Source organism: Triticum aestivum, chromosome 5B (assembly GCF_018294505.1).
Source record: "Triticum aestivum cultivar Chinese Spring chromosome 5B, IWGSC CS RefSeq v2.1, whole genome shotgun sequence".
In the NCBI taxonomy this organism is placed as follows: Eukaryota; Viridiplantae; Streptophyta; class Magnoliopsida; order Poales; family Poaceae; genus Triticum; species Triticum aestivum.
In genome coordinates, this window is record NC_057807.1 from 257041587 (window position 1) to 257185765 (window position 144179).

Here is a 144179-nt window from a genome sequence, read left to right on the forward strand (position 1 = left end):
GGACGGACGTGGCGTGTTTGGATGGTGGGCCTGGTGGATCTGGTCCACCTCCAGATCCAGATCGGTGGCGGCGGCCGGCAACGACGGCGACGTCGCCGGAGATGGCGGGGGCGGCGGGTCCGACCGGAGGCGGCGACTGGCGCGGCGGCGGAGGGCGGAGGTCGGGGCGGCGCGGTGCTGTGGACTGGTGGCAGCGCACGCCGGCGACGAGCGAGGCGGGCTCGGGCGACGAGGGCGCCGAGCGCTCGGGCACGGGGCCGGAGGGCGCGACGGGAGGAGCTCTGGCGGCGGATGACGCGGGCGGCGCGGGGCGGCGAGCTCCCGGCTGCGGGGCGGCGGCGGCGGCCGGGAGGCAAGGCCCGAGGCGGCGGGGCGGGCGCCGGCCGGCGGGCGCGGGACGGCTCCGGGCGCGCGACGACGGCGGCGGCCCGGTCGGGCCCCGGGGCGGGCCGCGGGTGGCCCGAGCGGGCCCAGCGGCGGGGTCTGGCGCGGGAGGCGACGTGGCGAGCACGGGTTGGCTGCGGGCGGCAGTGGCGGACATGTCCGGTGGGGCGCGGACATGTCCGGCGGCTGGAGGAGGAAGAAGCTAGGGTTTCGGGCGATCTGATCCGCGAATTTCGGGGGGAGGGACTAATATATAGGTAGAGGGAGCTAGGAGAGTCCAAATGGAGCACAGTTTTCGGCCACATGATCATGATCGAACGACCGAGAGCATGGAGGGGAGTTAGATGGGTTTTGGGCCACTTTGGAAGGGGTGTTGGGCTGCAAAGGGAGAGGGGCTTTACGGTTACCCGGTTAACCGTTGGAGTACCAAACGACCTCCAAATGGCACGAAACTTGACAGGCGGTCTAATGGTGCTATACCGAGGCCACTTGGCAAGGCTCGGTCCATTCCGAGAAAGTTTAATACCCGCACACGAAAAGAGAGAAGAGGGGGACGCCGGAGGGCATAGGAGCGCCGGATTGCAAAACGGACAACGGGGAAATTTCTCGGATGCATGAGACGAACACGTATGCAATGCACTGCACATGATGACATGATAAAATGCAACACGCAAGCAAATGACATGACAACAACGACGAATAACTGGCAGACACCTGGTGCATCGGCCCCGGGGCGTTACAACACTCCACCACTACGAGAGGATCTCGTCCCGAGATCTAGGATGGCACCGGAGGGAAAAGGAAGAGGAAGAGAAGAGGTAAAACTAAGTTGCTTCTTTGACGAATGAGTGAAACCACGAACCTTGAGAGGTTGAGAAATATAAAAGAAAGAAAACAACGAAGATGAACAAGATTGCAAACAATCTGTTAGAAAAGAGGAACAAGGAACATTACGAGAACTTGAAGGTTGCAAAGACATGAATGACGAGCACAAAGGAGAAGAAGGAATTGAAACCACTCTGGTTGAAACGAGATAAATAAGGAACAAGGAATATCAAATTCGGACAACACTCCGGTTGAACATGGAAGGAATAGAACATGAACTTCACAAGAAGGGATGATACTTGATGAAGACATGACACAAAACCTCCGGAAAGAATTGAAAGAGTATTCAATGAAAAGAATTTAGAAGGATTGAATGGAGTTTTTGAGAAAATCAACAACGAAAGAATAAGCTTTATGTGGACTTATGGATAAACATCTCAAAATTATGAGGTGATCACCGACCACAAACGGAAAAGATTAAATAGCTAAGAAGAACGAAGGAATGCAAAACTCCACTTCAAGGAACACGGAGAATTATATGCGCTTCGAGAAGCGAGAAGAAAAGATACTTGAACTCCACCGACAAGAATCTTGATGAACTCTTGAAAAATGAATTAAATCATGAAGAACCACCATCAAGAACTCCGGTAACAAAAGGATGACGAGATAAAATGAAGGATGAAAGAATAAGATTAAAGCTTGTGATGATTTAGATGGAGGTTCCGACAAAATAGACGAGGAAATTAGAACTCCGGAAAAGAAAAGATGAAAACACTTGGAACTAGAATTTATTCATCAAGAACAAACTCCGAAGAAAAGGATTAATCACCTCGAGGAAATAAGAATAAGATTTATTGTATGCTTATCCTTCATCAAATTGAATTGATGACAATCAACAGATTTGGCATACCACTTATTCTTCTTGAAAAGGAATAAGGGGAAATAAGGCGCAAAACTTGAGAAAGTCTTCATGAACCACCGGTAGGATTTGGAAACAACGAATATTTGATATGATAACAAAGGAGGAATCTTTAATGAACCGCCGTAAGAATTCAAAAATGAACGAAGTAAAGGGGTGAATCACCGGCAAGAATTAGAGAACGAATGAAGATACTTGAGGGAATTTAGATACATGAGAACGAAGAGGCCATGAACTGACTAGAGGTTATTTGAATGATGCACCGGAAGAATTCGAGGACGAGAGTTGAAAGCTGGAAATGAATAATTCTGAGATGATGGGCTATGGAGAATCAATCTGAAAAGACTCTTGAATTGCTCCGGATGGGTGAAAAGAATTCTCACAATCGAAAATAGTTATGAGAGGATGGCATCAAGCTTGAACTACGCATCTTTGGAAGAACGGGTAAGGATTTAAGAGGAACTCTTCTTCGGTCTTCAAAGCTGAGAAAGACGACGAGAAACACCACCGAAATTATTGAGATACTCCGGTAGAATGGAAAGCGAAGGGGTTGAGCCAACAATGAGAAGAATTTGAAAGCGATCTTGGAGAAGGCATGTGACTGATGATAATTCATTCTTATGCCAAACTTCGAAAGACTTTGGGAATGGCTCCAGGAAAATTAGAAGAGTCAGGTAAGATCCTGGGAGATGACCTGTGGGTTAGGGCCCACTAAAAGAAAACACCGTTGAACGAGATTGAAAGGGGGGGGGGATTGCACCGGTTGAATTAAATGGCTTGAATGAGATAACAACCTCAAAATATCTTGAACGGATTAAGAATGGAAACACAAGTCTTCTGAGATATCTTGAGCACTCCGGATAAGAATAGAGAGAGGTGAACAATTAAGAGGTGCACCGACATGGAAAAACATTTGACACGAGAAAAGGAATATGATGAATATCGAAAACTTGAATTGGATCCACCGGAGTAGAAACAACGATGAAGAATGATGAACTTGAAGCTCGTGAGCATCTTCACGAGGGATCACCGGATCAAAAAATTGATTGAAAAGATTGAAGAGACTTACATATATGAGTCCTTGAAGAAAAGAAAGGGTGGGAGGGCGGGAAAACAAAGACAACTTGGGATGGATGAAACAACCACCGTTTAGAAAATTAATCTTGCAAATATTGAAATGATTGGATCCACTTGGAGAGAAGCACGCCGGTTGGAAAAGAATTAACATGACAACCTCAATGAACAAGAAGGATTAGCACTCTCATAGAAATATGAGAACACCACCTGAAAGGTATGGAATCAACACTAGACATTGAAGCAACTCGTATAGCACAATTAAAACAAAACAAAGGATTGGCTTGCAGGATAAGCCGGAAACAAACATATGATAGATCCCATATCTTATCATGTGTCTGTTGGACAGATAAAACTAGAGCTACTTGAATTCCCACCTATAAAACTCCCGAAACTTTCTGGTTATGCAATCTGGTGTTTGGGATACAGGGGAAGCAAAATATCTCACCCAAACTAACAATACCTACATCCAAGCTGTATCCATCCGTCAACACATAACCAAGAAACCTTCGGAAATCGTGTACCTCAACCTTCGAAAAGCATCCGTTATACGAGTTATGGCAATACTCCCGAGCTCGCCCCAGTACTGGGTTATTGGGGTTATCTTACCAACAACTGCATAAAAGAGATTTTTGATGTCGGCAAAACTCAGGTATTCCAGAACTGCAACGATAAAATTGTGACGACAACACCTCGAAGCTCAACTCCCCGGGTCAAAGCCACATAAATAGACAGGAGGCACCAAGTACAATGTTCTCGCCACAAAACCACCGGAACGACTCCAAGATACCCACGTGATTCTAAAAAAAATTTAGTGAAAATTTGAGGAGAGGATAGACAAAACATCTACGTGAGGAGACCTCACCAGAGCGACAAAGGGGGCTGAGGAGTTAAAAGAATCCTACTCCCAGATATATATAATCCTAAGACTCAAAATAGTTTTCTTCTAGACTCAACAACGACCAACAAACAAGGGGGCTCCTAGGGTCGGTCGAGGCTCTGATACCAACTTATCACGCCCAATATGCGACCCTATCCAAGAGGAACTCGAAGGTCCCACCAAGGATAGACCCGCATATCGAAACGCTTTTGCAAGGTGGATATGATTACATCAACATTAGATAATAGATGGGGATACATACATAAGGCATACAATGCCACACGAATACAACAATACATCACAATACATAAGATCATCATCCGACTACGGATGAAACACAAACAGAAACTCAAACGACATCCACCCTGCTAGCCCAGGCTGCCGCCCTGGAACCTATCCCCTGATCGAAGAAGCAGAAGAAGAACTCAACGCAATCAAGCATCGCTCTCACGTCATGACCATCGCATAAACCTGTACCTGCAACTGTTGTTGTAGTAATCTGTGAGCCACGAGGACTCAGCAATCCCCTTACCATGGGTATCAAGACTAGCAAAGCTTAAAGGAAAGGAAGAGGTAAAGTGGTGAGCCTGCAGCAGCGACTAAGCATATATGGTGGCTAACATACGGAAATAAGAGTGAGAAGAGAGCAAGCAGAATGGTCGTCAACTAGTAATGATCAAGAAGTGATCCTGAACTCCTACTTACGTCAAACATAACCCAGAAACCGTGTTCACTTCCCGGACTCCGCCGAGAAGAGACCATCACAGCTACACACACGGTTGATGCGTTTTAATTCGGATCTGGTGTCAAGTTGTCTACAACCAGACATTAACAAATTCCCATCTGCCTATAACCGCAGGCACAGCTTTCGAAAGATTATACCCTGCAGGGGTGTCCCAACTTAGCCCATGACAAGCTCTCGTGATCAACGAAGGAATAGACCTTCTCCCAGGAAGACCCGATCAGACTCGGAATCCCAGTTTACAAGACTTTTCGACAATGGTAAAACAAGACCAGCAAGACCGCCCGATGCGCCGACATCCTGATAGGAGCTGCACATATCTCGTTTTCAGGGCAACACCGGATGAGCAGTCCGTACAACTAAAACCAGACCTCAAGTTTCCTTGAGGGGGCGCTGCAAAGGGCTCTAGTTCGGACCAACACTTAGACAAGCACTGGCCCGGGGGGGGGGGGGCTAAACTAAAGATGACCCTCGGGTTGGCCGACCCAAGGGAAAGGATAGGTGGTGGTGAGGCAAATGGTAAAAGAAAGGTTGGGTCTTGCTGGAGGAGTTTTATTCAAAGCGAACTGTCAAGGGGGTCCCATAAATCACCCGACCACGTAAGGAACGCAAAATCCGCGAACATAACACCGATATGACGGAAACTAGGGCGGCAAGAGTGGAACAAAACACTAGGCAAAAGGCCGAGTCTTCCACCCTTTACCAAGTATATAGATGCATTAATAATATAAGAGATATTGTGATATCCCAACCAAAATCCTGTCCACCATGGAGCAATCTTCAACTTCACCTGCAACTAGCAACGCTATAAGAGGGGCTGAACAAAAGCGGTAACATGGCCAAACAGTGGTTTTCATAGGGAAGGTATTAAAGGTTAGAGGTTCATGGCAATATGGGATGGCTCGATAAACAGGTGATAGGTAGCGCAGCAAAGCGATAGAACAGAGCAACTAGCATAGCAATGATAGCAGTGAGATCTAGGGTAGCGGTCATCTTGCCTAAAATCCCGCAAGGAAGAAGAACGAGTCCATGAAGAAGACGAACGGATGAAGCCGAACCAAGCGTAGACGAACGAGTCCTCACGATCGCAACGAAACAGGAACTAACAAGAAGGAGCACACAACATAGGTAAACACCCCACACATGAACAAGACATGATGCACCACAAGCATGATGCATGACAATTCTAGATGATGCTACTCATGGCAAGAGATGATGCAAACAAGAATAACACTTCAAGGCAAGTTTAAATGAGGCCGGGAACAACATATAATAATTCCGGTAAGTCCTCATATGCATATTTCGAAATTGGTCCAGATCTGAATAAACCTTATGTTCAAGTTGTTAAACATCAAGTTAAGCTGCACAAAGATGATCTACATGAGATTCTAGTCAAGTTACATATGAAGTTCATTTAGTTCGGAGCTACGGCCTAGAAGATATGAGCAAAACAAGTTAAACATGGCATTGATGCGAAATGCACCCAAACATCAAGCAAACACCTCAAAACAAGGATGCAACATGATAATATGAAACTACATGCAAAATCAAGCAAGTTTCATATAGAGCACACTCAAAACGGAGCAACGGTTCAACACACACACATGAAACAAGTTTAAAGGACAAGCTGTCCAAAACAGCGACTAGGCATATTGCAAGCATCAAAACAATATGCTACAGCACCCCAACATAATAACAAATGGCATGGACATGATGTACATGTAAAGCATTACAAAACATGAACATTGAGCTATCTCCAGAAATCAATAGAACATGCTCAAACACAGATGGTAAGATTGCAAGTTATTACAATTTCAGACTTTGCAGAAAATAACAGCACGATGCAATGTTTAGAGCTATCAAACAGCATGTTACAGGAACTTATCATGGCAAACAAAGGCATGGCATGAATCTACTAATTGCATAGAAAAAGAGTCCCTTACTGACCATAAGCCAAAAAGGATCAGAAAATATAATGGCACCCACGTGAACATAGCAAGTTTTTATACATATTCAAACATGGCAGGAACTTAATTATGAAGGCATGTAGATGAGCTTGTGCAACTCACTACAGAGCAATACATGGCATGGCAAGGCACCCAACAGTAAGAAGGCATGTTTGTGAAGCTAAGAATGGCAAGAGCAAGGTCATAGGGTGCATGGATCACTAGGAAAACACATGGAAACAACTGAACTTAATGTAAACAGGCTGACAGCAACATTTTCAAGCAACTTTAAAGCAAGATATGAACAAGCTACAGTAACCTATAATTGCAACCAGGGGCATGGATGGATAGAGGATGACATGTAGTTCAAAACATATTTATAGAACATCTCCAGATTATGCATAAAATGATAAGTAGCAACATGTTTACATGGCATCAAAATTACAGCAGATCAGGAACTAAAATCAGCAACAGCACGATACCTAGTTTGCATGCTTGTGCTAGTCACCACATTGATCACAAAAATACATGGCAAGCACCCCTGTAAAGATGGCATGGCATAGTTCAAAACACATGTAGACATCAACCTCATAGGGTGCACACATCAATCATGGCAAAAATAACAAAAGAGCTCGTTCTGTTAACAGACAGCAGAAAACATTATGAAGCACTCTTACAACAATCATTCAAGCATCTAGATGACCTCAAATGAAAATGATGCAATGGAATGAAATGATGTACTCGTCGAGGCGAACGATTTGAGATATTATACGCATAAAACGGAGCTACAGATGCAGAGCTACGGCTTGATGAACAGGGCATAAAAATTACACAGAATCTGGGGACTTAGACAAATTTTCACCTCGCGGGATCGGGACGGAGAGATCCCGGGACGGACGTGGGCGTGTTTGGATGGTGGGCCTGGTGGATCTGGTCCACCTCCAGATCCAGATCGGTGGTGGCGGCCAGCAACGACGGCGACGTCGCCGGAGATGGCGGGGGCAGCGGGTCCGGCCGGAGGCGGCGACTGGCGTGGCGGCGGAGGGCGGAGGTCGGGGCGGCGCGGCGCTGCGGACCAGCGACGGCGCACGCCGACGACGAGCGAGGCGGGCCGGAGGGCGCGACGGGAGGAGCTCCGGCGGCGGATGACGCGGGCGGCGCGGGGCGGCAAGCTCCCGGCGGCGGGGCGACGGCGGCGGCCGGTAGGCAAGGCCCGAGGCGGCGGGGCGGGCGCCAGCCTGCGGGCGCGGGGCGAGGCGCGGGACGGCTGCGGGCGCACGACGGCGGCGGCGGCCCGGTCGGGCCCCGGGGCGGGCCGCGAGTGGGCCGAGCGGGCCCGGTGGCGGGGTCTGGCGCGGGAGGCGACGTGGCGAGCACGGGTTGGCTGCGGGCGGCGGTGGCGGACATGTCCGGTGGGGCGCGGACATGTCCGGCGGCTGGAGGAGGAAGAAGCTAGGGTTTCGGGCGATCTGATCCGCGACTTTCGGGGGGAGGGACTAATATATAGGTAGAGGGAGCTAGGAGAGTCCAAATGGAGCACGGTTTTCGCCCACACGATCATGATCGAACAACCGAGAGCATGGAGGGGAGTTAGATGGGTTTTGGGCCACTTTGGAAGGGGTGTTGGGCTGCAAAGGGAGAGGGGCTTTACGGTTACCCGGTTAACCGTTGGAGTACCAAACGACCTCCAAATGGCACGAAACTTGACAGGCGGTCTACTGGTGCTATACCGAGGCCACTTGGCAAGGCTCGGTCCATTCCGAGAAAGTTTAATACCCGCACACGAAAAGAGAGAAGAGGGGGACGCCGGAGGGCATAGGAGCGCCGGATTGCAAAACAGACAACGGGGAAATTGCTCGGATGCATGAGACGAACACGTATGCAATGCAATGCACATGATGACATGATAAAATGCAACACACAAGCAAGTGACATGACAACAACGACGAATAACTGGCAGACACCTGGCGCATCGGGCCCGGGGCATTACAACACTCCACCACTACGAGAGGATCTCGTCCCGAGATCTAGGATGGCACCGGAGGGAAAAGGAAGAGGAAGAGAAGAGGTAAAACTAAGTTGCTTCTTTGACGAATGAGTGAAACCACGAACCTTGAGAGGTTGAGAAATATAAAAGAAAGAAAACAACGAAGATGAACAAGATTGCAAACAATCTGTTAGAAAAGAGGAACAAGGAACATTACGAGAACTTGAAGGTTGCAAAGACATGAATGACGAGCACAAAGGAGAAGAAGGAATTGAAACCACTCTAGTTGAAACGAGATAAATAAGGAACAAGGAATATCAAATTCGGACAACACTCCGGTTGAACATGGAAGGAATAGAACATGAACTTCACAAGAAGGGATGATACTTGATGAAGACATGACACAAAACCTCCGGAAAGAATTGAAAGAGTATTCAATGAAAAGAATTTAGAAGGATTGAATGGAGTTGTTGAGAAAATCAACAACGAAAGAATAAGCTTTATGTGGACTTATGGATAAACATCTCAAAATTATGAGGTGATCACCGACCACAAACGGAAAAGATTAAATAGCTAAGAAGAACGAAGGAATGCAAAACTCCACTTCAAGGAACACGGAGAATTATATGCGCTTCGAGAAGCGAGAAGAAAAGATACTTGAACTCCACCGACAAGAATCTTGATGAACTCTTGAAAAATGAATTAAATCATGAAGAACCACCATGACGAACTCCGGTAACAAAAGGATGACGAGATAAAATGAAGGATGAAAGAATAAGATTAAAGCTTGCGATGATTTAGATGGAGGTTCCGACAAAATAGACGAGGAAATTAGAACTCCGGAAAAGAAAAGATGAAAACACTTGGAACTAGAATTTATTCATCAAGAACAAACTCCGAAGAAAAGGATTAATCACCTCGAGGAAACAAGAATAAGATTTATTGTATGCTTATCCTTCATCAAATTGAATTGATGACAAGCAACGGATTTGGCATACCACTTATTCTTCTTGAAAAGGAATAAGGGGAAATAAGGCGCAAAACTTGAGAAAGTCTTCATGAACCACCGGTAGGATTTGGAAACAATGAATATTTGATATGATAACAAAGGAGGAATCTTTAATGAACCACCGTAAGAATTTGAAAACGAACGAAGTAAAGGGGTGAATCACCGGCAAGAATTAGAGAACGAATATCACCGCGTTACACCGGGGCGTTACACCGGGAACCCGGGATGTAGCAGGCTAGGCAGGACTCCGGATGTCACCGCGTGACATTTCCCCGAAGGGACAGACATAGGAACGAAGTGAAACACATGCCGGCCAGTCTAAGTGTTCCGGAGCAGTAGTGCTGGGCTAGCAGGACTCCGGTAAACCCAGCTGTAGCGGACTACCAAGGCTCAGTGGAAGCACCAGACTACATTTCCCCATAAGAGAGACTACCAAGGATAAACAACTAGGTTCTCGGATCCCACACATACCAAGCATTCCAATCATACACACAATATGCTCAATATGTGTAAATACAACATGGCATCACAGCGAAACTCTACGACTCAAAGTATTTATTCGTTAGGCTCTGAGGAGCCAAGTATTACAAACATGGGTCTCATGACCCCAACATACAAAGCATACAATCAACAAGCACGTGCGGAAGCTTAACTTGTATGAGTACAGACAACTACAAATGGAGAAGGCTGAGAAGCCTGATTATCTACAAGACCCTGCCGAGGGCACAAGCTCGTAGCTGAGGTAACAAGCTAAACATCGAAGTCCACGTGGAACTACTAGCGAGACTGACGTCTCTCTGCAAAAACATAAAATAGGCAAACGTGAGTACAAATGTACCCAGCAAGACTTACACATCAGAACTATCTACATATGCATCGGTATCAACAAAGGGGGTGGTTAAGTTTGACTGCAGCAAGCCAGCTTTGACTCGGTGGCTATCCTAAACTACGACTGCATGTAACTCTTTTGAGGTGGCGCACACAAGTCCACATAATCACCATATCAATACACCACTATGGATCCGCTCCCGTCTACCTACGAGATCGCCATCCATAGCACTCACGCTTATCTTGCGAGTTTTAGAGTATCCACTTTCACTTGTCTATGAACTGCACAGGCAACCTAGAAGTCCTTTACTGCGGACACGGCTATTCGAATAGATGATGTTAACCCTGCAGGGGTGTAATTCTTCACACACGCTCTCGCCACTTACCACCATGTACACGTCGTGTATCTCAGCTACCTTCAAGCGGAAGCCTAGCGAGGGAGTCGGCCACGACCTGACTAACCACACAAGTCTCTAGTCCAGGTTTATCGCCTATTCGGGTTCCATCCGCAAGGAGATCCGGTCGGGGTGTCGCCCATGGCCCCAAACGACGTGTACAGGGTTCCAAGCCCACCAAACGGGCGGCGCTTGGCATACCCGGCCATGGTGCCTAGTCTGACCCAAGCCCACCTGTACCGGGTGCCACTTGGTGGACTACTAACACTACCTACAAACACTAGAAACTAGTTGCAACTCCTGGACAGAGATCATGTTGATTAATAAGTCGAGAGGGGTCGAGTTACCGGAACCCAATGTGTGGTAGTAAATGTTCATGGGTCACAAACACAGAACTCAGTTCCTGAGGACGGCTTCAATGACACAACTCGCCATGTACTCCTACATGGCCTCTCACCGATACCTTTACCAAATCGTGTTCACACACTTAGCTCTCAACAGTAGGACATGTTCACACACCTCGAATTCATCCCCGACGAATCAGTCCTGACTCAACTCTAAGCAATAACAGACATGACAAACAAGCATGAATGAGTAGGCCCATCAGGGCTCAAAACAACTCCTACTCATGCTAGTGGGTTTCATCTATTTACTGTGGCAATGATAGGTCATGCAGAGGAAAGGGGTTCAGCTACCGCAACATGTAACAGTTGGAACGGTGTTGTCCTAATGCAGTAAAAGAGAGCAGGAGCAAGAGAGTGGGACTGTATCTGAATGAACAAGGGAGTTTTGCTTTCCTGGCACTCCTGAAGATAATATAGTTCTTCATCAGTGTCACCGAACTCATCTTCGAAGCATACGTCTACCGAGCGGGGGGCGGGGGGGGAGTGGGGGGGGGACATCCACCGGAAAACACAAAGAGGAACAACATTCACTGCAATGCACAACCAAATGCATGATATGGCATATTAAGGTACTGAATTGACCTAATGCAATGATAAACCAAGTTAATTGAAGTGGAATTTAAACAAAGTTAAACTCCAACTCCAAATGCTAATTCATAATTTTCCCTAATCATGATTTAACCTATCCAGTCAGTTTAGCTTGCTCAAACATGCATGAAAGTGCCATAAACAGATTCTTCATATTTTTATGATCATTTTTCATATATAATTTATTTGATTTCGAGCTACGGTTGATTTTCTATGAATTTTTGAAGTTTTAACTATTTTCTGAAATAAATAAACCATTACTAATTTATTTAAAATCCAGAAATAGATTACTGCATCAGCATGACAGTAGCATGACATCAGCAAGTCAACACAGGTTGAACAGGGTCAAACCTGACCAGTGGGGCCCACTGGTCAGTGACATAGTGTTGGCTTGTGTCTCTGGCGTGTGGGGCCGGTCAAGGGCCATGTCAGCATGGTCAACGCTGACGTGTGGGGCCACGGTGATTAGTTAACAATAAATAGGAATTAAACAATGGTTAACTATGGGTGTGGGGCCCATATGTAAGTGGGACAGGGGGTTAATTAGTCGGTGATTAGCCCTAACTAAGTGGCCACGTCGGCGGCTAACCGCCGGTGGCACACCGAAGCGGCGGCGTCGCTCATACCTGCGATTCTGGCGATGAGAGGAGGTGGGGTTGATCTCGTTGGAACGACCGCGAGGCGGCGCGTCCAACGACGATGGTGGCAGGTGGTGGGGCGGTCGGAGACGACGACGGTGAGCAGCGCGGCGGCGGCCGAAGCTCGGACGTCGATGAAAACGACGACACAGCGTGCGGGGAGAACAACAGTTAGCACCTACAGGTTCTACACGTGCTCACGAGGCCAACGGCATATGCACGGGGCCAGTTGGTCACTGAAACCTAGTCGGCGACGAGCTCGGGCGGTGGCGCATTCGGGCGCAGGCGACGCGGTGGCTACAACATGCAAACAAGGCAAAGGAGTGGGGTGTTTGGAACAGGGGCTAACGGCGGTTCGAATGAGCAGGATGGCGAGGTCGGGAAAGCACGGACCTCGGCGAATCGATGACGGTGGTGGTCGGAGCCCGAGGTGGAAGACGACAGTGATGGCGACGTTCCAGGGCCTTCGGCGAAGCGTGGCTCTATGGAGAGGCGTAGAGGAGTGTGGCGGAGCTCGTGTTCATGTCAGAGGGGCGAGGGGGTGGCTCTGGGCGTGGTGGCGTTCGACGGCGGTGATGGGCGCGTTCGGGTATGCATGAGAGAGCGAGACAGAGGGGAGGAAGGGGCACGGGGAGAGTGAGAGGGAGTCGGGGAGGTGTCCTGGCGCGCGGGGAGGCGTCCAGGGCGGCGAGGGGGCAGCTAGGCAGGGAGGAGGTGGCCGGCGCGTGCGCGCGCGCGGCGACCAGACGCCCTCCTGCCCACTTGCAGGAGGTTGGGGACGGCTGGCACCTGGGCCGGGTGGCTGGGCTGGCCAGCAGCAGGCCAACAGCGCCAGGTAAGTGGCTGGGCTTCTCTCTCTCTTTCTTATTTTTGTTTTTGTTTTTCTATTTTATTTCCTTTTTCTGATTTAGTTTAGCCACTAAATCATTTTAATAAATTCTGTAGGTTATTATATGGCTTGCTAAAATATATACAAAGCCACTCACAAACTTCCATAATTATTGGAGTTATATTTAATATATATTAAATATAAATCCAAAGCAAATAATTACTGGATTAATTCAAATGGCCAAAATAAATGTTTCTAAGCTCCTAAAAATATTGGTTTGAATTTTACCTCTTGCCAATATTTTTATCAAATAATAGGAACATTTTCTTGGACTCATTTGAGAAGATTTTAAAGTTGGTTATTTTTGAACTGGTTTCTGAGGGTTTCAACAAACCTCAATTCAACTTTCAGAAATTACACATGATGCATGAATGCAGATGCAACTATTTCACTCAGGTATTCTAGGGCTTGACATGTTGGCCCAACAGGGTCTTCGTTCTTGTCGTCGGCATTATCCGGAGTAATATTATCTCCTGTGCCGGTATTGCTGCTTTTGCCACGGTGTGATTTAGAGCGGCGTCGCTTTCGTCGGCATTTTTGTTCCGTTTCAGGGGGTATATCCTTAATGGGATCCTTCTCCTTGTCCCCTTTATCCTCTTTGGGTGTATCCACCATGTATACATCATACGAGGAGGTGGGTGTCCAGCGCCCTGTAAGCGGTGGCTGTTCTGCCTGCTCCTCTCCGTCATCGTCGTCCATACCGTCGATGTCTTCGGAGCCATAATCCAACATGTCGGTTAAGTCCTCAACAGTGGCAATGAAGTGGGTGGTGGGTGGGGAGCGAAATCTCCCATCGTCAGCTTCCAGTTCGAACCGGATATAGTTCGGCTCTTTAATGAGTTTTGCACATCGCCCAAGGGCGAGTGTTGGAAGATGTCCGCGGTGCTAAACTCGAAGATCATTAACCGGTCGAGTTCGGTATCCGCACTCTCGCACGGTTCGGAACTTATCGCCGGAGACGAGTCCGGAGTTCCAGTGATGCAGATATCACATGGAGCTGAATCCATGTGCGGCTCCAACGCCGCGGAATCAGCGGCCACCGTAGCGGGGTTTAGCTTCCCATCCTTGGGTGACGCGATTTTCTCCGGATCTAAGGCCAGAGTAGTCATAGGAGCTATCTCCTGGATGGGTTCCGATGACGGGTTTAAGCCATGTTCATCAGAGTAAGGGGAGCGGTTTCCGCGGTCTCAAATCCATCGAAGATCAAGTCTCCACGGATGTCTGCGACGTAGTTCAAGCATCCGAATCTGACCCGACGGCCAGGGGCATAGCTATCAATCTGCTCCAGATGGCCAAGTGAGTTGGCCCGCAGTACGAAGCTGCCGAACACGAGAATTTGTCTGGGGAGGAAGGTTTTCCCTTGGACAATGTCACTATTGACAATTGAAGGAGCCATTAACCTCTTGAGGACATCACAGTGGAACTCTTAATGAAAGCACCAATGTCGGTGTCAAAACGGCGGATCTCGGGTAGCGGGTCCCGAACTGTGCGTCTATGGTCGATGGTAACAGGAGACGGGGGACACGATGTTTACCCAGGTTCGGGGCCTCTCTATGGAGGTAATACCCTACTTTCTGCTTGATTGATCTTGATGAATATGAGTATTACAAGAGTTGATCTACCACGAGATCGTAATGGCTAGACCCTAGAAGTCTAGCCTGTATGACTATGATAATATGTATCCGCCTATCCGGACTATGCTCTCCGATTTATATAGACACCGGAGAGATCTAGGGTTACATGGAGTTAGATACATAAAAGGGAATCTACACAATTGATCGCCAAGCTTGCCTTCCACGCCAAGGAGAGTCCTGTCTGGACACAGGTGCAGTCTTCGGTGTTCGTATCTTAACGGCCCATCAGTCCGTCCCATGGCTAACAGGCCAGACGCCCGAGGACCCCTTAGTACAGGACTCCCTCGGTGCCATCATACTCGTAGTGGATGGCGAGGGCCCCCCCCCCCACAGTGCAGACGTGGGCGACCTCGCCCCATCCACGGGTCATGAGGATCTTGCCCGGGGGGACGACCTCGACCTCCGCTCCCGTTTCCAGGGCGTCGCACTCGGCGTGCTGTAGCCACAGCTCGAGTGGCCCCCTCGGCAGCATCTCTTTGGCGAAGAACTGCCGGAACCGGATCCATGTGCGCGGCGGCATCACCGCCCAAATCACGAGCTTGCGCGAGGAGCCCCCGGTGTGAGTTCGCAGAGCGGTGGCGCATGTCGGTGTCAAAACTGGCGGATCTCGGGTAGGGGGTCCCTAACTGTGCGTCAGAGGTCGATGGTAACAGGAGAAGGGGGACACGATGGTTACCCAGGTTCGGGCCCTCTCTATGGAGGTAATACCCTACTCCTGCTTGATTGATCTTGATGAATATGAATGTTACAAGAGTTGATCTACCACGAGATCATAATGGCTAAAACCCTAAGAGTTTAGCCTATGTGATTATGATTGTCCCTATGGGCTAAGCCCTCCGATTTATATAGACACCGGAGGGGACTAGAGTTGGTACAAAGTCGGTTACACTAGAAGGAATCTTCGTATCTTGGACACCAAGCTTGCCTTCCATGCCGGAGAGAGTCCCACCCGGACGTGGGATAAGTTTTTGGTCTTGTATCTTCAAAGTTCAACTGTCTGGCTCATGTATATAGTCCAGACATCCGAGGACCCCCTAATGTAGGACTCCCTCAGTAGCCCCTGAACCAGGCTTCAATAACGAGAAGTCCAACGCGCAGATAGTTCGGCTTTGCAAGGTGGGTTCCGTTCCGAATAATCTTTTGAATACGACGAATGTGTCCGTCTCTGCAAAACAAATACCACATACCACCATAGAGAATATAATATTCCACAAGTCTAATCCGCTGAAAACCTTTTCGTGGCATGACATTACGTCACTACCCGGCTATTATTTTGAACCGTTCATTATCCTGTCCTCCCACGTTTCGAGACGCGGTTTTATTGGCACGTCTTGTTGAAGCAGAGATCGTGTCCCCTTATTACGGGATTCTCATCAATACGGGCATGGGTAACCCAACTGTGCCGTTCTGTGCGGCCCTTGGGAATAGGCGAGTTTTGAGGCAAGTGGGGAGGCGTTTGATATTCGCTGCCTTTATAAAGAGATAAGGATTTCACCCACACGTTCTTTCTTTCTGCCTCTCCATTCTCTAGCTCCAGCGACCATGGCTAGATCCGGAGCTCAGGGCAAATTGATGGCCTCCTCCTTTAAGGAGAAGGACATTGTCAAGCTTCGGGAGGCTGGGTATTTTGCCAAGGAGATCGCCCACCGTCTCCCAAACAAGGGGCAAATCATCCCCACCCCGAAGCCAAACGAGAGGGTGGTGTTTGTACCCCACTTCGTTCGCGGGTTAGGATTTCCACTCCATCCTTTCGTCCGTGGACTGATGTTTTACTACAAGGTAGATTTTCATGATCTAGCCCCGAACTCTATCCTGAACATCTCGACATTTATTGTAGTGTGTGAGGCCTTCCTCCGCACCCCCCCCACTTCGGGTTGTGGCTGAAGACCTTTAACGTGAATCCCAAGGTGGTGAGCGGTGAGCACACGGAATTCGGAGGGGCCATGGTGAGCAAGTTGTCCAATGTCACCTGGACCACCGGAACCTTCGTAGAGACCGTCAAGGGATGGCAGGAACATTGGTTCTACGTCACTGAGCCCTGCGATCCCACTTGGGTCGCGGCTCCCAAATTCAGACCCAGACCCCCGATGCGACTTACCTCCTGGCTAGAGAAGAGCCTGAACTGGTCTGCATTGGATGAACAGACAGCGCTCCATACGCGCGTCAAGAGCATGGTTCACAAGCAAGTCAAGCTAGTCGATGTGATCCAAATGATGCTGGGCCGCAGAATCCTTCCCTGCCAGAGGCGAGCCTACCATTTATGGGAATTCGATCCGGGCAAGTACCGAACACTGTGAGGGTTCTTGGGAACCACACACGAAGATATCTGGACGGTGCTGTTCAAGGCCAACCAGACATGGCCGAAAGCAACCGACGACTGCGGGCATGCTCTAGACCACCCCGCTAGTTCGGTAAGTCTTTCTTATTCCAAGGTTCTCCCTTTATTTTCTTACTCAAGAAAAAACGCCTGAGCCTCCTTACTTATATCTTCAGGGGTGGACGAAGATGGCGAAGCGGATCAAATGTCCGGCTCCGCTGCCCGAGAACCCAACCATACCTCTGCTAACGAGGATGCTGGTTCCGGCGCCCTACAAGGCGCCGGAGAATAGGGCCAAGAAGGACATGGGGACCCGAAGCGGACCCCGCCACAAGGGAACTTCGGACATGACGTCCGAAGACACCGAGGCCCTCTCCTCCGCCCATGAGGACGATGTGGAGGAAGAGGCGAGTGATTCTCCCTCTAAGGGGGGAGGAAGGAAAAGGGCGGCCTCCATGGATCTGGAGGCAGAGGTGTCCAAGAAGGGAAATACCTCCCTCGCGGACAACTCCGGGTGGGATATTTATAGCAGTCCGAAGCGATGCCCTTGGAAGAAGCCCCAGGCAGGATCATGAGTATCCGAAGATCTCAACACATATACCCTGCCTTTTTTCCTTTATAGATTTAACCAATCGGCTCATATATCTGTAGTCCGGCCTTCGAGGGGTCCGTGTCTTCTAGGGACTCGCTAGACTCGAAGGCATTAGAAAGCAAGTCCCCCCGGCGGCCTCCTCTCCCAAGGCCCAGGATGACACCGAGGTGTTGTCCCGAAGGGCTCTAGGCTAGGGAGAAACACGGGAGGCTTCCAGCGCTGCACCGGAGGGTGAAACCCGGTTGTCGAACACATAGCGGAGCAAGTTCTCCTGGGGACTTTGTATCGGGGGGCTACCCCAGTTCGGCCCCCAGCCGAACACGGTTCTGGAGACCGGTGGGCGGCCGCCTTTGAAAGAAGGGGGCATGCCCATTCTGCCGGTGACCTCTGTCCAATCAGAGGCATCAGACACTCTACAGGAAGCGGTGTGAAACGCTTCCATCATGGAGGAACATCGCACCCTTATAGGTGTGGTGGTTGAGAGGGTTCAGTTCGTTAAGAACGGGCTGACCGATGCCTGCGCCAGCCTTCTAACAGGCTTCGAAGTGAGTATTTTTGTAATTATGTCGAAAAAAGAATGTACAGTATAGACAATAGCCCCTGGGACTCTGTCCGGTGTTTGAAAAGAAAAGCCGGACAGAGGATCAAATCTCTTTTAACAGGAATCTAACCGCATTTGTCTATGTGAATCACATGCGTCATTGCTAGCTGCGACCTCTCATGCTGCTGAAGTCTCTGGACTGAAGCAGAGTCTGGAGCGGGCCGAGGAAGAACTCGGCCGTGTGAAGAAGGATCTAGAGGGCAAGCAAGGTATGGCCGGATTCTTTGTATATCCGGGGTGCTATGAATATGTATTTGACCATGGTTCCATCGTATTTGTAGGGGCAACGACTAAGTTCGAGGCCCTGGAGAAGGAGCTGGCTGAAGCCCATGGAAAAGTGGCCAAGGATCAAGCTGCCCGGAAGAAGCACGAGGCCCGGGTTTTGGAGGTCCAACAGGAGCTCCAAGACGCCGCTAAAAAGTATGCTGCCTTGGAACGCAAGAATGCGGACCAAGAGGCCGAGCTTGACAAGGTGCGTCAAAGCGCATAGGATGCTCGGCTCGAAGCCCAGGGGACCCTCCAAGAGATTCAGGAGGCCAAGAAGATTGCGACAGGTAAGGCTTTCAATATGCAAAGCAAGCATGTGAAGAAAAAGTACTTTTTACTGACCCGAATTTGGAGTTCTCCAGGAGCATTTGCGGATCTGCCGTGCAGCATTTCTGATGCTGGGGAGTTCTTCCGAGCCAAAGTGGGGGCATCAACGGAGAAGGTGTTCTGGTCGCAGTATCTTGCACCAGAGCATCCGGTGCCCCTGACCGATCAGCTGAAGCAGCTGGTCGAACTGCATGGGCCGGCAGAACTAGCCATGAAGGATTTGATAATCCGGCTGTGGCCTGCCGAAGCCATCCCCAGCAGTTACTTCGGGCTCGTGAACCGGCTGGTCAGTGCCTGTCCTCGGCTTGACGCCATCAAGTGGTCGGCCTGCATCAAAGGAGCGTGGATGGCCTTCGCCCGTGTTAAGGTACACTGGGCGAAGATGAATGCCATCAAGCTAGCAACCGAGGGGCCGCCTGCAGGCAAGGAGCACCGCACACTGGAGGGATACTTTGCCGATGTTCTGGAGGGGTCCCGCATTGTAGCGGACCAATGTGCCAAAGACACTGTCCTAGAATGAGTGCATTCATGTTGTACTGTCCTGTATAAAACAAGGTTGTTTAAGTAATATAATGCTTGCCGCTTTTATGTTAATATTTTACCTCCTGCGTGGCCGTTTTATCAAATCTGAACGTTGGCCACTCGTCGGCTTCAGCCCCCATTTAAGAACTACCGGGGTGTTCGGTTGGCGCCAAAACACGCTTGTCCCAAAAGATGTTTGGTCCGCTAAGGAGGTGTTAGCGCTGCGAACCAGGCAATAGGACTATACGGCTTTATAACACTCACTTAGCCATAGGAGTTTGACAATAAAAAGTTTAGGGGCATCCCCTAGTATTTGGAAATCCGAACTTAGGGTGCTATAAAACACCTAATCGGGAAAAAACCGACCCATCGCGTAATGCGGTAAAAATCTCCAACGATTTGCAACCTCTCGAACAGCTGACCGGCTCGCGCCGCATCATGACAGTCAATTTTCGGCATTCTCTACTGAGGTGCTCGTCCGGACAAACCAGGGCACAATCACAGTAGTTCTCCCTTTACTACCTTAGCCGATAAAACAGAACGTAAGGTAGCAAGCACAGGAGCCGGGCAACCCAACTATTGACCAAAGACATGATTCGGAGCCGATGCATATAATGCTAAAGATCGGGGTGCCGAACTACTGTAAAAAGGTGCTCGGACTTTGTTCCATATTGTGGGGCGTAACGAAGCCCATGGCGAATGCAGGCGTACCAGAGTGTACGGATGTAAGTGATAAAAATATCAAAACAAATTAAAAAGAAAAAGGGAATATGTAATAAGCTAATGCCACAGAAATCGGGCCGCAAACCATTTTTCCTTATAGTATAATGGATACGTCCAAGCGTATTTGTAGAAGTAGTGCAATAAGCAACCGGGCTATTTGACAAGCCACGGCCAAGGGGGAGCCGCATAGAGGTACTAAAAACAGGCATAACGATTGTGTAAAGAGACCACCTGGAGATTCCCTTGTACGTCAATGCTCCTATCCATCTTGGTGTATTCGTTCCTTGATAGGTCCGGCAGTCAAGCTGCTAAGAAAGGCCTGGGAAAAGGAAACCTGAAAAGCATGAAGGAAAAAGTGAAAATATATGGGTTCAGAGGAGGTTTAAGCCATATTATGGACCACAATCCAGCTGCGCCTCCATCCGTGCCCATGGTATTTTGAGTGTGTAGTTATGTATGCGCGGTACAATCGTCGTTCTTTGATCGGGACTGGGACGGAGGCCGAATTGCTAGGCGAGCTCGTGATGAGCCAGACTGTCCTGCTGCAGTGTAGTTTGGACTCGTTTGATGGTGTCCGAGAGCTTGGCCGCCGAATTGAAGTTCGTCTTGACAAGGCCGCTTTGTGCTTCTGCTGCGAGGGCAGCGGTGTGCTCCTTTGTGTGGAGGGAGCGCTCCATGTTTCCATTAACTGTTATGACAGCACGTGGACCGGGCATCTTGAGCTTGAGGTAGGCGTAGTGAGGCACCGCATTGAATCGAGCGAGTGAGGTTCGTCCTAGCAGGGCGTGATAGCCACTGCGGAAGGGGAGGATATCGAAGATTAGCTCTTCATTTCGGAAATTATCCGGTGTTCCAAAGACCACCTCGAGTGTAATTGAGCCTGTACAGCGGGCCTCCACACCTGGTATGACTCCCTTGAAGGTGGTTTTGGTGGGTTTGATCCTTGATGAATCTATACCCATTTTGTGCACTGTATCCTGATAAAGTAGATTCAGGCTGTTGCCACCGTCCACGAGGACTCGAGTAAGATGGAATCCATCAATGATTGGGTCGAGGACCAGAGCTGCTGAACCGCCATGCCGGATACTGGTCGGATGGTCCCTGCGATCAAAAGTGATCGGGCAGTACGACCATGGGTTGAATTTTGCGACCCCTTCTCTTTTCTCTCGGCATTGATCTTGCCGTCCTGTTTGAACACCCACCAATCTCTGTTGGTGTGATTGGCTGGCTTATTAGGGGTGCCATGGATTTCACATGGCCGATCAAGTATGCGGTCCAAGCTGGACGGGCCTGGATTGTTTCTTTTATATGGCTTCTTCCGCTGACCGGATTTAGAGCTACTGAATCCAGCGTTGACCGCCGTGTCATCGGTGTTGTCACCGTTGTTTCGACGCTTGTGTCTATTGCGTCGTGGCTTTCCGTTGCTGTTTCTGGCTTCCGAAGTACCATGTTTGCTTGTACTATTGTTGCTGTGGGCTAGCCAACTATCCTCGCCCGCACAAAAGCGGGTCATAAGCATCGTGAGGGCTGCCATGGTCTTCGGCTTTTCTTGGCTGAGGTGTCGATCGAGCCATTCGTCACGGATGCTATGTTTGAAGGCTGCTAAGGCTTCGGCATCCGGACAGTCGACGATTTGGTTCTTTTTAGTTAAGTATCTGGTCCAGAATTTCCTGGCTGACTCTCTGGGTTTTTGAACTATGTGGCTCAAGTCATCAGCATCCGGGTTTAAATCCTTCAGGGAACTCATGTTCCATTACTTCATCGGTGAAGTAGAGGGGGTGTGCGGCGCCTCTGTATTGGGCCAAATCGTGGCACAATTCGGATGGAGTCCGTATGCGATTTTCGACCTAGGCGTGGTTATGCCTGGTGCGTCCGTCCTAGTGGCCGTCTTTGCACATTGGGGCACGCCCTCGTGATCCGTAGATCGATATTGTCTGACCTGCTCTGTTATCCAGGTCTTCTCATAGGTCATACGTGTGTTCCCGAGCTGTACTGCCTCTGTTTATACGGCGAGATAACACAGGCTGGTGTTCGGTTTGAACAACCGTTTTATCCCAGCCATGTGGTGGTCGGTCAGCCGTGTTGTGAGTTGTTCGGATGGGTTCCAGCACCTAGTCCTCGAATTGGGGTAGCAGTTTACGCTTCGGGTAACTCTTTGGTTGGCGTCTGAGGCTGTATTCCTCGGCAGCCAGGACGTGAGTCCATCTGTCATTGAGCAGATCCTGATCAGCTTGAAGCTGTTGCTGCTTCTTTTTAGGCTCCTTGCAGTGGCTATTAGTCGAAGCTTAAAGCGCTCCTGCTCGAGAGGTTCCTCAGGCACGATGAAATCTTCAGTGCCGAGTCTCACCTCATCCTTAGAGTGTGGGAGATAATTACTGTTCTCCGAGTCTTTGTTGATGGCCTGTTCCTGAGGGCTAACGGGCCCATATTCCCGTTCATCCTGTTCGGATGTTGGATCAATGGGGTCTTTGTTGGTGTCTTCGGCGTCATCCGGAGTAATATTGTCTCCTGTGCCGGTATTGCTGCTTTTGCTGCGGCGTGGTTTAGAGCGGCGCCGCTGCCGTCTGTGTTTTTGTTGTGTTTCAGGGGGTGTATCCTTAGTTGGATCCTTCTCCTTGTCGCCATTGTTCTCTTTTGGTGTATCCACCATGTATACATCATATGAGGAGGTGGTTGTCCAGCGCCCTGTATGCGGTGGCTGTTCTTCCTGCTCCTCTCCGTCATCGTCGTCCATCCCGTCAATGTCTTCGGAGCCGTAGTCAAGCATGTTGGTTAAGTATTCGACAGTGGCTATGTTGGGTGGTGGGTGGGCAGTGAAATCCTCCATTATTAGCCTCTAGTTCAAACAGGATATAGTTCGGCTGCGGGCACTCATTAAGGAGAGGGCTTTTAGTGAATTGAGCACATCGCCTAAGGGCGAGTGCCAGAAAATATCCGTGGAGGTGAACTCCAGGATCGGCGCCTGATCTAGCTCGATGAGCGCGGATCCACGCGGTTTCGGGTTCCATAGCCGGAGATGGCTCCGGGGTTCCGGTGACAGTGGTCCTGTTCTGAGTCGGATCGGTGTGCGGCTCCAACGCCGCGAAGTCTGCCGCCTCCGTGGCGGGGTTGAGCCCCTCGTCCTCCGACGGCACAGTCCGTTCCGGATCTAAGGCGGAAGCGGTTACAGGTGCTATCCCCTGAGTATGGGTCGATGACAGAGTTAGATCATGTTCATCATGGTGGCAGGAAGTGACTGCCATGGGCTCGAATCCGTCGAAGATCAAGTCTCCACGGACATCGGCAACATAATTTAAGCTCCCAAATCTAACCTGATGGCCAGGGGCATAGCTATCGATCTGCTCCAGACGGCCAAGCGAGTTGGCCCGGAGTGCGAAGCCGTCGAACACGAAGATCTGTCCGGGAAGGAAAGTCTCTCCCTGGACCGCGTTGTTAAAGATGATTGATGGAGCCATCGAACCTTTAAGAGGGGACACAGTGGAACTCTCAATGAAAGCACCAATGTCGGTGTCAAAACCGGCGGATCTCGGGTAGGGGGTCCCAAACTGTGCGTCAGAGGTCGATGGTAATAGGAGACAGGGGACACGATGTTTACCCAGGTTCGGGCCCTCTCTATGGAGGTAATACCCTACTCCTGCTTGATGATCTTGATGGATATGAGTGTTATAAGAGTTGATCTACCACGAGATCGTAATGGATAAAACCCTAAGAGTCTAGCCTATGTGATTATGATTGTCCCTATGGACTAAGCCCTCCGGTTTATATAGACACCGGAGGGGACTTGGGTTGGTACAAAGTCGGTTACACCAGAAGGAATCTTCATATCTTGGACGCCAAGCTTGCCTTCCACGCAGGAGAGAGTCCCACACGGACACGGGATAAGTCTTCGGTCTTGTATCTTCACAGCTCAACAATCCGGTTCATGTATATAATCCAGACATCCGAGGACCCCCTAATCCACGACTCCCTCAACGGCCCCTCACTCTTCCCTAAGCCACGGAACTGGCTTCGGCTGTGGGCTGGCGAGCACATAGGGCCAAAGCACCGGCACGCCAGGAACACCAAGTCAAGAACCGCCGGGTCATCCAACCCGGCCCCGCCACTTTAAGCTACCGCACGACCGGCTACTCGCCAACTCGGCCCTGCCGGGTTGCCGTCAGCCGGCCCAATGGGTGTTTCGCTTGCACTCAACATTCCAGAAGCCCAAGTACTGCGCGCTCCCTTCAAAGGCCAAACTCCTTGTCGCGGACCGGAGCCTCGACCGTCACACTCGCGGGGGGGGGGGGGGAGCCCAAGAGGGGAGAGTCAGAAGAAAACAGTCCCAGGGACAAAAGGAGAAAGCGCAAACATCCGCAAAGCCTATGCATACTGCCGGGTTGCTCAACCCGGCCCCGCCTCTTTAAGCTACCACACGACCGGCTGCTAGCCAACACGGCTCCGTTGGATGGCTGCCAGCCGACCCAGTGGGTGTTTCGCTCGCGCTCAATATTTCGAAAGTCTAAAGTACTGCGCGCTCCTCCCGAAGGTGGAACCCCTTGTCATGGACCAGAGCCTCGACCGTCAGACTCGCGGGGGGGGGGGGGGGGGGGGGGGGAACCCAAGAGGGGTAAGTTGCAAGAAAATTACTCGGGAAACAAAAAAGCGAAGGTACAAACATTCATGGAGTTTGTACAACATAAATTTAGAATATAGGCCCAAGGCCAGAGTTCATTACACCCAGATAACCCCCAATGGGTGGGTGGACCTGCTACCTAACAAGAAATTTTCGCTAAGATAAAGACAGGGAGCCTCAGGCATCCCCATCACCGGGTCGCACAACTGCCGAGGTGCCGGTGTCCTCCTATGTCCGCGTCGCAGTAAACTCCTGTCTCCTCGGAGCTGCCCTCCGGGTCGTCCAGAAGAAGGCCGAAGTCGTCAGCAGCCACGACTCCGCCGTCCTCCGCCCTCTCTGGCTGAAACTCGTCGTGGAAGGCGAACCCGGTGATGTAGCTAGCCCGGGCGGCGATCTGTGCAGCCTCCGCCTGCAGTTGGCTCTCCGAGCCGGCTCGCTAGCCCATCAACGCATCCAGCGCCAGGTTCGGATGCCAAGACATTGCGAACCTGAGCGCCATCTCGGTGCCGGCACGAGCGGCGGAAACCCGCCACTCATGGAGATAGTTCGGGCCCGCCACCAACTAACGCGCCGGCCGCGTGAAGCTGCGTGGCGCAACGGAACCCGGCCAGAGGGCCACCGTCATTGCCGCGCCGGCCTGGGAAAGCCACCCCATCTGGTCGCTCATGACGCGCAGGCGAGCCTTGGCGGCGGTCAGGATCTCCGGGAAGGTCCAAGCCACATGCGGGTCTGTCCCGGAGCCAACGACTCCCTGTGTGTCTTGCTGGTAACGGACGGCTTCCTCCGCTAGGGGGAGCGTATCCAGGAAGGCCCCTATCAAGAAAATAACAAGTCAGAACGGTTACCAAAGGGAAGAAGCCGGAACGATGAACCGACAGAACCTAAAGAAAAGCACTTACTGGAGAAGGACTCTTCCAGGTGATGCGCTTCGAGCAATGTTCCGCGCCGCTCCCGCGCGATGGTGCGGTTACGCTCCTCGAGGGCCTTCTCCACGTCGGCCACCTTGGCAAGGGCCACCTTCAACTCGGCATCCTTGTCAGCGGTCGCCTTCTCAGACTCCTCGCGGCGGTGGGACTTCCCCTGACGGGCCTCCTCCGCCATGGCCACCAGCGCCTTCAGGTGATCCACCTCGGCCTAAAGCTGGCCCTTGTCGTCGGCTACCTTGCTGCATTGCTGGTCCACCTTAGCAAGGGCCCGCTGGGCCTCGACGACCTTGCCGGCTTCCGCCTTGAGGTGATCCACCTCGGCCTCAAGGCGACCCTTGTCGGTGGTGAGCTTCTCCTGCAGTCGGTCGGCTTCATCGAGCGTCTGTTGGGCCCCCGTCGCCTCCGCCTTCGCCTTCACACCCTCGGCCTCAAGACGGTCGGTGTTAGCAACAAGCTGGTCATAGTGGAGGCCGGCTCGAATCAGCCAGGTCTTTCAAGCTAGCACCTTGACTGCAAAGAAAAAACTCAGAAAATGAAGAACCACTTTAAGATTTGACCCAACTGCTACGTAGTTGGCCCGAATATCGGGGCCTACACCTAGTGGGTGCGCTAGCGCGCACCCACTAAAAAAAGAGCACACAAGAAATACCTGTAGCGACACGGAGCTCCTCCTTGGCTATGAGCTGCTCCTTGAGCTGCCGGTGTCTGTCCAGGAGCCCGTTGATGACGCTGACCCGGTAGGAATCCAGTTGCTGTAAAGAGCGACGATCAACACAAGTCAGCAGTTTAAGATTCGACCCAACTGCTAAGTAGTTGGCCCGAATCTCTGGGGCTACACCCAGTGGGTGCGCTAGCGCACCCCCACTAAGAAGAAGCAACGAAAAAAGAAAAACAGAAGGCAAGGGAAGAACTTACAAGCACGGCACGCTCCAGCTCCAACGTCTGCCCCACCTCGGCCTGGGCAAAGGCCTGGATCCAATTCGTCCACCCTCGCAGACGACGGCTCACGGCTGTCATCGCCGCTTCCTCCTGGGTCTAGGGCCCAAAGAAGACCTCACCGGACCCACCCTGAGCCGGCTGCGACCCGACCCAGCGACCCCCTCGCCTGAGCGCTTGGTTGTGCTCTCCGCTGGCCGCCTCCCCCGCGACCGGCGCCCTTTCCGGCATCGACGCCGGCTCGACAGCCGTGCCCGCGGCTCCTCCAGCGCCGTCCGCACCGCCTCCTCCAAGACGCCGCCGCCGCCGTCTCCATCAACCCCTGCCCGCTCGACCATGTCGGTCCGCGATGGGGTGTCGTCCCCAACAACCATGACCTCCTGGTCGAGGTCCATCACGTCCGCATGGCTGCCTTGGCCACGCTTGCCCTCCAATGACGGAACGAAGATCGTCGCCACCGTCACCGTCCCCGCCGGCATCTCCAGCCACGCCGGCTCGCACCCACGTCGCCACAGCGTTGGCCCAGGCCTGGGCTGACGCTGCCTTCACCTCCTCCTCCGCCCGGTTCCGGTCCCGCCAGGCCAGGCCCTCGGTGTCGGTCGGGTCCAGGCCGAGGTCCGGGTCCGCCACCTCCTCGTCCCGGTCGACGGTGCCGAAACGGCTCCTCCAGAACACGGTGCCCTTGGTGGACGCAACGTTCGCTGCCGCTAGTACCAGCGATATCGGCGAGCTGAAATTTAAAACAGAATAAATATACAAGAGCCAAGTAGAGCTGCTCGGCCACTCGGACTCAAGCAAGGAAGAAGCTTACCCCGGCACCACCGGAACAGCGGGCCTGGCCGGCCTCTCCTACACGGCACCGTGCCTCCGGCCGGGTTCACCGCGCGCTTCATGGCCGGGGCCCGGGGCACGATGTTGCCCTTCCCGTGCGGCTGGCTTGCCACCGGCGTCCCCCGAGATAACCCGGCTCCGACCGCGCCGCCGCCTCCTCCAACCGATGCCACTACATCAGCAACTCACGTCAGCACACGCCGCGTCGTGTCTCCCCCGGGAATTGGAAAAACGAGGAAGACAAAACTTACCCACGCGGCGCCCTGCGTCGGCGTCACCGGTCGCCTCATCCTCTCCGTCGCGGTCCACGGGCTCCTCCAAGTCGGCCCACACCACCTGCATCGGCGCCCGGTCGTTAGGACATCGGATGGCATTCAGAAGCACCTCCTGCGTCGCGTCGGGGCGAACAAGAAGATGAGCAGCAGCAAAGTATGAATACCAAGGATTCACCATAGGTGCCAGTTTCGCATGGCTGTACGGAGGTTTCCCGAACTGCTAGTCGTCATGCGGCCCGGCCTTGGATATGTCATTAACCCGGCGCACAACCTGGTCTGCCGCCAGGCGCGTGTTTGCCATGCGGTCGGATTCCTGGAGGACGGTCATCCGGCCGACGAGACGACCGTGCTGCTGCAGCGGCAACACTCGGTGGACGATGAAGGCGGTGATAAGGTCAGTGCCGGTGAGCCCTTCCCGCTCCTTCATCTCTGACACCCGTTCACACAAGTTCAACACCTCCTACGACGGGTGCTTGGGGTAATAACACCAGTTCTGCTTCACCAACGGCGGCGCGTCAACGAAGGGCGGCAAGTTGATGCGGTCCGCGCCGAGATTTCAGACGTAGAAGAAAGAATTTTGCCACTTCTTGGCAGAATCCTCCAGTGGCATCTTGGGGCAGTCCGCTCCTGGCTGCTTGTAGATGACGGCGGCCCCGCACTCCGACATCTCCCCGGACCTCGGCCCCTGCTGCTTCAAGGAGAACAAGCGCACCCAGAAGTCGATCGACAGTTCGACCCCAGGTACCCCTCGCAGAGGGTGAGGAAGCCCGAAAGTTGCACGATGGCGCCGGCGCCAAGATGATGCGGCTGAAGCCCGAAGAACTCCATGAAGGTGCAGAAGAAGGTGCTCGTGGGGAGGCCGAACCCATACTTAAAGTGATGATAGAAGACCACACGCTCCGTGCCCTCAGGCCACGGTTCCCGCTCGCCCTGCGGCAGGCGCGCGGCAACCTCTGTCTCCCCCGGTATGCGCTTGGTGTTGCAAAGATGGGCAAGGTCGTCGAGGGTGACGGTCGAGCCCATCCATGAGCCCGACGGAAGCGCCATTGACGAGGCAAGAAGAGAAAGAGAAGAAGAACAGCGACAAAGCTCTGCTCGAAACGGCGGGCGTCGCAGCACGCGGCGGTCGCAAAAGCAGAGGGAGGACGAAGGGGCAAGGGGCGCAAGCGTGAATGATCTCTGCCGCCCCCTCGCCCCAATTTATAGGCCATGATTCAAAAAGTGGGGGAGTGGGATTGTTTGCGCTCGCCCCTCCCACTTCCTCGCAATAAGTGCGCACGTACTCATGCAGTAACTGCCTAGAGAATGGCAACCGACTTGCGGACGCCGCAATAAATCCACGTGCATGGGCCAAGGGCACGTGGCGGCGGGCCCCAGCGCGTTGCCCAGTCCTGTCACGTGTGTGGCTTGTTACGCCCCTCCGAGTTCTGGGCACCACGTGGTGGCCGCGCCAAGCCCGAAAGATTACCCAAGATTCGGTGGACTCCTCGGTTCCCGCCACTACCGGGGTGCCGCGATCCGACTTCGGGAAGCCGGCACACAGTGGGTGTTGCGGGACCCGGTGGTCACATAATTCACCTCTACAAAGGGGAAAACTGCGAAGGCCCTCTCATCCGAAGACGGCGGACCTTCACAACTTCGGGGACTATTGTCGGGGGAGGGGGGGTTGAATCCCGGGCAGGCAATGGAACCCGGATCCATTTCAAAAACAATGGGGACGACATCGCCCCTCAAGCCGGCACATGCTTGGCTGGGTTGCCCAACCCGGCCAAACTCCTCGACCCAGCCTAACAGCGGGCCCAGGCGGCCGAACCCGGCGCACCAAGACTTATCCAGCAAGCTAGCTCCACCCTTGGCATGTGTCAGCGTTCTGGGAACGGGGGTCCCCAGACTTGCCTGCCTGCGGGCCAGGGCGTGGCTCCTCCAGCGGCCTGGTACGGCCCGTCTTCACCAGCAAGGTAGCCAAGACCCTTGCGAGGGGGCCAAGCCTCGCGAGGCGGATGACACAAGACCTCCTCGGGGGCAACTACATCAGGCTGGCTCACGAAGAGCGGAGATATCAAGGCACGGGGTACCTCGTGAGGTTCTCGTGTCGCAAGCCATGACGAACAAGGCCAGGCGAGCGCCAGGCAGGCGCTAGCACGCACAGTGTCCTCGTTTCCTCTTTGGTGCTAAGGAGGCAAGTGCATGCGAGGAATACCAAGGCAGCGGGCAAAGGTTTCCATATCGGTGCAACAAGACCAAGACCAGCAGGACGGCAAGATGGAGGTTACCGTGGAGCCCAAGACGGCGTCACCACCAGAGCCTTTTGCAGGCGAAGACCACCTTTAGTCAGGATAACTTGTACTAGTTGTCCCCCTTTGAATTTGGCCGTCGTGGCATCCCTTCCTGCTCAATATTTGGGAAGAGGACCGGGGCCTCTATAAATAGGGCTAGCCACCATGGTAGAAAGCAACGGGACCGGAGATCAGATCCATTTCACCATTACCAGCTTGACGAGCAAAAGAACACCTCTCCTCCGGAGGTCGTTCTTCCCTTGTACTATTCATCCATAGCCCAAGAGCCAATCCACCACCACACTGGAGTAGGGTATTACACCACAACGGTGGCCCGAACTAGTACAAATCTTGTGTCCCTTTGTCTTGCGAGCTTGCATAGTTAGGCATGGATCGAGTGCGAGTGAGCTAGAGTTGGGGAGAGATCTTCGTGCGCACCCCAGTGTTTGAACCTTAAGGGTTTTGCAGGAACCCACGATCCGACATTTGGCGCACCAGGTAGGGGTGCGCCGAAGCATCTCTTTCATCAGCAAGCTCGCCAGCACGTCGCCGCAACGATGGAGGGCGATCTGAGGACCGAAGCCAATCACTGGGCACCCAACGCGTCCCGAGCAACGTCGACCACCCGAGAAGAGCCCGACCTAGCGACGCAGGCAGCGCGCGCGCCTCCGTACGTTGCGGGACGCGGGCGGCGTGGCTCGGCGCCATCCACCCTCACCACGCGGCGCGCCCGGGCAGCCGCAAGAGCCACAAGCTACGCCGCAGCAACGGCACCACACACCCGGCGGGAATAGGCAAACATGAGGGACGCTCTCACGGTGGCATGCGAGCTGCTATGGTGCCGCCTGATGGAGAACAGGAGGGATGCGCTGCTCGAGCATGTCGCCGAGCTGTTGGATGCCGCGACCACGGGAGCACCGCACTTCTGCCACCTGGTCACTCCTCGGGCTGCGGCCGGGTCGCACGGAGGGCCTTGCCGCACCCGCGTGCTCCCGGGCGCCCCCGGAGGTTCTACCGATACCGGCGTGACCCTCGGCGCCGGACACCTCGTGGTTCCTGCCACCATCGGTAAACGCGGGCCTGAGTGCGGCCGCCCGTGGCTTCGACGGGAGGCCACCTTACCTACCTCAAGATGGCGCACTGGGCCAGTCAACGTGGAGTGTGGGACACTTCGGCAAGGTTTTCAGGGCAGCAGCCTCGGAAGCCTACGTGCCATGCATGATGGATCAGGAGTACGCGCTAGAGGATGACTGAGGGAGTCCCGGATTAGGGGCCCACAGGACTCCGTTCACCAGAGGCCTTGTCCGGCAGTAGACCTGTCGAACTCATGATGCAACAGCCAGGGAAGGAGAAAGGCTACGACGAATATCCAGGTGGTCTCCATTAAGAGCATTAAATCTGTTTTATACACCATTCCGCAACCTACCCCTGGAGGGGGACATGTTTAATAGTCCCATCCCTTGCTTACCGCACTATTTGTATCGTTCTGCATTCATGGCAGTATTTCTTGAATAAACAATGCATCACTTTTTTGCTTATAATTGCATTCCTTTCTTATACATATGTTCATTTATGACATGTTGCATCCATACACTTTGGTACGGCTAAATACACCAGGGGCTTAAGTTCCCCACATTATGGTGTGATAAGTCCGAACACTTTCACAAGTGCGGCACCCCAAACTTATAGCATTATATGCATCGGCTCCGAATCATGTCTTGGGTCAATAGTTGGGTTTGCCCGGCTCCCATGTTTTGGTACCTTACGTTCCATTGTATCGGTTAAGGTAGCGCTGGGAGAACCACTGCGATTGCGCCCCAGTTGAGCTGGGCGAGCGCCTCAGTGGAGAAAGCTAAAACTGACCGTCATGATGAGGCAAGAGCCGGTCGTTGTTCGAGAGGTTTTTTCGAGTCCCTAAAGACTTATGCCACTTAGAGCGAGGAACTGGCTTTGTCTGGGCCAGGCGTGGATAGCGCCCCGAATTCGGCCTTCCGAACACTAGGGGCTTCGCCTAAATTTAAAATTATAGAATTCTATGGCTAAGTGAGAGTGTTCAAGCATTATAAGTCCGGTTGCCTCGTTCGTTGTGTTGAGCGCCTCCCTAGATGGACCCAAAAATGGGAACAAGAGTGCTCAAATTTATCCTGAACACCCCAGCACTCGTGGCATGGGGGCTGAAGCCGATGACTTGCCATCTCTCAAATTTGATAAACGGCCGCACAGAAGGTAATATTTTAAATTAACAAGCGTTGCTTAGCGCATATGAACAAAGTTTTCAGCGCACAGGATAACAAAATGCGAGTCTACTCAAATATTACATCTTTGGAGCACTCACCCGCAATAATGCGGGCACCCTTCAGGACACCCTTATAATACATCTCGGGCGTGCGATACTCCTTGCCCGGCGGTGGCGCGTCCATCACAAGCTTCTCAGCGTCCATCTTGCCCCAGTGCACCTTAGCACGTGTAAGGGCCCGACGGGCACCTTCAATGCAGGCAGAGTGCTTGATGACTTCAACCCATGGACAAGCATCCACCAGCCGCCGCACCAGGCCGAAGTAGCTCCCAGGCATGGCCTCCTTGGGCCACAGCCGAACTATGAGGCCCTTCATGGCCTGTTCGGCCACCTTGTGGAGCTCGACCAGCTGCTTCAGCTGGTCGCTAAGGGGCACCGGATGTCCGGCCTCGGCATACTGAGACAAGAAGACCTTCTCCGTCGAGCTCGCCTCCTCGGCCCTATAGAAAGCGGCAGCATCGGACACGCTGCAGGGCAGATCTGTGAATGCTCCTGGAGAGCTCCGAATTCGGGTAAGTAATAGGTAATTCACATTCACGTGCTTGCTTTGCATGAAAAATGCCTTACCCGCCGCTATTTTCTTCAATGCCTCAATTTCCTAGAGGGCCTTGTGGGCTTCGGCCTTAGCGGCTTTGGCACTCTCAAGAGCCGATGCAAGCTCGGACTCTCGAGTCTTCGAGTCACGCTCGAAACTCTCATGTTTTTCCACGTGAGCCTGGAGCTCTTGTTGTACCTCCGCCACCCGCGCCTCCTGCTTCTCTCGCCCAGCACGCTCCGCAGCCGCATTACGTTCGGCCGCGGACATCGCCTCCTTCAGGGTCGCCACCTTGTTCGTGGCCCCTGGAGTACCCACGTTATCCTTGTCATTCCTCTTGCAACCAAATCCTTTTCTGTAAGGTACAACTTTAATAAGGTGTTACTCACCTTCCTTGTCCTCGAGCTACTTCTTGGCACGGCCGAGCTCGTTCTCAGACCACTCGAGGCTTTGTTTCAAAGCATTGACCTCCGCAGTCAGTGTGGCAGAGGTCAGCAGCGCAACCTGCATTCCCATATTGACATATTTTTTAAGACTCCTGCGTATATCTTTCTAGATCCTCCGTCCGGTTTTTCTTTCCGAACACCGAACCGAGCATCTGGGGCTACTGTCTATGCGGTGCTATTTTACATATATTAAAATTCTTACCTCAAAGCCTGTTAGAAGGCTGCTGCAGGCTTCGGTCAGCCCGCTTTTGGCGAGCTGAACCTTCTGAATCACCGCACTCATGACAGTGCGGTGTTCCTCTTCAATGGAAGCGCCGTTGAGCGCCTCCAGCAAGTTATCCGGCGCCTCCGGTTGGACGGAGGCCGCTGGCGTCACAGTCTTGCCCTTCTTACAAAGGGGCCGCCCGCCGGACTCCGGAACCACTGCAGGTTCCGGTGCGGAGTCCGGTACGAAGTCCGGGAGGTTGCCCTGTGGCACCTCCACGGCCTCCTCCTCCGGGTGGGTCCCTCTCTGGGATCCCACCTCGAAGTCGTCGGCGTCACGGGGGGTGGAGGCGGTCGGAAGTGAAGTACTATCCACATCCGACGTACCCAAGGACCCGCTCGACGAAGCGGGAAGATCGTCCCTGGGCGGACTGCAGGGTTGTATGCGGCATTAGAAAGACACCGTGTGGTGAAAATAAAAATCATGAAGTTATTCGGGAGTCCGGATACTTACGATCTCTCTAGGGGCTTGGCCCTTGAGGGCCACTCCTCGTCGCCGTCGCCGACGTTGGCAGAACAGTCCGGGGGAAGGGTCCTTCCCTTCTTGGACCGTTCGGTCTCCCTCGTTGGGGAGGCCTTCCTCTTCTTCCCTCCCCCCGCTAGGGGAGAGGCCTCTTTCTTCTCCTCCTCGTCCTCGTGGGAGGAGTCCACCTCGGAGTCATCGGATGATGAGTACGATACCACCTGACGCCGGGAACTCCTTCGGGTGCCCGTGGCCTTCTTCTTGGCCTTCTTCTCCGGCACTACGTAAAGTGTCGGGACCAGCAGCCCTGTCAAACGGGCATCAGCTGGATCTTCTGGAAGGGGAGCCAGATAGTTAACCTGTCCGGACGTTTCCTGCCAAGCCTGTTAAAGGTGTTGGGAGTTTAGATCCCGCATAAAGTCAAAACATGAAAAGGAAGTGTCCCATAAAGGATAACATGGCTTACCTCGCCAGTCGGACGCTGCGAGCTGAATCCGCGATCTTCGGTAGCGGATGCGGGAGCTTCGGCACCCTTGAACAGCACCCTCCAGGCATCTTCGTACATAGTGTCAAAGAGCCCGCTCAAGGTCCGGTGTTGTGCTGGATCAAACTCCCACAAATTGAAGTCCCGTTGTTGGCAGGGGAGAATCCGGCGGACGAGCATGACCTGGATCACGTTGACAAGTTTGAGCTTCTTGTTCACCAGGGTTTGGAGACAGGACTGGAGTCCGGTCAGCTCTTCCGAACTACCCCATAGCAGGCCCTTCTCTTTCTAGGAGGTGAGCCGCATGGGGATGCCAGATCTGAATTCGGGGGCCGCTGCCCATTTGGGGTCACGCGGCTCGGTGATGTAGAACCACCCCGATTGCCACCCTTTGATGGTTTCCACGAAGGTGCCCTCGAGCCAAGTGACATTGGGCATTTTGCCCACCATGGCGCCTCCGCACTCCGCTTGGCTGCCCTTCACAATCTTCGGCATGACGTTGAAGGTCTTGAGCCACAAGTCGAAGTGGGGCTGGATGTAGAGGAAGGCCTCGCACACGACGATAAACGTCGAGATGTTGAGGATGAAATTTGGGGCCAGATCATGGAAATCCAGGCCGTAGTAGAACATGAGCCCCCGGACAAAGGGGTGGAGTGGGAAGCCCAGTCCGCGGAGGAAATGGGGAAGGAATACCACCCTCTCATGGGGCCCGGGGGTGGGGATGAGCTGCCCCTTGTCGGGGAGCCGGTGCGCGATGTCGCTGGACAGATATCCGGCGCTGCGCAGCTTCTTGATGTGCCCCTCCGTAACGGAGAAGGCCATCCACTTGCCTCCCGCTCCGGACATTGCTGGAGAAGGTCGAGGTGAGATGTGCGGACTTGGGCGCTGGAGCTCGAGTACGCAGAGATGGATAAGCAAAGGAGGAAGAAGGCGTAGGTCAAAAGGTGGATCCTTATCCCCTTATATATGGGCGTGTCACATCCCTAGCTTCTAGTGCTGCCTAGTGTTTGCATCATGTTTAAATTTTTGAAACTTGAACTGAGGAAATTTGGAAGCCTCAAAAACTTAAATAAAAGAAGGGCAAAACCCCTAAAATCTCATTCATTGCTCCAAAATGCTCTTCTGAAATGTTTGATAATTTTTGGCAAGGGTTCTGGTCCCAACCAAAATATTGAACATTTTTAAGGACTTAATCTTGGCACTTTGAATTTAAATCATTAGCTATTTGAATTTGAATTATATTCATATAATTAGAATATAATTTCAAATACCCCTGAAATATTTTATGAGCTTTTGGAGAAGTCCATCTAGCAAAATAAAAATATTCAGAGGAGTTTTTGGCATTGTTTGAATTATTTTAAATTCAAAACAGTGGCAAAACAAATTTAAAAAAAATAAAACAAACAGAAAATAAAACAGAGCACTTACCTGGCGCTCACCTCGCAGCCCACCTGGTGGCCCAGCAGGACTGGCCCAGCGCGGCCCAGCCCACCTCCTCCTGTCGTCTTCCTCCCCTCGCCCCGAAGCAGCTCGGTGGCGAGCGCTGGCGATGCCCCGGCCACCTCCTGCTTGCCGCCTTCCCCTCGTCGCCCTGCACCCCGTCCGCGACGCCACGCAACCCCCCCGACCCTTCTCACTCCCCCTGTGCTCCTCCCCCTCCTCTGCTCTCTCCCGCAGCACCACCGACACGCCACCATCGCCGCCGACGCCGATTTCCGCAGCCGCCGGCCACCCCTCGCCCTTCCGCTGAGCTCAGGAGCTCCGCCTCGACCCCCACTTCCTCCCCACCGAGCCAAGCCCCTCAGGAAGCTCTGCATCGCCTCCACGCCATCGTCTTCATCCTCGACCGCCGCCGATGGTCGCCGCCGATTCGCCGTCACTCGTGCGCCCCCGAGCTCGTCGATGACCCCACCCAATGCGCTGTGAGATCCTCCGTCTTTCTCCCTCCTCCCCGAGCTCGCTCCTATCCTCTAGCTATGCCAGCCGCCATACCCGAGCGCCGCCGTCCGCCATGGTCGTTGCTGTCGCAGCCACCGTGCGTCTCCGCTCGAGCTTGAGCCTTCGGCGTGCTCCTGGAGCAACGGCGAGTCCAACGGAACCCCTAACTAGCTCCCCCATGCACTGGAACCACACGGCCGCCCTCGCCCGAACTCCGGCGACCGCCACGGTCGACGCCGGTGACGACTCCGGCCACCTCCGCTCCAGCCGCCTCCACCACTAGAAGCGCCACTCCGCCAGCTCCCCATAGATGCTCCCCGCGCCCCAAACCATGGCCTGTAGCGCAATCCCGACGCGGACGCCGCCGCGATCTGAGGTCGCCGGCGGTTAAACGCCGGCAGCTGACGTGGCACCGTCGTTAGTAGTTAATGACTCCACTAATTAACCCACACTCTCACTGACAGGCGGGCCCTGCGGCCTAACTAACCGGCTAACTAAAATAGATTAGGTTTAATCTAATTGCAGTGGCCCCACGCATCAGTTTTGACCGCGCTGACGTGGCCGTTGACTGGGCCCACATGTCAGCGGCACTAACCAGCCCCAGTCACTGACCAGTGGACCCCACTGGTCAGGTTTGACCCGGACCAGCCCTTCTTGACCTGCTGACGTCATAGTGATGCAATGCTGACGCAATAATTCCTTTCTGGAATTTAAATAAATCTTAAATGATTTAATATTTTCAGAAAATGTCCAAAACTTCTAAAAATCATATAAAATCAACCGTAACTCAGAATGAGATAAATTATATATGAAAAATTATCAAAAAAATTCAAGGAATCCATCTGTACCATTTTCATGCATGTTTGAGCAATGTTTGTCCTCTGTTTTGGACAAAACAAATAAAGGGCATTTAAATAACCATATATGGAGTTGGAATTTGAATCATGTATTCAAACCAACTTCATTTAAATCATAGCTAGGTGCATTAGCCCAAAACACATTCATATTGCCAGGTCATAGCATGCATCATATTGTGCATTGCATTGATCGTGTTTCTTCTGTGTTTGCTGGTGTTGTTCCCCCTCGATAGACGTTGTACCGACGATGTGATCATTGACACTGATGAAGACTCAATGCTATCTTCAGAAGTGCCAGGCAAGCAAAACCCCCTTGTTCATTCCGATACAATCCTACTCTCTCACTCCTGCTCTCTTTTACTGCATTAGGACAACAACGACATATTTGTTACTTGCTGCGGTAGCTGAACCCCTTATCCTCTGCATGACCTGTCATTGCCACAGTAAATAGATGAAACCCACTAGCATGAGTAGGAGTTGTTTGAGCCCTGATGTGCCTACTCTTTCATGCTTGTTTGTCATGCCTGCTATTGCTTAGAGTTGAGTCAGGTCTGATTCATCGGGGATGAATCAGAGGTGTGTGAACATGTCCTACTGTGTGTGAGCTAAGTGTGTGAACACGATTTGGTAAAAGGTAACGGTGAGAGGCCATGTAGGAGTACATGGTGGGTTGTCTCATTGAAGCCATCCTCGGGAACTGAGTTCTGTGTTTGTGATCCATGATTCAGCTACTACCATACATTGGGCCCTGAAATATGACCCCGCTCGACTTCTTATTCACCCTAGTCCTCTGTCTAGGAGTTGCAAGTAGTTTCTGGTGTTTGTAGTATGCTGGAGGCCGTGGACAGCGCTGACCGTAGGGGTGGGCTGTGATGCGGTAGGCATGTGGCCGGGTGTACCGGATACCCGTTAGGTATCTCGGGAACCCTGCACACATCGTTTGGGGCTGTGAGCGAAACTCCGGCCGGATCTCCTCATGGATGGAACCCGAATAGGCGATAAACCTGGACTAGAGACTTGAGTGTTTAGGTAGGTCGTGGTCTACACCCACGTCGGATTTTGCTTGAAGTCTGCCGAGCACATGTCGTGTGCAGACGCTAAGTGGTGGAAACATGTACGAAGAAGTACACCCCTGCAGGGTTAACATCATCTATTCGAATAGCCGTGTCTGCGGAAAAGGACTTCTGGGTTACTTATATCAGTTCATAGACAAGTGAAAGTGGATACTCTAAAATACGCAAGATAAGCGTGAGTGCTATGGATGGCGTTCTCGTAGGGAGACGGGAGCGGTTCCATAGTGGTGTATTGGTTGGTGAATATGTGGACTCGTGTGGGCCTCCTCAAAAGAGTTGCTTGCAGTCGTAGTTTAGGATAGCCACCGAGTCAAAGCTGGCTTGCTGCAGTTAAACCCCACCATCCCCTTTGTTGATAATGATGCATATGTAGTTAGTTCTGATGTAAGTCTTGCTGGGTACATTTGTACTCACATTTGCCTATTTTATGTTTTTGCAGAGAGACTTTGGTCTCGCTAGTAGTTCCGCGTGGACTTCGACGTTTAGCTTGATACCTCAGCTACGATCTTGTGCCTCGGCAGGATCTGGTAGATAGTCAGGCTTCTCAGCCTTTTCATTTATAGATATCTGTACTCAGACATGATAGCTTCCGCTTGTGTTTTGACTTGTATGCTCTGAATGTTGGGTCGTAGGACCCCTGTTTGTAATATCTCGCTCCTCGGAGCCTAATGAATAAATACTTGTGTTGTAGAGTCATGTTGTGATGCCATGTTGTATTTGCACATATCGAGCATATTGTGTGTATGTTATTGAAATGCTTGGTATGTGTGGGATCTGACTATCTAGTTGTTTATCCTTAGTAGCCTCTCTTACCGGGAAATGTCTCCTAGTGTTTCCACTGAGCCATGGTAGCTTGCTACTGCTCTGGAACACTTAGGCTGGCCGGCATGTGTCCTTCTTCGTTCCTGTGTCTGTCCCCTCGGGGAAATGTCACGCGATGAATACCGGAGTCCTGTTAGCCCGCTACAGCCCGGTTCACCGGAGTCCTGCTAGCCCAGTGCTACAGCCTGGATTCACTTGCTGATGACCGACACTTTCGATGCTGGGTCATGGATGCCTGTCCTTGTAAGTTTGTGCCACTTTGGGTTTACGACTAGCCATGTTAGCCCGGGCTCCTTATCATATGGATGCTAGCGACACTATCATATACGTGTGCCAAAAGATGCAAACGGTCCCGGGCAAAGGTAAGGCGACACCCGTGGGAATACCGTGCGTGAGGCCGCAAAGTGATATGAGGTGTTACATGCTAGATCGATGTGGCATTGAGTCGGGGTCCTGACAGGGCGGATGAAAACTATGCATCCCCACCGGCCTGGTAAAACTCGCTTATCTCCCAAGTGCCGCAATCAATGGTGTGGTTGGGTTACCCACGTCCGTATTGATGGGAATCCTGGAATAAGGGGAACACGATCTCTGCTTCGACAAGACGTGCCAAGGAAACCGCTTCGCTAAACGCGCTGAGGTGGTATAACCAAAACGATTCGAGTAAAGGCTTGGTTATGGTGTGACGTCACGCCACAAAATACGTCAGCAGATTGAACTTGTGTAAATATTATTCTCTCTACGGTGGTATGTGGAATTTATTTTGCAGAGCCGGACACTATCCTGCTGTTCACAGTCTTCTATAAATTATTCGGAGGAGGAACCCGCCTTGCAATGCCGAAGACAATATGCACGCCGGACTCATCGTCATTGAAGCCTGGTTCAGGGGCTACTGAGGGAGTACCGGATTAGGGGGTGTCCGGATAGCCGAACTATCATCATCGGCCAGACTCCAAGACTATGAAGATACAAGATTGAAGACTTCGTCCCGTGTCCGGATGGGACTTTCCTTCGCGTGGAAGGCAAGCTTGGCGATACGGATATGTAGATCTCCTACCATTGTAACCGACTCTGTGTAACCCTAGCCCCCTCCGTGTCTATATAAACCGGAGGGTTTTAGTCCATAGGACATAACAACAATCATACCATAGGCTAGCTTCTAGGGTTTAGCCTCCTTGATCTCGTGGTAGATCTACCCTTGTACTACCCATATCATCAATATCAATCAAGCAGGAGTAGGGTTTTACCTCCATCGAGAGGGCCTGAACCTGGGTAAAAACATCGTGTCCCTTGTCTCCTGTTACCATCCGCCTAGACGCACAGTTCGGGACCCCCTACCCGAGATCCGCCGGTTTTGACACCGACAACGACCCCGGGTCATTCTTCGAGCCAGGCTGGAAGGAGGGAGCACTAGAAGTTGAGGCCTTCCAGGAGCCACCCAGGAGTCACTAGAGGTTGAGGCCTTCCAGGAGCCACCCAGGAGTCACGCCGACCACGCCAACGACAGCAACTATAGGGTAGCACTGATTCCTCAAGAACAAGCTTACACTAACCATGGGTCTCAGGTGGATCAGGTCACAACAGCAGATGGCAGCCCAAGCATAGCAGCCCCCTTGCCACCAGGAGGAGCACATTGGGGGCTGCAGGGAAGAAGTTAGGAGCATGGCCCCTCCCTGCATTGCGTGGAGAGGGGCGTCACCCGGAGGTGGGCCCTCTGCCGGGGAGGCGCTCATGAGCCTTCCCCCGGCAGAGGACCCGTGGTCGCCGAGGGCACCGTTGGCGTTCCCTCTGCCCTGTTGTTCTCGTCCAGGTTTCCAGACGCCCCAACGGTGGTCGAGGGTGGCGCAAGGCGGAGCCCTTGCCTGGCGATATGAAGTAAGGCTCATGCCTGTGAAGATCGCCGCCCGTGACACTCTCACGTAATAACAAGTGGGGATGTACACGCCCCGGAGTCTTAGGAGTGCCGCCCTTGGGCCTCGGGGGCTCCCTCCCACGCCGAGTGGCAGCACTTAGCTCCGCGCTGGTGACAAGACTTGAAGACAAGACTAGGCGCCGGACCTGGCCATTTGCTTTGGAACTTCTTTTTATGTAGCCCATTTTCGGGTCCTGAATTTAAGTTGGAACTCGAATTTTTATCAGCATGCTTGGGGGTGTCTTTTCTCGATTCGAGCGGGTTTTCATGATTTGGTTCCTTACCCTGATTTGGAACTCCACCTGCTGCCTCCCCTTTGAGAGCCCCCCGCGGGCAGGGGCTGGGCGGCACCACGCGCCACGCGTGCCTGTACCTACTCCTCGCGAGGCCCTCTAGGGCGGATCGACAGGATTCCCAGACGCTCACGACTTCATGAGTCGGTCCGGAACTCAACTCATCTGAACCAAGGTAAATCGCAGCTACAAGCCCACGGCGAGGCTCACGGGCTTATGGAAACGTGTTGTGCCATTAGGTCTGACAAATAGAGGCACTAATTTGATTACATTTACACGAGGGGCTCCCCCTCCCCAAAATGCTCTCACAGCTTTCAGAGCCACGTCCATGTTTTGCGTACAGGGCCCAAGACAGGAAAACACGGACTCAATCTGACATATCGCTCGCCGCGTCCTCTAGGTCGTCCTCAAGCGCGTCGCTGGCATCGGTGGCGTTGTTGTCGCTGCCGCATGCTGCGTCAACGACATTACCAGCGCCGCCCTCCCCGTTGTCAACTACGACACCTTCATCTGCCGCAACCACAACCCCATCATCGTAAGAAGTAAAAGCCCTCACCAAGGCGTCCACGTTGTCTTCCACCCAGTGCGCCAGGTCGCCCCGGATGGCCTCCAGTACTGGGGCGATGGCAACGTCAAAATCAAAGTTGGCATCAATGTTCTGAAGGTCGCTGAAGACTCGGGAGAACGCGCGCCCGAGCAGGCCACAACTCCTCTCTTCAACAAGCTCATGAGCCCTTGCCGATCGGTTCTCCAGGCGTGTCACCACGTCAGTGAAGAAGCAGAGATGGCTAGCATAGTCTGTCTCATGGGGGTGAGGGGCATGCTGGTCACAGATGACGCCCAGCACATTATTGGCCCTAGTCCTGAGGCCTTCAAGCATGGGGGCGTGCAGGTGCTCCAGCATCAGCCGGCGGCACGTCTCCTCCTTGCTCTCCTGCACAAGAGACTCTGCAGCAGCGACTCGCTGTTGGAGTAGGAGTAGCTCGGCGCGTGCGGAGGCCAGTTTGGCCTGCACGGCCACGAGGGCGGCAGCAGCGGCTTTTTCACGTTGCTCAGCCTCGGTTAGCTTGGCGGAGGTGGCTTGCTCACGCCACTCTGCCTCAGCCAGCCCCGACCGAAGAGCAGAAGTCCGGACTTTAGCCTCAGCCCCCACAAGTTGCAGCTTCAGATTATACTTGCCATTGAGGTCGGCGCGAGCCTTCGCCACCCTGCTGTCAACCTCCTCCTGGATCCTCGCTTCGCGCACGTTGGCGGCCTCCTCTGCTTGAGCGATGAGACGCTTCCTCGTCTCCAACCTCTCAAATTCAAGGCTGCGCTCCACGGCTTCCTACGCCAGTGCTTCTTCGCGCCTCCAGATTTCTTCCTCTTCAGCAGGCGTCCCCCTCAACAATGCAAGGGCGGCTTGGCGCACCTCCACTTGCTGCTCCAAGGAGGTGCTCCAAGCTTGGAGCTCCCACGCACGCTTCTCTTTGATCTCACGGCGATGGTCAGCCTCCCGGGCCTCTTCCAGAGCTTGGGAGCAGGCCTCACGCGAGGCCGTGAGAGACGCTGTCGGTGTCAAAACCGGCGGATCTCGGGTAGGGGGTCCCGAACTATGTGTCTAAGATTGATGGTAACAGGAGACGTGGGACATGACACAATGTTTACCCAGGTTCGGACCCTCTCTATGAGGGTAATATCCTACTTCCTGCTTGATTGATCTTGATGAATATGAGTATTACAAGAGTTGATCTACCACGAGAGCGTAATGGCTAAACCCTAGAAGTCTAGCCTGTATGACTACAATAATGAGTATCCGCCTATCTGGACTACGCCCTCCGGTTTATATAGACACCTTAGAGATCTAGGGTTACATGGAGTCGGTTACATAAAAAGGAATCTACATGGTTGATTGCCAAGCTTGCCTTCCACGCCAAGGAGAGTCCTGTCCGGACACGGGTGCAGTCTTCGGTCTTTGTATGTTCACAACCCATCAGTCCGGCCCATGGCTAACAGGCCGGACGCCCGAGGACCCCTTAGTCCAGGACTCCCTCAAATGCTTTGGCCTTCACATTGTCAAGTTCGCGCTGGTGACACCCAAGGTTGATGGCCACCTTCAGCCGATGCCACTCCTTCACCAGTCGGAGGCCCTCGGCCTCGAGGCGTGCGTCGACATCCTCGAGCTCTCCTCCAAGCCGGTTCATCGTGCTCATCGCTTCCTGAAAGAGCTCACGGTGGACGACGCCCCGTTCGTGCATGAACCTAAGCTCATGTCCGGGTTCGACCCCCACAACGGGAGCTGCCAGTGGGATCAGAGGTGGCTCATCCCCCTCAAGCTGGGGCTAGGGGCTAGCGCACCCTGGGCCTCGCAAGGGGCTCGAGTGGGTGGAGGCCTGCTACTTTAAGAGGAGCCCGAGCTCAAAGCCGTCCAGCAGCCACCCACGACCAGAGGAGGAGCCCTGGGTACGCCTGCCGCACCACTTGCAGGAGCATGGGCTCCAGACGCCAGGCAGGCAGGCTTGCCTCTTCAGCCAACTCCGCACCCGGGGCGGCTTGGGGGCTCGGGACGCTCAAGGTTGGTGGGGGAGTCGAGTCAGGAGAAGGCCTCTCCTCATTAGGCTTCACGGTCTTGGCAGAAGGGATCTTGGAAGGCCGCTGTTAGGAGGAGAAGCGACACCCGAAGAATCGCAAAACAAGGTACTTACCCATCTATGGCGGTGTACTTCCTGTGCTTTAGCGGGCTGAAGGTGCTGCTTGGGGACCACTTCCTCTTGCAGAGTGCCTCGAAGTTCAAGCGAAGTCGGCCGAGGCATTGGGTATTGCGGCCAACAAAAGGCGCGGCTAGCAGAGCACCCGAGGAGTCGGCCTCAGGAGCGGCAGGCTTAGGAGAGTTGCTGGGTTCCGCTTCGCGGGGACCTGCAGAGGCCTCGGGGGCTTTGGCCCCAGGGGCAACGGATTGCATTGCCACCTCAAAAGCTATTCCAGAAGGAGGAGAACAGCCTCCCAAGGATGGTGCCTCAGGAGACTTGGGCGGCATCAACGCCCGTGCCGCCAGCTTCCGTCGACGCTCACCCTTCCACATCTGTCCTCAGGGCGGGCTCGGCGCCAGCAACACGGAGGGGGCCACGGTGATGAGGCTCTCAAGGTGCCCTCCAAGATTGACCGGGCGCAACCCCCACTCGTCAAAGAGGGGCATCTGCTTTGCCAACTCCACCTTGTTCGAGCAGCAATACAAGAGGCATCCCTCCTCTAGCATACTGGCTGGTGCGGGGTCACCTGTCAGGACCTTGAGAACTGTCTGCATCGCTTCATGGGCAAGATCGGGCGAAGCCTCAGGTGGTCCTGGCTACCGGAATACGTCCACAGCAGCCGGGAATTGCGCTGCAGAGGAGCGACACAGTGACAGATAAACTCCTTCACCACCATGGGCACTGTTGGGGATGTAACTATTGAGTATAAACCGCCCAGGAGGGGCCGTATTATACTCATGGTTACTTACCTATGATGAAGCCCATGAAGACATAAGAAAATGGCGTTTTACTTAGTAGGGAGGCATAGAGCCCAAAGGCGGGTGAGGGCCCATGTTGTGTAAACCGCCATAGGCGTGTAACTTGTGTTGTAAGTTAGGAAAAGCAGGTACCAAGCCGGACATGTTTATGAGCCGGCCGGGACTCTGTGGACCACTGGGCGTCATCCTCTGTATATAAAGGGATGACCCGGCGGTGGTTCGAGGACAAGAAACAACAATCGAGAGCCAGGCACGCGTATTCGCTCCCTGGTCATCAAAACCCTAGCAATACCACCCCAAACTGGACTAGGCCTTTACCTTCACCGCAAGGGGCCGACCAGTATAAACTCCCGTGTCCTTTGTCCCGTTTAACCCCTTTAAGCTAACCAAGTTCCGATGGTTCCACCTCTAAGTCCTTACACTAGGACATCTGCCGTGACCTTTCCACGACAGTTGGCGCCCACCATGGGGCCAGTGCACGGTGGTTTCAAGTTCTTGAAGGGCAGCTTTGAAGGGATCAAGCGATATGCTGTGGGCTAGATGACTAAGTGTCGTCGCAGCAAGCTCTACATCAACGACGCAGGCTGGGGCCCCGATGCCGGTTTAATCGAATACGGGTACCGGGTCCCCTTCGACGGAATAGACGTCTTCATTGGCAAGATCGGCGAACCGGGGCCTGAGCTGGACACCTGCACCGACATCTTCGAGATAGCTCAGCGTGCAAGACCTGCCCAAGTTCAGCCCGCCAGGAGTCGTGCCTTCGTGGGATTCATTCATGGTGTGTATTTGGAGGATAAACCGGTGTCTGATGGGGAGACAGTTGTCTATTCTGACGACAAGTCATCCACCGGTGAAACCGAATCATTGTATCTAGTGCAAGATGGCGTGCTTGGGGGTTGTTCCGATGGCGGCAGTATTCCGGACCCCTACAAACCGCCGAACCAGGTTGGAATTTTCATGGATGGTACACAACCGGTGCATCACTCTTCAGCAGCAGGGGCAATAGTTTCCGGTTCAGGAGCGGCGACGGCAGCCGGGGGAGGAGGTCATGTGTGCCTGCCGGGTCAAGTCTTGTCTGGTTTACTCGACGCCTTAGCAACACTACTGGCAGCTGAAGTTACCTCAGCAAATCGGGATGAGCATAATGCGGAGGTTGCAAAGTTACGTGATGAGATAGCTCAAGCTAAGGAGCACATGGCAGTTGAGGATGCCAGGATGGCCATGGAGCGAGCGGCTTTGGACGCTCAGGCGCAACGAATCCAAGCAGAACAGTATCGACTCATGCTGGATCAGAATGCTTCAAATGACGTCATGAAGAGGAGGCACCAAACTCACCTGCCACTGGTTTAGGAGGCGAGGAACCTCGTAATACGCCAAGAGCAGGGACTAGTAATCCACCGGAGCAGAATCGGATTGAAATGCCAGGGACAGGCACGCCGGTTCAACTGCGCTTCACGGACCCGCCTCGTCGGAACACTAACCCGCCACAGCACGTGCCTACGCCACTGAGCCATTACTCTAACCCCTTGGACAACATTATTGCTGCGGCGTCACGACTAGCGGCTATCTTGGTCGAAGGTGAATCTCCAGTGGCGGTTGAAACATGGAGGGCTAGAGAGCTTCTTCAGACAGCCTTGGTGCAGCAGCAAGCTTATTCTTATAGCCGTGACAGGATCCACTCCACCCCTCGTCCGAGCAGGAGTTATAGCAGACATATTGATGAACCGGCTATATAGAGCAGTGGGCGTAATCATAACCCGGCTCATGGACATAACCCGGCGGGCGGTGGTGTTGATGCTCAAAATGTGGTAGACCAAGGTAGAGGACGGCAAGAGGCCGAGCTGGCGGCACAGTACGCGGCCCGTCAACCTACTCCGGTTCATCCGACAACCTCGGTACAGCCGAGGGTGACCTTTAGAAATTTGGGCGTGCCATGACTAGTGTCAGCCAAACGCAATGACCGTCTGCCTAAGGACTTCAAAGGTCCTTGTAAGGTGCCCAATTACACGGCTGATTTACCTCCTGAAGCATGGATTGAGAGTTATGAGATGGCTATGGAATTACTAGATGTTAGCGAGGAGGCATGTGCTAAGTACTTCCCCTTAATGTTGGAGGGGACGGCTCACACTTGGTTAAATGGGCTCCCTGCTAACCCCATTGGGTCATGGGCAGAGTTAAAAGCCCGGTTTATCCAGAACTTCAAGGATACATGCAAGCAGCCAATGTCAATCATAGATCTGGATGCCTGTGTCCAAGAAGAAGGGGAGTCAACAATCCATTGGGTGCGCCGGGTGTCAACCGTCTTACACTCATCGGATCGGATCAACGCCGGTTCGGTAGTAATAATGTGGGAGAAGAATTGCCGGTTTATGCCTCTCTGTTCGCACATGAACACGTCACCGTGTACCCTCGACGCCGGGGGTGATGCACCGCAGCTCACTTCGAAGGAGATCTGACCGGCAGCGCGATACGCAGGACAGCCGGCAGATGCTATTGTAGACCCCAAGCCCTGCTTACCCGGGAGGGACCCCATTAGGGCTCGCGGCGGCAATGGGCTGCTCCAGGTCGATTCGCTCGCCCCTAGAGCCTCGTGGATCCGCAGCCCTCCAGCATGAAGAACTAGCGAAGAACGAGACGAAAGATCCAAGGGAGAGATAAAAAGTAGATGAACACGAAAAAGTAGTAGATGTGTTTGTTCAATTGTGTGTTGTCTCAATCGGCCGTCACCCCCAACATATAAAAGAGGCGGCTGGACTTCCCGCACAAGCAAAGGATTTATGTAGGCTTTCCTCACAAGAAAATTACATCAATTCACGTCCAAAACCCTAGTCAAATTCGGACTGGTTTTATCCGAACTTTCCAAAACTGTTCGGTTTAAACTGGCTGTACTTTGAGGGTCCTTTTTGTGGTGACAAATGACCTCGGATGGAAACGAGGCCAAAAGAAATCTTAATTGTTTCGACGAGACGAACATCTTTCATGTTGAATGTTTTTTCATCAGAGGTCATCTCAAGGGTCAAATCGCTCGCGCAAAACAGCTATTTACTCACGCAGCACATCAGACATACCCACATATGTGTCTGGTTCCGGGCGTCATATTTTGCTCGCTGGAAGGTCTCGCTGTGCAAGCTCTAACTTTTGTATACGACCTCGGATTGAGACGATCTTTATATCAAAATCGATCGCTCTGACGAGACGCACAACTTTCGTGTACAACACTTTTCCATCCAAGATTATCTAAATAACCTTGTGATCCCATCTTCAACTTCTCGTCGGCTTGACTATCATAGCCTCCACTGGCAGGCCTTCCACCCGGGTAAGCTTTCCACACCGGCAAGGTTTCTACCCGGCAAGATTTCACATCAGCAAGGTTTCTACCCCGACAAGAGTTCCTCTCCGGCAAGAGTTCCTCCCCGGCAAGGTTTCTCCCTCGGCAAGATTTCACACCGGCAAGCTTTTACCCCGGCAAGGTTTTCATTCAGCCGACAAAGGCCAAATACTTTCTCACTTAGGGCCGGCCTGTGAAGTGTTGCCTCTAACTTGTGCATACGAACCTGGATTCTTGACCATGCCAAAATCTGGTGTCAAGACATGCCCCCTTGTTTTTCAGCAAAGCTTGTGTGCCGAAAAAGAACTTGTACTGTGTTTGTTCTAAGGACGATGTCAACACCCCATCGGCCATTTATTTTTCTTAGGGTGATAATTATGTATCGGTCATTGCCTATTTTGGCTTCTTGCCACACACTCAGGTGGTATTTCTTCAAGTACTTTCCATTGAGAGCTCGAGGTAACAATGCCCCTTGTACGGATTCCACCAAATATGAGTTTCCGGGAACTATTCTTGTAATCCTAAAAGGACCTCCCAACTTGGAGACCACTTCCCGAATTTTTTATCTCTTGAACCAATCGGCAGAATCACTTTCCAGATGAGATCACCAACTTGAAAATTCTTCAACTTAACTTTCTTATTGTAAGCTCTTGCTTCCCTCAACTTGTCTCTCTCTATGGCCTTCAAAGCAGCCAAACGTTTATCGGCAACTTCGTCAATGTTGTCAATCATTAAGTCATAAAAGTCTACTGCCGATAAATCATTTTGCTTGGCTATTCTCAAAGCATTCAAATTTACTTCCACCGGTAAAACAGCCTCTTGAACATATACTAGCTCATATGGAGTCACCTTCGTAGCACCATGCCTTGAGATCCTATGTGCCCACAAAGCCTCAGACAACAACTCATGCCATCTCCTTGGATTATCCACAATCTTCTTCTTGATGAGTTTGATTAAAATTTTATTGCTAGACTCAGCTTGTCCATTGGCTTGGGCATAATATGGAGAGGAATTGAGCAACTTTATGTTATAAGATTCGGCAAATTCTCTGACTTGGTGTGACATAAAAGATGAGCCTTGATCTGTAGTCAATGTTTGAGGAATGCCGAATCTATGTATAATGTGCTTGGTTATGAATTTAATTAGCTCCACATGTGTCATGTTCTTGAGAGGTACTACTTCAGACCATTTAGTGAAATAATCAGTTGCCACCAATACGAATCGATGCCCCTTTGAGGAAGACGGATGGATTTGTCCAATAAAGTCTAAACCCCATCCTCTGAAAGGCCATGGCTTGATAATGGGATGTAACATAGCAGCAGGGGCCAACTGAATATCACCAAATTTTTGACAAGCTTCACACCCTTTGTAATATCTGAAGCAATCATTAATCATAGTCAGCCAATAAAATCCAGCACGTCGTAGCAACCATTTCATCTTGGGAGCCGACTTATGAGTACCACAAATACCTTCATGGACCTCCCCCATAGCAACTCTCGCTTGGTCTTCGTCCAAGCACTTTAGAAGAACATCATCAACCGTTCGGCGATAGAGACCATCATCTCTCATTGTGTATTTAAAAGCCATACGCCGAACAGCCCTGTCCACCCTTCTACTAGGATCACACAAATAATCAACAATGGGTTTCCTCCAGTCTTGATTTCCTCCTGCATTAAATATTTAATTAGTGGCCGAAACGGTGGGCTCCGGTTCGGCCTCCCCTATGTTGGCAAGACTCGACATCGGCTTTTCGGAAATATGAAACACGCCATGATCAACATGATAGCCGGATGCTTGTTGTGCCAACTCATTTGCTTTCCAATTGTCATGTCTAGATATATGAGCAATGCTAAAATAATCCAAAGTAGAAATTATATCTAGACATTTATCAAGATAAACATTAAGAGATTTGTCAAAACATTGAAAGACTTTGGATATTTGTTGCACTACTAATAACGAATCACCATAAGCCTCAATATGTGTAACACCTATAGCAAGTAACATCTCTAGGCCGAATAACAATGCTTCATATTCGGCTTGATTGTTTGTACAAAAATATTATAAGCGGCATGAGGCTTCAAAACCCGTACCATGAGGAGATATGTAAACAATACCTACACCATGGCCATTATTATGAATTCAACTATCAAAACATAATCTCCATAGTAGTTGTCTCCCTCTTCAATCAAACTAAGGACGATGTTAGAATTCCACACCGGCCACGATTAAATAATTTCTTATGTTGATAGTTAAGTATCAGCCATTAACATAAGGTCCATGTAAACCTCATCCACCAAAGCACATATAGCCGAAAATAAACAAGTGAAATAACAAATCAAGCATTTCGGCCCTCTGGATCAACAACAAACTTGTAGCTAATCATATGTATGATGATTTGGTAATACCCTTTCATGACATAAAAAATTATATTGCATCCATGGATCAAAATAAGCCCATGGAGGGTAACCAATCATAACTGGGGATGAATTCCCTGGCAAAGACATCAATGGCTTGTTTGATGAATATGTATGATGCGCTAACCGAAGATTTTCATGGGATGATGTACACCTTCAGCTTAATTGTTTTCTGCTTCCATCCTTCCCTTTCTTAACTTTTGTAACACTTGCTGCAATAGAAGGACCGGCATCATTTTTAATTTGATTGTTCCTCTTGGGAACGCATGCCATGTTCTTGATTCTCAGCTCTTGTGCACTAAGCTTTTGTAGCTCTTTCTTTTACCAATATGATAAGCCGAGTGAGAACGTCGACTTTGATTTTGTATCAACCAATGGCAACTCTTTTTGCGCCTTTTGCACCCTCAACTTCTTTTCTTCAAATTTGGCACTCTGATTTTTATCAATTGATTGCTTCACTTCTTTGCCTTTTGTAGCCAATGTCAACACTTTAATTGGATCTTTATTATTTGAGATCAAATCTGAAGTAGCACACTTACGACCATCTCTTTTCACACGGTAGACTTGCTTGACCACCTCTTTTTTCATCCATGGTGTCCGGACCGATTCCTTATAATTGAAACGGTCTTTAACATGTGTCTGTTCAAATATTGATCTTCTCGGAGCTGCATAATATTGGTGAGATGGTCTAAAATAAGATGGAGAATGTGCCCTTGTATCATACATGTCCCATGATGAATATGGATCTACACGAGCATAGGGAGGCATCCACGGCATTGGCATTGGCGACCCAAAATAAGGATATGAATATGTTGCATTAAAATTCTCACTTTACCAATACCAATCCTCATATTTGCGCCTTGGGGTGATATTGTTTCTTTGCATGATTGGGCCGATAAGCATTCTTCCCTTCACTCTTCTTTTGATATTTCTCCACTAGTTCAGCGAAGGTGATTTTTGATCTTTTACACTTGCGCTTATTTCGGCCTTTGTTTTCTTTTGGTTTGCTTTCATCGATCATTGGATTTGCTTGCTGCCCCCTAGTCCTTGGCGCCTCCATAAGATTAACAGCAAGTTATGGCATCAAGATTAACAGTTTCAGCAGATTAACATCATATAGCACTCTTGCAACGATGATTATGGCATCAAGATGGACTCAAACAAGCATGTCACAATGGAATGAAATGAAGAGCATCTCACAACGAACATTTTGATATATCATGCATGCAAAATGGAGCTACATACATGGAGATAAGGCATGATGAACAGAGCAATATAATGCAAAAATTACAGGACTTGGTGGAAAAATCAACCTCCGGGAAAACGGGATGGAGTGGCTCGGGACGACGCGGGGGTGCGTTTGGATGAATGCATTGGTGGATCTGGTCCAGGTTAGCACGGACTTCGAGGTTCGCCAGGGAGCTCGCTAGAATTGGTCGAGGAGAGGTCCGGCGAGGCGGGGACGGGGCGCTCCAGGAAGATCTCGCCGGATCCGGCCCGAGGCGAGGCATGATGGCGCCGGCGAGGCGCGGGGAGGTGGCGCGGCGACCTCTGGTGGCCGGTCCGGCGACGGGGGCCGGCGGACGGAGCTCCACAGCGAGGGGCGACGAGGGGAGACGGGGCGCCGGCGGCGACGGGAGGTGTGGGCGAGGCTCGGGCAGCTCCGGCGCGGCGGCGGTGGGTCCGACCGGGAGGCGGCGGCGGCGCGGGAGGCGAGGGCGGAGGCGAGGCGAGGTACGATGGCGACGCGGGGTCAGGTGGCCGGCGGCGGCGGATGGAGCTGGTGGTGGAGGTGGGCTCCGGGGAGCGCGGGAGCTCGCGGGTGCAGCGGCGGGGATCCGGACGGGCGGCGGCGCTAGGGCCCCGGATGGGCTCGGGCGGGCCCCGCGCGGGCCTAAGCGGGCCGCGACGGAGGGAGGCGGCAGATGCCACATGGCGGGTGCTGAATGGGCGTGGGCGGCGGCGCGGATCTTCCAGCGGCGGGCGGACATGTCCGGTGGCGGCAGGGGAAGTTTTTAGGGTTTCATCTGTGATTTGGACGGGGAAGGCACATATTTATAGATAGAGGGAGCTAGGAGACTCCAAATGGAGTGCGGTTTTCGGCCATGCGATCGTGATCGAACGACTGAGAGGATGGAGGGGGTTTGGATGGGTTTTTGGGTCACTTTGGAGGAGTGTTGGGCTGCACACAAAAGAGGGCTTTGTGGTTACCCGGTTAACCGTTGGAGTATCAAACGACCTCCAAATGGAACGAAACTTGACAGGCGGTCTACCGGTGGTGTACCAAGGCCGCTTGGCAAACCTCTATCCATTCTGAGAATGTTTAACACCCGCTCACAACAAGAGACAAAAGGGGAACGCCGGAGGACATAGGAGTGTCGGATTGCAAAACGGACAATGGCAAAAAGCCTGGATGCATGATTCTAACATGTATGCAAAATGACATGCACATGATGACATGATAAAATGCAACACGCAAGCAAATGACATGGCAACAACAACGAATAACTGGAGGACACCTGGCGCATCAAATCCGGGGCGTTACATCGTGTACATGGCTGGGTCGGAATGAAGAAACAACATCGTCGTCGTGTTCATCGGGAGGCAACAGAATGCGTCGTGTTCATGGGGAGGCAACGGAATGCGTCGTGTCCATGGGTAGGCAATGGAATGCGTCGTGTTCATCGGGTGGCAACAGAACGCGTGGGAGCCAACCGGCTGGGTCGGAACGGAATGCGTGGTCGGGTTCATCGGGAGGGCTTGGACGGAACAGGCGATGGAAACGAGGCCTGGCGTACCGCACAACGGAGGAAACGGACCTCCTATGTTTGGAACGGGGTCCTGTTGATTGGGAGGGGTGTGGCGTACCGCAAAACGGACAAAACGGACCTCCTACGGTCGAAACGGGGGTCCTCTTGATCGGGAGGGGTGTGGCGTATCGCAAAACGGAGGAAATGGACTTGTGTTGGAGCACTATGGTCGAAACAGGGGTCCTATTCATCGAGAGGGGTGTGGAGTACCGCAAAACGGGACTCCACGGGATACTGTTCATCTCCACCGTCGACCTCCTCCAGCCTCCACGGGCTCCTGTTCATCCAGCCTCCACGGGCTCCTATTCATCCAGCCTCCACCGCACGCTACTCCACTGGCTACTGTTCAACCACCCCCTCCACCGTCTACTGTTCATCCAGCCCTCCACAGCACGGGGTCCTGTTCAACCACCCCTCCACGGGCACCCCTCCACCGTCTACTGTTCATCCAGCCCTCCACACCACGGGGTCCTGTTCATCCACCCCTCCACGGGCACCCCTCCACCGTCTACTGTTCATCCAGCCCTCCACCACACCACGGGGTCATGTTCATCCAGAGACAACGCCGCCACTCACTGTTCATCCAAACCCCCCCGCAACGCTCACTGTTCATCCCATCGATCGGCTTCAGTTAGCAGCAGTAGTGAAGGAATCGCTCGATCGGGTTCAGTAACAGCCATCGATCAATCGCTCGGGTTAAGTAACGCGTAGCCTGCAGTGCAATCGCTCGGGTTCAGTTAGAGCCCAACGCCTCGCTCGAGTTCAGTTAGAGCCAACGTCTCGCACACACGCGCGTATGTGTATGAGAGAAATGCGCATCGCTCGGCCCCCGACCTCCCACCGTAACCGGGAACTCCCCGAAATTTTCCTCCCCCTCGCTTCTACCATGGTTTTTTCCGTCATGGACGGCCCAAAGAATGTCATGCAGCTGCGTCTCCGGCCCACCCAGGATGAAAAGCCCATTTTCTATCATGATTTTTTGTCATAGAAGTAGGATCCCACCACATCTACGATGATACCGGGTTTTGACACAATTATCGTCATAGAAGTGTCATATGTATGACAGGAAAAAAATTTGTTCGGCCCAAAATGTCACGGATGTGTCTTTTTTTTGTAGTGCTACTTATAGCCTGCGGGCTACGAAGCCGAGAAGGCGGGGCGTAGGATCGTGGGATTAACTGTGCCCACGTCCCCACGTCCCCCCTATTTATCGCGTGAGTTACTGCACCCAGTAACTCCGAGGGGAAGCCCAACCGCTTGCCTCACCCACAGCGGATCCGATCGCGTGCCGTGGCCCAGTAGTGGCGGGCCCAGCCTGCTGTCGCATCCCATCGCGCGCGTGGACTGGCAGGGTGGCCCGGCAGGTTGACGCCATGTGGCACACCCACGACGAGCAGCGGGCATGGAGGCTTAGTTAGCACGCCACCTAATTCCCGCCGTGGCATTCGAAATTCTCGGACAAGTCCGACTGGTGGCGGCCGACTCCTTCCAGGCGACTCTCCGGAAGACGGATGAAGCTTCCATCCCAAGCACCCGGAGGAGAAACTGTTGAGACTCCTCGGCTCCTCAGCCGCGGCGCCTCACCAGCTTCGGGAACTACTGTCGGAGTGATGGGCCACGGGTAGCTTAACCCGAGTCTTTGAACCTTCCAAAACATCGGGGCCGACTGCGCCCCTCAAGATACCAAGATGAAGCACCGCCTTCCTCCGGCCCGCTAGTCAAGTGCCCGGCTGCCGAAAGGCGTCCAAGCTCTAGAAGACGGTGCCAAGACAAGCCGACTCCCAGCAGGCGGCCTCCAGAGAGGCCGGCTCCTGGCAGTCGGCCCACGGCGCCCTCAAAGTCTGCACCCCCATTAAAGAAGTCAAGACCGAATATGGCTACAGTGTAGCCGCACGGCCCCACGACCGGGGCTGAGCGAGGGAACAGTGCCCCGTACAGGCGGAAATCGCCGCCCGGTGCGGCACTGTTACCCCTCCTCCGTTGACGTCATGCCTGTCCGGTGGAGCTCTGCACCACGACGGCCTGTCGGTACGGCCCGCAGGCAGCGGGCCCTACCAGGCAGTGGGGAGCCCGGGAGATGGAGGAAGGCAGACCAATCGGACCCGAGGGAGGCTGGCTTCCAGCAGGCGGCCCGCACTCTCCTTGGGACCCACGAGCCATTAACCAGATGAGACGCGGGGTGGCTACAGTAATCTCCCACCAGGCGGCGGGACTGTAGCCACGCACCTGTGACCAAGCCAGCGTCATTAGCATAGCGGCTACAGTAATCAGCAGCCGGCAAGGCCCGCGATCGACGGGTACGGCCTATCGGCTTCGTACCAGACCAGCCGGCATGGCCCACCAGGTGGCGGGCCCCAGCAGCCGGCAGAGAAACTGGCTTCCAGAGACACTGACAGCCGGGTCCTACACCCGGCCAGGTTACCATTGTACCCCTGGGGGGTAGGCCTATATAAACCCCCTAGGGCACCCATGCAAAGAGTCCCGAATCAGTTAGAACTAGCCATACATCCAGGGAAGAGGGGAGCGAGCCAGCCTTCTCCTACCTCTAGCGAACAGCTCAAGGAGCACCATAGTACCCACCATCCCTTTAGTGATCATGCGGAGACCCCGCAGAGCAGGACTAGGGGTGTTATCTCCTAGGAGAGCCCCGAACCTGGGTAAAGTACGCCGGTGTTCCTGTCTACGCCTGATCCCGCTTCCAGGCACCAGTGACGTTTTACTCGCTCCCACCATGATAATCCATCCTTTGGCATTTGTCGCACCCAACCCCCGACAGGCATGACGACCTAGGATTGAATTTTAGGGCGACTGGCTCTACCTCATAGACGTCCCTGAGTGCACGCTTGCACTCCCTTTCGGGGATGTGTGTAGCATATATCATGTTCACCGTTTTGACTTGGGGCGGAAACTTCTTCTATCCCCCTGTAATCGGTTGCCGGGGCTCTTCATCATCGTCCTCACTTTGTGATCCCTTTTCCTTATTTTCGGCATTTAACTTGTCGGCCTGTTTAAAAACCCAACAATCCCTGTTGGTATGATTGGCTGGTTTGTCTGGGATGCCACGTATTTGGCACGAACGATCAAGTATGCGGTCCAAGCTGGACGGTCCCTGACTGTTCCTTTTATACGGCTTCTTCTGCTGACTGGACTCGGAGCCACTGAATCCAACATTGACGGCAGTGTCATCGGTGTTATTGCCATTGTTAAAGCGTTTATGTCTGTTGCATTGGAGCTTGTCGTTGCTGCTTTTGACCTCAGAGGGGCCTGGCTCGCTGGCTGTGTTTTTGCTGCGGGCGAGCCAACTACCCTCACCCGAGCAAAAGCGGGTCCTGAGTGCCATGAGGGCTGCCATAGATATTAGCTTTTCCTGGCCGAGGTGGCGGGTGAGCCATTCGTCTCGGATGCTATGTTTAAAGGCCGCCAGGGCTTCGGCATCCGGACAGTCGATGATTTGGTTCTTTTTAGTTAGGAACCTAGTCCAGAATTTCCTGGCTGACTCTCGAGGCTGTTGAACTATGTGCCTTAAGTCATTGGCGTCCGGTGGCCGGACATATTTATCTTGGAAGTTGTCCAAGAAGGCTTCTTCCAAGTCCTCCCAGTTGCTGATAGAATTTTCAGGCAGGCTGTTTAGCCAGTGCCGAGCTAGCCCTTTGTGCTTTAGTGGGAGGTATTTGATAGCGTGGAGGTCGTCTCCGCGGGCCATTTGGATTTCGAGAAAAAAATCCTCAATCTATACCGCGTGTTCGGTTGTCCCATCGTATGATTTGATGTTTACGGGTTTAAACCCCTCGGGGAATTCATGCTCCATCACCTCGTTGGTGAAGCAAAGGGGGGTGTGGCGCTCCTGTATTGGGCCAAATCGCGCCGCACTTCGGATGGAGTCCGTATGCGGTTTTTGGCCCGGGCATGGTTATGCCTGGCGCGTCCGGCCCAGTGGCTGTCGTCGCGTGTTGGGCCGCGTCCCCGTGATCTGTAGTAGTATCTTGTCTGTCCTGCTCTTTTTATCTAGGTCTTGTTGTAGGTCATACGTGTGTTCCCGAGCTGTAGCGCCTTTGTTTGTGCGGCGAGGTAACGCGGGCTGGAGTTCGACTTGAGTGGCCGCTCTATCCCTGCCACGTGGTGGTCGATCAGCTGCATTGTGGGTTGTTGGGACGGGCTCCAGCACCTCGTCGTCGAATTGGGGTAGCAGTTTACGCTTCGGGTAACTTTTTTGTTGATGTCCGAGGCCGTATTCCTCGGCTGCCAGGACGTGCGTCCATCTGTCATTGAGCAGATCCTGATCAGCTTGAAGCTGTTGCTGCTTCTTTTTCAGGCTCCTTGAAGTGGCTATTAGCTATAGCTTAAAGCACTCCTGCTCGAGAGGTTCCTCAGGCACGATGAATTCTTCGGTGCCGAGGCTCGCCTCATCCTCAGAGGGTGGAAAATAACTACCGTCCTCCGACTCTTCGTTAATGGCCTGATCCTGAGGGCTAACGTGCCCATCTTCCCGTTCTCCTTGTTTGGATGTTGTGTCACAGCCCTAGAATACCTGAGTAAAATAGTTGCATCTGCATTCATGCATCATGTGTAATTTTTGAAAGTTGAATTGAGGTTTGTTGAAACCCTCAGAAACCAGTTCAAAAATAACCAACTTCAAAATCTTCTCAAATGAGTCCAAGAAAATGTCCTATTATTTGATAAATATATTGGTAAGCTGTCAGGACTCCGATTCCATGTCACATCGATCTAGCCGGTAACACCTCATATCACTTTGCGGCGTCACGCACGGTATTCCCACGAGTGTCGCCTTACCATGGCCCGGGATCGTTTGCGCCTTTTGGCTCACGTATATGATAGTGTCGCTAGCATTCATATGACAGAGAACCCGGGCCGACATGACTAGTCGTGAACCCAAAGTGGCACTAAATTTCGGGGACATGCATACATGAATCAACATTGAGCATGTCGGTCAGCAGCATGCGAATCCGGGCTGTAGCACTGGGCTAACAGGACTCTGGGAACCCGGATGTAGGAGGCTAGGCAGGACTCCGGATGTCACCGCGTGACATTTCCCCGAAGGGACAGACATAGGAACGAAGTGAAACTGATGCCAGTCAGTCTAAGTGTTCCGGAGCAGTAGTGCTGGGCTAGCAGGACTCTGGTAAACCGAGCCTGCTACATTTCCCCATAAGAGAGACTACCAAGGATAAACAACTAGGTTGTCGGATCCCACACATACCAAGCATTCCAATCATACACACAATATGCTCGATATGTGTAAATACAACATGGCATCACAACGAAACTCTACGACTCAAAGTATGTATTCATTAGGCTCTGAGGAGCCAAGTATTACAAACATGGGTCTCATGACCCCAACATACAGAGCATACAATCAACAAGCACGTGCGGAAGCTTAACTTGTCTGAGTACAGACAACTACAAATGAAGAAGGCTGAGAAGCCTGACTATCTACAAGACCCTGCCGAGGGCACAAGATCGTAGCTGAGGTAACAAGCTAAACATCGAAGTCCACGTGGAACTACTAGCGAGACTGACGTCTCTCTGCAAAAACATAAAATAGCCAAACGTGAGTACAAATGTACCCAGCAAGACTTACACATCAGAACTATCTACATATGCATCGGTATCAACAAAGGGGGTGGTGTTGTTTGACTACAGCAAGCCAGCTTTGACTCGGTGGCTATCCAAAACTACGACTGCATGTAACTCTTTTGAGGTGGCGCACACAAGTCCACATAATCACCATATCTATACACCACTATGGATCCGCTCCCGTCTACCTACGAGATCGCCATCCATAGCACTCACACTTATCTTGCGAGTTTTAGAGTATCAACTTTCACTTGTCTATGAACTGCACAGGCAACCCAGAAGTCCTTTACTGCGGACACGGCTATTCGAATAGATGATGTTAACCCTGCAGGAGTGTACTTCTTCACACACGCTCTCGCCACTTACCACCATGTACACGTCGTGTATCTCGGCTACCTTCAAGCGGAAGCCTGGCGAGGGAGTCGGCCACGACCTGACTAACCACACAAGTCTCTCGTCCAGGTTTATTGCCTATTCGGGTTCCATCCGCAAGGAGATCCGGTCGGGGTGTCGCTCACGGCCCCAAACGACGTGTACAGGGTTCCAAGCCCACCAAACGGGCGGCGCTTGGCATACCCGGCCACGGTGCCTAGTCTGACCCAAGCCCACCTGTACCGAGTGCCACTTGGTGGACTACTAACACTACCTACAAACACCAGAAACTAGTTGCAACTCCTGGACAGAGATCATGTTGATTAATAAGTCAAGAGGGGTCGAGTTACTGGAACCCAATGTGTGGTAGTAACTGTCCATGGATCACAAACACAGAACTTAGTTCCTGAGGACGGCTTCAATGACACAACCCACAATGTACTCCTACATGGCCTCTCACCGATACCTTTACCAAATCGTGTTCACACACTTAGCTCTCAATAGTAGGACATGTTCACACACCTCTAATTCATCCCCGACGAATCAGTCCTGACTCAACTCTAAGCAATAACAGGCATGACAAACAAGCATGAATGAGTAGGCACATCAGGGCTCAAAACAACTCCTACTCATGCTAGTGGGTTTCATCTATTTACTATGGCAATGACAGGTCATGCAGAGGAAAGGGGTTCAGCTACCACAGTATGTAACAGTTGGAACGGTGTTGTCCTAATGCAGTAAAAGAGAGCAGGAGAAAGAGAGTGGGATTTTATCTGAATGAACAAGGGAGTTTTGCTTTCTTGGCACTCCTGAAGATAATATAGTTCTTCATCAGTGTCATCGAACTCATCTTCAAAGCATACGTCTATCGAGCGGGGGGCGGGGGGGAGGGGGGGGGGGGACTTCCACCGGCAAACACAAAGAGGAACAACATTCACTGCAATGCACAACCAAATGCATGATATGGCATATTAAGGTACTGAATTGACCTAATGCAATGATAAACCAAGTTAACTGAAGTGGAATTTAAACAAAGTTAAACTCCAACTCCAAATGCTAATTCATAATTTTCCCTAATCATGATTTAACCTATCCAGTCTGTTTAACTTGCTCAAACATGCATTAAAGTGCCATAAACAGATTCTTCATATTTTTCTGATCATTTTTCATATATAATTTATTTGATTTCGATCTACGGTTGATTTTCTATGAATTTTTGAAGTTTTAACTATTTTCTGAAATAAACAAACCATTACTAATTTATTTAAAATCCAGAAATAGATTACTGCATCAGCATGGCAGTAGCATGACGTCAGCAAGTCAACACAGGTTGACCAGGGTCAAACCTGACCAGTGGGGCCCACTGTTCAGTGACATAGTGTTGGCTTCTGTCTCTGGCGTGTGGCGCCGGTCAAGGGCCACGTCATCATGGTCAACGCTGACGTGTGGGGCCGGTCAAGGGCCACGTCATCATGGTCAACACTGACACGTGGGGCCACAGTGATTAGTTAAGAATAAATAGGAATTAAACAATGGTTAACTATGGGTGTGGGGCCCATATGTAAGTGGGACAGGGGGTTAATTAGCGGGTGATTAGCCCTAACTAAGTGGCCACGTCGGCGGCTAACCGCCGGTGGCACACCGACGCGGCAGCGTCGCTCATACCTGCGATTTCAGCGACGAGAGGAGGTGGGGTTGGTCTCATTGGAACGACCGCGAGGCGGCGCGTCCAACGGCGGTGGTGGCAGGTGTTGGGGCGGTCGGAGACGACAACGGCGAGCAGCGCGGCGGCGGCCGAAGCTCGGACGTCGACGAAAACGATGACACAGCATGCGGGGAGAACAACAGTTAGCACGTACAGGTTCTACACGTGCTCACGAGGCCAATGGCATATGCACGGGGCCAGTTGGTCAATGAAACCTAGTTGACGACGAGCTCGGGCGGTGGCGCATTCGGGCGCAGGCGACGCGGTGGCTACAACATGCAAATAAGGCAAGGAGTGGGGTGTTCAGAACAGAAGCTCACGGCAGTTCGAATGAGCAGGATGGCAAGGTCGGGGAAGCATAGACCGTGGCGAATCGATGATGGTGGTGGTCGGAGCCCGACGTGGAAGACGACGGCGATGGCGACGTTCCAGGGCCTTCGGCGAAGCGTGGCTCTATGGAGAGGCGTAGAGGAGTGTGGCGGAGCTCGTGTTCATGTCAGAGGGGTGAGGGGGTGGTTCTGGGCGTGGTGGCGTTGGACGGCGGTGATGGGCACGTTCGGGTATGCGTGAGAGAGCGAGATAGAGGGGAGGAAGGGGCACGTGGAGAGTGAGAGGGAGTCGGGGAGGTGTCCTGGCGCGCGGGGAGGCGTCCAGGGCGGCGAGGGGGCAGCCAGGAAGGGAGGAGATGGCCGGCGCGTGCGCGCGCGGCGACCAGACGCCCTCCTGCCCACTTGCAGGAGGTTGGGGACGGCTGGCACCTGGGCCTGGTGGCTGGGCCGGCCAGCAGCAGGCCAATAGTGCCAAGTAAGTGGCTGGGCTTCTCTCTCTCTTTCTTATTTCTGTTTTTCTTTTTCTATTTTATTTCCTTTGTTCTGATTTAGTTTAGCCACTAAATCATTTTAATAAATTCTGTAGGTTATTATATGGCTTGCTAAAATATATACAAAGACACTCACAAACTTCCAGAATTATTGGAGTTATATTTAATATATATTAAATATAAATCTGAAGCAAATAATTACTGGATTAATTCAAATGGCCAAAATAAATGTTTCTAAGCTCCGAAAAATATTGGTTTGAATTTCACCTCTTGCCAATATTTTTATCGAATAATAGGAACATTTTCTTGGACTCATTTGAGAAGATTTTAAAGTTGGTTATTTTTGAACTGGTTACTGAGGGTTTCAACAAACCTCAATTCAACTTTCAGAAATTACACATGATGCATGAATGCAGATGCAACTATTTCACTTAGGTATTCTAGGGCTTGACATGTTGGCTCAACAGGGTCTTCGTTCTTGTCGTCGGCATTATTCGGAGTAATATTATCTCCTGTGCCGGTATTGCTGCTTTTGCCACGGTGTGATTTAGAGCGGCGTCGCTGTCGTCGGCGTTTTTGTTGCGTTTCAGGGGGTATATCCTTAATGGGATCCTTCTCCTTGTCCCCTTTATCCTCTTTGGGTGTATCCACCATGTATACATCATACGAGGAGGTGGGTGTCCAGTGCCCTATAAGCGGTGGCTGTTCTGCCTGCTCCTCTCCGTCATCGTCGTCCATACCGTCGATTTCTTCGGAGCCGTAATCCAACATGTCGGTTAAGTCCTCCACAGTGGCAATGAAGTGGGTGGTGGGTGGGGAGCGAAATCTCCCATCGTCAGCTTCCAGTTCGAACCGGATATAGTTCGGCTCTTGAATGAGTTTAGCACATCGCCCAAGGGCGAGTGTTTGAAGATGTCCGCGGTGCTAAACTCGAAGATCGTTAACCGATCGAGTTCGGTATCCGCACTCTCGCATGGTTCGGAACTTATCACCGGAGACGAGTCCGGAGTTAGAGTGATGCAGATATCACATGGAGCTGAATCCGTGTGCAGCTCCAACATCGCGGAATCAGCGGCCACCGTGGCGGGGTTTAGCTTCCCGTCCTTGGGTGACGTGATTTGCTCCAGATCTAAGGCCAGAGTAGTCACAGGAGCTATCTCTTGGACGGGTTCTGATGACGGGTTTAAGCCATGTTCATCGGAGGAAGGGGGAGCGGTTGTCGCGGTCTCAAATCCGTCGAAGATCAAGTCTCCACGGATGTCTGCGACGTAGTTCAAGCATCCGAATCTGACCCGACGGCCAGGGGCGTAGCTATCAATCTGCTCCAGATGGACAAGTGAGTTGGCCCGCAGTACGAAGCCGCCGAACTCGAGAATTTGTCTGGGGAGGAAGGTTGGCCCTTGGACAACATCACTATGGATAATTGAAGGAGCCATTAACCTCTTGAGGACAGCAGAGTGGAACTCTCAATGAAAGCACCAATATCGGTGTCAAAACCGGCGGATCTCGGGTAGCGGGTCCCGAACTGTGCGCCTAAGGTCGATGGTAACAGGAGACGGGGGACATGATGTTTACCCAGTGTCGGTGTCAAAACCGGCGGATCTCGGGTAGGGGGTCCCAAAATGTGCATCTAGGCGGATGGTAACAGGAGACAAGGGACACGATGTTTTACCCAGGTTCGGGCCCTCTTGATGGAGGTAAAACCCTACGTCCTGCTTGATTAATATTGATGATGTGTGTTACAAGAGTGGATCTACCACGAGATCAAGGAGGCTAAACCCTAGAAGCTAGCCTATGGTATGATTGTTGTTCGTCCTATGGACTAAAGCCATCCGGTTTATATAGACACCGGAGAGGGCTAGGGTTACACAGAGTCGGTTACAATGGTAGGAGATCTACATATTCGTATCGCCAAGCTTGCCTTCCACGCCAAGGAAAGTCCCATTTGGACACGGGACGAAGTCTTCAATCTTGTATCTTCATAGTCTTGGACTCCGGCCGATCATGATAGTTCGGCTATCCGGACACCCCCTAGTCCGGGACTCCCTCAGTAGCCCCCGAACCAGGCTTCAGCGACGACGAGTCCGGCGCGTATATTGTCTTCGGCGTTGCAAGGCGGGTTCTCCTTCAAACTTCATGTTCCTGTCGAATAGTGTCCGGCTTCCTTATAAATGTTGCGCTCCTTGGCTTCTACGCCCAATAATGGCCTTCTTCCACGTGTCGTATGAATGCAAAAAGCTAGGGTATTTTTACATTTTACCCCCTAGCCGCGCAAACGAGCCACCTATAAGAGAGGCGAGGATCTAGATCCAGCTCACACCATCCTCCATCCGCAAGTTCTCATCGAAGCGCCTCTGACAAAAATCCATTCTATCATGGATAGTCGACGCGGCTCCTCCTCTCGCGCTCCCAGTCCTAAGCCAGGAGATTGGGGGAGATGCTCAGTTCCACACAGCGAGCTAGTGGCGCTCCAAACCGAGGGATATCTTCCCCAGCTTTCATGGTTCCGGTTCGAGCCGGACTGGCCACCTTCAGGGGTGGAAAGCAGGCGGAGAGCGTCCCCAACCCTTCCAAAGGAGAGCGGGTATGCTTCGTCCCTTATCTAATAAGGGGACTCGGATTTCCCATACATCTGTTTCTCCGGGGGCTCCTGGAGTTCTACAGACTCCAGCTTCACCACCTCACACCTGCCTCCATTTTGCACATCGCGGGCTTTGTAGCTCTTTGCGAGCTGTTCTTGGGCATCGAGCCCCATTTTGCGCTGTGGAAGAGATTGTTTTGCCTCGTACCCCGTTCTCACGAGGGGTCGATATATCAAGTGGGCGGAGCCGAAATATGGCGCATCGCCGGGACCGGATATCTATCCGGCACCCCGAAGAAGGCGTCCGAAGACTGGCCTTCAGAATGGTTCTACATGGAGGACGCTCCTCTGCCGAATCCAGTTCGGATCGGCCTCCCGGAGTTCAGCAATGCTCCCTTGAAGAAATGCCTGAGTTGGCGCCCGCAGAGCCCTCAACGAGAGGATGATGGGAGTGTCCATTATTTGATGGGCCGGATTAGGTTACTGGCCCACTCCAGATTGACCATGATTGGAATCATGGCCACGTGCATTATGCGAGGGGTGCAGCCACTCCAATATAGGGGCCACCCTATGTGGGATTTCAATGGGGAAGACGACGCCACCCGTCATGGCCGCAGAGGGCCGGGCTCGGCAGCCGATCTGGCAAAGATCATGTCCGGCTTGTACAAGGGGGAGGAGGAGGACTTCCTCCGCACGAATCCATTGAATGGATTCTCCATGAATAACCCTCGGAGCTGGGTAAGCGGACGTTTATCTACGCGATCCATACTTCCAAAGTCAAGTATCTTACTTTGTGATGTCGACGCAGGAGCTGCGCCGGGACATGGAGGGCATACGAAGCATACGTCCACAGCCCGAGGATCCGGAATGATCCCTTGATCCGGCCTCCGAAGAGGATCCGGACATAAAGGTGGAGCTGATTGGCGGGGTGTTCCACCAACTCAGCATGGACAATGCCCTAGTCGCCATTACGGCTGACTACCCCGATTTGTTTCCGGCCTCACCATCCTATACTGATGGTGCATCGCAGGAGGTGCCTTTAAGGCGGGAAGCCGAACCTGCAGCGGCTGACCAGCAAGGGTCAGTTCGGCCCAGCAGGCGGAAGAGGAGTGCGACGTGAATCGAAACGTCGCCGCAACGGTACGGCGCACCGTTGTTTTTAAGGGAAGGATCCCTAGGAGGTATATTAATGCTCATAACTTTTCCAGGAGAAAGAGCGCTCGCCGGACAGTGTCCGGAGAGGTTGCCAATCAAGCCTCCGCCAGCCATGCTCCATCGCGTGGTCCGGAAGGGGAGGCGAACACAAGGCATGAGCCGGATGTTCCTCCGACGGAGGATGCCGACAGGCTGTCCGCCACCCGGTCTGAGGTGGAGAGCGCCATGAATCACAGGCGTCGCCGGACAGTTCTTCGTGACGCGTGTTTCTCCCCGGAGGCGTTGAATGCCTTTGAAGCGGGAGACGCGCACCTCCGTGCCGCTCAAGATGGTTTAACCAGAGCCACGGAGCAGTATGTGAAGGACATACGGGTAATTAATTTTAATAGTTATATATGCCAGTAGCCCCCGAGACTTAAAATAGTTAAAATAACTGATTTAAGGATCATTTATTATGCAGGATCTTACGGAGAAGAATACCCACCTGTCCCAGGAGCTTCAAGAGTGTAAGGCCCAACTTGAGGCCGCACTGGCCGCCACAGGGGGAGCCACAGAGACCCCCACTGGTAATACGTACTTTGAAAAGATAAGTAGTTAACAAAGTGTGGCGTGTGCGTAAATCTGACAATAATATTGCAGAGGGCGCCGGACTAGATCCGGACAAGCAACAGCTACTGCGTCAGCTAAAGGCCGGCGAGAGGGTGCTTATGAAGGTGCAGCAGGAGAGGAACAAGCTCCAGGATGCCCACACCCAGCTAGGAGAAGAGCTGAAAGGTGTTCGGGCCCAGCTGTCTGGCTCCGTGAAGGAGAATCAGCGGCTTCGTCGCGACATTTATAGTAAGTGCTTGAGCAAATTCCTTTGAAAAGAAGAATTCGGCGAGGAAGTCGATTGACAGAAATGTGTCTTTAGGTGTGCTCACAGGTCGTCCTGCGGAGGAAATGCCCGGTTCAACGGGTGACCAACTTCCCGAGCTGGTGCAACTGCTCGAACGTGTTCGGCAGGCGATGAGTGGCGTCGTTCAGGCCTTATGGCCTTCCGTCTCCCTACCTGAGGGCCTTGGAGGGCTTGCTGAGAAGCTTCAGGGAGTACGGCGACGCCTCCTTCTGTGGAAGATATCGGCCTGCCGTCAAGGCGCCAGGGAGGCCTGGGCCATGGTGAAGACGCGGTACCCGAAGGCTGACCCAAACCACATGGCCGAGGTCAGACCTGTGGGGCCTGATGGGAAGGAGATCCCTGTGAGCTTGATGTACGGCCAAGTAGAGCTGGCCGCGAAATATTCCCAACAGGACTGTAAATTAAACAGCCTGTTAGATGGGATTGAAGAGGAGTACAATCAGTCAGTTTGACGATGTAATTTTGAAATGACATATAAAATGCCTTCTAGCCGGATTGTAGATCGTTTGTCTTTGCGGACCTTTTCGCTTCAACCTCGGGACCCAACAGTCCGGAGTGTGTCCGAATACCCTTACGGTTATAAAAGAACCGGGGCATGCATGGAGACAAGGCGTCGGGGTCATAATTGCTTTATCAGACAAGTGCCCAACTAGCTATGTTATATTACATGGTTAGTAAGAAACATCTTCCAGGGAGAATAGTTCCGTTAAGGGTTCCTTTCCCTGGGAGGCATGCCCTAAAGTGCATGTCTGGACTGCGAAAAGAGCAGAAAAAGCATCTGGGGGCAGATAAATAAGTAAGTAATAAATCATCTTTCAAGTCACCGACCGAATATTCTCTTAAGAATGCTAGCTTTCGGCTTCACCCAGTCTGAGGTACACATCCGGCTGACCCGGTAGTAACAATCGCAGAGGTGCTCCCTTTACCTCCTAGCCGAACAACCGGGAACGTAGGGGTAAGCACAGGAGCCAGGCAACCCAGCTTGGCCAAAACTTAATTCATATCGATGCATATAATGGTGAATAAAAGGTACATGCGGAAGTATGACACATGTGTTGGGCATGAAGCCTGTATAAATAAGCTTCTGTTAAAGAAGCCCCCAGGTATAATGAGTGCTAGGAGCACATCAAGTGTGTGCGAACCATGCGCAAATCAGCCTATCAAAGGTATTGAAAAAAAGTGGGAAGAAGGAGGGGGACAAGAGACAGTGAAAATGTAAAAAGGTGGACGGAGGAGTGAGACGAACTCTGAGTCCGGCGTTAGGCGTAGAATCTTCAGAGACGGGCTGCGTTCCACGGGTTCGGCTCGAGTCGATTGTCAGATGCGTTGCGTAGACGATATGCTCCGCCGATCAGGACTTGGTCGATGATGAAGGGACCTTCCCACTTGGGCTTAAGTTTATCCTTTTTCTTGTCCGGCAGGCGTAGAACAAGTTCGCCAACGTTGTAAGTTTTTGCCCGTACTTCTCTGCTTTGATATCTTCGAGCCTGCTGCTGATAAAATGCGGAACGAGCTTTTGCCACGTCCCGCTCCTCCTCTAAGGCGTCCAAACTGTCCTGCCGATCCAACTCGGCTTCTCTTTCTTCGTACATGCGCACGCAAGGTGAGTCATGAATTATATCGTAGGGCAGAACTGCCTCTGCGCCGTACACCATGAAAAATGGTGTGAATCCGGTAGTTCGGTTTGGCGTGGTCCGCAGCCCCCAGAGTACGGAGTCGAGCTCCTCTACCCAGTGCGTGTTAGATTCCTTGAGGGACCGCACTAGTCTGGGTTTGATGCCGCTCATGATTAGACCATTTGCTCGCTCGACTTGACCGTTAGTTTGGGGGTGATAGACTGAAGCGTAGTCGAGCTTGATGCCCATGTTTTTGCACCAGAGTTTAACCTCGTCGGCCGTGAAATTCGTGCCGTTATCAGTGATGATGCTGTGGGGGACGCCAAAACGGTGTACTACCCCGGATATGAAGTCTATCACAGGTCCGGATTCTGCCGTTTTAACCGGCTTGGCCTCAATCCATTTGGTGAATTTGTCCACCATGACCAATAAGTATTTGTGCTTGTGGGTTCCCCCTTTAAGGGGTCCAACCATGTCAAGCCCCCAGACCGCGAACGGCCAGGTGATGGGTATAGTTTTGAGGGCGGTGGGTGGCATGTGGCTCTGATTAGCAAAGAGCTGTCAACCAACGCATCGTTGGACTAAGTCCTGAGTATCTGCCCGGGCCGTCGGCCAATAAAATTCTGTACGGAAGGCCTTGCCTACAAGGGCCAGGGCTGCAGCGTGGTGCCCGCCGAGTCCGGCGTGAATTTCAGCCAGGAGATTTCGCCCTTCCTCTTCGGAGATACACCTTTGAAGGACTCCGGTTGTGCTTTTTTTATAAAGTTCTCCCTCATGGACCTTGTAGGCTTTAGATCGCCGAACTATGCAGCGGGCCTCATTTTGGTCTTCGGGAAGTTCCTGCCTGATTAAGTAGGCTAGGAATGGTTCCATCCACAGGGCAATTACTGCCATTATTTCATGGGCTGAAGGTGTTATTTCATTGGCTGAGCCGCCGATTGTGTGGGAGTGGTCTGAGTTAGGTGATGCAGCTGGCTCCGGATTGTTATTTCCGGACTCCTCTTCCCATAATACGGATGGCTTAAAGAGCCGTTCCAGGAAGATGTTTGGAGGGACGGCGTCGCGTTTTGCGCTGATGCGTGCCAACACGTCTGCTGCCTGGTTATTATCCCGGGCTACATGGTGGAATTCGAGTCCTTCGAACCGAGCTGACATTTTTAGGACGGCGTTGCGGTAAGCTGCCATTTTCGGATCTTTGGCGTCAAAGTCTCCATTTACTTGGGATATTGCGAGGTTTGAATCCCCGCGCACCTCTAGGCGTTGAATGCCCATGGAGATTGCCATCCGGAGGCCGTGTAGAAGGGCCTCGTATTCGGCTGCGTTGTTGGAGTCCATGTACATTATTTGAAGTACGTATTGGACTGTGTCTCCAGTTGGGGACGTCAAGACGACGCCAGCCCCCAAGCCAGCCAACATTTTGGATCCGTCGAAATGCATGATCCAATTGGAGTACGCGCCGTACTCTTTAGGGAGTTCGGCTTCGGTCCATTCGGCGACGAAGTCAGCCAGAACTTGCGACTTTATAGCTCGCCGTGGTTTGTAGGTTATGTCAAATGGTAAGAGCTCAATGGCCCATTTTGCAATCCTGCCCGTTGCGTCGCGATTGTTTATAATATCGTTGAGAGGTACTTCGGAGGCCACCGTTATGGAACACTCTTGAAAGTAGTGTCGCAGCTTCCGGGATGCCATGAACACCGCATACGCTATCTTTTGATAATGTGGGTACTGGGACTTGCATGGAGTTAAGACAGTGGATACGTAGTACACAGGTTTTTGAAGAGGAAATCTGTGCCCTTCTATTTCTCGTTCGACGACGAGTACCGCGCTGACAACTTGATGTGTTGCTGCGATATATAATAACATAGGTTCGCCCAGGTTGGGCGCGGCCAGGACCGGATTTGTTGCCAGTATGGCCTTGATTTCTTCGAGTCCGGCCGTGGCAGCATCCGTCCGTTCGAAGTGTTCGGTGCGCCGGAGGAGGCGATAGAGGGGCAAAGCCTTTTCTCCCAAACGGGAGATGAAGCAACTTAGAGCCGCTACGCATCCAGTTAGTTTTTGTATTTGCTTGAGGTCTTTTGGAATATCCAATTGTGACAGAGCACGGATCTTGGCTGGGTTTGCTTCAATTCCTCTACCGGATACAATGAAGCCCAAGAGCTTTCCAGCTGGTACTCCAAAGACACATTTTTCCGGGTTGAGCTTAATGTCATATGCTCGGAGGTTGTCGAATGTCACCCTTAAGTCGTCTACTAGAGTTTCGACGTGTTTGGTCTTGACGACCACATCGCCTACGTATGCCTCCACTATTTTGCCTATCTGGGTAGCCAGACATGTCTGCTAATATGTTGCGCCGGCGTTTTTGAGTCCGAAGGGCATTGTGTTAAAGCAGAATGGCCCATATGAGTAATGAATGCCGTTGTGGCCTGGTCTTTTTCCGCCATCTTGATTTGATGATATCCGGAGTATGCGTCGAGGAAGCACAATGAATCGTGCCCTGCGGTAGCATCGATGATTTGGTCGATGCGAGGGAGAGGGAAAGGGTCCTTTGGACAGGCCTTGTTAAGGTCTTTAAAATCGACGCAGAAGCGCCAGGATTTGTCCTTTTTTGGTACCATAACTAGGTTGGCTAGCCAGTCCGGATGTTTTATATCTCTGATGAATCCGGCTTCTAAGAGTTTGGCTAGCTCCTCTCCCATTGCCTGTCTTTTGGGTTCGAAAAATCGCCGAAGAGCTTGTTTGACTGGCTTGAATCCTTTTAGGATATTTAGGCTGTGCTCTGCCAGCCTGCGTGGGATTCCTGGCATGTCTGAAGGGTGCCAGGCAAAAATGTCCCAATTTTCCCCAAGGAATTCTCATAGTGCGGCTTCTACATCAGGGCTTAGTTGTGCCCCAATGGAGGCCGTCTTTGTGGGGTCCGTTGGATGGACCTGAAATTTGACTATTTCGTCTGCTGGTTTAAAGAGGTGGACTTGGACCTCTTATCGAGTATCACATCGTCCCTATCCACCATGGAGCGCAGCGCAGTTAGTTCCTCTGCTGCTAGGGCTTCGGATAATGCCTCTAGGGCCAGTGCGGCTGTCTTATTTTCAGCACGGAGTGCTGTATCTGGATCACTAGCGAGAGTGATTATTCCATTGGGTTCGGGCATTTTGAGCTTCATGTACCCGTAATGGGGTATAGCTTGGAAGATTGTGAATGCCTCTCGCCCTAACAAAGCGTGATATCCGCTGCCGAATGGGGCCACTTGGAACGTGACCTCTTCGGACCTGTAATTATCCGGTGAGCCGAACACTACATCTAGTGTGATTTTTCCTGTGCAGCGTACTTCTCGACTAGGGATTATTCCCCTGAAGGTTGTGCTGCTTCGCTCAATGCGGCTCCAGTCAATTTCCATTTTTTGAAGGGTTTCCTCATAGATGAGGTTTAATCCGCTGCCGCCATCCATGAGCACCTTAGTAAGACGGAAACCGTCCACTATCGGACTGAGGACCAGTGCGGCTGGTGCTCTAGCTGTTCGGAATTTAGGTTCGTCGCTGGCATTGAAGGTGATAGCCGTGTCGCTCCATGGATTTGTTGTTGCTACTTGGTAGACTTCGGCGAGGCTGCGGATTGTTCATTTCCGCAAGTTATTTGATGCGAAAGTCTCGAAGACTATTAGTACAGTACTGGTACTGTTGGGTTGGTTGCCTGGGGCTAAAAAGCCTACGCCACTTTTGGCCACCTACCGTAGTATCCAACATTCTCGAAGGCTATGTGTTGGAGTGGCGCCCTCCGTACTGTGGATTTTGCAGGGTCCATTGAGCCATCCCTCCAGTACGGTTCCGTACCCTTTAGGGGGTTTTTGCTTTTTGGTTTTTAACCCGGGTGCTTGAGTATGACGCACCCTTTTATTTCGGACTGGGGTTGTATTCAGGGCCAGATTATCCCAAAACCTAGTTTCGGTTTTCCAGGCACTCTCCATCGCGCAGTATTTTTGTACAATAGTCGCTAGGTCGGCGAAGCGTGTAACTTCATGACGACTCATGGCGTTTATGATTCCCTTGTCCGTACATTTGTTGTAGAAGATTGAAATCGCGCTTTCTTCACGGCAGTCCTTTATCCTGTTCATAACCAGGAGGAATCTGGCCCAGTAGTGATGTACTGTTTCATCGGGCTCTTGCCGTATTTGAGATAGATCGCTTATGTTTGGGTGGGGGGGTGGAATTAAGTTCGGAACCCCGCCCGATCTGAGGCTCAAAGGCCAAGAAGCTTCCGGATTCGGGTGCTTGGTTTGCTGAGCGCTTTCCAACAAATCTGGTCCGATGCCTGACTTTAGGTTCAGTATTTGACTAGCGCCCGTCCCTCTGCGGGAATCCGGCATGGAGGGATCCGGAACCCGGACGTAGTTGGTTTTTATCATGGAAGAAGAGTCGCCGCATTGTTCCTCTACCGCAACAACGTGGTGGGTAACCTGGGGAGAGTTAATTTCTCTCAGATTGGTTTTAAGCCCAATCTGGTCGTAGTCGGTAGCGACTCCCAGGGCGGCGATGCGATCCAAGAGCTCGTTTACGGAGGAGAGCTCAATCCGATCTAGCTGCTCGGCGAATTCCGAGCTGACGTGAAGATTGCTTTTAATGACCCGAGAGGTCATTGTCGGAGCGGTGGCCCAACAGGCGGTCATAAGAAAACCGCCTAGCCGGATAGTCTGGCCGGCGGCCAAAGCTCCCTTGATGACGGTGCCGTCTTTAAAGACGGGAAAAGGCTGTCAGGACCCCGACTCAATGCCACACCGATCTAGCATGTAACACTTCATATCACTTTGCGGCCTCACGCACGGTATTCCACGGGTGCCACCTTACCTGGCCCGGGACCGTTTGCGCCTTTTGGCTCACGTATATGGTAGTGCCGCTAGCATCCATATGACAAAGAACCCGGGCTGACATGGCTAGTCGTGAACCCAAAGTGGCACTAACTTACAGGGACAGGCATCCATGACCCAGCATCGAACGTGTCGGTCATCAGCGAGTGAATCCAGGCTATAGCACTGGGCTAGCAGGACTCCGGTGAACCGGGCTGTAGCGGGCTAACAGGACTCCGGTATTCATCGCGTGACATTTCCCCGAAGGGACAGACACAGGAACGAAGAAGGACACATGCCGGCCAGCCAAAGTGTTCCGGAGCGGTAGCAAGCTACCATGGCTCAGTGGAAACACTAGGAGACATTTCTCGGTAAGAGAGGCTACAAAGGATAAACAACTAGATAGTCAGATCCCACACATACCAAGCATTTCAGTAACATACACACAATATGCTCGATATGTGCAAATACAACAAGGCATCACAACATGACTCTACAACTCAAGTATCTTATTCAATAGGCTCCGAGGAGTGAGATATTACAAACATGGGTCTCACGACCCAACAATCAGAGCATACAAGTCAAAGCACAAGCGGAAGCTTAACATGTCTGAGTACAGACATCTACAAATGAAAAAGGCAGAGAAGCCTGACTATCTACCAGATCCTGCAGAGGGCACAAGAGCGTAGCTGAGGTAACAAGCTAAACGTCGAAGTCCACATGGAACTACTAGCGAGACTGAAGTCTCTCCGCAAAAACATAAATTAAGCAACGTGAGTACAAATGTACCCAGCAAGACTTACATCAGATCTAACTACATATGCATCATTATCAACAAAGGGGTGGTGGGGTTTAACTGCAGCAAGCCAGCTTTGACTCAGTGGCTATCCTGAACTACGACTGCAATGTAACTCTTTTGAGGTGGCGCACACGAGTCCACATATTCACCATATCAATACACCACTATGGATCCGCTCCCGTCTCCCTACGAGAACGCCATCCATAGCACTCACGCTTATCTTGCGTATTTTAGAGTATCCACTTTCACTTGTCTATGAACTGTACATGCAACCCAGTAGTCCTTTTCCGCGGACATGGCTATTCGAATAGATCATATTAACCCTGCAGGGGTGTACTTCTTCACACACGCTCTCACCACTTACCGCCGTTTACACGACATGTACTCAGCAACCTTCAAGCGGAAGCCCAGCGAGGGTGTCGTCCACGACCTGACTAACCACACAAGTCTCTTGTCCAGGTTTATCGCCTATTCGGGTTCCATCCGCAAGGAGATCCGGCCGGGGTGTCGCTTACGGCCCCAAACGATGTGTGCAGGGTTGCCAAGTCCACCATCCGGGTGCCACTTGGTACACCGGGCCACTGTGCCTAGTCTGCCCAAGCCCACCTGTACTGGGTGCCACTTGGTAGACTACTAACACTACCTACAAACACCAGAAACTAGTTGCAACTCCTGGACAGAGATCATGTTGATTAATAAGTCGAGAGGGGTCGAGTTAACGGAACCCAATGTGTGGTAGTAATTGTTCATGGATCACAAACACAGAACTCAGTTCCTGAGGACGGCTGCAGTGAGACAACCCACCATGTACTTCTACATGGCCTCTCACCGCTACCTTTACCAAATCGTGGTCACACACTTAGCTCTCAATAGTAGGACATGTTTACACACCTCCGATTCATTCCCGATGAATCAGACCTGACTCAACTCTAAGCAGTAGCAGGCATGACAAACAAGCATGCATGAGTAGGCACATCAGGGCTCAAACAACTCCTACTCATGCTAGTTGGTTTCATCTATTTACTGTGGCAATGACAGGTCATGCAGAGGATAAGGGGTTCAGCTACTGCAGCAAATAACAAAAATGTTGTTGTTGTCCTAATGAAGGAAAAGAGAGCAGGAGCGAGAGAGTGGGATTTTATCGGAATGAACAAGGGGGTTTTGCTTGCCTGGCACTTCTGAAGATAATATAGCTCTTCATCGGTGTCATCGATCTCATCGTCGGCATCACGTCTATCGAGAGGGGACAAATACCGGCAACAGAGAAGGAAACACAATCAATGCAATGCACAATATGATGCATGCTCATGACATGGCAATATGAGTATGTTGGCCTAATGCAACTACAAACAGATGGATTTGGGTCATATTGAACCAAAGTTTCAACCCCAAATTCCAAATTATGAATTCAAATAGTGCCTTATCATATTTTGCACTAAACAGCAAGGTTAAGTTGTTTAAACATGCATGAAACCAGTGCAGATGGATAGATTGGATTTTTCTGATCATTTTTCATATAAAAATTATTTAATTTGGAGTTACGGTTGAATTTCTATGAATTTTAGAAGTTTAAGCCTTTTTCTGGAATTTCCTGAATTAAATAAATCCAGAAAATTGTTAATTGCGTCAGCATGACGTCGGGGTGACGTCAGCAGAGTCAACACGCCAGGTCCAGGTCAAACCTGACCTGTGGGGTCCCCTAGTCAGTGACCCAGTGCTGGTTAGTGTCAGTGACAGGTGGGGCCGGGTCAACAGGTGACGTGGCCAGGTCAAACTGACTGTGGGGCCCGTGGAGTTAGTTTAGTCTAAACAAGAGCTAAGAAGGGTTAATTAGTCCGTGGGGCCCGATAGTCAGTGGCTCTTGGGAGGGTTAGCTGGCCATGATTAGCGCTAATCACGCGGCCACGTCGGCTCGCCGGAGTTCAGCCGGCGGCGACCCCGAACCACGGCGGAGCCCGCTCGGAACTCGCCAGAGGCCACGGGTCGACGCGCCAGGGGCACCAGAAGGAAGCCCGTGCCCATGCACATCCGGGGAGACCGACGGGAGGGCACAGGGTGGCCGGAGTTCACCGGAATCGAGCTCCTGGCGGCGGTCGGAGCTCGGGCAGTACCGGCTACTCGCTATGGTGCATGGGAAGGTGAGCTAGCAGGTGCGTTCGTCTCCTGGGAGTAGCACGAGCACGATGACGTGCTCAGGGGCAAGCTACAGCGTCTGTATCCACGACAGCGACATGGCCATCGGCGGCGAGCTTCGGGCACTTGCGGAACGACGGCTAGAGGACGGGAACGGAGGGGTGAGCATGGGGGAAAGGATCAGGAGCTCACAGCGGGGCCGGCGGTGGTTTCAGCGGGCTCGGGGACGACCGGCAAGCGGCAAATCGTGCGACGGTGTCCGCCAAGGCAGAGGATGGAGATGGTGATGGTGGCGACACTGCGGGGCTCCCGGGGTCTTCATCTTCGTCGTAGAGGGGCTTAGGGGCATGGCGGACCTCGGCGATAGGCTGGATAGGCAAGGGGGGCTCGGTGGCCGTGGTGGCAGCGAACGGTGGCGTCGGGTGCGCTCGGGCGAAGAGGGAGAGAAAGCAGAGGAGGGGAACGAGGGAGAGAGAGCGCGCGAGGGGGTCCAGGGGGTCGAGGAGGAGTGCGTGGCGACGTCCAGAGCGTCCGGGCGTCGAGGGGGAGAGGCAGGCAGGGTGGTGGCGTGGCGAGCTTGGCGGCGTCGCGGTGTCCCTCCTCTGTGCCTGCCTAGTGAGGAAGAAGCAGCTGGCTGGCATGGGCCAGCACAGTGCTGGGCCTGCCAGGTGGGCCGGCCAGGTAAGTGGCCCAGGTAGGTGTCTTCTCTCTCTCTTTCTTTTCTTTCTATTTCTGTTATTTTGTTTTGGTTTAGTTAATATACCAAACCATTTGATAAAATGCTGAAATTATTTATGTGGCTAGAACTAAAATATACCAAACCACATAAAATGTTCCAGAATTATTGGACATATATTAATTATATAATAAATATATATCCAATGCAAATAGTTATTGAATTAATTCAAAGGCCCAAAATAAATGTTTCTGAGATACCAAAAATATTGGTTTGACTTTTACCTTTTGCCAATATTTTCAGAGACTAAGAGGAACATTTTCTTGGACTCATTTGATGAGATTTAAATGTTGGTTATTTTTAGGGGTATTCTGAGGCTTTGAAAATTCCTCAATTCAAATTTCATTTGAATTTAAACATGATGCACACATGGAAGCTGGCATAGGTCACACCAGAATTAGGGATGTGAAAAAGGCATCCTTCCTGATGGTGACGGCATAGAGGAACTCTCAATGAAAGCACCAATGTCGGTGTCAAAACCGGTGGATCTCGGGTAGGGGGTCCCAAACTGTGCGTCTAGGCGGATGGTAACAGGAGACAAGGGACACGATGTTTTACCCAGGTTCGGGCCCTCTTGATGGAGGTAAAACCCTACGTCCTGCTTGATTAATATTGATGATGTGTGTTACAAGAGTGGATCTACCACGAGATCAAGGAGGCTAAACCCTAGAAGCTAGCCTATGGCATGATTGTTGTTCGTCCTATGGACTAAAGCCATCCGGTTTATATAGACACCGGAGAGGGCTAGTGTTACACAGAGTCGGTTACAATGGTAGGAGATCTACATATCCGTATCGCCAAGCTTGCCTTCCATGCCAAGGAAAGTCCCATCCGGACACGGGACGAAGTCTTCAATATTCTATCTTCATAGTCTTGGAGTCCGGCTAATGATGATAGTTTGGCTATCCAGACACCCCCTAGTCCGGAACTCCCTCACCCAGGTTCGGGCCCTCTCTACGGAGGTAATACCCTACTTTCTTCTTGATTGATCTTGATGAATATGAGTATTACAAGAGTTGATCTACCATGAGATTGTAATGGCTAAACCCTAGAAGTCTAGCCTGTATGACTATGATAATATGTATCTGCCTATCCGGACTATGCTCTCCGATTTATATAGACACCGGAGAGATCTAGGGTTACATGGAGTCAGATACATAAAAGGGAATCTACACAATTGATCGCCAAGCTTGCCTTCCACGCCAAGGAGAGTCCTGTCTGGACACGGGTGCAGTCTTCGGTGTTCGTATCTTCACGGCCCATCAGTCCGGCCCATCGCTAACAGGCCAGACGCCCGAGGAACCCTTAGTACAGGACTCCCTCGGCGCCGTCATACTCGTAGTGGATGGCGAGGGCCCCCTCCGCAGCGCAGACGTGGGCGACCTCGCCCCATCCACAGGTCATGAAGATCTCGCCCAGGGGGATGACCTCGACCTCCTCTCCCGTTGCCAGGGCGTCGCACTCGGCATGTTGTAGCCACAACTCGAGTGGCCCCCTCGGCGGCATCTCTTCGGCGAAGAACTGTCGGAACTGGATCCATGTGCGCGGCGGCATCACCGCCCAAACCACGAGCTCGCGCAAGGAGCCCCCGGTGTGAGTTCGCGGAGCGGTGGCGCGTGTCGGTGTCAAAACCGGCGGATCTCAGGTAGGTGGTCCCTAACTGTGCATCAGAGGTCGATGGTAACAGGAGAAGGGGGACACGATGGTTACCCAGGTTCGGGCCCTCTCTATGGAGGTAATACCCTACTCCTGCTTGATTGATCTTGATGAATATGAATGTTACAAGAGTTTATCTACCACGAGATCGTAATGGCTAAAACCCTAAGAGTTTAGCCTATGTGATTATGATTGTCCCTATGGGCTAATCCCTCTGATTTATATAGACACCGGAGGGGACTAGGGTTGGTACAAAGTCGGTTACACTAGAAGGAATCTTCGGATCTTGGACACCAATCTTGTCTTCCATGCTGGAGAGAGTCCCACCCGGACCTGGGATAAGTTTTCGGTCTTGTATCTTCAGAGCTCAACTGTCTGGCTCATGTATATAGTCCAAACATCCGAGGACCCCCTAATGTAGGACTCCCTCAGTAGCCCCTGAACCAGGCTTCAATAATGAGAAGTCCAACGCGCGGATAGTTCGGCTTTGCAAGGCGGGTTCCGTTCCTAATAGTCTTTTGAATACGACGAATGTGTCCGGCTCTGCAAAACAAATACCACATACCACCATAGAGAATATAATATTCCACGAGTCTAATCCACTGAAAACCTTTTCGTGGCATGACATTACGTCACCACCCGGCTATTATTTCGAACCGTTCATTATCCTGTCCTCCCACGTTTCGAGACATGGTTTTATTGGCACGTCTTGTCGAAGCAGAGATCGTGTCCCCTTATTGCGGGATTCTCATCAATACGGGCATGGGTAACCCAACCGTGCCGTTCTGTGCGGCCCTTGGGAATAGGCGAGTTTTGAGGCAAGTGGGGAGGCGTTTGATATTCACTGCCTTTATAAAGAGATAAGAATCCGCTTCTTTCACCCACGCCTTCTTTCTTTCTGCCTCTCCATTCTCTAGCTCCTGCGACCATGGCTGGATCTGGAGCTCAGGGCAAATGGATGGCCTCCTCTGTTAAGGACAAGGACATTGTCAAGCTTCGGGAGGCCGGGTATTTTGCCAAGGAGATCGCCCACCGTCTCCCGAACAAGGGGCAAATCATCCCCACCCCGAAGCCAAACGAGCGGGTGGTGTTTATACCCCACTTCGTCCGCGGGTTAGGATTTCCACTCCATCCTTTCGTCCGTGGACTGATGTTTTACTACAAGGTAGATTCTCATGATCTAGCCCCGAACTCTATCCTCAACATCTCGGCATTTATTGTAGTGTGTGAGGCCTTCCTTCGCACCCCCCCCCCACTTCGGGTTGTGGCTGAAGACCTTCAACGTGAAGCCCAAGGTGGTGAGCGGCGAGCACACGGAATTCGGAGGGGCCGTGGTGAGCAAGCTGTCCAATGTCACCTGGCCCATCGGAACCTTCGTAGAGACCGTCAAGGGATGGTAGGCACATTGGTTCTACGTCACTAAGCCCCGCGAGATCACTTGGGTCGCGGCTCCCGAATTCAGACCCAGACCCCTGATGCGACTTACCTCCTGGCTAGAGAAGAGCCTGAACTGGTCTGCATTGGACGAACAGACAGCGCTCCATACGCGCGTCAAGAGCATGGTTGACAAGCAAGTCAAGCTGGTCGATGTGATCCAAGTGATGCTGGGACGCAGAATCCTCCCCTGCCAGAGGCGAGCCTACCATTTATGGGAATTCGATCCGGCCAAGCACCGAACACTGTGAGGGTTCTTCGGAACCACGCACGAAGATATCTGGACGGTGTTGTTCAAGGCGAACCAGACATGGCCGAAAGCAACCGACGACTGCGGGCATGCTCTAGACCACCCCGCTAGTTCGGTAAGTCTTTCTTATTCCAAGGTTCTCCCTTTATTTGCTTACTCAAGAAAAAACGCCTGAGCCTCCTTACTTATATCTTCAGGGGTGGACGAAGATGGAGAAGCGGATCAAATGTCCGGCTCCGCTGCCTGAGAACCCAACCATACCTCTGCTAACAAGGATGCTGGTTCCGACGCACTACAAGGCGCCGGAGAATAGGGCCAAGAAGGACACGGGGACCCGAAGTGGCCCCCGCCACAAGGGAACTTCGGACGTGACGTCCGAAGACGCCGAGGACTTCTCCTCCGCCCATGAGGACGATGTGGAGGAAGAGGCGAGTGATTCTCCCTCTAAGGGGGAGGAAGGAAAAGGGCGGCCTCCATGGATCTGGAGGCAGAGGTGTCCAAGAAGGGAAGGACCTCCCTCGTGGACAACTCCGTGTGGGATATTTATAGCAGTCCGAAGCGACGCCCTCGGAAGAAGCCCCAGGCCGGATCATGAGTATTCGAAGATCTCAACACATATATGAACCAATCGGCTCATATATCTGCAGTCTGGCCTTCGAGCGGTCTGTGTCTTTGGGGGACTCGCTAGACTCGAAGGCATTAGAAAGCAAGTCCCCCCTCCCCCCGGCGGCCTCCTCTCCCAAGGCCCAGGATGACACCGAGGTGTTGTCCCGAAGGGCTCTAGGCCAGGGAGAAACGCAAGAGGCTTCCAGCGCTGCACCGGAGGGTGAAACCCGGTTGCCGAACACATAGCGGAGCAAGTTCTTATTGGGACTTTGTATCGGGGGCTACCCCAGTTCGGCCCCCAGCCGAACATGGTTCTGGAGACCGATGGGCGGCCGCCTTTGAAAGAAGGGAGCATGCCCATTCTGCCGGTGACCTCTGTCCAATCAGAGGCATCAGACACTCTACAGGAAGTGGTGTGAAACGCTTCCATCATGGAGGAACATCGCACCCTTATAGGTGTGGTGGTTGAGAGGGTTCAGTCCGTTGAAAACGGGCTGACCGACGCCTGCGCCAGCCTTCTAACAGGCTTCAAAGTGAGTATTTTTGTAATTATGTCAAAAAAAGAATGTACAGTATAGACAGTAGCCCCTGGGACTCTGTCCGGTGTTCGAAAAGAAAAGCCGGATAGAGGATCAAATCTCTTTTAACAGGAATCTAACCGCATTTATCTATGTGAATCACAGGCATCATTGCTAGCTGCGACCTCTCATGCTGCTAAAGTCTCTGGACTGAAGCAGAGTCTGGAGCGGGCCGAGGAAGAACTCGGCCGTGTGAAGAAGGATCTAGAGGACAAGCAAGGTATGGCCGGATTCTTTGTATATCCGGGGTGCTATGAATATGTATTTGACCATGGTTCCATCGTATTTGTAGGGGCAGCGACTAAGTTCGAGGCCCTGGAGAAGGAGCTGGCCGAAGCCCAAGGAAAAGTGGCCAACGAGCAAGCTGCCCGGAAGAAGCACGAGGCCCAGGTTTTGGAGGTCCAACAGGAGCTCCAAGACGCCGCAAAAAAGTATGATGCTTTGGAACGCAAGAACGCGGACCAAGAGGTCGAGCTTGACAAGGTGCGTCAAAGCGCACAGGATGCTCGGCTCGAAGCCCAGGGCGGCCTCCAAGAGATTCAGGAGGCCAAGAAGATTGCGACAGGTAAGGCTTTCAATATGCAAAGCAAGCATGTGAAGAAAAAGTACTTTTTACTGACCTGAATTTGGAGTTCTCTAGGAGCATTTGCGGATCTGCCGCGCAGCATTTCTGATGCTGCGGAGTTCTTCCGAGCCGAAGAGGGGGCATCAACAGAGAAGGTGTTCTGGTCGCAGTATCTTGCACCAGAGCATCCGGTGCCCCTGACCGATCAGCTGAAGTAGCTGGTCGAACTGCATGGGGCGGCAGAACTAGCCATGAAGGATTTAATAATCCGGCTGTGGCCTGCCGAAGCCATCCCCAGCAGCTACTTTGGGCTCGTGAACCGGCTGGTCAGTGCCTGTCCTCGGCTTGACGCCATCAAGTGGTCGGCCTGCATCAAAGGAGCGTGGATGGCCTTCGCCCGTGTTAAGGTACACTGGGCGAAGATGAATGCCGTCATGCTCGCAGCTGAGGGGCCGCCCGCAGGCAAGGAGCACCGCACACCAGAGGGATACTTTGCCGATGTTCTGGAGGGGTCCCGCATTGTCGCGGACCAATGTGCCAAAGACACTATCCTGGAATGAGTGCATTCATGTTGTACTGTCCTGTATAAAACAAGGTTGTTTAAGTAATATAATGCTTGCCGCTTTTATGTTAATATTTTACCTCCTGCGCGGCCGTTTTATCAAATATGAACGTTGGCCACTCGTCGGCTTCAGCCCCCATTTAAGAACTACCGGGGTGTTCGGTTGGCGCCAAAACACGCTTGTCCCAAAAGATGTTTGGTCCGCTAAGGAGGTATTAGCGCTGCGAACCAGGCAATCGGACTATACGGCTTTATAACACTCACTTAGCCATAGGAGTTTGACAACAAAAAGTTTAGGGGCAGCCCCTAGTATTCAGAAATCCGAACTTAGGGTGCTATAAAACACCTAATCGGGAAAAAACCGACCCATCGTGTAATGCGGTAAAAATCTCCAACGATTTTCAACCTCTCGAACAGCTGACCAGCTCACGCCGCATCATGACAGTCAATTTTCGGCGTTCTCTACTAAGGTGCTCATCTGGACAAACCAGGGCACAATCACAGTAGTTCTCCCTTTACTATCTTAGCCGATATAACAGAACGTAAGGTCGCAAGCACAGGAGCCGGGCAACCCAACTATTGACCAAAGACATGATTCGGAGCCGATGCATATAATGCTAAAGATCGGGGTGCCGAACTTGTGTAAAAAGGTGCTCGGACTTTGTTGCCATATTGTGGGGCGTAACGAAGCCCATGGCGAATGGAGGCGTACCAGAGTGTACGGATGTAAGTGATAATAATATCAAAACAAATTAAAAAGAAAAAGAGAATATGTAATAAGCTAATGCCACAAAAATCGGGCCGCAAACCATTTTTCCTTATAGTATAATGGATACGTCCAAGCGTATTTGTAGAAGTAGTGCAATAAGCAACCGGGCTATTTGACAAGCCACGGCCAAGGGGGAGCCGCATAGAGGTACTGAAAACAGGCATAACGATTGTGTAAAGAGACCACCTGGACATTCCCTTGTACGTCAATGCTCCTATCCATCTTGGTGTATTCGTTCCTTGATAGGTCCGGCAATCAGGCTGCTAAGAAAGGCCTGGGAAAAGGAAACCTGAAAAGCATGAAGGAAAAAGTGAAAATATATGGGTCCAGAGGAGTTTTAAGCCATATTATGGACCACAATCCAGCTGCGCCTCCGTCCGTGCCCATGGTATTTTGAGTGTGTAGTTATGTATGCACGGTATAATCACTGTTGTTTGATCGGGACTGGGACGGAGGCCGAATTGCTAGGCGAGCTCGTGATGAGCCGGACTGTCCTGCTGCAGTGTAGTTCGGACTCGTTTGATGGTGTCCGAGAGCTTGGCCGCCAAATTGAAGTTCGCCTTGACAAGGCCGCTTTGTGCTTCTGCTGCGAGGGCAGCGGTGTGCTCCTCTGTGTGGAGGGAGCGCTCCATGTTTCCATTAACTGTTGTGACACCACATGGACCGGGCATCTTGAGCTTGAGGTAGGCGTAGTGAGGCACCGCATTGAATCGAGCAAATGTGGTTTGTCCTAGCAGGGCGTGATAGCCACTGCGGAAGGGGAGCATATCGAAGATTAGCTCTTCACTTCGGAAATTATCCGGTGTTCCAAACACCACCTCGAGTGTAATTGAGCCCGTACAGCGGGCCTCCACACCTGGTATGACTCCCTTGAAGGTGTTTTTGGTGGGTTTGATCCTTGATGAATCTATACCCATTTTGTGCACTGTATCCTGATAAAGTAGATTCAGGCTGCTGCCACCCTCCATGAGGACTCGAGTAAGATGGAATCCATCAATGATTGGGTCGAGGAGCAGAGCTGCTGAACCACCATGTCGGATACTGGTCGGATGGTCCCTGCGATCAAAAGTGAACGGGCAGTACGACCATGGGTTGAATTTTGGGGCGACTGGCTCTATCGCATAGACGTCCCTAAGAGCGCGCTTGCGCTCTCTTATGGGGATATGCGTAGCATATATCATGTTCACCATTTTAACTTGTGGGGGGAATTTCTTCTGGCCCCCTGTGTTCGGTGGCCAGGGCTCATCGTCATCGTCCTCATTTTGCGACCCCTTCTCTTTGCTCTCGGCATTGATCTTGCCGACCTGTTTGAACACCCAACAATCTCTGTTGGTGTGATTGGCTGGCTTATCAGGGGTGCCGTGGATTTGACATGGCCGATCAAGTATGCGGTCCAAGCTGGATGGGCCTAGATTGTTTCTTTTATATGGCTTCTTCCGCTGACCGGATTTAGAGCTACTGAATCCGGTGTTGACCATCGTATCATCGGTGTTGTCACCGTTGTTTCGACGCTTGTGTCTATTGCGTCGTGGCTTGCTGTTGCTATTTCTGGCTTCCGAAGTACCAGGTTTGCTTGTACTGTTGTTGCTGTGGGCTAGCCAACTATCCTCGCCCTCACAAAAGCGGGTCATAAGCGTCATGAGGGCTACCATGGTCTTCGGCTTTTCCTGGATGATGTGTCGATTGAGCCATTCGTCATGGATGCTATGTTTGAAGGCTGCTAAGGCTTCGGCATCCGGACAGTCGACGATTTGGTTCTTTTTAGTTAAGTATCTGGTCCAGAATTTCCTGGCTGACTCTTTGGGTTGTTGAACTATGTGGCTCAAGTCATCAGCATCCGGAGGCCAGACATATGTACCCTGGAAGTTGTCCATAAAGGCGTTCTCCAGGTCCTCCCAACTGCCAACTGAGTTTTTGGGCAGACTGTTCAACCAGTGCCGAGCAGGTCCTTTGAGTTTTAACGGGAGGTATTTGATAGCATGGAGGTCGTCGCCGCGGGCATATGAATATGGAGAAGGAAAACTTCAATCCATACCGCAGGATCTGTTGTTCCGTCATATGATTCGATGTTTACGGGTTTAAATCCTTTAGGGAACTCATGTTCCATTACTTCATCGGTGAAGTAGAGGGGGTGTGTGGCGCCTCTATATCGGCTCAAATCGTGGCACAATTCGGATGGAGTCCGTATGCGGTTTTCGACCTAGGCGTGGTTATGCCTGGTGCGTCCGTCCCAGTGGCCGTCTTTGCACATTGGGGCACGCCCTCGTGATTCGTAGATCGATCTTGTCTGACCTGCTCTGTTATCCAGGTCTTCTCATAGGTCATACGTGTGTTCCCGAGCTGTAGTGCCTCTATTTATATGGCGAGATAACACAGGCTGGTGTTCGGTTTGAACAACCGTTTTATCCCACCCATGTGGTGGCCGGTCAGCCGTGTTGTGAGTTGTTCGGATGGGTTCCAGCACCTAGTCCTCGAATTGGGGTAGCAGTTTACGCTTCGGGTAACTCTTTGGTTGGCGTCTGAGGCTGTATTCCTTGGCAGCCAGGACGTGAGTCCATCTGTCATTGAGCAGATCCTGATCAGCTTGAAGCTGTTGCTGCTTCTTTTTAGGCTCCTTGCAGTGGCTATTAGTCGAAGCTTAAAGCGCTCCTGCTCGAGAGGTTCCTCAGGCACGATGAAATCTTCAGTGCCGAGTCTCACCTCATCCTTAGAGTGTGGGAGATAATTACTGTTCTCCGAGTCTTTGTTGATGGCCTGTTCCTGAGGGCTAACGTGCCCATATTCCTGTTCATCCTGTTCGGATTTTGGATCAATGGGGTCTTTGTTGGTGTCTTCGGCGTCATCCGGAGTAATATTGTCTCCTGTGCCGGTATGCTGCTTTTGCTGCGGCGTGGTTTAGAGCGGCACCGCTGCCGTCTGTGTTTTTGTTGTGTTTCAGGGGGTGTATCCTTAGTTGGATCCTTCTCCTTGTCGCCATTGTTCTCTTTTGGTGTATCCACCATGTATACATCATATGAGGAGGTGGTTGTCCAGCGCCCTGTATGCGGTGGCTGTTCTGCCTGCTCTTCTCCGTCATCGTCGTCCATCCCGTCAATGTCTTCGGAGCTGTAGTCAAGCATGTTGGTTAAGTATTCGACAGTGGCTATGTTGGGTGGTGGGTGGGCAGTGAAATCCTCCATTATTAGCCTCTAGTTCAAACAGGATATAGTTCGGCTGCGGGCACTCGTTAAGGAGAGGGCTTTTAGTGAATTGAGCACATCGCCTAAGGGCGAGTGCCAGAAAATATCCGTGGAGGTGAACTCCAGGATCGGCGCCTGATCTAGCTCGATGAGCGCGGATCCACGCAGTTCGGGTTCCATAGCCGGAGATGGCTCCGGGGTTCCGGTGACACTGGTCCTGTTCTGAGTCAGATCGGTGTGCGGCTCCAACGCCGCGGAGTCTGCGGCCTCCGTGGCGGGGTTGAGCCCCTCGTCCTCTGACGGCATAGTCCATTCCGGATCTAAGGCAGAAGCGGTTACAGGTGCTATCCCCTGAGTACGGGTCGATGACAGAGTTAGATCATGTTCATCGTGGTGGCAGGGAGTGACTGCCATGGGCTCGAATCCGTCGAAGATCAAGTCTCAACGGACATCGGCAACATAATTTAAGCTCCCAAATCTAACCTGATGGCCAGGGGCGTAGCTATCGATCTGCTCCAGACGGCCAAGCGAGTTGGCCCGGAGTGCGAAGCCACCGAACACAAAGATCTGTCCGGGAAGGAAAGTCTCTCCCTGGACCGCATCGTTAAAGAAGATTGATGGAGCCATCAAACCTTTAAGAGGCGACACAGTGGAACTCTCAATGAAAGCACCAATGTCGGTGTCAAAACCGGCGGATGTTGGGTAGGGGGTCCCAAATTGTGCGTCAGAGGTCGATGGTAACAGGAGACAGGGGACACGATATTTACCCAGGTTCGGGCCCTCTCTATGGAGGTAATACCCTAGTCCTGCTTGATGATCTTGATGGATATGAGTGTTACAAGAGTTGATCTACCACGAGATCGTAATGGCTAAAACCCTAAGAGTCTAGCTTATGTGATTATGATTGTCCCTATGGACTAAGCCCTCCGGTTTATTGTCAGGACCCCGATTCAATGCCACATCGATCTAGCATGTAACACCTCATATCACTTTGCGGCCTCACGCACGGTATCCCCACGGGTGTCGCCTTACCTTTGCCCGGGACCGTTTGCGCCTTTTGGCACACTTATATGATAGTGTCGCTAGCATCCATATGATAAGGAGCATGGGCTGACATGGCTAGTCGTAAATCCAAAGTGGCACAGACTTACAGGGACAGGCATCCATGACCCAGCATCGAACGTGTCAGTCATCAGCGAGTGGATCCAGGCTGTAGCACTAGGCTAGCAGGACTCCGGTGAACCGGGCTGTAGCGGGCTAACAGGACTCCGGTATTCATCGCGTGACATTTCCCTGAAGGGACAGACACAGGAACGAAGAACGACACATGCCGGCCAGCCTAAGTGTTCTGGAGTAGTAGCAAGCTACCATGGCTCAGTGGAAGCACTAGGAGACATTTCCCGGTAAGAGAGGCTACTAAGGATAAACAACTAGATAGTCAGATCCCACACATACCAAGCATTTCAATAACATACACACAATATGCTCGATATGTGCAAATACAACATGGCATCACAACATGACTCTACAGCTCTAGTATTTTATTCAATAGGCTCCGAGGAGCGAGATATTACAAACATGGGTCTCTTGACCTAGCATACAGAGCATACAAGTCAAAGCACATGCGGAAGCTTAACATGTGTGAGTACAGACATCTACAAATGAAAAGGCTGAGAAGCCTGTCTATCTACCAGATCCTGCCGAGGGCACAAGATCGTAGCTGAGGTAACAAGCTAAACGTCGAAGTCCAAGCGGAACTACTAGCGAGACTGAAGTCTCTTTGCCAAAACATAAAATGGGCAAACGTGAGTACAAATGTACCCAGCAAGACTTACATCAGAACTATCTACATATGCATCATTATCAACAAAGTGGGTGGTGGAGTTTAACTGCAGCAAGCCAGCTTTGACTCATTGGCTATCCTGAACTACGACTGCAAATAACTCTTTTGAGGTGGCCCACACGAGTCCACATATTCACCATATCAATACACCACTATGGATCCGCTCCCGTCTCCCTACAAGAACGCCATCCATAGCACTCACGCTTATCTTGCGTATTTTAGAGTATCCACTTTCACTTGTCTATGAACTCTACAGGCAACCCAGAAGTCCTTTACCGCGGACACGGCTATTCGAATAGATAATGTTAACCCTGCAGGGGTGTACTTCTTCACACACACTCTCACCACTTACCGCCGTTTACATGACATGTACTCGGCAACCTTCAAGCGGAAGCCCAGCGAGGGTGTCGGCCACGACCTGACTAACCACTATCGACCTATTCAGGTTCCATCCGCAAGGAGATCCGGCCGGGGTGTTGCTCATGGCCCCAAACGATGTGAGCAGGGTTCCCAAGCCCACCATCCGAGTGCCACTTGGTACACCATGCCACTGTGCCTAGTCTGTCCCAAGCCCAGCTGTACCGGGTGCCACTTGGTAGAATACTAACACTACCTAGAAACACCAGACACTAGTTCCAACTCCTGGACAGAGATCAGGTTGATTAATAAGTCGAGAGAGCTTGGAGCGCCCGGAGCCCAATGTGTGGTAGTAACTGTTCATGGATCACAAACACAGAACTCAGTTCCTGAGGACGGCTGCAATGAGACAACCCACCATGTACTCCTACATGGCCTCTCACCGCTACCTTTACCAAATCGTGTTCACACACTTAGCTCTCAACAGTAGAACATGTTCACCACATTCCAATTCATCCCCGATGAATTAGACCTGACACAACTCTAAGCAATAGCAGGCATGACAAACAAACATGAATGAGTAGGCACATCAGGGATCAAACAACTCCTACTCATGCTAGTGGGTTTCATCTATTTACTGTGGCAATGACAGGTCATGCAGAGGATAAAGGGGTTCAACTATCGCAGCAAATAACAGTTGTATCGTTGTTGTCCTAATGCAGTAAAATAGAGCAGGAGCAAGAGAGTGGGATTGTATCGGAATGAACAAGGGGTTTTGCTTGCCTGGCACTTCTAAAGATAGTATAGTTCTTCATCGTGTCATCAAACTCATCGTCGGAACAACGTCTACTGAGGGGGGACAAACACCGGCAAACAAGGAAGAACACAATCAATGCAGTGCAACAATATGATGCATGAGTGTGACATGGCAATATGCTGTGGTTTGAGCTAATGCAACTAGCAGCAAGATAAATGGGGTTGGTTTGAACCCTAGGTTCAAATTCAAACTCCATATGTGAAGGTTTAAATGTTATTCATATGATTTGTCCTAAACAGAAGCTATAAGTTGTTCTAACATGCATTACAATGGTACAGATGGATAGATTGGATTTTTCTGATCATTTTTCATATATAATTTGTTTCATTTGGAGTTACGGTTGATTTTATATGATTTTTAGAAGTTTTGGTTATTTTCTGGAATTTCCTGGGTTATTTAGAATTAAACAAAATCCAGTAAATGATTTAACGCGTCAGCATAACGTTGGCATGACGTAAACGAGTCAACGGGGCACGGTCCAGGTCAAACTGACCAGTGGGGTCCACTAGTCAGTGACCCAGTGCTGGTTAGTGTCGCTGACAGGTGGGACCGGGTCAACAGCCACGTCCGCAAGTCAGCACTAACGTGTGGGGCCGGTCAATAGGTGACGTGGCCCGTGGGGTTAGTTTAGTCTAAACAGGAGCTAAGCAGGGTTAATTAGACCGTGGGGCCCGGTAGTCAGTGGCTCTGGGGAGGGTTAGCTGGCCCTGATTAGCGCTAATCACGCAGCCACGTCGGCTCGCCGGAGTTCAGCCGACGACGACCTCGAACCACGGCGGAGCCCGCTCGGAACTCGCCAGAGGCCACGGGTCGACGCGCCAGGGGCACCAGAAGGAAGCTCGTGCCCGTGCGCATCCGGGGAGACCAACGGGAGGGCGCAGGGTGGCCAAAGTTCGCCGGAAGCGAGCTCCTAGCGGTGGCCGGAGCTCGGGCAGGACCGGCTACTCGCTATGGTGCATGGGAAGGTGAGATAGCAGGTGCGTTCGTCTCCTGGGAGCAGAACGAGCAGGATGACGTGCTCAGGGGCAAGCTATGGCGTCTATAGCCACGACGGCGACATGGCCGTCGGCGGCGAGCTTCGGGAACTTGTGGAACGACGGCTAGAGGACGGGAACGGAGGGGGCGAGCAAGAGGAGAGGTGAGGAGCTCACAGGGAGGCGGCGCAGAAGGTTAGTGGGCTCGGGGGTGCGCCAGACGTCGCGAATTGACGGCGGTGCTCGGTGGCGCCCGAGGTGGAAGGCGAGCTCGAAGGCATCACCACGGTGCTCTTGGGTTCGGGATCTTCCGCGTGAAGGAACTTTGCGTCGTCATGGAGCTTTTGGACACAGGGAAGGGGCGAGAGGACCATGGTGGTCACGGTGGCAGCGAACGGCAGCGACGGTGGCGTTCGGTGGTGAGAGGGAGAGAGAACAGAGGAGGGGGAGAGCGTTCGGGAGAAAGTGAGAGGGGTCCAGGGGGGTGTGTGGCGTCGTCCAGAAGATCGTGGAGGCCAGGCAGGCAGGGAGGAGCTGGCGCGGCTCGCCTGCGCGCCGGGCACGCAGCTGCTTCTCCTCCTGGCAAGAGGAAGAAGACAGTGGTGCCCCTGGTGGGCCGGGCTGGCTTTGCCGGCTGGGCTGCTACAATGGTGGGCTGGCTGGGCTGCCAGGTAAGTCCTTCTCTCTCCCTTTTAAATTCTATTTTTCTATTTTTTTGTAAGTTTGTGGCTTTATTAAAAATAGTTAGACACCTTCAAAAATCCTAAAAATAATCATATGCTTTGTTTAGATTAATTCCATTTATTTGAGCATTATTTGAGCATTATTTGAGCATTTAAAATATTTACTAACATTTAAATGCCCAAATGCAAAGTACATAAGATTTAATTCAGTGACCAAATATGTCATGGAAAAATGTGCAACACCTCTGGTTATGGTTCTAGCATTTTCCAGAAATGATGAACATTTTTGAAGCCATTTGGATTCACTGAAATTATTTTTTGGTTGAACCTATTTGAATTCCATTTGGTACTAGGGTTTGGACATCCGCATTTCAAGTTCATTTGAAAAGTTAAACATGATGCACACATGAAGGCTAGCCTACTGCATACCAGGACTAGGGATGTGACATTTATATAGACACCGGAGGGGACTTGGGTTGGTACAAAGTCGGTTACACCAGAAGGAATCTTCATATCTTGGACGCCAAGCTTGCCTTCCACACTGGAGAGAGTCCCACACGGACACGGGATAAGTCTTCGGTCTTGTATCTTCACAGCTCAACAGTCCGGTTCATGTATATAATCCGGACATCCGAGGACCCCCTAATCCATGACTCCCTCAACAGACCCTCACTCTGCCCTAAGCCACAGAACTGGCTTCGGCTGTGGGCTGGCGAGCACATAGGGCCAAAGCACCGGCACGCCAGGAACACCAAGTCAAGAACCGCCGGGTCATCCAACCCGGCCCCGCCACTTTAAGCTACCGCAAGACCGGCTACTCGCCAACTCGGCCCTGCCGGGTTGCCGTCAGCCGGCCCAATGGGTGTTTCGCTCGCACTCAACATTCCAGAAGCCCAAGTACTATGCGCTCCCTTCAAAGGCCAAACTCCTTGTCGCGGACCGGAGCCTCGACCGTCACACTCGCGGGGGGGAAGCCCAAGAGGGGAGAGTCGCAAGAAAACAGTCCCAGGGACAAAAGGCGAAAGCGCAAACATCCGCAAAGCCTATGCTTACTGCCGGGTTGCTCAACCCGGCCCCGCCTCTTTAAGCTACCGCACTATCACGCCCAATATGCGGCCCTATCCAAAAGGAACTCAAAGGTCCCACCAAGGATAGACCCGCATATTGAAACGCTTTTGCAAGGTGGATATCATTACATCAACATTACATAATATATGGGGATACATACAAGAGGCATACAATGCCACACGAATACAACAATACAATACATCAGAGCATCATCCGACTACGGATGAAACACAAACAGAAACTCAAACGACATCCACCCTGCTAGCCCAGGCTGCCGACCTGGAACCTATCCCCTGATCGAAGAAGCAGAAGAAGAACTCCAATACAAGCAAACATCGCTCTCGCGTCAAGATCATCGCATAAACCTGTAACTGCAACTGTTATTGTAGTAATCTGTGAGCCACGAGGACTCAGCAATCCCATTACCATGGGTATCAAGACTAGAAAAAGCTTAAAGGGAAAGGAAGGGGTAAAGTGGTGAGGCTGCAGCAGTGACTAAGCAAGTATGGTGGCTAACATATGCAAATAAGAGTGAGAAGAGAGCAAAAGGAACGGTCGTGAAGCTAGCAATGATCAAGAAGTGATCCTGAACTCCTACTTACGTGAAACATAACCCAGAAACCGTGTTCACTTCCCGGACTCCGCCGAGAAGAGACCAGCACGGCTACACACGCGGTTGATGCGTTTTAATTCGGATCTGGTGTCAAGTTATCTGCAACCATACATTAACAAATTCCCATCTGCCTATAACCGCAGGCACGGCTTTCGAAAGATTATACCCTGCAGGGGTGTCCCAACTTAGCCCATGACAAGCTCTCGCGATCAACGAAGGAATAGACCTTCTCCCAGGAAGACCCGATCAGACTCGGAATCCCGGTTTACAAGACATTTCGACAATGGTAAAACAAGACCAGCAAAGCCGCCCAATGCGCCGACAATCCTGATAGGAGCTGCACATATCTCGTTCTCAGGGCAACACCGGATGAGACATCCTACGAGTAAAACCAGCCCTCGAGTTGCCCCAAGGTGGCCCCGCAGTCTACTCGGTTCGGACCAACACTTAGACAAGCACTGGCCCGAGGGGGGCTAAAATAAAGATGACCCTCGGGTTAGCCGACCCAAGGTTGGGCCTTGCTGGAGGAGTTTTATTCAAAGCGAACTGTCAAGGGGGTCCCATAAATCACCCGACCGTGTAAGGAACGCAAAATCCGGGAACATAACACCGGTATGACAGAAACTAGGGCGGCAAGAATGGAACAAAACACTAGGCAAAAGGCCGAGTCTTCCACCCTTTACTAAGTATATAGGTGCATTAATAATATAAGAGATATTGTGATATCCCAACCAAAATCCTTTCCACCATGGAGCAATCTTCAACTTCACCTGCAACTAGCAACGCTATAAGAGGGCTGAGCAAAGCGGTAACATAGCCAAGCAACGGTTTGCATAGGAAAGGTGTCAAAGGTTAGAGGTTCATGGCAATATGGGGAGGCTTGATAACCAGGTAATAGGAAGCGCAGCATAGCGATAGAATGAAGCAACTAGCATAGCAATGATAGTAGTGAGATCTAGGGTAGCGGTCATCTTGCCTGAAATCCCGCAAGGAAGAAGAACGAGTCCATGAAGAAGACGAACGGATGAAGCCGAACCAAGCGTAGACGAACGAATCCTCATGATCGCAACGAAACAGGAACTATCGAAAAGAAGCACACAACATAGTAAACACACCACACATGAACAAGGCGTGATGCACAACAAACAAGATGCATGACAAAGCTACATGAAGCTACTCATGGCAAGAGATGATGCAAACAAGAGCAACACACAAAGGCAAGTTTAAATGGGGCCGGGAACAACATATAACAATTCCGGTAAGTCCTCATATGCAAATTTCGAAATTGGTCCAGATCTGAACAAACCTTATGTTCAATTTGTTAAACAACAAGTTAAGATGCACCAAGATGATCTACACGAGATTCTAGTCAAGTTACATATAAAGTTCATTTAATTCGGAGCTACGGCCTAGAAGATATGAGCAGAACAAGTTAAGCATGGCATTGATGCAAAATGCACCCAAACATCAAGCAAACACCTCAAAACAAGGATGCAACATGATAATAAGAAACTACATGCAATTCTAAGCAAGTTTCATATAGAGGACACTCAAAACGGAGCAACGGTTCAACACACACACATGAAACAAGTTTAAAGGACAAGTTGTCCAAAACAGCAACTAGGCATATTGCAAGCATCAAAACAACATGCTGCAGCATCTCAACATGAAAACAAAAGACATGGGCATGATGTACAGGTAAAGCACAACAAAACATGAACACTGAGCTATCTCCAGAAATCACTAGAACTTGTTCAAACACACATGGTAAGATTGCAAGTTATAACAATTTAGACTTTGCAGAAAATAACATCATGATGCAATGTTTAGAGCTATCAAACAACATGTTACAGGAAACTATCATGGCAAACAAAGGCATGGCATGAAACTACTAAATGCATAGATCAAAAGTCCCTTACTAACCATAAGCCAAAAAGGATTAGAAAATTGATGGCACCCATGTAAACATGGCAAGTTATATTACAGATTCATACATGGCAGGAATAGAATTATGAAGGCATGTTGGTGAGCTTGTGCAACTCACCACGGAGCAATACATGGCATGAAAAGGCAACCAACAGTAAGAAGGCATGTTTGTGAAGCTAAGCATCGCAAGAGCAAGGTCATAGGGTGCATGGAACACTAGGAAAACACATGGCAACAACTGAACTAAATGTTAACAGGCTGACAACAACATTTTCAAGCAACTTTGGAGCAAGATATGAACAAGCTACAGCAAGCTATAATTGCAACCAGGGGCATGGATGGATAGAGCATGACATGCAGATCAAAACATATTTAGTGATCATCTCCAGATTATGCATAGAATGATTAGTAGCAACATGTTTACATAGCATCACGAAATAACAGATTCAGCCTAGCAAAACAGCAACATCAAGTACCCTACTTAACAAGCTTGATTCACTCACCACAAGTCATTGCATGACAAGATAAGCATAGCATCATCAAGAAGACATGTTTGTGAGACAAACCAAGTCAAGAACAAGTTCATAGCATGCAAGGATCAACTACAACAACCTTGGCCAAATTGAATAACACGTAAACAATCTGCCAGGAAACATTTTAAAGCAAAAGTAGAGCACGAAAATGACATGCTACACTACTCCATAACTGCAAACAAGGGCATGAATGGATAGACAATAACCGTTTGTTCAAAACACCCCTACTGACGTATCTCAAAATATGCATGGATCTCTCTGTAGCATCAAGTTTACATGGCATCAAAATAACAGCAGAACAGGGACTAAAATCAGCAACATCACGATGCCTAGTTTGCATGCTTCTGCTAGTCGCCACATTGATCACAAAAATACATTGTAAGCATCTCTGTAAAGAGGGCATGTCATAGTTCAAAACACATGTAGACATCAACCTCATAGGATACACACATCAATCATGGCAAAAATGACAAAAGAGCTCGTTCTGTTAACAGACAGCAGAAAACATTATGAAGCACTCTTGCGACGATGATTCGGGCATCTAGATGACCTCAAATGAATATGATGCAATGGAATGAAATGATGTACTCATTGAGACGAACAATTTGACATATTACACGCACGAAATAGTGCTACGGATGCAGAGATACGACACGACGAACATGGCATGAAAATTACTGCAGATTCGGGACAGCAATTTCGGGGAAAAAAAACAGGTGAGCGTCAAAAAACTACGAGACGCCCAGAGCGGGGATTAGGGGGCTGCTCACCCTGAGCTCGGCCCACGAAGAGGAAGCAGGCCGGGGCCGGCTGGGCTGGGCCTTGGAGGCGCGGGGCCGTGGCCCACACGGCTGGATCGGGCGCTCGGTTCGCTCCCGAGCAGGAAGACGAGCAGGGCTCCGGCGGCAGCGGCTTGCTCTGGTTCCAGCGACGGAGGGGCTCCGGCGAGCCGAGGCGAGGCCGGGAATGGGACGAGGGCCCCTGGATCCGGCGGCTCCCGACCGGATCCGGTCGGAGGAGGCCGGTGACGAGATGTAGAGGGCGGGGTCGGGCGGAGCTCGAGTCGGTGAGGCCATGGCGAGCGGGAGCCGGGACGGCCTCGAGCGGCGCACGGGCGAGCACCGGGCGGCGAGCGGCGGTGGAGGCGCGCCCCAGCGAGGAGGGCACCAGGCGGCGAGGAACGGCGCGGCCGACAAGGCCCTTGCCGGCGACGACCGGAGGCGGAGGCGACGCGGGCCCCGACGAAGCGGGCGGCGGCACGGATGGGATGGGCCCCGCGTGCTGCGGCGGACGCGGGCGGCGCGGGGACAGGCTGCAGCGGCGGGGACACGTGTCAGCAGCAGATTCGCAGGAGAGCGGCGGCGGACGTGTCCGGCCGGGGACGGACATGTCCGGTGGCGCAGAGAGGAATTTTGCTAGGGTTAGGGTAGGAAAACATCCGTGAATTTCGTGGGGGAGGGCATATTTATAGGTAGAGAGAGCTAGGAGAGTCCAAATGAGGAGCAGTTTTCGGCCACGCGATCGTGATCGAACGACCGAGAGCATGGAGGGGAGTTAGATGGGTTTTGGGCCACTTTGGAATGGTGTTGGGCTGCAAGGAGAAAAGGGGGGTTACGGGCTATGCGGTTAACTGTTGGAGTACCAAACGACCTCCAAATGGCACGAAACTTGACAGGCGGTCTACCGGTGATATACCAAGGCCGCTTGGCAAGACTCGGTCCATTCCGAGAAAGTTTAATACCCACTCACAACGAGAGACGAAAGGGGAACGCCGGAGGACATAGGAGCGCCGAATCGCAAAACGGACAACGGGGAAAAGGCTCGGATGCATGAGACGAACACGTATGCAAAATGAAATGCACATGATGACATGATAAAATGCAACACGCAAGCAAATGACATGGCAACTACGGCAAATAACTGGCGGACACCTGGCGCAATGAATCCGGGTCGTTACACGCACGACCGGCTGCTAGCCAACACGGCTCCGTTGGATAGCTGCCAGCTGGCCCAATGGGTGTTTTGCTCGCGCTCAATATTTCAAAAGTCTAAAGTACTGTGCGCTCCTCCCGAAGGCAGAACCCCTTGTCACGGACCGGAGCCTCGACTGTCAGACTCGCGGGGGGGGGGGAACCCAAGAGGGGTAAGTTGCAAGAAAATGACTCGGGAAACAAAAAAGTGAAGGTACAGACATTCACAGAGTTTGTACAACATAAATTTAGAATATAGGCCCAAGGCCAGAGTTCATTACACCCAGATAACCCCCAGTGGGTGGTTGGATATGCTACCTAATAAGAAATTTTCGCTAAGATAAAGTCAGGAAGCCTCAGGCATCCCCATCACCAGGTCGCACAACTACCGAGGTGTCGGTGTCCTCCTAGATGTCCGCGTCGCAGTAAACTCCTGTCTCCTCGGAGCTGCCCTCCGGGTCGTCCGGAAGAAGGCCGAAGTCGTCAGTAGCCACGACGCCGTCCTCCGCCTTCTCTGGCTGGAACTCGTTGTGGAAGGCGAACCCAGTGATGTAGCTAGCCCGGGCAGCGATCTGTCCAGCCTCCACCTGCAGTTGGCTCTCCGAGCCGGCTCGCTGGCCCATCAACGCATCCAGCGCCAGGTTTGGATGCCAAGACATTGCGAACCTGAGCGCCATCTCGGTGCCGGCACGAGCAGCGGAAACCCGCCACTCATGGAGACGGTTCGGGCCCGCCTCCAACTAACGCGCCAGTCTCGTGAAGCTGCCTGGCGCAATGGAACCCGGCCAGAGGGCCACCGTCATCGCCGCGCCGGCCTGGGAAAGCCACCCCATCTGGTCGCTCATGACGCGCAGGCGTGCCTTGGCGGTGGTCACGATCTCCGGGAAGGTCCAAGCCACATGCGGGTCTGTCCCGGAGCCAACGACTCCCTGTGGGTCTTGCTGGTAACGGACGGCTTCCTCCGCTACGGGGAATGTATCCGAGAAGGCCCCTGTCAAGAAAATAACAAGTCAGAACGGTTACCAAAGGGAAGAAGCCGGAACGATGACCCGGCGAAACCCAAAGAAAAGCACTTACTGGAGAAGGACTCTTCCAGGTGTTGCGCTTCGAGCAACGTACCGCACCGCTCCCGCGTGATGGTGCGGTTACGCTCCTCGAGGGCCTTCTCCAAGTCGGCCACCTTGGCAAGGGCACCTTCAACTCGGCATCCTTGTCAGCGGTCGCCTTCTCAGACTCCTCACGGCGGCGGGACTCCCCCTGACGGGCCTCCTCCGCCGTGGCCACCAGCGCCTTCAGGCGATCCACCTCGGCCTGAAGCTGGCCCTTGTCGTCGGCTACCTTGCTGCATTGCTGGTCCACCTCGCCAAGGGCCCGCTGGGCCTCAACGACCTTGCCGGCTTCCGCCTTGAGGCGATCCACCTCGGCCTCAAGGCGACCCTTGTCGGTGGTGAGCTGCTCCTGCAGACGGCCGGCTTCATCGAGCGCCTGCTGGGCCCCCGTCGCCTCCGCCTTCGCCTTCACCCCCTCGGCCTCAAGACGGCCGGTGTTAGCAACAAGCTGGTCATAGTGGAGGCCGGCCCGGATCAGCTGGGTCTTCCGAGCTAGCACCTCGGCTGCAAAGAAAAAACTCAGAAAATGAAGAACCACTTTAAGATTCGACGCAACTGCTACGTAGTTGGCCCGAATCTCGGGGCCTACACCTAGTTGGTGCGCTAGCGCGCACCCACTAAAAAAAGAGCACACAAGAAATACCTGCGGCGACACGGAGCTCCTCCTTCTTGGCTGCGAGCTGCTCCTTGAGCTGCCGGTGTCTGTGCAGGAGTCGGTTGATGACGCTGACCCGGTAGGAATCCAGTTGCTGTAAAGAGCGAGGATCAACACAAGTCAACAGTTTAAGATTCGACCCAACTGCTACGCAGTTGGCTCGAATATCTGGGGCTACACCCAGTGGGAGCGCTAGCGCACCCCCACTAAGAAGAAGCAACGAAAAAAGAAAAACAGAAGGCAAGGGAAGAACTTACAAGCACAGCACGCTCCAGCTCCAGCGTCTGCCCCACCTTGGCCTGGGCAAAGGCCTGGATCCGATCCGTCCGCCGTCGCAGACGACGGCTCACGGCGGTCATCGCCGCTGGTCTGGGGCCCAAAGAAGACCTCGCCGGACCCACCCTGAGCCGGCTACGACCCAACCTAGCGACCCCCTCGCGTGAGCGGTAGGGTGTGCTCTCCGATGGCCGCCTCCCCCGCGACCGGCGCCCTTTCCGACATCGACGCCGGCTCGACAGCCGTGCCCGCGGCTCCTCCAGCGCCGTCCGCACCGCCTCCTCCAAGACGATGCTGCCGCCATCTCCATCAACCCCTGCCCGCTCGACCATGTCAGTCCGCGGTGGGGGTCGTCCCCAACAACCATGACCTCCTGGTCGAGGTCCATCACGTCCGCATGGCCGCCTTGGCCACGCTTGCCCTCCAACGACGGAACGAAGATCGTCGCCGCCGTCACCGTCCCCGTCGGCATCTCCGGCCACGCCGGCTCGAGCCCACATCGCCACAGCATTGGCCCAGGCCTGGGCTGACGCTGCCTTCAGCTCCTCCTCCGCCCGGTTCTGGTCCCGCCAGGCCAGGCCCTCGGTGTCGGCCGGGTCCAGGCCGAGGTACGGGTCCGCCACCTCCTCGTCCCGGTCGACGGTGCTGGAACGGCTCCTCCAGAACATGGTGCCCTTGGTGGACGCAATGTTCGCTCCCGCCAGCACCAGAGATATCAGGGAGCTGAAATTTAAAACAGAATAAATATACAAGAGCCAAGCAGAGCTGCTCGGCCACTCGGACTCAAGCAAGGAAGAAGCTTACCCCGGCTCCACCGGAACGGCGGGCCTGGCCGGCCTCTCCTACGTGGCACCGCGCCTCCGACCGGGTTCACTGCGCGCTTCACGGCCGGGGCCCGGGGCACGATGTTGCCCTTCCCGTGCGGCCGGCTTGCCACCGGCGTCCCCTGAGATAACCCGGCTCCGACTGCGCCGCCGCCTCCTCCAACCGACGCCACTACATCAGCAACTCACGTCAGCACACGCCGCGTCGTGTCGGCCCCGGGAATTGGAAAAACGAGGAAGACAAAACTTACCCACGCGGCGCCCTGCATCGGCGTCACCGGTCGCCTCGTCCTCTCCGTCGTGGTAAACGGGCTCCTCCGAGTCGGCCCACACCACCTGCATCGGCGCCCAGTCGTAAGGATGTCGGATGGCATTCAGAAGCACCTCCCGCGTCGCGTTGGGGCGAACAAGAAGATGAGTAGCAGCAAAGTATGATTACCAAGGACTCACCATAGGTGCCAGTTTCGCATGGTTGTATGGAGGTTTCCTGAACTGCTAGTCGTCCTGCGGCCCGGCCTTGGAGATGTCATTAACCTGGAGCACAACCTGGTCTGCCGCCAGGTGCGTGTTCGCCATGCGGTCGGATTCCTGGAGGACGGTCATCCGGCCAACGAGACGACTATGCTGCTGCAGCGGCAACACTCGGTGGACGATGAAGGCGGTGATAAGGTCGGTGTCGGTGAGCCCTTCCCGCTCCTTCACCTCTGACACTCGTTCACACAAGTTCAACACCTCCTACGACGGGTGCTTGGGGTAATAACCCCAGTTCTACTTCACCAATGGCGGCGCGTCAATGAAGGGCGGCAAGTTGATGCGGTCCGCGCCGAGATTTCAGACGTAGAAGAAAGAATTCTACCACTTCTTGGCAGAATCCTCCAGTGGCATCTTGGGGCAGTCCACTCCCGACCGCTTGTAGGTGACGGTGGCCCCGCACTCTGACATCTCCCCGGCCCTCGGCCCCTGCTGCTTCAAGGAGAAGAAGCGCACCCAGAAGACGATCGACGGTTCGACCCCAGGTACCCCTCGCAGAGGGTGAGGAAGCCCGAAAGCTGCACGATGGCGCCGGCGCCAAGATGATGCGGCTGAAGCCCGAAGAACTCCATGAAGGTGCAGAAGAAGGTGCTCGTGGGAAAGCCGAACCTGTGCTTAAAGTGATGATAGAAGACCACGTGCTCCGTGCCCTCAGGCCGCGGTTCCCGCTCGCCCTACGGCAGACGCGCGACAACCTTTGTCTCCCCCGGTATGCGCCTGGTGTCGCAAAGATGGGCAAGGTCGTCGAGGGTGACGGTCGAGCCCATCCATGAGCCCGACGGAAGCGCCATTGACGAGGCAAGAAGAGAAAGAGAAGAATAACAGCGACAAAGCTCTGCTCGAAATGTCGGGCGTCGCAGCACGCAGCGGTCGCAAAAGCAGAGGGAGGACGAAGGGGCAAGGGGCGCAAGCGTGAATGATCTCTGCCGCCCCCTTGCCCCAATTTATAGGCCATGATTCGAAACGTGGGGGAGTGGGATTGTTTGCGCTCGCCCCTCCCACTTCCTCACAATAAGTGCGCACGTACGCATGCAGTAACTGCCTAGAGAATGGCAACCGACTTGCGGACGCCGCAATAAATCCACGTGCATGGGCCAAGGGCACGTGGCGGCGGGCCCCAGCGATTCGCCCAGTCCTGTCACGTGCGTGGCTTGTTAGGCCCCTCCGACTTCCGGGCACCACGTGGCGGCCGCGCCAAGCCCGAAATATTACCCAAGATTCGGTGGACTCCTCGGTTCCCGCCACTACCGGGGTGCCGCGATCCGACTTCCGTAAGCCGGCACACAGTGGGTGTTGCGGGACCCGGTGGTCACATAATTCACCTCTGCAAAGGGGAAAACTGTGAAGGCCCTCTCATCCAAAGACGACGGACCTTCACAACTTCGGGGACTATTGTCGGGGGGGGGGGGTGAACCCCAGGCAGGCAACGGAACCCGGATACATTTCAAAAACAACGGGGACGACATCGCCCCTCAAGCCGGCACATGCTTGGCTGGGTTGCCCAACCCGGCAAAACTCCTCGACCCGGCCCAACGGCGGGCCCCAGACGGCCGAACCCGGCGCACCAAGACTTATCCAGCAAGCTAGCTCCACCCTTGGCGTGTGTCAGCGTTCTCGGAACGGGGGTCCCCAGACTTGCCTGCCTGCGGCCCAGGGCGTGGCTCCTCCAGCGGCCTGGTACGGCCCATCTTCACCAGCAAGGTAGCCAAGACCCTCGCGAGGGGGGCAAGCCTCGCGAGGCGGATGACACAATACCTCCTTGGGGGCAACTACATCAGGCTGGCTCATGAAGAGCAGAGATATCAAGGCACGGGGTACCTCGTGAGGTTCTCGTGACGCAAGCCATGACGAACAAGGCCAGGCGAGTGCCAGGCAGGCGCCAGCACGCACAGTGTCCTTGTTTCCTCTTTGGTGCTAAGAAGGCAAGCGCATGCGAGGAATACCAAGGCAGCGGGCAAAGGTTTCCATATTGGTGCAACAAGACCAAGACCAGCAGGACGGCAAGACGGACGTTACCGTGGAGCCCAAGACGGCGTCACCACCAGAGCCTTTTGCAGGCGAAGACCACCTTTAGTCAGGATAACTTGTACTAGTTGTCCCCCTTTGAATTTGGCCATCGTGGCATCCCTTCCCGCTCAATATTTGGGAAGAGGACCGGGGCCTCTATAAATAGGGCTAGCCACCATGGTAGAAAGCAACGGGACCGGAGATCAGATCCATTTCACCATTACCAGCTCGACGAGCACAAGAACACCTCTCCTCTGGAGGTCGTTCTTCCCTTGTACTATTCATCCATAGCCCAAGAGGCAATCCACCACCACACTGGAGTAGGGTATTACACCACAATGGTGGCCCGAAGCAGTATAAATCTTGTGTCCCTTTGTCTTGCGAGCTTTCATAGTTAGGCATGGATCGAGTGCAAGTGAGCTAGAGTTGGGGAGAGATCTTCGTGCGCACCCCAGTGTTTGAACCTTAAGGGTTTTGCCGAAACCCACGATCCGACATTTGGCGCGCCAGGTAGGGGTGCACCGAAGCATCTCTTTCATCAGCAAACTCGCCAGCGCGCCGCCGCAACGATGGCCGGCGATCTGAGGACCGAAGCCAATCACTGGGCACCCAGCACGTCCCGAGTGACGTCGACCACCCGAGAAGAGCCCGACCTAGCGACGCAGGCAACGGTCGCGCCTCCGTACGTTGCGGGACGCGGGCGGCATGGCTCGGCGCCATCCACCCTCACCACGCGGCGCGCGCGGGCAACCGCAAGAGCCACGAGCTACGCCGCGGCAACGGCACCACACACCCGGCGGGAATAGGCAAACATGAGGGCCGCTCTCACGGTGGCACGCGAGCTGCTATGGTGCCGCCTGATGGAGAGCAGCAGGGATGCGCTGCTCGAGCACGTCGCCGAGCTGTTGGATGCCGCGACCATGGGAGCACCGCCCTTCTGCCACCTGGTCACTCCTCGAGCTGCGGCCGGGTCGCACGGAGGGCCTCGCCACGCCCGCGTGCCCCTAGGCACCCCCGGAGGTTCTACCGATACCGGCATGACCCTCTGCGCTGGACACCTCGTGGTGCCTGCGCCACCATCGATAAACGTGGGCCCGAGTGCGCCGCTCGCGGCTTCGACGGGAGGCCACCTTACCTACCTCAGGACGGCGCACTGGGCTAGTCAACATGGAGTGTGGGGCACTTCGGCAAGGTTTTCGGGGCAGCAGCCTCGGAAGCCTACGTGCCATGCATGATGGATCAGGAGTACGCGCTAGAGGACGACCCCGGGTCATTCTTCGAGCCAGGCTGGAAGGAGGGAGCACTAGAGGTTGAGGCCTTCCAGGAGCCACCCAGGAGTCACGCCGACCACCCCAACGACAGCAACTACAGGGTAGCACCAATTCCTCAAGAACAAGCTTACGCTAACCATGGGTCTCAGGAGGATCAGGTCACAGCAGCAGACGGCGGCCCAAGCATAGCAGCCCCCTTGCCACTAGTAGGAGCACATTGGGGGCTGTAGGGAAGAAGTTAGGAGCATGGCCCCTCCCCGCATTGCATGGAGAGGGGCGTCACCCGGAGGTAGGCCCTCTGCCGGGGAGGCGCTCACGAGCCTTCCCCCGGCAGAGGACCCGTGGTGGCCGAGGGCACCGCTGGCGTTCCCTCTGCCCTATTGGTCTCGTCCAGGTTCCCAGACGCCCCAACGGTGGTCGAGGGTGGCGCAAGGCGGAGCCCTTGCCTGGTGATATGAAGTAAGGCTCATGCCTGTGAAGATCGCTGCCCGTAACACTCTCACATAATAACAAGTGGGGATGTACACGCCCCGGAGTCTCAGGAGTGCCGCCCTTGGGCCTCGGGGGCTCCCACCCACGCCGAGTGGCAGCACTTAGCTCCGCGCTGGTGAGAAGACTTGAAGACTAGACTAGGCGCCGGACGCGGCCATTTCCTTTGGAACTTCTTTTTCTGTAGCCCATTTTCGGGTCCTGAATTTAAGTTGGGACTCGAATTTTTATCAGTTGCTTGGGGGTGTCTTTTCTCGATTCGAGCGGGTTTTCATGATTTGGTTCCTTGCCCTGATTTGGAACTCCACCTGCTGCCTCCACTTTGAGAACCCCTCGCGAGCGGGGGCTGGGCGGCACCACGCGCCACGCGTGCCTGTACCTACTCCTCGCGAGGCCCTCTCGGGCGGATCGACAGGATTCCTAGACGCTCACGACTTCATGAGTCGGTCCGGAACTCAACTCATCTGAACCAAGGTAAATTGTAGCTACAAGCCCACGGCGAGGCTCACGGGCTTATGGAAACGCGTTGTGCCATTAGGTCCGACAAATAGAGGCATTAATTTGATTACATTTACACGAGGGGCTCCCCCTCCCCAAAATGCTCTCACAGCTTTCAGAGCCACGTCCATGTTTTGCATACAGGGCCCAAGACAGGAAAGCATGGACTCAATCCAACATGTCGCTCGCCGCGTCCTCTAGGTCGTCCTCAAGCGCGTCGCTGGCATCGCTGGCGTCGCTGTCGCTGCCGCCTGCTGCGTCAAAAACATTACCAGCGCCGCCCTCCCCGTTGTCAACTACGGCACCTTCATCTTCCGCAACTACAACCCCATCGTCGTCAGAAGTAAAAGCCCTCACCAAGGCGTCCACATTGTCTTCCACCCAGTGCGCCAGGTCACCCCGGATGGCCTCCAGTACTGGGGCGATGGCAACATCAAAATCAAAGTTGGCGTCGATGTTCTAAAGGTCGCTGAAGACTCGGGAGAACGCACGGCCGAGCAGGCCACAACTCATCTCTTCAACAAGCTCATGAGCCCTCGTCGGTCGATTCTCCAGGCGTGTCACCACGTCAGTGAAGAAGCGGAGATGGCTAGCATAATCTGTCTCATGGGGGTGAGGGGCATGCTCGTCACAGATGACGCCCAGCACATTATTGGCCCTAGTCTTGAGGCCTTCAAGCATGGGGGCATGCAGGCGCTCCATCGTCAGCCGGCGGCACGTCTCCTCCCTGCACTCCTGCGCAAGAGACTCTGCAGCAGTGACTCGTTGTTGGAGTAGGAGTAGCTCGGCGCGTGCAGAGGCCAGTTTGGCCTGCACGGCCACCAGGGCGGCAGCAACGGCTTTTTCACGTTGCTCAGCCTCGGTTAGCTCGGCGGAGGTGGCCTGCTCACGCCACTCTGCCTCAGCCAGCCCCGACCGAAGAGCAGAAGTCCAGCCTTTAGCCTCAGCCCCCACAAGTTGCAGCTTCAGATTGTACGTGCCATTGAGGTCGGCACGAGCCTTTGCCACCCTGTTGTCAACCTCCTCCTGGATCCTCGCTTCGCGCAAGTTGGCGGCCTCCTCTGCTTGAGCGATGAGACGCTTCCTCGTCTCCAACCTCTCAAGTTCAAGGCTGCGCTCCACGGCTTCCTATGCCAGTGCTTCTTCGCGCCTCCGGATTTCTTCCTCTTCACCAGGCGTCCCCCTCAACAACGCAAGGGCGGCTTGGCACACCTCTACTTGCTGCTCCAAGGAGGCGCTCCAAGCTTGGAGCTCCCACGCACGCTTCTCTGTGATCTCGCGGCTATGGTCAGCCTCCCGGGCCTCTTCTAGAGCTTGGGAGAAGGCCTCACGCGAGGCCGTGAGAGACGCTGTCGGTGTCAAAACCGGCGGATCTCGGGTAGGGGGTCCCGAACTGTGCGTCTAAGATCGATGGTAACAGGAGACGGGGGACAGGACACAATGTTTACCCAGGTTCGGACCCTCTCTATGGAGGTAATATCCTACTTCCTGCTTGATTGATCTTGATGAATATGAGTATTACAAGAGTTGATCTACCACGAGATCGTAATGGCTAAACCCTAGAAGTCTAGCCGGTATGACGACAATAATGAGTATCCGCCTATCCGGACTACGCCCTCCGGTTTATATAGACACCGGAGAGATCTAGGGTTACATGGAGTCAGTTACATAAAAATGAATCTACATGGTTGATCGCCAAGCTTGCCTTCCACGCCAAGGAGAGTCCTGTCCAGACACGGGTGCAGTCTTCGGTCTTCGTATCTTCACAGCCCATCAGTCCGGCCCATGGCTCCCTCAGTCCAGGACTCCCACAGTAGCCCCTGAACCAGGCTTCAATGACGAGGAGTCGGGCATGCAGATTTGTCTTCGGCATTGCAAGGCGGGTTCCCTTCTTCCGAGCTCCAGAATAGTCTTCGGACGTCACGGTTGTATCCGGACCTACACATGCAAGTGTAGAGAATACAATATCCCACGAGTCCAATCTGCTGTCAACTTGTTTCTGGCATACATCACGCCTGCCCGGTTATTATTTCGAACCGTTGGCTAGCCCGCCGTCCGACGTCTTGAGATGCGGTTTTATTGGCACGTCTTGTCAAAGCGGAGATCGTGTCCCCTTATTCACGGGATTTTCATCAATACGGCCGTGGGTTACCCAACCGTCCCGTGGGCACAACTCCTTAAGGATAGGGAAGTTTCGAGACCCAGGAGGAGACGCTCAATATTCGCGGTCTTTATATAGGGACACACACCCGTCCCTTCCCTTTACGCTTGCTTCTTCCTCAACCCTTGCTTCCTCGATTTCCAACCCTTGGGTTCCAATCACCACCACCTCCAATCATGTCCGGATCCAGCTGCCAAGGCTGGTGGGTGGCCTCTTCTGTCACAGAGGAGGATATTGCAAAGCTTCGCGCGGTGAGGTATCTGACCCGGGAAATCCTCCATTGGCTGCCCGCCAAGGGACATGTTATTCGTACCCCCAGATCCTGCGAGAGGGTGGTATTCGTGTCCCACTTCCTCCATGGGTTAGGGTTCGCGCTTAGCCCCTTCTTCCGGGGGCTCATGTAAAGACCCGGAATCCATTCTTCTCATCTCGACATTTATCGTCACGTGTGAGGCCTTCCTCCGAACTCCTCCGCACTTTGGCTTGTGGCTCAAGACCTTCGGTGTGAGGCTGTAGGTGACGGAGGGGGAGCAGGCAGAGTGTGCAGCGCCACAATAGGCAAGCTGGCCAGCGCGGTTTGGTTCGAAGGATTTCTCGCCGAGCCTTCCGATTTATGGCCGCAGGGGTGGTTCTATGTCAACGAGCCTCATGGCTCCAGGTGGGTGGCTACGCCTGCATTGCGACCCGGTCCTTCAATTCAGCTTGCTTCATGGATCAATAAGGGATTGGACTGGGGATCCGCCAGCGAAGTGCTAACTCTGCAGGGTCGCCTCTGAAGCCTTACTAAGAAGGACATCGATCTTGTGAATGTTGTTCAAGTAATGATAGTCCGCCGGATCCTGCCATGCCAGAGGCGGCCCCTCCGTATGTGGGAGTTTAATCCAAAAGGGCAGAGGACCCTTCAACACTTCTTCGGCACTACGCACGAAGGAATGTGGAAATTATATTTCGGGGAGCGAGAACAATGTCGGACACCATCGAAGATGTCGGCCTCGACTGTAATCATCCGGAGACTGCGGTAAGTATTCAACCTCCGCACACATTTTACTCAACAATCCGTCTCTGTACAGGCTGGATAAAGAAGGCGGTATTAATTTGGTGTCCGGCACCCCTTCCCGAAGACTGAGCAAATGCCCTGCTAACGAGGATGCTGGCTCCGACACCATACCAGGTGTCTGCGGAGGAGGGCGGAAACAATGTGGTCAGAGCGGAAACCAAAACTCCTTTGCTCAAGGGAAAAGGTGCGGAAGAGGTGGGACGTCCCGTCTTCTCATGGTAAGAAAAGGGCCGCTTCCGAAGACCAGGAGGGGAAGCCTTCCAAGAGATACAAGATGCCATCGTCTAGTGTCTTGAGCCGGTCAAGCGATGTCGCCGTACAGCTTTATGATGAGGACACACCCCCGGTCAAACCGTAAGTGAAGCAGTGTGTGTTGAATATACCTCATTCCCTTTCCATTGCCGAATACGCATCCGATATATGCGTCTGCTCGCATGTTAATGCCCAATGTTCCTGAACCATCCTCATCCTCAGGAGATCTTCTTCCGGAGATGATGGAAAGCGGCACGCCTTCTCTGACCTCCTCGCCCAACAGGGTGGATGATTTTGAGGTATCGTCCCGGAGGGCTTCTCCCGGCCAAGCAGTGTGGGGGACAGAGAAGGCTTCACCCGAAGGTGGTACCTCTGACGCACAGGCTTCGGGGGCCAAGAACGACGGCCCTGGGCCTTCCGGCGTACAGCCGGAGATGGCTCTGGAGACGAATAAGCGGATTCCTTTAAAGGAAGGACGCACTCCTGCGGCGACTTCTGAAAACCCGAGAGTGCCGGAATCAATGACAGACATGCTACGACAAGCATCTGCCTCAGAGGAGCATCGTGCCTTAATGGTTACGGTGGTCGAGAAGGTTCTATCCGCATAGAGGGGATTGAACGAGGCCTTCATGAGCATTCTAAGAGGTTTCGAGGTTTGTGATGTAATTTTGCCAATTGAACTTTATTGACAGAATGCACCTGTTGTATAAGATGTAGCCCCTGAGACTCGGATTGCCTTTCCAAAGGAAGCGATTGGAGGATCGAAAAGATGTGCTCAGGTACTAACCTTGATTGAATTTGAATACACGCTGCCTCCCTCCCAGCGGCGACCCAAACTATGGATGTGGCCGAACTGCAGCGAAAGCTGGATATGGCGGGGGACGACATTGCACTGATCAACAAACGTCTTGACGACTCGCAAGATATATATTGCGAGCATTTCTTACACCAGCAAGTTTATAGTTGAAGTCTGACGCTGAAAAGAATTGAAATGTGCATGATTGCAGATGGTGCTGCCGCCGTTGAGGCTCTTCGGGCGGAGCTATCCCGGGCCAAGGAGCAGGCCTGGTGTAGTAATGCGGCTGCCAAAAAGGCATCGGCTGATCTGACAGCTGAACAAGCAGCTCGGCGCCAAGATGAGGAGAAAATATCCGGATTGGCGCTCGAATCGAAAAGCGCTGCCAGCCGCTGTGAAGATCTTGAGAAAGAAAATAAAGCCAAGACGGCTGAGCTTGATAAGGCCTTACAAGAGGCGAGTGAAGCGAGGACTGAATCCAGGATAGCTTGTGAGGAGATTCGACAGGCTAAGGAGATAGCGGCCGGTAAGCCCTTTTTGCTTCAGACTAAGTTCGGCGACCCGGACTATGCTCAGCTGAACCATGTCTGGAGTTCTCCGGATGAATTTTTGGACTTGCCGAAGAGTTCTTCCGATGCGGTGCAATTTTATCAAGCACAAGAGTGGTATGCAACGGAGCATCTCTTCTGGTCACAATTTGGCGCATCAAAGCGCCCTCTGTTGCTGAATGAATAGATGTCCCAATGGGCCGAACTTCATAGGATATCCGGCAATGCCATGAAGAACGTCGTGATTCCGTTATGGACAAATGAGCCTATTTCGAAGAGCTACTTTGGCTTGGTGCGACGTCTCGTCAATGCGGTGCCACGTATCGACGCTGTGAAGTGGTCGGCGTGCATTGAAGGTGCACGGATGGCCTTTGCCCGAGACAAGACATTCTGGGGGAAGATGAAGGCCGTCGATGTGGCGACGAAGACTCTGCCCAAGGGCAAGGACCGTAATGAGCCAGAGCATTATTTTGAAGACATCGTGGAAGCCGCCCGCCTGATCGAGGGTCAATGCTCGAAGAACATAATGTTCAAGTGAGGTGTAGTAGAGTTGTAAAAGACAATTATATAATTGATCTGTTTTGATGTTTTGCTCGAAAGCTTGTGCTCCTCCTGTGTAGCGGTTTTAATATAATCTGAAAGTTTTCCAGTCGTCGGCTTCAGCCCCCTCGTAGGAAGTATGGGGGTGTTCGGAGAAAGCATAGAATCACTCTTGATCCAACGTCTTGGTCAATAAAGGAGGTGATAATGCGGCGAACCAGGCAATCAGACTATAGGGCGTTAACACGTTCACTTAGCCATAGGAGTTTCATACGTGGGGCTACGATATAGCCCCTGGTATGTATACAACTTATTCCAAGGTGACGCATTACATATATGACCTGAAAAGGAGGTCCTTCATGTTACACGGAGGAATCGCGACAGATTCCAATAAGTCATCGAGTGGTTGACCAGCTCGCGTAGCATCATGACAGTCGGTTTTCGGCTTTCTCTACTGAGGTGCTTAACCAGGTGAGCCGGAAGCACAATCATAGTAGTTCTCCCTTTACTACCCTAGCCGATAGAGCGGAACGTAGGGTAGCAAGCGCAGGAGCCGGGCAACCCAACCATTGACCCAAGACATGATTTGGAGCTGATGCATATAAGGCCAAAACTCGTGATGCCGAAGTACGCTATAGAGTTGTTCGGACTTTGCTAGCGGTTCCTTTGTTCCCATACCGAGCCCCTGGCAGGTTATGCCGAGGTGCATTTGTAAAGCATCCGTTAGGGCCGTACTCATTGTTGAAAGGGTACAAAATATTAGTTTGGATAATGTTTACTGGGAGCGGGGCGATATGCCAATGATAAATTCATATTTATAAAAACCATGAACCCGGCTATTTGACATGTTCGGGGTCAGGAACGTAGGAAAGAGGCATATTACAGGCTCAAAATAAAGAATGCGGTCTACAAAAAGTTGCTTTGGACCTCCTGTCGCACGTCTGCGTCGCCCGTCCTCGGGGAGGGGAGTCCTTTATGGATGTAGCCCCTAGGTGAGTGTACGGATCTGAACTCCGATAGAATCCGTTGTAGATGTTGTCCTTTTCGTCACCTGTTTTTAAGAAATAATAGAGAAAGAGATAAAAAGAAAACAGATAAAGACATTAGAGGAATGCTTGCAGGGTTGTCCGCATTGTGCTTCCGCCGAGGCCCATGTTATCTTGAGTGCGTAGTGATGCACGCGCGACGTAAATCTTGCCGGTATAAGAGGCAAGCGGTGGAAGCCGAACAGCTATTTCCATTCTGGGAGTGGTCGAATTTCTGAGGGGAACTGCTTCTGGCCCCTGGTGTTTGGCTGGTGAGCTGCTCCCTCATCCTTATCTCTTGGCGGCTTCCTTCCCTTGTGTTCGGCATTGAGCTTGCCGGCCTGCTTGAATACCCAACCATTTCTGTTGGTGTGATTTGCTGGTTTATTAGGGTGGCCGTGAATCTGGCAAGGCCGGTCCAGTATCCTGTCAACGGTGGATGGTCCGTCCTGGTTTGCCTTGAGTGGCTTCTTTCGTTGACCAGGTTTCGGATTGCTAAATCCGGCGTTGACCGCCGTGTCGCGTGGTCTTTCATTGTTATTGCGACTATTGTGTTCAGCTTGTTGTGGCTTGCCATTTCCATCTCAGATTTCGGAAGTGCCCGGATCACCGGCGTTGTTGCTTTTACGAGCGAGCTAGTTGTCTTCCCCCGCACAAAAGCGAGCCATTAGAGCGGTAAGGGATGTCATGGATTTGGGTCCTTCCTGGCCGAGGTGGCATGCCAGCCATTCATCCCGGACGCTATGTTTGAAAGCTGCAAGGGCTTCCGTGTCCGGACAGTCGACAATTTGGTTCTTTTTGACTAAGAACCTAGACCAGAGCTCCCTGGCCGATTCGCTGGGCTCCTAGATAATATGACTTAAGTCATCGGCATCCGGTGGCTGGACACATGTTCCTTGGAAGTTGTCTCGAAAGGCGCCCTCCAAATCTTCCCAGCTGCCGATAGAATTTTCCGGCAGACCGTTTAGCTAGTATCGCGCTGGCCCTTTGAGCTTTAGAGGTAGGTATTTAATGGCATGAAGGTCGTCTCCGTGAGCCATGTGAATATGGAGGAGGAAATCCTCAATCCATACCACGGGATCTGTTGTTCCATTGTTTGATTCGATGTTAATGGGTTTGAATCCGTCTGGAAATTCATGCTCCATTACCTCGTTAGTGAAGCAGAGAGGGTGTGTGGCTCCTCTGTGTTGGGACACACTGTGAAGTACCTCCGGTGGGTTCCGTTTGCGGTTTTCAGCTCGAGTGTGCTGGGTTTGCTACGTCCGAATAGGTAACCGTCATCGCCTGTCAAGGCATGTCCCCTGGATTTATGGATTGATCTTACGTGTCTTGCTCTGCCATTCAAATCTTGTTGGATGTCGTGAGAATTCCCCCGAGCTGCCCTGCTTTTACGGCGAGGTGGGGTGGCATGGCGTTTGGCCTGAGTTGCTACTTTATCCAGACCGAATTGTGGCCAACCTACCGCATTGTGCGATGATGGTGCGGGCTCCAGCGCCTCGACGTCGCACTGGGGTAGCCACTTATACTTCGGGTGGCTTTTGGCAGGGCCAAATTCTTCGGTGGCCAGGACCTCGGCCCATCTATCGTTAAGCAGATCTTGGCTTGCTTGAAGTTGCATCTGCTTCTTTCTTAGGCTCCTTGCAGTGGCTATTAGCCGGTGCTTGAAGCGCTCCTGCTCGAGAGGTTCCTCGGGCACAATGAAATCCTCGATGCCGAGGCTCTCCTCTTCCTCGGAGAGCGGAAGATAATTACTGTCCTCTGAGTCTCCATATTCGGTCTGTTCATCAGAGCGAACTTGCCCGCTCTCCTGTTCCTCCTGTTCGGATTCTTCCTCAACAGGGCCTTCATTGTCCAGAGTGTTGTCTTCTCTGGTGCCAGTATATTTTTCTCTTGAGCGACGTGACCTAGAGCGTTGCCGGGGGCGCCGGTGTGTAGACTGTGTATCAGGAGGTCTATCCTCAACTGGGTCTTTTTGTCATCGTCGTGAGCTGTTTGGTGTGCATCTAGCATATACACGTTGTACCAGGAGGTGGCGGCCCCGCTTTGAGTCGACAGCGGGTTTTGCGCTTGTTCTTTGTCGGCATCGTCTTCTATACCGTTGATGTCTTCAGAATCATAATCAAGCGTGTTGGTTGAGTCCTCGATAGTGGCTATCAAGTGGGTGGTGGGTGGGAAGCAAAATTCTCCGTCCTCAGCCGCTAGTTCAAACCGAACACAGTTCGGCGACGAGTCACCTGCCAAGGATAGGTTTTTTAATGAGTTTAGCACATCGCCCATGGGCGAGCACTGTAAGATGTCTGCGGTGCTGAACTTGAAGATCGATAACCGATTAAGTTCGGTATCCGCGGACTCGCAGGGTTCGGAACTTATAGCCGGAGACGAGCCCGGAGTTCTGGTGATGTAGATACCACGCAAAGCAGAATCTGTGTGCGGCTCCAACGCCGTAGAATAAGTAGCCTCCGTGACGGGGTTGAGCCTCCCAATCTCGGGTAACGCGATCTGCTCCAGATCTAAGGCTAGAGTAGTTACAGGAGCTATCTCCTGGATGCGGTCCGATGACAGGTTTAAGCCATGCTCATCGGGGCGAAGGGGGCGATCGCCGCGGTCTCAAATCCATCAAAGATCAAGTCTCCACGAATGTCAGTGACGTAGTTCAAGCTTCCGAATCTGACCTGATGGCCAGGGGTGTAGCTATTGATCTGCTCCAAACGGCCAAGCGAATTGGCCCACAGTATGAAGCCGCCAAACACGAAGATCTGTCCAGGGAGGAAAGTTTCCACTGGGATGGTGTCACTATGGACGATTGAAGGAGCCATCAACCTCTTTGAGGACGACACAGTGGAACTCTCAATGAAAGCACCAATGTCGGTGTTCGGCGGATCTCGGGTAGGGGGTCCCGAACTGTGTGTCTAAGATCGATGGTAACAGGAGACGGGGGACACAATGTTTACCCAGGTTCGGACCCTCTCTATGGAAGTAATATCCTACTTCCTGCTTGATTGATCTTGATGAATATGAGTATTACAAGAGTTGATCTACCACGAGATCGTAATGGCTAAACCCTAGAAGTCTAGCCTGTATGACTACAATAATGAGTATCCGCCTATCCGGACTACGCCCTCCGGTTTATATAGACACAGGAGAGATCTAGGGTTACATGGAGTCGGTTACATAAAAAGGAATCTACATGGTTGATCGCCAAGCTTGCCTTCCACGCCAAGGAGAGTCCTATCCGGACACGGGTGCAGTCTTCGGTCTTCGTATCTTCACAACCCATCAGTCCGGCCCATGGCTAACAGGCCGGACGCCCGAGGACCCCTTAGTCCAGGACTCCCTCAGACGCTTCGGCCTTCACATTGTCAAGCTCGCGCTGGTGACACCCAAGGTTGATGGCCACCTTCAGCCGATGCCACTCCTTCACCAGTCGGAGGCCCTCGGCCTCGAGGCGTGCTTCGACATCCTCGATCTCTCCTCCAAGTCGGTTCATCGCGCTCATCGCTTCCTAAAAGAGCTCACGATGGACGACGCCCCGTTCGTGCGTGAACCTAAGCTCATGTCCGGGTTCGACCCCCGCAACGGGAGCTGCCAGTGGGATCAGAGGTGGCTCATCCCCCGCAAGCTGGGGGCTAGGGGCTAGTGCACCCTGGGCCTCGCAAGGGGCCCGAGTGGGTGGAGGTCCGCTACTTTAAGAGGAGCCCGAGCTCAAAGCCGTCCAGCAGCCGCCCACGACCAGAGGAGGAGCCCAGGGTACGCCTGTCACACCACTTGCAGGAGCATGGGCTCCAGACGCCAGGCAGGCAGGCTTGCCTCTTCAGCCAACTCCGCACCCGGGGCGGCTTGGGGGCTCGGGACGCTCAAGGTTGGTGGGGGAGTCGAGTCAGGAGAAGGCCTCTCCTCATTAGGCTTCACGGTCTTGGCAGAAGGGATCTTGGAAGGCCGCTGTTAGGAGGAGAAGTGACACCCGAAGAATCGCAAAACAAGGTACTTACCCATCTATGGTGGTGTACTTCCTGTGCTTCAGCAGGCTGAAGGTGCTGCTTGGGGACCACTTCCTCTTGCGGAGCGCCTCGAAGTTCAACCGAAGTCGGCCGAGGCGTCGGGTATGGCGGCCAACACAAGGCGCGGCTAGCAGAGCACCCGAGGAATCGGCCTCAGGAGCGGCAGGCTGAGGAGAGTTGCTGGGTTTCGCCTCGCGGGGACCTGCGGAGGCCTCGGGGGCTTTGGCCCCAGGGGCAACGGGTTGCATTGCCACCTCAAAAGTTGTTCCCGAAGGAGGAGAACAGCCTCCCAAGGATGGTGCCTCGGGAGACTTGGGCGGCATCAACGCCCGTGCCGCCAGCTTCCGTCGACGCTCACTCTTCCACATCTGTCCTCGGGGCGGGCTCGGCGCCAGCAACATGGAGGGGGCCACGGTGATGAGGATCTCAAGGTGCCTTCCAAGATCGACCGGGCGCAACCCCCACTAGTCAAAGAGGGGCATCTGCTTCGTGAACTCCACCTTGTTCGAGCAGCAATACAAGAGGCATCCCTCCTCCGGCATACTGGCTGGTGCGGGGTCACCTCTCAGGACCTTGAGAACTGTCCGCATCGCTTCATGGGCAAGATCGGGCACCTGAAGCCTCAGGTGGTCCTGGCTACCGGAATACGTCCACAACAGCCGGGAATTGCACTGCAGAGGAGCGACACAGTGACAGATAAACTCCTTCACCACCATGGGCGCTGTTGGGGATGTAACTATTGAGTATAAACCGCCCAGGAGGGGCCGGATTATACTCATGGTTACTTACCTATGATGAAGCCCATGAAGACATAAGAAAATGGCGTTTTACTTAGTAGGGAGGCCCAGAGCCCAAAGGTGGGTTAGGGCCCATGTTGTGTAAACTGCCATAGGCGTGTAACTTGTGTTGTAAGTTAGGAAAAGCAGGTACCAAGCCGGACATGTTTATGAGCCGGTCGGGACTCTGTGGACCGCTGGGCGTCATCCTCTGTATATAAAGGGACGACCCGACAGCGGTTCAAGGACAAGAAACAACAATCAAGAGCCAGGCAAGCGTATTCGCTCCCTGGTCATCGAAACCCTAGCAATACCACCCCAAACTGGACTAGGCCTTTACCTTCACCGCAAGGGGCCGAACCAGTATAAACTCCCGTGTCCTTTGTCCCGTTTAACCCCTTTAAGCTAACCAAGTTGCGATGGTTCCACCTCTAAGTCCTCACACTAGGACATCTGCCGTGACCTTTCCACGACAGTTGGCGCCCACCGTGGGGCCAGTGCACGGTGGTTTCGAGTTCTTGAAGGGCAGATTTGAAGGGATCAAGGGATACGCTGTGGGCCAGATGACTAAGTGTTGTCGCGGTGAGCTCTACATCGACGATGCAGGCTGGGGCCCCGAGGCCAGTTCAATCGAATACGGGTACCGGGTCCCCTTCGACCGAATACACGTCTTCATTGGCAAGATCGGCGAACTGGGGCCAGAGCTGGACACCTGCACCGACATCTTCGAGATAGCTCAGCATGCGAGACCTGCCCAAGTTCAGCCCGCCAGGAGTCATGCCTTCGTGGGATTCATTCATGGTGTGTATTTGGAGGATAAACCGGTGTCTGATGGGGAGACAGTTGTCTATTCTGACGATGAGTCATCCACCGGTGAAACCGAATCATTGTATCTAGTGCAAGATGGCATGCTTGGGGGTTGTTCTGATGGCGACAGTATTCTGGACCCCTACAAACCGCCGAACCGGGTTGGAATTTTCATGGCTGGTACACAACCGGTGCAGCACTCTTCAGCAGCAGGGGCAATAGTTTCCGGTTCAGGAGCGGTGACGGCAGCCGGGGGAGGAGGCCCTGTGCGCCCGCCGGGTCAAGTCTTGTCCGGTTTACTCGACGCCTTAGCAACACTACTGGCAGCTGAAGTTACCTCAGCAAATCGGATGAGCATAATGCAGAGGTTGCAAAGTTACGTGATGAGATAGCTCAAGCTAAGGAGCACATGGCAGTTGAGGATGCCAGGATGGCCATGGAGCGAGCGGCTTTGGACGCTCAGGCGCAACGAATCCAAGCAGAACAGTATCGACTCATGCTGGATCAGAATGCTTCAAATGACGTCATGAGGAGGAGGCACCAAACTCACCTGCCACTGGTTTACGAGGCGAGGAACCTCGTAATACTCCAGGAGCAGGGACTAGTAATCCACCGGAGCAGAATCGGATTGAAATGCCAGGGACAGGCACGCCGGTTCAACTGCGCTTCACGGACCCGCCTCGTCGGAACACTAACCCGCCACAGCACGTGCTGACGCCATCGAGCCATTACTCTAACCCCTTGGACAACATTATTGCTGCGGCGTCAGGACTGGCGGCTATCCCGGTCGAAGGTGAATCTCCAGTGGCGGTTGAAACATTGAGGGCTAGAGAGCTTCTTTAGACAGCCTTGGTGCAGCAACAAGCTTATTCTTATAGCCGTGACAGGATCCACTCCACCCCTTGTTCGAGCAGGAGTTATAGCAGACATATTGATGAACCGGCTATATCGAGCAGTGGGCGTAATCATAACCCGGCTCATGGACATAACCCGGCGGGCGGTGGTGTTGATGCTCAAAATGTGGTAGACCAAGGCAGAGGACGGCGAGAGGCTGAGCTGGCGGCACAATACGCGGCCCATCAACCTACTCCGGTTCGTCCGACAACCTCGGTATAGCCGAGGGTGACCTTTAGAAATTTGGGCGTGCCATGACTAGTGTCAGCCATACTCAATGACCGTCTGCCTAAGGACTTCAAAGGTCCTCGTAAGGTGCCCAATTACACGGCTGATTTACCTCCTGAAGCATGGATTGAGAGTATGAGATGGCTATGGAATTATTGGATGTTAGCGAGGAGGCATGTGCTAAGTACTTCCCCTTGATGTTGGAGGGGACGGCTCACACTTGGTTAAAAGGGCTCCCTGATAACCCCATTGGGTCATGGGCAGAGTTAAAATCCCGGTTTATCCAGAACTTCAAGGATATGTGCAAGCAGCCAATGTCAATCATAGATCTGGATGCCTGTGTCCAAGAAGAAGGGGAGTCAACAACCCATTGGGTGCGCCGGGTGTCAACCGTCTTACACTCATCGGATCGGATCAACGCCGGTTCGGTAGTAATAATGTGGGAGAAGAATTGCCGGTTTATGCCTCTCTGTTCGCACACGAACACATCACCGTGTACCCTCGACGCTGGGGGTGATGCACCGCAGCTCACTTCGAAGGAGATCTGACCGGCAGCGCGATACGCAGGACAGCCGGCAGATGCTTTTGTAGACCCGAAGCCCTGCTTACCCGGGAGGGACCCCGTTAGGGCTCGCGGCGGCAATGGGCTGATCCAGGTCGATTCGCTCGCCCCTAGAGCCTCGTGGATCCGCAGCCCTCCAGCATGAAGAACTAGCGAAGAACGAGACGAAAGATAGAAGGGAGAGATAAAAAGTAGATGAACACGAAAAAGTAGTAGATGTGTTTGTTCGATTGTGTGTTGTCTCAATCGGCCGTCACCCCCAACATATAAAAGAGGCGGCTGGACTTCATGTACAAGTGAAGGATTTATCTAGGCTTTCCTCACAAGAAAATTACATCAATTCACGTCCAAAGCCCTAGTCAAATTCGGACTGGTTTTATCCGAACTTTCCAAAACTGTTCGGTTTAAACTGGCTGTACTTCGAGGGTCCTTTTTGTGGTGACAAATGACCTCGGATGGAAACAAGCCCAAAAGAAATCTTAACCGTTTTGACGAGAGGAACATCTTTCATGTTGAACGTTTTTTCATCAGAGGTCATCTCAAGGGTCAAATCGCTCGCGCAAAACAGCTAATTACTCACGCAGCTCATCAGACATACCCACATATGTGTCTGGTTCTGGGCGTCATATTTTGCTCGCTGGAAGGTCTCACTATGTAGGCTCTAACTTTTGTATACGACCTCGGATTGAGATGATCTTTATATCAAAATCGATCATTCTACGAGACGCACAACTTTCATGTACAACACATTTCCATCCAAGATTATCTAAATAACCTTGTGATCCCATCTTCAACTTCTCGTCGGCTTGACTATCACGGCCTCCACCCCGGCAGGCCTTCCACCCGGGTAAGCTTTCCATACCAGCAAGGTTTCTACCCGGCAAGATTTCACATCAGCAAGATTTCTACCCCGGCAAGAGTTCCTCCCCGGCAAGGTTTCTCCCTCAGCAAGATTTCACACCGGCAAGCTTTTACCCCGGTAAGGTTTTCATTCAGCCGACAAAGGCCAAATACTTTCTGACTCAGGGCCGGCCCGTGAAGTGTTGCCTCTAACTTGTGCATACGAACCTGGATTCTTGACCATGCCAAAATCTGGTGTCAAGACATGCCCCCTTGTTTTTCAGCAAAGCTTGTGTGCCGAAAAAGAACTTGTACTGTGTTTGTTTTAAGGACAATGTCAACACCCCATCGGCCATTTATTTTCCTTAGGGTGATAATTATGTATCGGCCATTGCCTATTTAGGCTTCTTGCCACACACTCGGGTGGTATTTCTTCAAGTACTTGCCATTGAGAGCTCGAGGTAACAATGCCCCTTGTATGGATTCCACCAAATATGAGTTTCCGGGAACTATTCTTGTAATCCTAAAAGGACCTTCCCAACTTGGAGACCACTTCCCGAATTTTTTATCTCTTGAACCAATCGGCAAAATCACTTTCCAGATGAGATCACCAACTTGAAAATTCTTCAACTTAACTTTCTTATTGTAAGCTCTTGCCACCCTCAACTTGTCTCTCTCTATGGCCTTCAAAGAAGCCAAACGTTTATCGGCAACTTCGTCAATGTTGTCAATCATTAAGTCATAAAAGTCTACTACCGATAAATCATTTTGCTTGGCTATTCTCAAAGCATTCAAATTTACTTCCACTGGTAAAACAGCCTCTTGAACATATACTATCTCATATGGAGTCACCTTCGTAGCACCATGCCTTGAGATCCTATGTGCCCACAAAGCCTCAGACAACAACTCATGCCATCTCCTTGGATTATCCAAAATCTTCTTCTTGATGAGTCTGATTAAAATTTTATTGCTAGACTCTGCTTGTCCATTGGCTTGGGCATAATATGGAGAGGAATTGAGCATCTTTATGTTATAAGATTCGGCAAATTCTCTGACTTGGTGTGACATAAAAGATGAGCCTTGATCTGTAGTCAATGTTTGAGGAATGCCGAATCTATGAATAATGTGCTCGGTTATGAATTTAATTAGCTCCGCATGTGTCATGTTCTTGAGAGGTACTACTTCAGACCATTTAGTGAAATAATCAGTTGCCACCAATACGACTCGATGCCCCTTTGAGTAAGACGGATGAACTTGTCCAATAAAGTCTAAACCCCATCCTCTGAAAGGCCATGGCTTGATAATGGGATGTAACATAGCAGCAGGGGCCAACTGAATATCACCAAATTTTTGACAAGCTTCACACCCTTTGTAATATCTGAAGCAATCATTAATCATAGTCGGCCAATAAAATCCAGCACGTCGTAGCAACCATTTCATCTTGGGAGCCGACTGATGAGTACCACAAATACCTTCATGGACCTCTCCCATAGCAACTCTCGCTTGGTCTTCGTCCAAGCACTTTAGAAGAACATCATCAACCATTCGGCGGTAGAGACCATCATCTCTCATTGTGTATTTAAAAGCCATACGCCGAACAGCCCTGTCCACCCTTCTACTAGGATCACACAAATAATCAACAATGGGTTTCCTCCAGTCTTGATTTCCTCCTGCATTGAATATTTCATTAGTGGCCGAAACGATCGGCTCCGGTTCGGCCTCCCCTATGTTGGCAAGACTCGACATCGGCTTTTCAGAAATATGAAACACGCCATGATCAACATGATAGCCGGATGCTTGTCGTGCCAACTCATTTGCTTTCCAATTGTCATGTCTAGATATATGAGCAATGCTAAAATAATCCAAAGTAGAAATTATATCTAGACATTTATCAAGATAAACATTAAGAGATTCGTCAAAACATTGAAAGACTTTGGATATTTGTTGCACTACTAATAACGAATACCATAAGCCTCAATATGTGTAACACCTATAGCAAGTAACATCTCTAGGCCGAATAACAATGCTTCATATTCGGCTTGATTGTTTGTACAAAAATATTCTAAGCGGCATGAGGCTTCAAAACCAGCACCATGAGGAGATATGTAAACAATACCTACACCGTGGCCATTATTATGAATTCAACTATCAAAACATAATCTCCATAGTAGTTGTCTCCCTCTTCAATCAAACTAAGGACGGTGTTAGAATTCCACACCGGCCACGATTAAATAATTTCTTATGGCGATAGTTAAGTATCGGCCATTAACATAAGGTCCATGTAAACCTCATCCACCAAAGCACGTATAGCCGAAAATAAACAAGTGAAATAACAAATCAAGCATTTCGGCCCTCTGGATCAGCAACAAACTTGTAGCTAATCATATGTATGATGATTTGGTAATACCCTTTTATGACATAAAAAATTACATTGCATCCATGGATCAAAATAAGCCCATGGAGGGTAACCAATCATACCTGGGGATGAATTCCCTGGCAAAGACATCAATGGCTTGTTTGATGAATATGTATGATGCGCTAACCGAAGATTTTCATGGGATGATGTACACCTTCGGCTTAATTGTTTTCCGCTTCCATCCTTCCCTTTCTTAACTTTTGTAACACTTGCTGCAATAGAAGGACCGGCATCATTTTTATTTTGATTGTTCCTCTTGGGAACCCATGCCATGTTCTTGATTCTCAGCTCTTGTGCACTAAGCTTTTGTAGCTCTTTCTTTTGCCAATATGATAAGCCGAGTGAGAATGTCGACTTTGATTTCGTATCAACCAATGGCAACTCTTTTTGCGCCTTTTGCACCCTCAACTTCTTTTCTTCAAATTTGGCACTCTGATTTTTATCAATTGATTGCTTCACTTCTTTGCCTTTTGTAGCCAATGTCAACACTTTAATTGGATCTTTATTATTTGAGATCAAATATGAAGTAGCACACTTACGACCATCTCTTTTCACACGGTAGACTTGCTTGACCACCTCTTTTTTCATCCATGGTGTCCGGACCGATTCCTTATAATTGAAACGGTCTTTAACATGTGACTGTTCAAATATTGATCTTCTCGGAGCTGCATAATATTGGTGAGATGGTCTAAAATAAGATGGAGAATGTGCCCTTGTATCATACATGTCCCATGATGAATATGGATCTACATGAGCATAGGGAGGCATCCACGGCATTGGCATTGGCGACCCAAAATAAGGATATGAATGTGTTGCATTAAAATTCTCACTTTGCCAATACCAATCCTCATATTTGCACCTTGGTGTGATCTTGTTTCTTTGCATGATTGGGCCGATAAGCATTCTTCTCTTCACTCTTCTTTTGATATTTCTCCACTAGTTCAGCGAAGGTGATTTTTGATCTTTTACACTTGCGCTTATTTCGGCCTTCGTTTTCTTTTGGTTTGCTTTCATCGATCATTGGATTTGCTTGCTGCCCCCAGTCCTTGGCGCCTCCATTGTAGCTTCGATTGAATTCTCGCCCTCAAGATTATGTTCATTATGCTCTTCGACAACTTCTTTACCTGAAAGCTTGATCCCATCACCTGCAGTTTTTACCTTCTCTTCAAATGGATTGGCTTGAAGCAGCCGATGCAAAAACATTCTACCATCAGGACCAATCGGAATAGACTGGTCATCTCTTGGTGTCTCAACAAATTTCAATCGTCCTTTATCAATGGCCGAATTAACTATTTGATGAAACATGTTACAATCCTCAAAATTATGTTTCGACGAATCATGCAACTTACAATACATTCGTCCCTGGACAGATGGCTCAACATGGTGATCAAGAATTCTAATATAATTATTTCTCAACAACAAATCAAAGATTTTATCACACATGTTTGAATTAAAGGTAAACCTTTTTATTTTCTAGCCAATCTTGCTGTGAGAACGGATTTGGAATTAAGCAAACGAATGGTTCAGATTTTGCACCACGCCATTCAGCTATGCATTGTGTTTTGCACTCTATTTCCGATGTCTTTGGGTAAGATATTATACTAGCATCGGTTTTCTCAACAGAATTTAACCTTGGCTTTAAATTTCTAAAACGAAAATAGTTAGAACATACATGTCGCAATTGAGACCAAGTGCAAGCCAAGTATGAAATAAGCAAAGCTACCCAAATAGATATGAAGTTTAGATAAAGCAACGGGGAAAGCTTTGCCTACAATAATAAGTCACTATCGGTCTTTATAAATGGCGTAATGGGTTGACCGATATGCTCAATAACAACTTTATTGCTAGCAAGTAAATTACCCTTCTTCAATGGTCTTTCAAAATTACTTATGAGGATTTTTCTAATAGATGCATCAATAATAAAGTCCTGACCAAATCTAAAAATAGGTAAATTACTTGCTAAACATACCTCTTCAAATATGTTGGGAGAGCACGATGGTGGTGTGACTTGAACAATATCTTGCTCCGCCTTTGGATGGCTCCCCAACGCCTCTTCATCATCTTTTTCTTGATTCCGTGCATCATTACATTGAAGATTTTTGTTGGCCGAACTTTGTTCGGCTACTTGTTCTTTTCCTTGAAGTTCATAAATTTCTCTGGCACGAAACTCATAGGGTAGGAAGTAGGTTCCATTAACTTTAGAAAAATCAAGTATGGTTGCTTTGCTATGCTTGCATTGCCCTTTCTCAATAATGCTTGCCTCTTTGCATTTGATGGATTCAGAATATATACTTCTTGATTCGGCTCTTTTAACCGGAGCACTTTCATGTTCTGAATCATCTTTGTTTACATTGCTTCTACCAATTGGCAATGCTTCTTTCACTTGAGCCAATTCTGTTTCTTTTTGTTTCTGGCGGCGAGCGGCGAAATTGGTTTTTTTTTTGCAATTTCAGCCCACTTCGGATAGGATTGCCCCCCAATGCTTTTTAGATTCTTTCGGCAATGGCACATGGGTGTTCCAAAACTTTGCAATTGTGTAGGGGATGTATAATATGATGTAGTATTAGGTGAAGGCATATGCATTGTTGTAAAACCATATTTTTGCTCGCCAATTTTATCAATTGGCAAAGATTCATCTTCTTGCAAAACTCTAGCTTTTATTGCCGCATAATCAGGAAATAGCCCCTTTTCATGTTGTTCAAGGCAAAGAGCACTAATCCTCTTGTTTTGTGCCAAGCTCTTTTTTAACGCAGCCACAACCGCTTCTGGAAGGGATTGCTCCACAATACTTTCAGATTCTTCCGGCAATGATTCTTGAGTGTTGCCGAAATTTTTGAATTGCATAGAGTATGCATTATATGCTACAATATTTGATGACGGCACATGTGTTCCTGTAAAATTTTCACTTATTCGGCTGTGACCATGAAGATGCGGGGCCGAATTATGAACATCTACAGTTGCATACGGTGCTGAAAAATTACTAACATGAGGTGTAGCATATGATGGTTGAGAGTACCTGGCCGAATAGCTAGTAGTAGAATGGCCAATTCTCCCATCCATCGACAAGGTTGAATTCACATATTGCAAATCAGTTGCCGATGAATAAAAAGGTGAAACACTTTCTTGTATGCTATTGGAAATTTTAACATGAGGTGTTTGAAATTGATTGACCAAACCCATCATGTTGTTCATCGGCATATGGATTTGTGGGGTTGCCGATGCATGAGAGTTTGGATACATATGTTGTACGTTGCTAAAATCATAAGAATTTGAAGCATGAAAATTGTTTTGCATCGGCCCTTGTGCATAATTAGATGCATGATTGATAAAACTAGGGCTAGCCGATACATTATGCTCATTAGGTGATCCAGCAACAACATATGAATTATTTGCATCTACAAAGGGGAATTTGGTATTCATATTACCTTCGTAGATTTTAGAAACTTGATGACGATCTCTTCGTAGCAAGAACGAGCCAGAGACCGTTCGAAGCTTCGTCCCCAGCGGAGTTGCCAAAAAGTGTGTTCGCACACGAACACGTCACCGTGTACCCTCGACGCCGGGGGTGATGCACCGCAGCTCACGTCGAAGGAGATCTGACCGGCAGCGCGATACGCAGGACAGCCGGCAGATGCTTTTGTAGACCCGAAGCCCCGCTTACCCGGGAGGGACCCCGTCAGGGCTCGCGGCGGCAATGGGCTGCTCCAGGTCGATTCGCTCGCCCCTAGAGCCTCATGGATTCCCAGCCCTCAGCATGAAGAACTAGCGAAGAATGAGACGAAAGATACAAGGGAGAGATAAAAAGTAGATGAACACGAAAAAGTAGTAGATGTGTTTGTTCGATTGTGTGTTGTCTCAATCGTCCGTCACCCCCAACATATAAAAGAGGCGGCTGGACTTCCCGTACAAGCAAAGGATTTATCTAGGCTTTCCTTATAAGAAAATTACATCAATTCACGTCCAAAACCCTAGTCAAATTCGGACTGGTTTTATCCGAACTTTCCAAAACTGTTCGGTTTAAATTGGCTGTACTTTGAGGGTCCTTTTTGTGGTGACAAACGACCTCGGATGGAAACAAGCCCAAAAATAGTCTTGACCATTTTGACGAGACGAACATCTTTCATGTAGAACGTTTTTTCATCAGAGGTCATCTCGAGGGTCAAATCGCTCGCGCAAAACAGCTAATTACTCACGCAACTCATCAAACATACCCACATATGTGTCTGGTTCCGGGCGTCATATTTTGCTCGCTGGAGGGTCTCGCTATGCGGGCTCTAACATTTGCATACAACCTCAGATTGAGACGATCTTTATGTCAAAATCGATTTTTTTATGAGACGCACAACTTCCATGTACAACACTTTTCCATCCAAGATCATCTGAATAACCTTCTGAGCCCATCTTCAACTTCTCGTTGGCTTGACTATCACAGCCTCCACCCCGGCAGGCCTTCCACCCGGGTAAGCTTTCCACATCGGCAAGGTTTCTACCCGGCAAGATTTCACATCAGCAAGGTTTCTACCCCGGCAAGAGTTCCTCTCCAGCAAGAGTTCCTCCCCGGCAAGGTTTCTCCCTCGGCAAGATTTCACACCGGCAAGCTTTTACCCCGGCAAGGTTTTCATTCAGCCGACAAAGGCCAAATACTTTCTCACTCAGGGCCGGCCCACGAAGTGTTGCCTCTAACTTGTGCATACGAACCAGGATTCTTGACCATGCTAAAATCTGGTGTCAGCACTCTCAAGAAGAAGCTAGGGCGGCTAAAGCGCCACTACAATGACATGGGAGAGTTAATGGCGGCTCTGGTTAAATATGCTGACTCTGATGGTACCAAGGACCCCGAGTCTGATGATGATAAGCCGGGAAAGGGAAAGAAGAGCAGCAACAAAAGAGGACAGCAGCATAATCCGGCGAATCAGGGAGGTAATGGTAAGCGTAAGGCTGATAACAATTTGGATTGTGTGGCTAACACCAATGCGCAGGACAATGGCCAGCGTCGGAAGGGTAAACCACCCCCGCGGACCGGAGGGTCGGGCTTGAACCTTGAATGCTTGCTAAATGATCCTTGCCCGAGACATGGGACGCGAGAAAGACCATCTACCCACCACTGGAAGGACTGTTACATCATGGAGCAGTTTAAAAATTCAAATAATGGACTGGGCGGTGGTTCAGGTTCCAGTTCTCAGGGTCCGGGTTATGGCAATGGTGGTTCAAACTCAGGGTTTCAAGGTCAACTGGGTAATCACAGCAATCAGGGTGGCTACCAGCAACAGTCAGGACAGGGTAATCAGCAGCAGCAATCTGGATATCAGAGTAACCCAAAGCAGTTGAATAGTGGACAGTACCATGTCTTCACCACAAGTTTGTGCAAGCGGGATCAGAAGCTTCATCAAAGGGCAGCCAATGCTGTTGAACCGGTGATTCCCCATTATTTACGCTGGTCTGAGCAGCCCATTTTGTGGAGTCGAGAGGATCATCTGCCCTGGGTTGATAATCCGGGTCACCTGGCTTTGGTAGTTGCACCCCAAGTTGGAGGATATAAGTTCACCAAGGTACTCATGGATGGAGGGAGCAGCATCAATACCCTTTATTATGAGACTTTCCATCGCATGGGGTTAATAGATAAAAATCTTAAACTGTCAAACACTGTTTTTCATGGTGTGGTGCCCGGAAAATCGGCGTACCCAGTCGATAAGATAGCCTTGGAGGTTGCTTTTGGAGATGAACATGACTCCAGATTAGAGACATTGACTTTTGAGGTTGTCAAGATTCATAGCCCGTATCATTCTCTGTTCGGACGGCCAGCTTATGCCAAGTTCATGGCACGGCCTTGTTATGTTTACTTGTAGCTTAAAATGTCGGGTTATAAGGGAACCATCACAGTGCATGGGAGTCGCAAGGTAGCCTTGGAGTGTGAGGAAGGTGATGCGGCTTATGTAGAGTCCATTTGTGCGACGGAGGAGTTAAATTTTTACAAGGACAATGTTGATCCGGCGGCATGACATCGTTGAAGAAGCCTACTATAGAGCATGATCTGATTTTGAAGTTTAAATCGGCAGATGACACCAAGATGGTTGATTTTACTCCCGGCAATTCATCCAAGCAGTTCACCATCAGTGCTAATCTGGATCTGAAATAGGAAAGCGCACTCATCGAGTTCATCCGTGAGAACCAGGACATCTTTGCATGGAAGCCTTCTGACATGCCAGGGGTACCGAGGGAACTCACTGAGCACACTCTCAATATTGATCCTAAGTTTAAACCAGTCAGGCAGTTTCTCCGGCGGTTTAACGAAGAAAGGCGCAAGGCTATTGGTGAAGAGGTAGCCCGGCTATTGGCTGTTGGGTTCATTGTTGAAGTTTTTCATCCTTAGTGGTTGGCTAATCCAGTGCTGGTACTTAAGAAGAACGGCACTTGGCGTATGTGTGTGGATTACACGGATTTAAATAAGGCATGTCCTACTGATCCTTTTGCTTTCCCGCGTATTTATCAGATCATTGATGCTACGGCGGGTTGTGAGTGTTTGAGCTTTTTGGATGCTTATTCTCGTTATCATCAGATCAAGATGGCAGTCAAGGACCAAGAGAAGACAACTTTAATAACACCTTTTGGAGCCTTCTGTTATGTGTCTATGCCTTTTGGGCTCAAGAGTGCCCAGGCGACTTATCAACGTTGTGTGCAGAATTGTCTTCATAATCAAATTGGGCGGAATGTTCATGCCTATGTGGATGATATTGTGGTAAAATCCAGACAAAAGGAGACGTTGATAGAGGATTTGAAGGAGACCTTTGATAACCTCCGGGTTTATAAGATGATGCTTAACCCAGTGAAGTGTGTCTTTGGTGGACCGGCGGGTAAACTGTTGGGTTTTCTGGTGTCTAACAGGGGCATTGAAGCTAATCCGGAGAAGATCAAGGCCATTACTTATGTAGCTAAACCGAAGTGTGTCAATGACGTTCAACGTTTGGCAGGCCGGATTGCAGCCCTAAGCCGGTTTATAAGTTGCCTTGGAGAGAAGGCCATCCCTTTATATCATATGACGAAGAAGAGGGATGACTTTGTCTGGAGTGACGCGGCTAATGAGGCGTTTGAAAATTTGAAGTGGCAGTTTGCTGAACCACCTGTTCTTGCTGCTCCCATTGATAAAGAGTCGTTGCTGTTATATGTGGCTGCTAATGCCCGGGCTGTCAGCGTGGCTATTGTGGTAGAGAGGAAGGAGGTAGGTAAGGAATATCCGGTTCAAAGACTGGTTTATTATATCAGTCAGGTGCTCATTGAGTCCAAACAGAGGTATCCGCATTGGCAGAAGCTTGTGTATGGGATTTTCATGGCAAGCAGGAAGCTCAAGCAGTACTTTCAGGGTCATCCCATCACGGTGGTTAGTTCTGCCCCTTTAGGATATATCATCCAGAACAGAGAAGCCACAGGCCGGATTGCCAAGTGGGCTATTGAGCTTGGGCCACACGGTTTAAAATATGTGCCTCGCACGGCCATCAAGTCTTAGGCGCTTGTGGATTTCATCAATGACTGGACGGAGTTGTAGATGCCTGAAGAGAAGCCAGATAACACATATTGGACTATTCACTTTGATGGGTCCAGGAAATTGGAGGGCTCGGGGGCTGGAGTGGTGTTAACTTCCCCTCGAGGTGATAAGTTTTGTTATGTTCTCCGTTTAATCTTTCCTTATACTAACAATGCAGCTGAGTACGAGGCCTTACTCCATGGTCTTCGGATGGCTAAAGAGATGAATTTAAGCCGGGTAAGGTACTTTGGTGACTCTAATTTGGTAGCTCAACAAGTTTCTGGTACTTGGGATTCTAAAGATCCACTCATGGTGGCTTATCATCGAGAAGTTGATGCTGTGGCGGGTCATTTTAAAGGTTATCTGGTGGAGCATATTGATCGCAGGAAGAATGAAGGGGCAGACACTTTAAGCCGGCTCGGTTCGCAACGTAAACCGGTGCCGCCTAATGTTTTTCTTGACGTCCTGCATAATCCGTCGGTCAAGTTACCCATAGAGAAGGATTTGGATATTCCTGATCCGGAGGCTCAACTGGTGGCGGCGCTTCATTTTATTCCGGATTGGACCGCTCCCTATTTGGCATATATGACCCGTGGCGAGTTACCTGAGGACGAGACTTTGGCCACACAGATAACCCGGTGGTCCAAGTCAATGACTATTGTCAATGGAGAATTGCATCATCGCAGGGTCACTGGGGCGTTTCATCATCGCGTATCGCCTAAAGAAGGATGTGAGATCCTATGTGAGATACATGAAGGGGATTGTGGCCATCATGCTGGTTCTAAATCTTTAGTAGCTAAACACTTTCGTCATGGATTCTATTGGCTGACGGCTTACGCTGATGCAGAGGACCTAGTCAGTAGATGTGATGGATGTCAGAAGTTTGCACGACGTACTCATGTGCTAGCTTAAGAGTTGAGGATGATTCCAATCGCTTGGCCGTTTGCGACTTGGGGGCTTGACATGGTTGGGCCTTTCAAAAGATCCAAGGATAAGAAGACCCATCTATTGGTGGCGGTTGATAAATTCACCAAGTGGGTGGAGGCAGAGCCAGTTAGCAAGTGTGATGCAGCTATGGCGGTTCAATTCATGAAGAAGGTCATATTCCGCTTTGGCTTTCCACACAGCATTATAACAGACAATGGCACCAACCTGTCCAAAGGAGCTATGGAGGACTTTTGTCAGCGAGAGCATATATGGCTTGATGTTTCTTCTGTGGCTCACCCTCAATCCAATGGACAAGCAGAACAAGCAAATCAAGAGATCTTGCGAGGCATCAAATCCCGGCTTCTGGTCCCTCTGCAAAGGACATGGGGTTATTGGGTGGAAGAGTTACCTTCGGTGTTATGGAGCATCAATACCACTCCCAACAGATCGACGGGTTATACCCCCTTCTTCATGGTTTACGGAGCAGCAACGATTCTCCCTAGTGATATCCGTCATGAGTCACCTCGTGTGGCAGCTTATGTTGAAGTTAACAGTGAACAAGCCCGTCAGGAAGCACTGGACCTGTTAGATGAGGAGCGTGACATCGCAGCGGCTCGTTCAGCGGTTTACCAGCAAGATCTGCGTTGTTATCACAGCCCCGGGTTAAAACCAGAACCTTTCAAGAAGGTGACTTGGTGCTCCAGCTCATCCAGGGTCAGACTGATATGCACAAGCTATCCCCACCTTGGTAAGGACCCTTTGTGGTCAGCAAGAATCTACACAATGGGTCATACTACCTCATCGATGTTCGAGACCACAAGGACTCACGCACGTCGGAGGAGGAGACCCGCCGGCCGTGGAATATAGCTCATCTTTGGCCTTACTATACATGAGCCACAGGCTCTTCTTATGTACATATCTATGACAATGTATATATTATGATCAATATAATAAAACGGAGCCTCTGCTAAAGCGGGGTCTCTGTTGTTTTTCTTACATAATGTGTGATTACTTGGGGGGCTTCCGGTTTATGCCGAAGTTTTGATTACCCTGTGGGCCGGCTTATAAAGCCAAATAAAAACTTGGGGGCTTATCGCCCAAGTTAAAAAGTACCAAAGAGAGTATGTTGCCAAGGCACAACTCAAACATAGGTACCCCTTGAGCACAGCTCAAAATATTACCTGGGGGCTCTTTTGATTGCACAACAACAAAGAGTCTTAACCTTTGTAATAGGCTATCAAGCCAGGCTTGGAAGCCAGGTGTATTCACCTAAAACCCCGGGTTATCATACCTTTTTTAAGTAAGTCAGTCCGTCCAGGTAATCCTGGTATGACCCGCCAAACACTTGACAAGTCAATCTGATACAGACCCTGAACTTGTCAAGGTTAAAACGACGATTGGTTAATGAGAGGTCCATCTTAAAAGGCTTTGTAAAATGGATTAACTCAGTGGCCTGGCAGCCCATAAAAAGCCTTGCGTATTCTTATGCATTTATTTGACAAGTTTTTCTTTTGATAAAGGTTTATAACACTTTATGATAAACCGATGTTTATTGACCCGTCCTGGTTTTGACTATAAGTCGCCAGTATAACATAAACCGGTGGTTTATTAACCTGACCCGGTTTTGACTATAAGTCACCAGTATGAAATACAGATCAATCCGGCGTTTATTAACCCGGTGTAGGTTGTTTCTGCACAGCAGTTTATGACAACTCTTACTGTTCCAAATTTGGGTTGTCACCCTTACAACACTGACTTGGTAAAGCAGCAGTGTAATCATATACCACAGGTATGATATATTTTCAATATGATTATGTTTAATCCAATCTTAGTTATAAACTATGATTTTTTATTTGGCATCATGACCCGTCCAGCGGTAAACCGCCAGGACCCTTGTTATTTGTCAAATGCAAGCACATATTCCACATTATTTCTATCACAAAGCATAAGGGACATATCTTAATTATGGCAGATTACCAGTGTCATGCAAAAGCAAGTATGCACAATGCATAGCAGAACAAGTGTTTAAGACTAGCCTATTACAAGGCACTTGGTGCCCAAAAGAATAATTGTTTCACACAAAGTTTCAAAGAACACAGTTGCTAAAATGGCTGCCGGTCTACGACTCTTGGTCTGGCTGGTTTGAAGGTTGTGGGTCTTCCCGTGCTGGTTCATCTTCGTCTCCTCTACCCAGCGGCTGGAAGTCAGTGGTGGTCCAGTCCATCCCAGTTAAATCTTGAAACACAACTTCTTCACTTATAAGTGAGGAGGGATCAATGTCAGGGGCATAAGTGTGCTTATGGATTGGTGGAATAAGACTTGGATCTTCATAAGTTGGGGCATTGATTTTCTTGTTATTGCCATCGTAAACTGCCTGATAGTGCGACATATCAGTTTCGTCAGCCAACTTGCTAGCCAATGGGCGCATTTCCCTGGTCAAAGATCTAAGGTCATCATCGTAAAACTCTGATCCATCCTCCTTTATGCTAGGATAGCCGTTTCCCACATCAACCGGATCAAGGTCAGAAATCCAGGCTTTAGCCCGGGTTAGTGCAGTAAGAGCACCCGCCCTAGCAGCTGACTTCTTTAATTCAGTAAATCAGGCAGGCATCATGGACATCCACTTCAATGTTTCCTAGATTAAGGTTGGATGAGGTTTATTGTGCGAAGCTACGCTGATGACCTATTGCGTACCGGTATATAGCTGCTCTATCAGTGTATATGCAGCCTTCAGCTTTTGCTGTGCATCTGAACCAAGATGTGCAATGCGGGTTCCTACATCATTGCAAACCGTCAGTGAACCGGCATTTCTCATTCAATCATACATATTTCAAGGAGCTTGAAGAAATTACTTACCAAAGATAGCAGCAGTCATGGCGTTGATATGATGATTCAAGTTGGTGAGCTCTTCTGTTGTTGGCTTAAGGGCCACTTCAGTATTTTTTGCCCGCTTCAGCAGAGTTGCCCTTTCTGTATCCCAACCCGCCTGGTCATTCTTAAAGTTTTCATTCAGCTTCTCCATGGCTGCTAGGGTACTGGTCAATTCATCTTTAGCCTTGGAAGTCTCAGTTTGTTGGGACTTAATATTTTCTTGAAGATCGGCGATTTGGGAGTCCTTCTTCACCAGCTCAGCCTATAAAGAGTTATGCAAATTATAAAGTCAATAGTGCAAGATTCAGAAAGTCCCAAGCACATAACAATTTATCTACTTGGCACTTGGGGGCTAATGCACCTTTGCTCCTACTACAGGCTATAATTCAATGGAAAACCGGATTATACAAAACCTCAGTTTAAAGTAAGGAAAAATCCTGGTTCATCTTTCACAGATAAACCGGTCTTTGGGAGGTTCTGGAGTTGATTTGCATGGTTCTTAAACAGACCAATCTATCATGATCCGACTATACTTCTATGACTATAGTCGATTCATAAGGGTTACACATCCAGGTTTTCTTTATAAGAATAACAATAAGTCCCGATTCATTCCTATTGAATAAACCGGCCCTTGGGGGCTACAAGTGATATGAGTATTGTGGCGATTCAAAGGCAGCATATTGAATCATGAGTTAATAGAATTTACCTCATATTGATCCTTCATCATGTTTACTGAACCGGCTTCATAGTCACGGCTTGTGTATAGGCGGTTTAAGAACCCAGAATGAAGATCTTGGGCGCTGAGGTGGGCAATATTTTTCATGTCAACTTTCATCTTGCCCTTGTCCATAACAGAGAATTCTTCCTTGGCATTGTGCCTTGACAGAACAGTCGGATTACCCAGAGTTGTATAACCCAGGCCAGTAATCATAACATCATCAGTTTGATCATCAGAAGGTTTGGATGGGCTTGGCGGTTTGATAGCAGGGATTGGAGGTCTAGCAGCAGGGCTTGGCGGATCAATCTCCATTTGCTCAACATAGGCATCATGGCTTTCTGGTGGCGGATCATTAAGGATAGCTTCTTTAGTTTGAACATGAGCCTCTAGGGTTTCCTCCGGTTCAGAAGGATTAGGCTCGACTACCGGATTATTAGGCTTGGCCCTCTTGCTGGCTCTAGCTTTGGCCCTAATTCAGACATAGGTAACAAGTCAGTGTAAGTAATCAAAGCATAAATGTATGGCAGTTTAAGATAAATATGCTCACCCAGGAACTGTCTTGAGAGGGGGAAGTTGGGTTCCTGTGGACTCACCAGAGGATGAATGAGAAGTTCCCTGATAGTTTGAATTAGATGGATTAGGAGGTTGTCGGAAGTAACCCGCCTTGGGATAAGATGTATCAAAAGTAGGAGAGACCTCGGGGCGGCGTTTACGAACCGACGTGTTTGGTAAACCGGACGAGGTAACCACTTGGCCGCTGTGTCGAGTTTGGCGGCGAGCTTCGAGTTGTTGTTTCTTCAAAAGAAAGTTTTGATCCAAGTAAGCTAGGGGGTGAGAAAATCTTACTTTCCGGCTTATTCGATGAGTTCTCTGAGTCGGCAGAGATTTTGAACCAGTTGAGAGAATAGTTACCTCAGCCTTACCTACGCGGCTGGCTTCCCCCTCGCCCTGATAACAGTCGTTGTTAATGAGATGCATGAAAAAAGAGCCAAGTGAGTCAATTTCTACCTCTTACTCCAGGTTTTCAATGTCATCATCAACATCAGTTGAATCGGCAGTTTTCTTCTTGCCGGCCTTCTTAATGACCTTGGTCTTTGGACGACCCATCTTCATCGGTTTATCCTCTTTGGCCGGTTTATCCTGCTTCACCGGTTTATCTTGAGGTTTCTTCTTCCAAATGGATCGTCGCCCTGTTGTAAATTGAAAAAAATCATAAGTACTCAGGTTCTAAGTTAAAACAGAAGGAAGATAAATTCTTACCTTTGATGGTTTGTTTGTAGCATAGAAAGGACTAAGTCCTATTTTGCTGCAGTCTTCGACCGATTCATCCAGCATTTTCTTAACAGCCTCCGTAAATTCAGCATCTGTCAGCTGAATATTTGCATGGTGTTGAGGGTCGTTCACGTCTCTTGTGTACTCACACATTAAACCGGAGCGGTGGCTTAATGGTAGGATACAACAAGATACCCAACAACGAACAAAATCAATGCATGTTAACCCATTTCCAACAAAAGCTCTAAGCTTTGACAGTTCAGGGGCATATTGAGATTGCTCCTTGGCAGTCAGTCTTTGTGGAGATGGGTGATTGCTAGTAAGCCGGTAAGCACGATAACCCGGCAAAGGATTTTCATTTTGTGGGGAGGTGTCTTTGCAGTAGAACCAAGTTTGGTTCCAATCCTTGGGGTGGCTAGCATGTTTGGCGTGAGGAAAGCTGACATCCTTCCTCTTCTGAATGGCAACCCCGCCCAGTTCAGTATTTGGTCCGTCTGAGAACTCAGTACAGCGGTTTAAATAAAAGAAGTCCCGGAACAGTTCAACTGTGGGCTCCTCCTACAGGTAAGCTTCGCAGAACACTTGGAAGTTGCAAATTTTGGACACATAATTTGGTCCAATGTCTTGAGGATGCAGTTGGAAGGCAGCAAGCACATCATGATAAAATTTTAATCCGGGTGGTCTAAACCCTCGTTGAAGATGATCAGCAAAAATGACAACCTCCCCATCCTTGGTTTCAGGAGGGTTTTCTGTGCCAAGAGCTCTCCAGTGGATGTTTTCCTTGTTTCCTAAAGCGCCCGTTAGGACACATCCGTTCAGGTATTCTTCGGTAATCCAGGATTGAACCTAGTTACAAGCATAAAAGGATTTAGCCATTTTATGACAACCTGGAAAAGGATTATGCCGGTTCAAGATTCATGGATAAGCAGGTGATAACCATTGGAGATTAGCAAACAGAGCATATCAAACGTAGATGAAATTGTTGAACCGAAGAGTGATATAATCAGATTACACGGATGAGTATATGGTGGTTTATCAGGGACTAATGGTATATGTCGGATTAGTGATTTACAAAGTTAAACCGCCTACATGAGTTTGAGAGGTACACATCTGAGTTTGGCAAATGACTAAGTGATGGAAAACAAGTTTCACAGTTGGGTATTACAGCTTTGGATCTACCGCATGACAGGAAAAATGAAAAATATTCAGATTTAAATATTGGTATTAAAGCAGTTTTAAAAAAAGTCCAGATGGGATCTTTATTATCTAAAAAAGGATGCTCTGGTGAAAAAGAGGGATTATAGCCATGAATATATGGGACAAATGTCTGAATCTGAGTCGAGAAGTTATTCTACAGCGACAAACCCTGATGAACACCGATGAATACCGAAACCCTAATGGCAGATCTAAGGGAAGGGAAAGGAAGACTTACTGATGTTGACGGAGCAGCGGAGGGACGCCGCGTTTCTCTAGTGCATTCAGGTTGATGCAGTGGCCAGAGTCGAGGTTGAAGACGAAGCTTGACGGTGGTGACGGTGGTGACGGTGCTGGAAAGCTAGGTCATTGCAAGGAAGGAGAAGAAGCAAAGAGGCACGAGGGGGAGGGCAAAGGACCAGAGGTCCTATTTATAAGGCGAATGGATAAGTGGTAAGCGCGAGAATCAAGGAGGTCAAAAAACGGATCTGTAGGCGTGCGGACGCCTTGGTTTTTGAAGATTCATTAAAGAAAAGGAGATACATTAAAACATTTGGGCACTGTGTGAGGTTAATGGCAGGTGACGTCACGCCGGATTATCAAGATCTCAGAAGATGACGTCACGGTGAGTTACAGATTTTTGTGAAGACGATGAAGAAGAAATTTTTCTAAGTGTTGAAGATTGACATGAACAAGTTCATATCAACCTTGGGCCTAATGTTGGAGATGTAACTATTGAGTATAAACCGCCCAGGAGGGGCCGGATTATACTCATGGTTACTTACCTATGATGAAGCCCATGAAGACATAAGAAGATGGCGTTTTACTTAGTAGGGAGGCCCAGAGCCCAAAGGCGGGTTAGGGCCCATGTGTGTGTAAACCGCCATATGCGTGTAACTTGTGTTGTAAGTTAGGAAAAGCAGATACCGAGCCGGACACGTTTATGAGCCGGCCGGGACTCTGTGGACCGCCGAGCGTCATCCTTTATATATAAAGGGACGACCCGGTGGCGGTTCGAGGACAAGAAACAAAATCGAGAGCCAGGCAAGCGTATTCACTCCCTGGTCATCAAAACCCTAGCAATACCACCCCAAACTAGACTAGGCCTTTACCTTCACCACAAGGGGCCGAACCAGTATAAACTCCCATGTCCTTTGTCCCGTTTAACCCCTTTAAGTTAACCAAGTTGCGATGGTTCCACGTCTAAGTCCTCACACTGGTACATCTGCCGTGACCTTTCCACGATAGGCGCCATTATCCTGAGATTCTTCAGTCTGGTCAGACGGCACTAGACATGGCAAGCCGCGGATCAGCAAGCTTCGCAGGGCCCCGACCAGGGCTGGGGACAACTGGAACCCTCAGGAGCAGGAGCAGGGGGTTAATTGCGCCTGAGTCGAGATACACCCACTGCTTTCAGAATTTCCCGGCCTCTGGAGCAAGATCGAAGTCAATCCCCATGCTGGCAGTAGCCGCCACTGAGTGGAAGGATACACACCCAGAGCGTTGGTGGCTGTCAATCAAATGCAGCAAGAAGAAGTGGCGGAACAAAGCCACAGAGGGGGTGATGCCAACCATGTCCTCGCAAACGAAGGCGAAGACTGCGAGCAAGGTGATTGAGGGTGGATCCAGATGCATCACGACCACCTGATAGTGGGATAGCACGACATTGAAGAAATCCGAGAAGGGGGGGAATCAGGCCGGCCCAAAAGGCGTGGACATGAATCGGGATCTCGGTGGCTTCACTGTCCATGGCAGCACGAGAAGCAGGCCAGGCTACTGTCTCAACCCACTCATTAGAGGCAGCGGTGAGTGTAGGGCGGACCTTCTCCATCATCTCACCATTAAGCACTTCGGACCGCTCGATGGCGGGCTCGAAGGTCGGCGATGGCGGGGCCATATCGCGAGCTACCTTCTTTCCCTTCTTGCTTCGTCCGGGCGACATGACGCTGGCAGGACGGAGCCTTGGCCGGATGGGGCGAGGGAGAAGTTGGTTTCGGCAGGGCGAAGGAGTAGGAGAGCGAGCCGCGGAAAGGAGGACGGAGCTGTGTAGGTTAATGGGGGCACCTAGCAAGGCGGGTATCGAAGTTGCATGGGGAAGTGGAGACTCCCACGCCCTGTCAAGTCATCACGCGTCAATCGAGGCCGCAGGCTGTTGGGGCCCGTGGCGCTCTGCACTTGACCCTCGGCTTTGCCGTGAAGCCAAGCCCGAGCGCGCCTTGGGCCCGGGGGCTACTGTCGGCGTTCTGGGAACGGGGGTCCCCAGACTTGCCTACCTACGGCCCAGGGCGTGGCTCCTCCAGCGGCCTAGTACGGCCCATCTACACCAGCAAGGTAGCCAAGACCCTCGCGAGGGGGCCAAGCCTCGCGAGGCGGATGACACAAGACCTCCTCGGGGGCTAATACGTCTCCAACATATCTACAATTTTTTATTGTTCCATGCTATTATATATTCTGTTTTGGATGTTTAATGGGATTTATTATACACTTTTATATTATTTTCGGGACTAACCTATTAACCGGAGGCCCAACCCAAATTGCTGTTTTTTGCCTATTTCAGTGTTTCGCAGAAAAGGAATATCAAATGGAGTCCAAACGGAATGAAACCTTTGGGAGAGTTATTTTTGGAATGAACGTGATCCAGAGGACATGGAGTGGACGTCAAGAAAGAATCAAGGAGGCCACGAGGCAGGGGCGCGCCCTCCACCCTCGTGGGCCCCTCGTAGCTCCACCGACCTACTTCTTCCTCCTATATATACTCATATACCCCAAAAACATCGAGGAGCACCACGAAACCCTATTTCCACCACTGCAACCTTCTGTACCCATGATATCCCATCTTGGGGCCTTTTCTGGCGCTCTGCCGGAGGGCGAATCGATCACGGAGGGCTTCCACATCAACACCATAGCCCCTCCGATGATGTGTGAGTAGTTTACCTCAGACCTTCGGGTCCATAGTTATTAGCTAGATGGTTTCTTCTCTCTCTTTGGATCTCAATAAAAAGTTCTCCTCGATTCTCTTGCAGATCTATTTGATGTAATCTTCTTTTGCGGTGTGTTTGTCGAGATCCGATGAATTGTGGATTTATGATCAAGTTTATCTATGAACAATATTTGATTCTCCTCTGAATTCTTTTATGTATGATTGGTTATCTTTGCAAGTCTCTTCGAATTATCAGTTTGGTTTGGCCTACTAGATTGATCTTTCTTGCAATGGGAGAAGTGCTTAGCTTTGGGTTCAATCTTGCGGTGTCCTTTCCCACTGACAGCAGGGGCAGCAAGGCACATATTGTATTGTTGCCATCGAGGATAAAAAGATGGGGTTTACATCATATTGCTTGAGTTTATCCCTCTACATCATGTCGTCTTGCTTAATGCATTACTCCGTTCTTATGAACTTAATACTCTAGATGCATGTTGGATAGCGGTCGATGCGTGGAGTAATAGTAGTAGATGCAGGCAGGAGTCGGTCTACTTGTTTCGGATGTGATGCCTATATACATGATCATGCCTAGATATTCTCATAACTATTCACTTTTCTATCAATTTCTCGACAGTAATTTGTTCACCCACCGTAATACTTATGCTATCTTGAGAGAAGCCACTAGTAAAACCTATCGCCCCCGGGTCTATTTTCCATCTTACAAGTTTTCGATCTACTTTTATTTTGCAATCTTTACTTTTAATCTATATCATAAAAATACAAAAAAATATTTATCTTATTATCTCTATCAGATCTCACTCTCGTAAGTGACCGTGAAGGGATTGACAACCCCTTTATCGCGTTGGTTGTGAGGTTCTTATTTGTTTTGTGTAGGTACGAGGTGACTTGTGCGTAGTCTCCTACTAGATTGATACCTTGGTTCTCAAAAACTAAGGGAAATACTTATGCTACTTTGTTGCATCACCCTTTCCTCTTCAAGGGAAAAATTCGACGCAAGCTCAATAGGTAGCAAGAAGAATTTATGGCACCGTTGCCGAGGAGATCTTCGCCAATTCAAGTCAAGATCTACACAAGTCATTTTTGGCGTCGTTGCAAGTCAAGACATACCAAGTACCCATCACAAACTCTTATCCCTCGCATTACATTATTTGCCATTTGCCTCTCATTTTCCTTTCGCCCACTTCACCTTTGCCTTCTTCCCGTATGTCTTTTTGCTTGTGTTTCCACGTGCCTTCTATTTGCTTGCATCTTTGCTTGCTAAAAATCTATTGATATGGATCCACTTAAAGTGTTCTACTTGGATCATCTTCGATCCTTATGCTCTCGTGCTGAAACCCCAACTAGCCTAGTTGATAGGAAATCTTTAGATGAGCATGCTCATTTTGTGCGTCATCATTTGTATGAAAAGGGGAAGCTCTTATGGTATCAAATAAATAGATTGCTATGCTATGCTTGGAATCTTTGTGAAATTTTTTATTTTACTTGTTGCTCTAAGAAACCTAAAAAACACCTTCCCTACCTATGTGAGTTTAATGATAACGAAATCTTATCTTCTTATGCAAAGGGTGTTTATAGTTATTATGATATCGAACAAATTGAAGAATTTGTCATTTTTAAGGGTGCTCATGAAGTTGCTTCTTTGATTGAAAAGTATGATACTACTTTCCACAAATTTGAAAATTCCGACATACTTAAATATTGCGATGAAAACTATGCCCATAATGTCTATGTCCAAGAATTTATTGAAGGAGTGACTATTGCTTTGGAAGAAAATAATGATATGCATGAATCTATAGATAATTATGATTCCGATGATTTGAATGAAATATCCCTTGATGAACATGCTTCTTGCTATTCTTGCGGCCATGATGCCAATATTTATGAAGACGAATTTGCTATAGTTCCTTATGTTAAAAATCAGATCGTTGCTATTGCACCCATACTTGATAGTTCCTTCGATGAAAAGCATGATTGCAATGATTTTACTATAAATTCTCTTGATGTCAAGTGTGCTAATAATATGCAAAACCCAAAGCTTGGGGATGCTAGTTTTGCTATGTCTACTATTTGTTGCAATGATCATGATTTGGGTGATTCTTCTTATGATCTTGAAAATTTATTTAAGCCCCATGATGAATATGAGATTGATAATAATGTTCGCAGTATTATTGGAAGTGGGTTTTGGAAGAGTGTCAACTTTAGATCCCACATATTTGGAGCATGATCAATCTTTTGGTATTTTTGATAAAAGTGGGCTTGGAGAGGTCATGACTTTAGTTAATGTTAATCCCACTATTTTGGAAGAGTGTCAACTTCGCATGCATGTGGATCGTGTTTTATGTGATAGCTATTTTGTTGAATTTGCTTATGATTCTACATTTAATTATTATGAGAGAGGAAAAATATCGTGGTAGAAATGTTCATGTTGGTAAATTACCTCTCATTATGTCGAGATTGCTATTGTTTCTTTCCGCTTCCTCGCATTTGCTAGTTTTTGCTTGATATGATAATTTGTTTTGCCTATAAGATGCCTATGCATAGGAAGCATGTTAGACTTAGACTTGTTTGTCACGTGTTTTATGGTGCTCTCTTTGTTTCAATTGCTATCTTTCATGTAAGCATCGTTAAAATCTCAATGCCTACCTAAAAGGCTTTAAAACGATAGCGCTTGTTGGGAGGCAACCCAAATTTTTTTTTTTGCTTCTGTTTAGTAATAAATAATTTGTTTAGTCTCTGGTTAGATGTGTATTTGTGTTTTAATTAGTGTTTGTGCCAAGAAGAACCGTTGGGAAGACATGGGTAAAGTTTATTTGATCACGCTGTAAAAAACAGAAACTTTAGAGCTCACGAGAATAGCCGCCAGTTTTTACTAGAGTGATTTTTAGTTGATTCTTTTTGCACCTGATCACTAGACAAATTCCTCACGTCCACCTATTTATTTTAGAATTTTCGGAGTTACAGAAGTTTGTGTTAGATACAGATTACTACAGATTGTTCTGTTTTTGACAGATTCTGTTTTTCGTGTGTTATTTGCTTATTTTGATGAATCTATGGCTAGTAAAAGAGTTTATGAACCATAGAGAAGTTGGAATACAGTAGGTTTAACACCAATATAAATAAATAATGAGTTAATTATAGTACCTTAAAGTGGTGGTTTGTTTTATTTCGCTAACGGAGCTCATGAGATTTTCTGTTTGAGTTTTGTGTTGTGAAGTTTTCAAGTTTTTGGGTAAAGATTTGATGGATTATGGAATAAGGAGTGGCAAGAGCCTAACCTTGGGGATGCCCAAGGCACCCCAACATAAAATTCGAGGACAACCAAAAGCCTAAGCTTGGGGATGCCCCGGAAGGCATCCCCTCTTTCGTCTTCGTCCATTGGTAACTTTACTTGAAGCTATATTTTTATCCACCACATGATATGTGTTTTGCTTGGAGAGTCTTGTATGATTTGAGTCTTTTCTTTTTAGTTTTCCACAATCATCCTTTCTGTACACACCTTTTGGGAAAGATACACATGAATCGGAATTTGTTAGAATACTCTATGTGCTTCGCTTATATCTTTTGAGCTAGTTAAAATTTGCTCTAGTGCTTCACTTATATCTTTTAGAGCACGGTGGTGGTTTTATTTTATAGAAATTATTGATCTCTCATGCTTCACTTATATTATTTTGAGAGTCCTAAACAGCCTGGTAATTTGATTTAATTATAAATAGTCCTAAAGGGATGAACATCTAAGATAGGATTAATAAAAACTATCATACAAAGTGCATTGAATACTATGAGAAGTTTGATCTTGATGATTGTTTTGAGATATGAAGATGGTGATATTAGAGTCATGCTAGTTGAGTAGTTGTTAATCTGAGAAATAATTGTTTTAAAGTTTGTGATTCCCGTAGCATGCACGTATGGTGAACCATTATGAGATGAAGTCGGAGCATGATTTATTTATTGATTGTCCTCCTTATGAGTGGCGGTCGGGGACGACCGATGGTATTTTCCTACCAATCTATCCCCATAGGATCATGCACGTAGTACTTCGTTTCGATAACTAATAGATTTTTGCAATAAGTATGTGAGTTCTTTATGACTAATGTTGAGTCCATGGATTATACGCACTCTCACCCTTCCACCATTGCAAGCCTCTCTAATACCGCGCACTTTTCGCTGGTATCATACACCATAACCTTCCTCAAAACAGCCACCATACCTACCTATTATGGCATTTCCATAGCCATTCCGAGATATATTGCCATGCAACTTTCCACCGTTCCATTTATTATGACACGCTCCATCATTGTCATATTGCTTTGCATGATCATATAGTTGACATCGTATTTGTGGCAAAGCCACCGTTCATAATTCTTTCATACATGTCACTCTTGAATCATTGCATATCCCGGTACACCGCCGGAGACATTCATGTAGAGTCATATTTTTGTTCTAAGTATCGAGTTGTAATTCATGAGTTGTAAGTAAATAAAAGTGTGATGATCATCATTATTAGAGCATTGTCCCAAGTGAGGAAAGGATGATGGAGACTATGATTCCCCCACAAGTCGGGATGAGACTCCGGACTAAAAAAAAGGAGGCCAAAAAAAGTGTCCCAAATAAAAAATAAGAGAAAAGAGAGAAGGGACAATGTTACTACCCTTTTACCACACTTGTGCTTCAAAGTAGCACCATGATCTTCATGATAGAGAGTCTCCTGTGTTATCACTTTCATATACTAGTGGGAATTTTACATTATAGAACTTGGATTGTATATTCCAATGATGGGCTTC